Genomic DNA, 144,179 nt, shown 5'->3' with positions numbered 1-144,179 from the left:
ACCTATTATTTATTGAATCACTATCCCAAGATTATTTCCTTTATTCTTCTATAACGATTGCATAGGAAACTATTGCAGAAGAGCACCATGCATGAAAACTGATCGTAGGAATTCCAAAGTCTTACTAAATGAGACTTGCAAAAGAACAAAACATCCTAACATGTAACTCCATCAATGGCTAATAAGAGGACTAGGCACTCAACAAATCAACGCGCGCAGAACTCGGGGCAGCACTATCGTCAAGACGACAATGTTCCTTGTCAAAAAAGAAAAAAATACTAAGCGTCAACAAAGGAAAGCATGCATATCGGGGCATATCAGGACACGTCCGGACAAATCGTACGACTGCTGGGCAACAGAGGAAAACAAACACTTGAACAGAGTGAAAAAGGCACTCACCATCATTTTTCCCATTCACAGCATTCCCTCATTGTAAATCCGCTCGTCACAAAATCCACCTGCATCGTCGAACACCATTCACCAGTGACGAACCACACATCCGCACCCCATCAGAGGCAGACAGAACCCCACCGAAGCTACGCTCTTCCACTGACGGCCAACGCCAGGAGCAGAATTTGCGTGTCGAGACCCGTCAGTGTCCAAGAGAGAAGTGAGTCCTTGCGCCCCCTGCAGGCCGTTCTCATTGGTCGTAACGTCATCCTATTGTCTCAGGGCTACACAGTTTTTTTCCACTAATGCTCCTCTAGACAAGGTCAACCTGAAACAATAGTCTCTCGGTATGCGGTCATCATGCAGGTGCGTGGCTCAAGGACGCGTACGCTCTAGACAGGGCACCTGTTATTTATTGAATCACTATCCCTAGATTATTTCCTTTATTCTACTATAATGATTGCGTAGGGAACTATTGCAGAAAAACACCATAGACAAGAGGAGATTGTAGCATTTCATTCCCAAAGTCTTACTGTACAGGAAAAAAAAAAAAATGGTTCAGCAAGACATAAAGTCACACACCTGTCCCCCTCGCGGTTACTCTCTGAACTAAATGAATCGCAAAATTATTAAGAATAGCTCTACTCCCATTCAAGGCAGCACTATCGTCAAGAATATGCCTTGTACAAAAAGAAAAAAAACTACATGCAGAAGGAAAGCATGTCAGAACAAGCCCAGGCATGTCAGCACGTGTTTGTCAGACAAGGGGAGAAAAAGCGAAAAGAAACAAAGAAGGAAACCAGCATCAAACTATTTCTAAGCACACGCACTCCTCTTATTCAAAAACAGTGCTCATCATAAATCTGTCCAGGGGAATACACACCATTTTGCTACACTTTTTTTAGTAACAGTCAACGCATTGCTACAGACTGCGTGACGTCATCACATCCTGTCTGAAGAAGAAGACACCGGCAAAGACTCCTATTATTTATTGAATCGCAAGATTATTTCCTTTGTCCTACTCTTAATGACATTGATTCTCTCATTAAAATTCAACAAAAAAGCACCCCGCATATTAAGGATTTTCACCCCAAAGGCTCATCATGGTCATTAGAATTACAGTAAACTGCCACTGCTCTTTTAAAATAATAAGTGAGACCACTCAACATCACCTCCAGGCTTATGTAATACATGACCCTTTCTATGCTCATACATTCGTTGTCTGAGGCTACACCTGCGAGCAAAAAAGGCGCGGAAGCCGGGTGGGCAAAGTTCCATTCGCGCATTGCGAGCATAAAGGCGGGAAAGCACAAGACAGAACGCCTTTACGGGAACACGATAGCATTCCTATACTATATTAATGATTATTGCATTGCAGTTTAGAAAAACTACAACTAAACTATAATTTTAGGAGCCCAACTTTCTATGAAAACTATAATTGCCCTATTACTTGGATCGCTACTAATGAAGCGCTCCAATTTTTTTCTCTCTTCCCATTTCAGCCTTGTCATGCAGGGAAGCAGACTCATATCCAAAATAATTAATTTACACTGAGGGTGCTGTGCTTCAGGAATTCCTATCCTGCGCTCAGATGCAAGCATTTCTTCACGGATACCTTTAACAGCTGACTTCCTCAACATATCGAACACCCAACAAAATCAAACAAACAATCAGAGAAACCCTCTTCTCAGCTGTACCATGCGACTGTCTTCTTCGTAAAATCGGTGATCTGAGGAAGAGAGCAGCGAAAAATTGCGCGCACTTGTGCTTGATTTAAAAAGCCTGAAGCATATGCCAATAAACCAAGAAAAAGACACTCATGTCTGGTATCTGATAGTGCCACATACACAGACGCATTGTCGCAAAGAAAGCACAGGACAGGGATACACAAATTTCCTTAGGTGAGCAGGGAAAAGGCTTAAGACCTCAGGAATAATAGCAGAGTCACCGGACATCGCTACGCGGCTAACACAAGATAACAACAACAACAAGATAATAGCGGCGGGTAAAATTGCAACACTGCTAAACAAGCCCCAACATGCCATCATGACGTCGCAAACCAGGAAAAAGAAGCACGCGCGCACACACACAGCAGCTCAGGAATGCACAAGGAGAGGTGCTTTATAGGAATTTCTACTCCACACTCAGATACCAGCATTTCTGCACAAATACCTATAACGGCTGACTTCCTCAACATATCGAGGAAAGCGAATACCGACACTCAACATATAACAAAAAACAAACAAATTCCATTCTCATGAACTCTCTCCTCTGCCGAGCGGCTTTCTCCTGCTCTACCTGGATGCTGACTGTTTCCCCTCATCTACATTCTGAGTAAAAGCCGTGAAAGGAGAAAAGAACCGCGAAAAATTACACGCATTTGTGGTCCAATAGCTGTAACCGGAAGAAACCGTAGCGCACACCAATACACTGAGAAAAAGACACCCGTTTCTGCCACCAGATAATTCTTGCATAATGCCACATACGCAGCCGCATTGCCCTTGCGTAAAGAAAGCACAGGACAGGGATACACAAATTTCCTTAGGTGAGCAGGGAAAAGGCTGAAGACCTCAGGTCACCACACATCGCCACGCGGCTAGCACAACATGACAGCAACAACATACTAGCAGCGGGAAGAACTGCAACACTGCTAAACAAGTCCAGACATGCCACGATGACGTCACAAATCAGGGGAAAAAGCACACGCATGCACGCACAGAGGACAACGCATTAAACACACGGAGCGCTCAGGAATAATCGTAGCGTTACCGCACATCGCTACGAAGTTCAACGTCTAACGCAAGACGGCAGCAACAAGATATTAGCGAAGGGTAAAAATTGCAACACTACTGAACAAGTCTAGACATGCGGCATCGAATGCGAAAACACTGGTGATCGGGGAAAAGGCCTAAGCCTGCGGCGGATCATCATAGAGCATACACAACTTCATTTTTCTATTTTGCGTAAACTAAACGCGGTCTGCTTGGAAAACGACGTACAAATTTTCTTAGGGAGCAGAGAAATATAGAAATTTGTACTCCGTGCTCAGATACCAGCATTTCTGCTCAAAAATCTGCAAAATTAAGCTCTGCTTACTTCGTTAAGATATCGAACACCCAACAAAATCAAACAAACAACCCCACTTCCACTGGTAGAACACTATTCAGCTTTTACGCAGGAGGCTTTCTTCTACATAAAAAGTAGAGAAAATAAGAAAAGAGCAGCGAAATATTACACGCACTTTTGCTCGCATAGCTATAAGAGAAAAAAATAAATAAAATAACGACGCACACGCTAATAAACTGTGACAAAGACACCCATTTCTGCTATCAGATAATTATTGCATAATGCTAAATACTCATTTGCTTTGGCCCTGCGTGAAGAAACCACAGGACAGGGATACACAATCTATCTTAAGCGAGCACGGAAAGTCACTTCTACTCGAACAGCTTAATACCATAAAGTCTGAATTTTTGCAAAGAAAATAAAGCCTGAACAGCGCTACGAAGGTGACAGACACATACTAACAAACAAACAAACACTTCTTCGAGTCTGTATTATCTTTTAAAAAATAACGAAAGCACACATAAAAAAATCAAATCGGCTAGGTATCCTACCAGACGTTGTGCCTTAAAGTTGGCTGCACGCAATGTGCGGAAGCATGCTGTGAAGCCAACTTGCGGTTTTGCTGGATGCACATGAAGTCCGATTCCAATTGGAAATCGCGCTAAGGACGTGCCAAACGTGGAATTTTCGCAAGATTAATCCCAATACCTGGAATTCTGTTCATTTTAGCGGGAATGCTGGCGCTTGTGCTCCATTATTCGAAATTTTCGAATATTCGAATTTCTCGATTATCAAATTTTCGAATACGAATAGGGTTCGAATATCAACAATATTCGAACAATATTCGAAATTTCGAATATTCGCACACCTCTAGTGAATACTGACACTCAACGATATATAACAAAAAACAAACAAATTCCATTCTCATGAACTCTCCTCTGCCGAGCGGCTTTCTCCTGCTCTACCTGGATGCTGACTTTTTCCCCCCCTCACCTACATTCTGAGTAAAAACAGTGACAGAAGAAAAGAACCGCGAAAAATTACACGCATTTGTGTCACAGGACAGGGATACACAAATTTCCTTAAGTGAGCAGGGAAAAGGCTTAAGTCGGTACCGCTCAGGAATAATCGGAGAATCACCGCGTATCGCTACGCGGCTAGCGCTTGAACAGCGCTACGAACGTGACAGATACATACTAACAAACAAACAACAGCAGGACCGGCGTCGGGCACTCATAAAATACCCTGGCCAAAACAAAGACTTCGCCAGGTTCGCGAGGCAATTCCATTAAAAACGCTCGTCCTATCCTACAGATAGCAATGCAAACGCGACCGCCCTTATTTTTTAAACCACTATTTCACGCAATAGTACATAAATGTATCACTCGTGCCACACGAAAAGGCAAACACTTACTTGTCAAGTGGGGTCCCAGCGCGTGCGCGCGCGCACACACACAGGCACACACACACACACACTAACATTTTCACACTCACAAACACAAAGTCTATTTTCACAACCACATAAATCCATATTATTCCTCAGGTCAATAATTATCCTGCCATCGTCAAAAGACGGCACAGACATGTATGCTTACGCAAGACAATCGGTCCTCGTTCCGGATGTAATAGGATATCGTCACTCGGCCGGCGCGAACCAATAAAGAAAGAAAGGAATGCATGTTCGCTATACGAAGAAAACGGTGCCGTGCTTCTACGCAGCGATCATTATACAGACGCGTAAATGTGAACATCATTCGCTACACACTGTAGCTCTCATCATTTTTAAACCAAACCGTGTTCATAGGTCTTCACTAAATAGGTGAGCCGATAATGACTCCAAATAAAATAAATAAAATAATCATTCCAGCATCGCTGGCTGCAAGCTTGGGTACCCAACAGAGCAGCGCGCTCCTATCAACACGCCTTGGGCTGACCTTACACACCCGAAGCCTTTTCTGAATGCATTCTGCCGGCGCTGGAATAAAAGATTTATCGCGAGGGTACTACGATGTCAGCTCTGTTGCTGTGTAAGTGATAAAACAGTGCGCTTACTCGGGCAATCGCGCGCGTCCAAACCGCGAGAACGGGTCCGCGTTGCGCTCGCGCCGCGGGGAATCGCACGCGTCGCGAGTCCAAACCGCGAGACCGGGTCCGCGCGCGCGCTTCGCGGTTCGGGCGCACTGTTTTATCACTTAAACAGCAACAGAGCTGACATCGTAGTACCCTCGCGATAAATCTTTTATTCCAGCGCCGGCAGAATGCATTCAGAAAAGGCTTCGGGTGTGTAAGGTCAGCCCAAGGCGTGTTGATAGGAGCGTGCTGCTCTGTTGGGTACCCAAGCTTGCAGCCAGCGATGCTGGAATGATTATTTTATTTATTTTATTTGGAGTCATTATCGGCTCACCTATTTAGTGAAGACCTATGAACACGGTTTGGTTTAAAAATGATGAGAGCTACAGTGTGTAGCGAATGATGTTCACATTTACGCGTCTGTATAATGATCGCTGCGTAGAAGCACGGCACCGTTTTCTTCGTATAGCGAACATGCATTCCTTTCTTTCTTTATTGGTTCGCGCCGGCCGAGTGACGATATCCTATTACATCCGGAACGAGGACCGATTGTCTTGCGTAAGCATACATGTCTGTGCCGTCTTTTGACGATGGCAGGATAATTATTGACCTGAGGAATAATATGGATTTATGTGGTTGTGAAAATAGACTTTGTGTTTGTGAGTGTGAAAATGTTAGTGTGTGTGTGTGTGTGCCTGTGTGTGTGCGCGCGCGCACGCGCTGGGACCCCACTTGACAAGTAAGTGTTTGCCTTTTCGTGTGGCACGAGTGATACATTTATGTACTATTGCGTGAAATAGTGGTTTAAAAAATAAGGGCAGTCGCGTTTGCATTGCTATCTGTAGGATAGGACGAGCGTTTTTAATGGAATTGCCTCGCGAACCTGGCGAAGTCTTTGTTTTGGCCAGGGTATTTTATGAGTGCCCGACGCCGGTCCTGCTGTTGTTTGTTTGTTAGTATGTATCTGTCACGTTCGTAGCGCTGTTCAAGCGCTAGCCGCGTAGCGATACGCGGTGATTCTCCGATTATTCCTGAGCGGTACCGACTTAAGCCTTTTCCCTGCTCACTTAAGGAAATTTGTGTATCCCTGTCCTGTGACACAAATGCGTGTAATTTTTCGCGGTTCTTTTCTTCTGTCACTGTTTTTACTCAGAATGTAGGTGAGGGGGGAAAAAGTCAGCATCCAGGTAGAGCAGGAGAAAGCCGCTCGGCAGAGGAGAGTTCATGAGAATGGAATTTGTTTGTTTTTTGTTATATATCGTTGAGTGTCGGTATTCACTAGAGGTGTGCGAATATTCGAAATTTCGAATATTGTTCGAATATTGTTGATATTCGAACCCTATTCGTATTCGAAAATTTGATAATCGAGAAATTCGAATATTCGAAAATTTCGAATAATGGAGCACAAGCGCCAGCATTCCCGCTAAAATGAACAGAATTCCAGGTATTGGGATTAATCTTGCGAAAATTCCACGTTTGGCACGTCCTTAGCGCGATTTCCAATTGGAATCGGACTTCATGTGCATCCAGCAAAACCGCAAGTTGGCTTCACAGCATGCTTCCGCACATTGCGTGCAGCCAACTTTAAGGCACAACGTCTGGTAGGATACCTAGCCGATTTGATTTTTTTATGTGTGCTTTCGTTATTTTTTAAAAGATAATACAGACTCGAAGAAGTGTTTGTTTGTTTGTTAGTATGTGTCTGTCACCTTCGTAGCGCTGTTCAGGCTTTATTTTCTTTGCAAAAATTCAGACTTTATGGTATTAAGCTGTTCGAGTAGAAGTGACTTTCCGTGCTCGCTTAAGATAGATTGTGTATCCCTGTCCTGTGGTTTCTTCACGCAGGGCCAAAGCAAATGAGTATTTAGCATTATGCAATAATTATCTGATAGCAGAAATGGGTGTCTTTGTCACAGTTTATTAGCGTGTGCGTCGTTATTTTATTTATTTTTTTCTCTTATAGCTATGCGAGCAAAAGTGCGTGTAATATTTCGCTGCTCTTTTCTTATTTTCTCTACTTTTTATGTAGAAGAAAGCCTCCTGCGTAAAAGCTGAATAGTGTTCTACCAGTGGAAGTGGGGTTGTTTGTTTGATTTTGTTGGGTGTTCGATATCTTAACGAAGTAAGCAGAGCTTAATTTTGCAGATTTTTGAGCAGAAATGCTGGTATCTGAGCACGGAGTACAAATTTCTATATTTCTCTGCTCCCTAAGAAAATTTGTACGTCGTTTTCCAAGCAGACCGCGTTTAGTTTACGCAAAATAGAAAAATGAAGTTGTGTATGCTCTATGATGATCCGCCGCAGGCTTAGGCCTTTTCCCCGATCACCAGTGTTTTCGCATTCGATGCCGCATGTCTAGACTTGTTCGGTAGTGTTGCAATTTTTACCCTTCGCTAATATCTTGTTGCTGCCGTCTTGCGTTAGACGTTGAACTTCGTAGCGATGTGCGGTAACGCTACGATTATTCCTGAGCGCTCCGTGTGTTTAATGCGTTGTCCTCTGTGCGTGCATGCGTGTGCTTTTTCCCCTGATTTGTGACGTCATCGTGGCATGTCTGGACTTGTTTAGCAGTGTTGCAGTTCTTCCCGCTGCTAGTATGTTGTTGCTGTCATGTTGTGCTAGCCGCGTGGCGATGTGTGGTGACCTGAGGTCTTCAGCCTTTTCCCTGCTCACCTAAGGAAATTTGTGTATCCCTGTCCTGTGCTTTCTTTACGCAAGGGCAATGCGGCTGCGTATGTGGCATTATGCAAGAATTATCTGGTGGCAGAAACGGGTGTCTTTTTCTCAGTGTATTGGTGTGCGCTACGGTTTCTTCCGGTTACAGCTATTGGACCACAAATGCGTGTAATTTTTCGCGGTTCTTTTCTCCTTTCACGGCTTTTACTCAGAATGTAGATGAGGGGAAACAGTCAGCATCCAGGTAGAGCAGGAGAAAGCCGCTCGGCAGAGGAGAGAGTTCATGAGAATGGAATTTGTTTGTTTTTTGTTATATGTTGAGTGTCGGTATTCGCTTTCCTCGATATGTTGAGGAAGTCAGCCGTTATAGGTATTTGTGCAGAAATGCTGGTATCTGAGTGTGGAGTAGAAATTCCTATAAAGCACCTCTCCTTGTGCATTCCTGAGCTGCTGTGTGTGTGCGCGCGTGCTTCTTTTTCCTGGTTTGCGACGTCATGATGGCATGTTGGGGCTTGTTTAGCAGTGTTGCAATTTTACCCGCCGCTATTATCTTGTTGTTGTTGTTATCTTGTGTTAGCCGCGTAGCGATGTCCGGTGACTCTGCTATTATTCCTGAGGTCTTAAGCCTTTTCCCTGCTCACCTAAGGAAATTTGTGTATCCCTGTCCTGTGCTTTCTTTGCGACAATGCGTCTGTGTATGTGGCACTATCAGATACCAGACATGAGTGTCTTTTTCTTGGTTTATTGGCATATGCTTCAGGCTTTTTAAATCAAGCACAAGTGCGCGCAATTTTTCGCTGCTCTCTTCCTCAGATCACCGATTTTACGAAGAAGACAGTCGCATGGTACAGCTGAGAAGAGGGTTTCTCTGATTGTTTGTTTGATTTTGTTGGGTGTTCGATATGTTGAGGAAGTCAGCTGTTAAAGGTATCCGTGAAGAAATGCTTGCATCTGAGCGCAGGATAGGAATTCCTGAAGCACAGCACCCTCAGTGTAAATTAATTATTTTGGATATGAGTCTGCTTCCCTGCATGACAAGGCTGAAATGGGAAGAGAGAAAAAAATTGGAGCGCTTCATTAGTAGCGATCCAAGTAATAGGGCAATTATAGTTTTCATAGAAAGTTGGGCTCCTAAAATTATAGTTTAGTTGTAGTTTTTCTAAACTGCAATGCAATAATCATTAATATAGTATAGGAATGCTATCGTGTTCCCGTAAAGGCGTTCTGTCTTGTGCTTTCCCGCCTTTATGCTCGCAATGCGCGAATGGAACTTTGCCCACCCGGCTTCCGCGCCTTTTTTGCTCGCAGGTGTAGCCTCAGACAACGAATGTATGAGCATAGAAAGGGTCATGTATTACATAAGCCTGGAGGTGATGTTGAGTGGTCTCACTTATTATTTTAAAAGAGCAGTGGCAGTTTACTGTAATTCTAATGACCATGATGAGCCTTTGGGGTGAAAATCCTTAATATGCGGGGTGCTTTTTTGTTGAATTTTAATGAGAGAATCAATGTCATTAAGAGTAGGACAAAGGAAATAATCTTGCGATTCAATAAATAATAGGAGTCTTTGCCGGTGTCTTCTTCTTCAGACAGGATGTGATGACGTCACGCAGTCTGTAGCAATGCGTTGACTGTTACTAAAAAAAGTGTAGCAAAATGGTGTGTATTCCCCTGGACAGATTTATGATGAGCACTGTTTTTGAATAAGAGGAGTGCGTGTGCTTAGAAATAGTTTGATGCTGGTTTCCTTCTTTGTTTCTTTTCGCTTTTTCCCCCCTTGTCTGACAAACACGTGCTGACATGCCTGGGCTTGTTCTGACATGCTTTCCTTCTGCATGTAGTTTTTTTTCTTTTTGTACAAGGCATATTCTTGACGATAGTGCTGCCTTGAATGGGAGTAGAGCTATTCTTAATAATTTTGCGATTCATTTAGTTCAGAGAGTAACCGCGAGGGGGACAGGTGTGTGACTTTATGTCTTGCTGAACCATTTTTTTTTTTTTTTTCCTGTACAGTAAGACTTTGGGAATGAAATGCTACAATCTCCTCTTGTCTATGGTGTTTTTCTGCAATAGTTCCCTACGCAATCATTATAGTAGAATAAAGGAAATAATCTAGGGATAGTGATTCAATAAATAACAGGTGCCCTGTCTAGAGCGTACGCGTCCTTGAGCCACGCACCTGCATGATGACCGCATACCGAGAGACTATTGTTTCAGGTTGACCTTGTCTAGAGGAGCATTAGTGGAAAAAAACTGTGTAGCCCTGAGACAATAGGATGACGTTACGACCAATGAGAACGGCCTGCAGGGGGCGCAAGGATTCACTTCTCTCTTGGACACTGACGGGTCTCGACACGCAAATTCTGCTCCTGGCGTTGGCCGTCAGTGGAAGAGCGTAGCTTCGGTGGGGTTCTGTCTGCCTCTGATGGGGTGCGGATGTGTGGTTCGTCACTGGTGAATGGTGTTCGACGATGCAGGTGGATTTTGTGACGAGCGGATTTACAATGAGGGAATGCTGTGAATGGGAAAAATGATGGTGAGTGCCTTTTTCACTCTGTTCAAGTGTTTGTTTTCCTCTGTTGCCCAGCAGTCGTACGATTTGTCCGGACGTGTCCTGATATGCCCCGACATGCATGCTTTCCTTTGTTGACGCTTCGTATTTTTTTCTTTTTTGACAAGGAACATTGTCGTCTTGACGATAGTGCTGCCCCGAGTTCTGCGCGCGTTGATTTGTTGAGTGCCTAGTCCTCTTATTAGCCATTGATGGAGTTACATGTTAGGATGTTTTGTTCTTTTGCAAGTCTCATTTAGTAAGACTTTGGAATTCCTACGATCAGTTTTCATGCATGGTGCTCTTCTGCAATAGTTTCCTATGCAATCGTTATAGAAGAATAAAGGAAATAATCTTGGGATAGTGATTCAATAAATAATAGGTCCCCTGTCTAGAGCGCACGCGTCCTTGAGCCACGCAGGTGCATGATGACGTCATACCGTGGCTTCACTGCAGATTGACCAAAGGAGCATTAGTGGAAAAAAACAGTGTAGCCCTGAGACAATAGGATGATGTCTGGACCAATGAGAACTGCCAGCAGGGGGCGCAGGAATGCTCTTCTCACTTAGCCTCACGACCAATGAGAACGGCCAGCAGGGGGCGCAGGAATGCTCTTCTCTCTTAGCCTCTCGCAGGTGGCGGTAGGAGGGCGCAGAGGGCGCTACGAGCGCGCGCATGCGTAGCACCCGTAGAGTGGCGCTTACGTCAGTCCACCTCTGGCTCTCGTTGGGAGAAGACGTGCGGTCGTTCGCTCCGTCGTCACTTGATCCCTGGCTGTCGACGAGAGCAGTCGCATCGGTCTGCGCTCCTGCTGTGGTGAGGTTTATTTGTTGCGTAACTAATGCTTTCGTCAACTTTGTTCCCGCTTTGTTTGCGATTTTCGTGCCAGTGCTGGTTGCTGTTGTCCGGGCATTCCCGCCATTTTCTATCATCTTCTGCCTTGGGACCGGGAGTAGCGCTGGCGTGATTCTTAATAATTTTGTTGTGAGATTAGTTGAGAAAGTAACCGCTAGGGGGTGCAGCTGCGGGGCTTTATACAGGACAAAAAAGCATTACGAGTCAGTTTCTGCCTGCCTCTCGGATGGAGCAGTCGCATGGTTCTGCGCTCCTGTTCTGGTGGGCTCATTTGTTGTGTAACTAATTGTTTTTTCTTGTTAGCTATTGATGGTTTGCATACTCTTGCTTTCCCAGCCTCTGTATTACGAGTGTTTTTCTCCTTGCATGTCCAGAGCTGTCCTAACTTGCCCAGACATGCCATGATGACGTCACAGCTGACGTCACAGGATGTGCGGAACTGGTGCTGCGATGCTTTGCAACCTGCCTCTGTGCTCCGTCGCCCAGCGACGGTCAGCGGCCGTTCCGGGCCGCTTTCTTCATTGATCTTCCAGTAAACTCCTTCTCTCCACTCTATCTCTATCTTTTTATTTTATTTTCTACCTATTTTTTTATTTTTTATCAGCTCAAGTAGCCGGAAACTCACACAGTGGTCTGGACGTGTCTTAGATGATCCTCAATTAGTGTAATGACTCCCTGGTGGGTCCTGATTAATGTGGGGTGTCCCAATTAGCTCTAATTGCTAATTAATGGCGTCCAGACGAAGATGTGAGTTTCCGGATACTTGAGCTGATCCCATACTACTAGCAACTTAGTTTATTCTCGAAGTTTATTTTGCGAAGTGTAAACCAGAGTGATCCCGTACGAAACATATCTTTGTTAGTAGCGTACCTGCTCGTACTGCAAGAAGCACGGCATTCTCACAATTAACTCACGCTGCATCTCTCACAAAGTGACGAGGACGTGTGTACTGATTAGCCGGAGTAAAAAGATGATCAAATTAAGACGCAGAGAATGGTGCCCGTACTGCTCGCGACACGGTTGTCTGAAATCTCCAGCTCGTGGCCGAGCGATCGCCTACCGGCAGTGTCGCGCGCGACGGACCTACACCACTACTTTGTGTGAGGGGAGGCCGTGCACGACCGTACGGAGCGCTTCGCCACCTATCGGGAGAGATGACCGTCCGACATAGGTGGGCATTTTGGTGAAACCTCACTCGCCCTCACCCTCACAGCCCTCACGGGCGCATGCCCTCACTCGCCCTCACCCTCACGGCCCTCACGGGCGCATGCTCTCACTCGCCCTCACCCTCACGGCCCTCACAAGCGCAAGCCCCCACTCACCCTCACTCTCAGGGCCATCACGGGCACATGACCTCACTCGCCTTCACTCTCACGGCCCTCACGGGCGCGTGCCCTCACTCGCCCTCACCCTCACGGCCCTCACAAACGCAATCCCTCACTCGCCCTCACCCTCACGGCCCTCAAAAGCGCAATCCCTCACTCGCCCACACCCTCACGGCCCTCAGGGCAACATGCCCTCACTCACCCTCCCGGACACACGCCCTCTCTCGCCCTCACCTCACGGCCCTCAAATGTGTGCCTTTACTGGCCGGCGGCTTATTCGCGGCTAACACTGCCAATGTGTCCCACAAAGAAAATTTTTCCCCACAAGGAAAAGTCTCCCACATGGTTACAGATATGGTTCTGGCACCGCGATAGGAGCCTTTCCGGTTGTTTTAAAGGGCTGTTGTGTCGCGTCCTTCGGGTATTCGGGGCTAACGCTATCAAAGTCCCTGTGGGAAAGTGTCCCATACCGTTACAGGTATCGCTCTTGCACCGCGATAGGAGCCTTTTCGGTCGTTTTAAAGGGCTGGTGTGCCACGTTCTTCGGGTGTTCACGGTCAACACTACCGAAGTCCCTGTGGGAAAGTGTCCCATATGGTTACAGATATCGCTCTTGCACCGCGATAGGAGCCTTTTCGGTCGTTTTAAAGGGCTGGTGTGCCACGTTCTTCGGGTGTTCGCGGTCAACACTACCGAAGTCCTCGTGGGAAAGTGTCCTATATGGTTACAGATATCGCTCTTGCACCGCGATAGGAGCCTTTCCGGTCGCTTGAAAGGGCTGGTGTGCCACGTTCTTCGGGTGTTCGCGGTCAACACTACCGGAGTCCCTGTGGGAAAGTGTCCCATATGGTTACAGATATCGCTCTTGCACCGCGATAGGAGTAGAGATGTAAAGGGTCGGGAAAAAAACGGAAATTTTGGGAAAAAATCGGTTTCTTTCCTGTTTTTTTCCGCGCCTCACAGAAAAAAAACAACAAAAAAGAGAGAGAGAGAGAGAGAGAACTCTCAATCTTCCTGTGTCAATCTCGTTCGGAAGGCCAGCACGACATCGACATCGCGATTCGCACATGGCGGCTTAAGTTTGGCGGCTGTATCTGCTACTGCTGTTGCAAATTACGGCTCCGTGCTGCTGGATATTGTGTGTGGAACGTGTTCATTGCATGAGGAAGCATGGTACGACCAACTTCTGATGTGTGGAGGCATTTTTGTCGCGAGAGATCATCTAAGCCTGGGAAGAAGGACACGGCGTCCTGCAAATACTGCAGCGCGTCATATGTTTTCCCTAATGCAACCCGGCTCACCAGGCATATTCTTGCATGCTTGAAGTGTCCCCAGGACATTCGGGATCGCGTCCGCGTGCGACGTGATGACTGTCCCGATGTTCGCAAGGCTCAATGCACACCGGAGGTCAGTCCCACTCCCAGCTGTTCTAGTTCTTTGGTGCCAACGCGCAAAAGTGCGATGACACCATTTGTCGACCGAATGAGCCCAACAGACCAGCAGCGTATTGACGCTGCGCTAGCGAAAGCGCTGTACTCGTCGAACACGCCTTTCGCCGTCGTTGAAAACGAGTACTGGCGGGAGCTTTTTAATCTAGTGAGGCCGTCTTACGCTCTGCCATCTCGATACCTTCTAAGCGGGCCCCTACTTGATGCAGAGTTTCAGAGGGCAACAATCCACGTCGAGGAGCTTCTGAAGAGTGCATCTTACCTAACGCTACTTACTGACGGGTGGACAAATATCAGGGGTGAGTCAATCGTCAACTTTATCGTTGCAACACCGGAACCCCTGTTTTACAAATGTGTTGATACAGGGAACAACCGTCACACTGCCACATACATCAGTAGCGAGATCCGCGCGGTTATTGAATCTCTCGGTTCCAGCAAAGTAGTTGCTGTCGTTACGGATAATGCTAGCAACATGAAGGCTGCGTGTGACCTTGTTACACAGCACTACCCGCACGTGACAGCAATCGGATGTGCAGCGCATGGGTTGAATCTCCTGATGAACGATCTGATGGGACTCGACACGCTCCGAGAACTGAACAAGCAAGCAAGGGAAGTGATTGAGTACGTTAAGCGCTCACATATTGTGGCTGCGACGTTCAAGCAGAAGCAAGAATCCAATGATGGCGAAGGTAACTCGGTCACACTGAAACTTCCAAGCAAGACAAAGTGGGCAGGCGTGACCCTATCACTTGAAAGCCTAGCCAGGAACAAGATGGCCCTAAATGAAACGGTAATTATCGAGGACCTGAAGGTTAAGAAGTCCGTCAGACAGACCGTTCTTGATGAAGAAGATTTCTGGAGCCGTGTGAATTCCGCACTATCACTTCTGAACACAATGTCGAGCTGCATTGCTTCTGCAGAGTCTAACATGGCTCTTCTTTCTGACGTACCGTGTCTTTTTCATCGGATCAGGGAAGACTTCGACTCGAAGCTAGAATCTTCTCTTCTGACTCGTAGCGAACAGGAGGCAGCTAGTGACATAATCAGAAGGCGTAAGAACTTCTGCGTCCAGCCAATACACTATGCAGCGAACGTTCTTGACCCAAGGTACGAAGGCAAGAACCTCGAAAATGAAGAGCCGTCCGCTGCTTTGGACTGGTTGTCGTCGCGTTCTTCGGGACGTTCTTCGGGTGTTCGCGGTCAACACTACCGGAGTCCCTGTGGGAAAGTGTCCCATATGGTTACAGATATCGCTCTTGCACCGCGATAGGAGCCTTTCCGGTCGTTTTAAAGGGCTGGTGTGCCACGTTCTTCGGGTGTTCGCGGTCAACACTACGGAAGTCCCTGTGGGAAAGTGTCCCATATGGTTACAGATATCGCTCTTGCACCGCGATAGGAGCCTTTCCGGTCGTTTTAAAGGGCTGGTGTGCCACGTTCTTCGGGTGTTCGCGGTCAACACTACCGAAGTCCCTGTGGGAAAGTGTCCCATATGGATACAGATATCGCTCTTGCACCGCGATGGGAGCCTCTTCGGTCGTTTTAAAGGGCTGGTGTGCCACGTTCTTCGGGTGTTCGCGGTCAACACTACCGAAGTCCTCGTGGGAAAGTGTCCTATATGGTTACAGATATCGCTCTTGCACCGCGATAGCAGCCTTTCCGGTCGCTTGAAAGGGCTGGTGTGCCACGTTCTTCGGGTGTTCGCGGTCAACACTACCGGAGTCCCTGTGGGAAAGTGTCCCATATGGTTACAGATATCGCTGTTGCACCGCGATAGGAGCCTTTCCGGTCGTTTTAAAGGGCTGGTGTGCCACGTTCTTCGGGTGTTCGCGGTCAACACTACCGAAGTCCCTGTGGGAAAGTGTCCCATATGGATACAGATATCGCTCTTGCACCGCGATAGGAGCGTTTCCGGTCGTTTTAAAGGGCTGGTGTGCCACGTTCTTCGGGTGTTCGCGGTCAACACTACCGAAGTCCCTGTGGGAAAGTGTCCCATATGGTTACAGATATCGCTCCTGCACCGCGATAGGAGCCTTTTCGGTCGTTTTAAAGGGCTGGTGTGCCACGTTCTTCGGGTGTTCGCGGTCAACACTACCGAAGTCCTCGTGGGAAAGTGTCCTATATGGTTACAGATATCGCCCTTGCACCGCGATAGGAGCCTTTCCGGTCGCTTGAAAGGGCTGGTGTGCCACGTTCTTCGGGTGTTCGCGGTCAACACTACCGGAGTCCCTGTGGGAAAGTGTCCCATATGGTTACAGATATCGCTCTTGCACCGCGACAGGAGCCTTTCCGGTCATTTTAAAGGGCCGGTGTGCCGCGTTCTTCGGGAGTTCGCGGCCAACACTACCGAAGTCCCTGTGGGAAAGTGTCCCATATGGTTACAGATATCGCTCTTGCACCGCGATAGGAGCCTTTTCAACCGCTTTAAAGGGTTCCTGGGCCACGTTTTTCGGAACTAGGGGCGAGCGCTGCATATGTCCTAGTGTAAGCCTTGAAGGTTGTAGCTATGCTAAGAAGGTTGTAGCGAAGCTATGAAAGGTTGTAGTTCGTTGAACTGCGACACAAGGACGACGCCGGTGTGTCTGCGCATAGCGAGGCTGCGAGAAACCTTCTGATGTTATCGCTTGTTTGAGGCACCTCGGGGCTATAAATGACATAAAGTAAAAAGGATTAGTGCGGTGGGTGCAATATAATTTTGCCGCGTATACGGGTGGTAACACGGCGTCCTTGTGATTACGGGTGTTTCTTGTGGCCAGTAACGTATTGCGCCAGTGTCGTGCACCTTCAGTGCTATTTCAAACGTGGTCGTGAACGATGAGCCGTCCGAAGAAGAGCTGCGCAGAGGGCGAACTTGTTAAGGACCCTACGCAGGCTGTACCTGGGAGTTTAAAGAAACATCCATCAAAACCATATCATCAAGCCATAAATCCATATCCATGAAACCATATCATCAAGTAACCAGTCAGCTCAGGACGCTTAGCTGTATTCCCAGCGAGACATAGACGAAATTTTTAAAAATGTGCACACCAGTCCATGTGCACCCCGATGGTAGTGGGGCCATTGGAACCATATCATCAAGTAATCAGTCAGCTTAGAACGCTTCGCTGTGTTCCCAGCGCGACATAGACGAAATTTCTAAAAATGTGCACACCAGCCCATGTGCACCCCGATGGTAGTTGGGTCACTGGAACCATATCATCAAGTAATCAGTCAGCTTAGAACGCTTCGCTGTGTTCCCAGCGCGACATAGACGGAATTTCTAAAAATGTGCACACCAGTCCATGTGCACCCCGATGGTAGTTGGGCCATTGGAACCATATCATCAAGTAATCAGTCAGCTTAGAACGCTTCGCTGTGTTCCCAGCGCGACATAGACGAAATTTCTAAAAATGTGCACACCAGCCCATGTGCACCCCGATGGTAGTTGGGTCACTGGAACCATATCATCAAGTAATCAGTCAGCTAAGGACACTTAGCTGTATTCCCAGCGAGACATAGACGAAATTGCTAAAAATGTGCACATCAGTCCTTTAATGTGCACCCCGCTGGTAGTTGGGTCATTGGAACCATATCATCAAGTAATCAGTCAGCTTAGAACGCTTCGCTGTGTTCCCAGCGCGACATAGACGAAATTTCTAAAAATGTGCACACCAGCCCTTTAATGTGCACCCCGCTGGTAGTTGGGTCATTGGAACCATATCATCAAGTAACCAGTCAGCTCAGGACGCTTAGCTGTATTCCCAGCGAGACACAGACGAAATTGCTAAAAATGTGCACACCAGCCCTTTAATGTGCACCCCGCTGGTAGATGGGTCATTGGAACCATACCATCAAGTAACCAGTCAGCTCAGGACGCTTAGCTGTATTCCCAGCGAGACATAGACGAAATTGCTAAAAATGTGCACACCAGCCCTTTAATGTACACCCCGCTGGTAGTTGGGTCATTGGAACCATATCATCAAGTAACCAGTCAGCTCAGGACGCTTAGCTGTATTCCCAGCGATACATAGACGAAATTGCTGAAAATGTGCACACCAGCCCTTTAATGTACACCCCGCTGGTAGTTGGGTCATTAGAACCATACCATCAAGTAACCAGTCAGCTCAGGACGCTTAGCTGTATTCCCAGCGAGACATAGACGAAATTGCTAAAAATGTGCACACCAGCCCTTTAATGTACACCCCGCTGGTAGTTGGGTCATTGGAACCATACCATCAAGTAACCGTCAGCTCAGGACGCTTAGCTGTATTCCCAGCGAGACATAGACGAAATTGCTAAAAATGTGCACACCAGCCCTTTAATGTACACCCCGCTGGTAGTTGGGTCATTGGAACCATACCATCAAGTAACCAGTCGGCTCAGGACGCTTAGCTGTATTCCCAGCGAGACATAGACGAAATTGCTAAAAATGTGCACACCAGCCCTTTAATGTACACCCCGCTGGTAGTTGGGTCATTGGAACCATATCATCAAGTAACCAGTCAGCTCAGGACGCTTAGCTGTATTCCCAGCGAGACATAGACGAAATTGCTAAAAATGTGCACACCAGCCCTTTAATGTACACCCCGCTGGTAGTTGGGTCATTGGAACCATATCATCAAGTAACCAGTCAGCTCAGGACGCTTAGCTGTATTCCCAGCGATACATAGACGAAATTGCTGAAAATGTGCACACCACCCCTTCAGATGGCTGCGCAGGAAATACAACAAAGCGGTCCCTGCCACGGTCTAGTTTTTTCGTCATCAATAAATAGATACCCTGCCCATCCCACATATGAGGATGAGTGCACTCACCGTAGGCCTCTTGGCTTGAGCGTCGTCAATAGGCTTCGCGTTACTGAAGGCCTCACGTGTGAGTGCCTTCATAATTTGCGCAAGCCTCGTATGGGTCATTTGACCTCATTTCTGAGTGCACTCATAGTGACCTCACACCCCTCAAGCCTCTCCAGTGACTTCACTCACACAGACCTGGCGCCCCTCAGACCTCATGAGTGCACTCACAGGAGGTCTCATGAGGGGCAAAACCTCATGAGTGCACTCACAGGAGACCTCGTGAGGGGCAAAACCTCATGAGTGCACTCACAGGAGACCTCGTGAGGGGCAAAACCTCATGAGTGCACTCACGGATGGCCTCATCGCGGGCTTGCCCTCACTCACCCTCACCTCAAAGGCGTGAGGTGAGGGTGAGGGGCACTCATGAGGGCCATCATGAGTGAGTTCGCCCAGCTATGCCGTCCGATACGTCGGCCGCCCCGGCGTCGTCTGCTAGCGATGTGTGTAGGAAAGAGATACAGGAATGAGAATAACAGAAGGTGCTGTAGGCTTTTTATTATTTTTTTTCGAATGGAACCCTGATGTTTGGACGGGACCACTGAGGTCATGCTTGTTTCGTGTTTCCAGAAATAATAAATGTGAAATACGAATGAATACTATCGAACTGATCAGGGGACACTGATTATAAGCGACTGTCAAACCAGAGGTTGTCGGGGTTAAACATCAGAAAGCATGACGTGCGTGATCTGATGTGTAATAATAATTCGTGACTTTACATTGGGAGACAACTGCGATCATAAACGACGTCACAGTAGTTAAGCCTATGAATTAATTTTGCTCACCTGAGGCTTATGTGAGCTGAAACCCCTTGGGTCCTATTTTAATTTTATTTCTTCACGGTTTAAATTTGCACTGTCGTTGTCTTTACGAAGTAAATAGAAAAAAGTATCTTTCTTATTACACCAGTCGCAAGGGACTGACAGGGAAACAGACCAGGATAACCGCATTTCAAATACGGAACTATTGGTGTGGTCCCCCGAATCTCGGATCTCTTCGAATGCAGTCAGACCCACCATAATAAAAACTGTGAAGGAGCGCTGGAACAACTCTGCTCCGTATTCTCTGCCATATCTTCAGTTGCCCCTAATGGGCCTGACCTCTGGTCAGGGGCATAGCTTGTGCGACCGAAATGAAAGCTGCATGACTTGTCTTTCTCCTTCTATTCTTCTGGGCAACAGTTACCTTCAGTTGATGTTTTTAGTCTTTAATTCCCTTAAATACAGGTTCGTCTCTCTGCAGATGACCTGTTCGAAAGTGTGGCATGTGAGGAGCATGTTGCTCGTTTCTCCCCTGGGGTAGCCCGTCTTTATTTTTTTTTATCTGTATCGTATCTCATTGAGCGATCATCTTTCGCCTTATCATGTGCTCTGGCTTGCAGTCCGCCCATTTGGATTTAGCCACCCAAAATTTCTGCTAACACATAACCTGGATGTTAACTTGTGTAACGGTACGGTTTTAAGACGGTTCGAAGAATCTCAGAGGCCCAACGATGGGAGATCATCGGAATGTGCCGAACCGGAATTACTCAAAAGAAAATTTCAGAAGAAATCGGCTGCTCTGTAGCCACGGTGAACCGTATGATTAATGCGTACCGAGATGAAGGGCGTATTAAGGATGCGCCTCGGAGACATGCCCCCAGAGTGACATCGGCAGAAGAAGATGAACTTATACTGCAGAAAAGTCAGAAAGACCCCTTTAACACCGCAGCGGCTATAAAAAGGGAAAGCGGGCTCGCAGCCTCGACGAGAACCATCCGAAGGCGCTTGAGAGACAAGGGTCTGAAAAGTGGCGTGGCCGTGCAGAAGCCATTATTTTCTGCAAGCCATTCTGAAACACGGCTAGCGTATGCGAGAGAGCATTTACAGTGGCGGGCAGAAGACTGGGCTGACATTGTCTTTTCGGATGAAGCAACGTTTTGCACAAGATGGAATCAGACACGTCGGGTTTGGCGTCCCCCACGGTCGAGGTAATGTAGTAAGTTCGTTCATCGTGTTGCAGTTTGAACGTGCAGCAGGCAAATAATGCGATGCATGCTGCTCTTTGCTCATTTCATTCCTATACTTTTTATTCACCAAGAGAAAAAAATAACGCTGAAAAACATGAAATGTTCGCTAAATAGAAAATGGAGAGGACCTTCACTGCCTCTTTGCCTTTGTGTGTCGTTTTGAAATGTTACTTATTCTACCTCAAACAAGGAGACGAACAAACTGTCCAAAACTATATCTAGGTTCATTCCTCGCTATACGTATACCGTGTGCTACAAAGTTTGCGCCAGTCTGTGTCTGTGTGGGGCTGTCTGTCGTCTCGAGGACTGGGGCCTCTGGTACGAATCGAAGGAAGGTTCAAGGCCCGTGCTTATGCTGACATCATCCAGGAGCACCTCGTTCCTCATGTTCTGAACGGTCCATTTCCCGATGGATGTTTTATATGTCAGCACGATAGGAGCCCCGTCCACATGGCATCAATCGTCCAACAAGAACTTGAAAGACTGGGGATTCAGCAAATGGACTGGCCACCCCACAGCCCTGATCTAAACGTCATCGAGAGCATCTGGGGCATCATGAAAGCTCGAATGTCGGCGCGTATATAGCCTCTTCGAACCTCGGATGCTCTATGAGAGGCCATTAAGCGTGAGTGGGAGAATCTCCGAAGTCACATGGGTCTGATCGACAACCTCTACAGCTCTCTTCCAAGCCGAATGAGTGCAGTAGTGGAAAACAACGGTGCGCCGACACGTTATTGAGTGCCATGCAAGTCTGCTGATAGAAGTAAAAAAAAAAGAGGCTCCAGTTTCAACTTTTGTATGTATGTGAAATAAAGTCATTTTTCATTGGTCCACACATGCATCTTTCTTTCCTTTTTCTCAGGAGATCCTGGCAAGAAAATGCCAAAAGTAGTTAATGAACTCTTTCGCCGAAATACTAGGCCAGTTTCAGTAGCTCATTGACACCTTAAGAAAATAGTTTAGCAATGATAATAAATTATCGTGTACCGTTCAATATGAAGTCCCATTCGCAAGGTTAACAGACTATAGCTTCCAACGTTGCTCTGGGCGGACAGCAAGCCACGTCTAAAGGAAGAACACGTGATCAAGCAAATGATGATCACTGAGTCAGATATGATACATTTAAAAAATGGGCGACCCTACAGGTGAGACGGGCAACATGCTCCTCACTTGCCACACTTTCGAACAGGTCATCTGCAGAGAGACGAACCTGTATTTAAAGGAAGACTAAAAACATCAACTGAAGGTTACTGTTGAGAAGAATAGAAGGAAGAAAGACACGGTCATGCAACTTTCATTTCGGTCATACAAGCTATGCTCCTGACCAGAGGTCAGGTCCATCAGGGGCAACTGAAGATATGGCAGAGAATAGGGAGTAGAGTTGTTCCAGCGCCCCTTCACAGTTTTTATTAAATGGTGGCTCTGATTGCATTCAAATAGATCGGAGATTCGGGGCGCCACACCAATAGTTCCGTATTTGAAATCCGGTTATCCTGGTCTGTTTCCCTGTCAGTCCCTTGCGGCTGGTGTAATAAGAAAGACACTTTTTCTATTCGCTTCGTAAGGACAACAACAGTGCAAATCTAAACCGTGAAGAAATATAATTAAAATGGGACCCAAGGGGTTTCAGCTCACATAAGCCTCAGGTGAGCAAAATTAATTCATAGGCTGAACTACTGTGACGTCGTTTATGATCGCAGTTGTCTCCCAATGTAAAGTCACGAATTATTATTACACATCAGATCACGCACGTCATGCTTTCTGGTGTTTAACACCGACAACCTCTGGTTTGACAGTCGCTTATAAATTCAGTGCCCTCTGATCAGTTCGATAGTATTCATTCGTATTTCACATTTATTATTTCTGGAAACACGAAACAAGCATGACCTCAGTGGTCCCGTCCAAACATCAGGGTTCCATTCGAAAAAATAATAATAAAAAGCCTACAGCAGCTTCTGTTATTCCCAGTCCTGTATCTCTTTCCTGCACACATCGCTAGCAGACGACGCCGGGGCGGCCGACGTATCGGACGGTCAACTCTCCCGATAGGTGGCGAAGCGCTCCGTACGGTCGTGCACGGCCTCCCCTCACACAAGGTAGTGGTGTAGGTCCGTCGCGCGCGACACTGCCGGTAGGGGATCGCTCGGCCACGAGCTGGAGATTTCAGACAACCGTGTCGCGAGCAGTACGTACAGGCGACTCCCGATTTCGCTTTCAGCCTGACGAGTGATGATTGCTGGCGATTGCGAAACTGCGAGCCAGTAAACAAGCCAAAAAGAGCCAAAGCGAAAGCTGAGCGTGACGTCAGCTGTTCAAGCGAACGATCGGACGGCAAACCAAGGAACAGATTTCGCAGTAAATACAGGGTATTCGGCTAAACTATTTTGGAAGTACATTCAGTACCTTTGTGCCTGCTTTTTTTGTTGTAATCTGTGCAAGAGCAGCCTTCTGGGAAGAAATAGGCCTCAAAATCTTGGAACTCTGACCTTACAGAGCAGTGTTTGTTTGCAGTTGGGGTTGTACAATGTAGAGCTTGGGACAAAAGTTTACAGAACACCATGGTGTCACACTTCTCTATTGGAACGACCTCATAGCATCAAACAAGAGCGGACAGATATACTGAGAGATATAGATAGTCACAAGTTTCTTATTCTTATGTACTCTCTGCGCTTGACGGTGACAGGCATCTAGTTTAGAGGAAGCGTTGGTTCGAAGTGTTGATTTAAGATGTATTTCTATTGTTTAAAATCCCAACCGGGCTGTAGTTTAGTAACGATCCCGGAGCGCACGGATGGGTGTAGATTTAGCAGGAGTACGGTAAGGTCATTGTTGCCAGACGACACTTGTGTACGGACGTCCAGTGCATGTTAGGGCCAGTTCTCACTTGACGACGCCCGACGCGGCGTCGCGAACGGGCGGCGGAAGTAGAGGCGCATTTCCGCCGCCCCGCCCTAGTGAAAATTAATCTGGTGGACCACCAGAAATTCTGATTGGCCAACATAATTTCTTTGTGGGACTTGGTGAACCACTAGACCTGTTCTGGTGGCGGCTGGTAGGCCATCAGAATTTCCTGGTGGCAGTTGGTTGGCCACCAGACTTGACCTGGTGGCAGTTGGCCAACCACCAGACCTGTGCTGCTGGCACTTGGTCGGCCACCAGACTTGACCTGATGGCAGCTGGCCAGCCACCAGACATGTGCTGTTGGCACTTGGTCGTCCACCAGAACTGACCTGGTGGCACCTGGCAGGCCACTAATGTTGATCTAACGGGACGTCGTAGGCCAACAAGCTTGCTCTGGTGGTATCTTGTGGTGCGCCACACCGGGCCACCAAGATTCTTGAAGAGATCTACACAATGTCAAATCACAAGAAGCTTGTGACTTAACACTGTGCAAGAAACTTTCACAAATCTGACATTGTGTAGCATTTAACCAGCCGGTGCTGGTGGACATTCAGCCCACCAAGGTTGGTGGAGCATTTACTAATCAGGGCTGGTGGCCATTCAACCCACCAAAGCTGGTGGGTCATGAGGGCCCACCAGTGCTGGTGGTCCATCCAGACAAATCACGGCTGGTGGTCCATCAGCCCACCAGGGTCCAAAAACACACCAAAACATCGGGCCTGGTTGCACCAATTTTTTTTTTTTTTTTTTTTTGATAGGGCGTCAGCGCGAACGATTTTCATGTTCCCACCACAGTGGCATTCCGTCGTCCAAAGCAGATGAAAAATCAGGAGGCGTGGCCTTTCTGTGTCACCTCATTGGTCGCCAGTAGTCGTTCTCGGCAGCTCTCGCCGACGTCGTGAAAGAAGCTTGGCATGACAGTTTTTTGGCTCGACGTCTCTCCTCTCCCGACTCCGGAAATGCGCGTCTAGTTCCGCCGCCCGCTCACGACGCCGCGTCGGGCGTCGCCAAGTGAGGACTGGCCCTTACGAAATAAATGGATGGATGGATTGTAGGGGCACCCCTGTTGGGCCTCGGTACGACAAGAAGTACAGCGGCGGTACAAAACGACACACAGCGCGCGGAGAGAAATAATGGACAAAAACCACCTCGGAAGAAATAAACAAAATCGAAAACGAAGACTGGAGAAAAAAGTATCGACGAAAAAAAGCCTCCAATGGCACGGCAAGCAAAAGCTGAAGCCAGAAATTTGTCACTAATACAGAGGAGACAGAGAAAGCGCGCTACTCTTCCAGGCACGAACGGGATGCCTGCTAACGAATGTCTGAAGAAGCGAACTAATCAATAACGTCAACCCAACATGCACTTTATGTGGTGAAGAAGTGGAATCTCTAAAGCACATCATCTTCGAATGTACAAGAATAGAAACACAGGCACCGCAAGTCGACACAAGCCAGAACGATGACATGGACCATCTCTACCAGCAAACTGAAACCGAAATGAAGTAACGTCGTCAAGTGATGCATTCATAAAGAAAGTACAGCGCCGAGTGGTGGAGTGTGAGCGAACGAAGAACCAAGCGCCAAACCATCCGCTGGTCATGAAGACACCCTGACCTCTCTTTTCTGTTGTTCTCTCTGTTTTTCTACTGTCCCTTGTCTTGTACATATCTTAGTGCATATCTTTCCCCTCTCATCTTTACCTCTTTACTCTTTGCACCTGTGACTCCATCTGGTAGTCTGCCCTGCATCGAAAGGAAACGAAATGAATGGATGGCAGGACTCTACTCTACTCTACTCTACTGAAGATGAATGGATGGATTGTAGCACTGATCTCTATTCGCCTCGAGATCGAACTGTAGGTGGCGCTGCGGCGGAGCTCTAGTGGGGATACGGCACGATCCGGCGCGACAGGCGCAGGCTTTTCTACGCGGGTTTCGCCGTGTTCCTGGATGAAATGCCGCTGTCAGTGCCTCACATATTGCGAATGTGTTGAAATGCGTTGCTTAGAACGCTCAAAAGGTGTGAAACTTGACAAAAATTCTGCACTGCTAAACGTATAAGAAGTCGCGAAGTTCTGAAAAGAAAATCTCCTGCGTGCTTTCGAAGGGAACACCGCCAAGTCATTCCTTTGTTGCAAGCCAGATTTGGTTTTGGTCTTTTGCTGTTCTCACTCGAATATTTGTTCGTCACCTATATAGCTGTCTTTCCCTCTTCCTTTTTATCTTCGATTAACAAGAATTTAACAAAATAAAAACTACTCAAAATTCCTGTCTACACTGGTGTTGGCAATCCAAATGTACAAGTGTGCAACACCGCATCAGGACAGAATAGTCCAATAGCTACTGAAGCCCTTCGCTCTAATTTTTGTGTCGTATAACAGCGGTGGTTTCACGTCGTGCGAGTCGGAGAGAGGTTCGAGATTTGATTCGTCTCCCGTGCAGGCATTCGTTAAAAGGTGCGAAAGTATGTTACGAGGCGATCGCACCTGTGTGGATGGTGTTGACTTTGTGTGGGATGCTACCGGTTATGTAATAACTACATACAAAATAAGTTTTTGGTTCCAGTGGCAGGTATATATCAATATATCGTATGTGAAAGACAAAAGTCAAGCCTGTCATGCAGTCAGATGAAATGAGATGAAAGTTTGAAACTCACACATTTAAAAACACCCATGTCATACATATATTCCTCGCATTCCATATATTCATACATTCGATACAACTTGTGTTTAGCGCGCGTAGAATATCATAACTGGGCATTAAGAAGTAAGATCGAACTGCTAGCACAGAAACCATTCTATAAATAAGTGAGACATCGTTATACTTATGAGAAAAAAACCTGTTACAACATTGAACATTGACCTTAGCTTTCGGTATATTTTGTTTGACACAGAGAACCGCAGTGACAAAAATGACAAAGGCCGACTGGAATCCCCATACTGGAAGATATGCACGTTCTGTAGTTTTCTTCCCTGCTACGCACGCTTGTGTTGGGAAGTAGACAAGTTCAAAAAGTTCTCCACGAAGTCATTTTCACTCATTTTGAAGCGATTTGGAAAACTCAAATGTTCAGAAACTGAGCCTTCCAAGCACGTTTTCGGCCACGATGACCACAGCGCAAGCACCGGCTCAAGCAGCGCATCCCCACTAAGGGAAGTTCACGGAGCAGCCGCACTGTGGCGACACTGTTCGATCTCGGGCGAGGATCGCGCATAAGGTGCTCCACAGCGTGGTCACCGGCCGCCATATTGGTGGGCCCAACGCATTCTGTCGTCTGCATTTAGTTCAAGCGGGGCTGCCCGTATTTTTTAAGATTTACTTCAAACTAAAGGGCATGTCATGCCAGTTTGTTGCAGCTTTGAGTACACTTCACACGGACAGAGAAAGACAGATAATTTTTCACAGGTAAGCTCTTTATTTTGAAGAAAAATCTGTTTATTCGTATCGCGTGCATCTGACAACTCGGACTTGTTTTCACTTCGCTTGTGCCATTGCGTACTAAGAAAGTATGTGTGACTGCTCCTACAGATCTCAAGACGATGTATTTTCTATAAACAATGCGCTTGTGCTTGCAGGTTCCCCTCACAGTCGCTCAGCTGTGCTGAAGAACCGGATGCAGAACCTACGCCAATATACCAATTTGTTCCACTGTTCTTTTAATCTGTGAGGTACGGTGGAAGCAAATAAACTGCTGTGTTAACCTCGTATGTGCAGTTGCTCCTACAGCGTGTGTGATAAGTCATGCATGTGCATGCTCTTCGTGCACAGCGCTTCGAATTTCTGTAATGAAATACGCTGACAGCTGAACAACTGCAAAGCACTCGTGACAATAACGTTATCTTAAGATGAGGAATGGGGAGTTTCATTGCCAAGGTCTATACTCTACCTCATTGCTTGTGGCGATGTGGCCCCCTTCAGAATAAGGATCGAGGTCTTACTGTAGCACACACACACAGACACGCGTAGAACATAATACGATAATGAAAAAAGTCAAACGAGAACCGTACAATACCAAATCACATAATAACGAACGAGAACCGCGGAACACCACACGAAAACCGAACAACAAACGAAAACAAACAAAAAATATAAAAACGGAGGTACCTTACAATAACAGACAGTGTGAAACCTTTCTGAGTAAAAATAATTAACTTTATAGGTTGACATTCACCAAATTTACCTTAATGCGTACGCGCCCTGTGCACGACAGTTACAACCCCCTATTCGGAATACAGGCAGCGGAGAAGAAAAAGAAGGCAATTACCATTAAAAGCTAGAGGAACACCCTTGTGCCCTTGTGTCATGGAGCCAAAACAAGCGAACTTCAGCACCTACACCACTTCAACCATTACATTCTCCACCAACCTTCACATTCTCCACCCAAATTGTCACCGTCAAGTCATAGTACAGTTGGACATCCTCATAGCCCTGGCCGATCTCCCTTGGGGCTAATGGCCATTCTCCGTGGGACGAAGAAGAAGAAGAACACAGCTGAAGCACGTTTCGAATACATCAGCACACTGATTCCTAAGAAAGATGCGTGCTAATCAGCAATGAGGAGCGTTTAAAGCGCAATAAATACTCCAAGTCAAATCGCTTCCCATTGTTTCCTATGGGAGCAGCCGGCGCCAGTGGGCCCTCCAACATGGTGGCCGGTTGCCGCACCTCTCTCCCACGAGCGCCTCTCCTATGCGCGATCCAGCCTTTATACCTGGCGGGCCTCTTTGTAACGAGGGTCCAGCATTCGAATGCGGACATGCCAAAAAAAAAATAATACTAATTCTAATAAATTGACGTCGACGAAATTCTTCTAATGCTCCGGATGGTCTCCTATCTCTGTTTGCTCGGCACCGAAGTCCGTGATAGTCAGCACTTGAAGCCTGGGCCCGCTTGCACGAAACAAACTTAGTGTAATACTTAACGAGTTCCCCACTTAGTGTAGTGCCGGAGCCGTAAGTGGCTTGCACGAAACTTCTACAACACTAAAGTGGTGGCGCTCGCTCCGCGCAATTTAGGACGCTGGCCAAGGGTCCTAGGAGCACCCTAAACTACCGCACTAAAGCTTAGGACTAACATGTCAGCCGCTATGAACCGTGTAGCGAAGATTCGTCGTCGGCACCAACTGTATCTCGCAATAGAGTACGCATTTTCCTCGCAATACTAACAACGTCTCATTTTTTTTTTTATGCTGTGGGTGCCGTACGTTTTGTGCTTTTCGTTAGCAACATCTCTCAAAATGATCGCCGCGCGAGGTGCCTCTCACCGGCACTGCCGGTGGCGATAATTTCCCAATCATCGAGCAATTCGAGACATACTTTGGGCCACAGGCTTTATATTATTTAACGAAAGTACGCAACAAGTGACCTAACGCGTTCTTGCAGCTACAATGATATTACAGTACCTTATTTTGGTTCTACAAACTGTTTACGTGCGACGGCAGAAGCAGACGACTTCCCACAATCCAAACATGCCGTGACGCACGACTTCCTGGGATGAAATCCGGAAGTTCTCGTTCTACCAATGAGAGCCTCCGAAAACTGCTGCTGCTCGTAGCCGCGATCCACTTTAGAACACTTAACTTCGGGCGGTCGTCGAAGTGTTCGTGCACTTAACTGCAACCCTAAACTTCGTGCACTAACGCGTTAGTGCAACACTTGCCAAGTGTTGCACTTAGGAATGTTTCGTGCAAGCGGGCCCTGTTCCGGTTCCGCCACCGCATCCGTTGCGCCGCGAATCACAGTGTTGAACACGCTGCCGTATTGCGTTTGCGTTGCCATTCATGCTTCGGTAGGTGTCAGTGTCCGTTGTCCCAAAAGTTCTCTACTTTTATGAGTCCATGTCTTTAGCCTCCGCTTCGTTTTACATATTTCTTGCTCGCCATCGTTTCCGGTGCCAAATCCAAGGGCCACTTGTAGCTTTACCCGTGCTTTTTCCCTCTTTCTGGTGAACCGGCGCACCTCGCCCATACGCATGCTTCTTTTCCCTCTTTCTGGTGAACCAGCGCACGTCAATGCACCCCACCTATAACGTGGGCCGTTGATTCCAATTCACCAGATTCACATAGCGGGCATTTTTGATCATAGCTCTCATATTTGCTTCTCAGTGTTCTCGTACGTAGCATTCCACTTCTGGCGTCGAACAATAGGCCGCTCTCCGGCGAGTTATCGTAGAGGTGAAGCACATTTCCTATGTCAGTTTTCTCGTCTCTGTAGGTCGCCAAAGCTGGCCTCTGCTCACGGTACATACATACACGGTACATACACACAAAGCACATACCGCTTGGAACAGAAGGCCGCTTGCTTTATCCCCTTCGTAGAAATTTTCCGGTGATGGTGCCGTCTTGTTTTGGGAGTAGATGCTCCTGCTTTTTTTTTTCTTGACGTCGCAGAGCGCCATAGTTCTTCTTCGACCTGATTTAATTGGTCTTGCAACCACTGGGGTCGTATTTGGCGCTGCTGCTGCCCGGAAAACGTCCCCATTTTCCCACGAGTATCAAGCTTCACATTGCCCCATAAGGGATTGTGTGCATTCAGATCACCGAGGATAATGAAAGGTCGAGGAAGCTGGTTACATAGTACCTCCAACTCCCTCTGTTCTATTGCTACTGATGGGGGAAGGTACAAAGAACATACTGTAATGACCCTATGGAAGCTCACTTGGACGGCAACAGCCCCCAAGTTAGTGACGAGTGGAAGGTGTTTTGCAGGAATGGATTGTGGGAGGATCACAGCAACGCCCCCTGATGCACGTGTGGCGTCTGCGCAGTCCTTCCTGAAGATGTTATGCCTGCGAAAAGGATTACAATTGTGTTCCGGCAGGTATGTTTCCTGTAAGCAGAAGCACGACGCCCCATGCTGTGTTATAAGATCGTTAATGTCCTCCAAGTTTGACAAAAGACCTCTACAATTCCATTGCAGAGTGCTCATTGTCAGAAATAACAGAATGGCGCTAGGGGCACTCCGTACCTTGTTTCGGATGTGTTCCAACTGAATGATTATTTTGTGATTTTTGTGTGCACTTATGGTTAAGGAGGAAGTACCCTTCGCGGGGTCTGTTTCTGTTGTTCGGCACCTTTGTTTCCCCTGCCTCTACCACTTGTCCTCTCACGTTTCTCTTTTGCTTGAGAGAAAGTGCTTCGAGGACTTGATGACGACTTCTGCGATGCGCAGTCGTCATCATCGACTTCCATGGTTAGTGTGTTTGTCTGGGAGGGACCCTTGGTAACCCCATCCCGAACTGAAAGGGAGCCACCAGCCTCTGAAGAGGTTGTGGCTGCATTATGAGGGCTGGCTTTTAGGCCAACCGGAGCGACCAGAGAGGACATTTGTGTCTCTCTCTGTTCTGGTTGGGGAGTGTGGAGTGGAGGCTCAGGAGTCTGGGTCTCCACGGATACTCTGAGTGGTGCCACTCCCCTACGCACCACCTCAGAAAACATTCATTTCTTTTGAAAGTCCAGCTGTGCTTCGGCTGCCTTATATGCCAGTTTTTGTTCGGTCCTGATTCTAAGTACAGTCATGTCTCGATTATCCGGACACCTCGGGAGTCGTTGCTTTTCGTGCGGATAAAGAATTTCCGGATAACTGAACCAAGCAAACTTTCGGAGAAACATTGAAAATTGAGAAACTTCTTTATAACTCCAGAAAAAGATACAAGGAATATAGTGTCACTTTAAAAATTCATGAGGAGTGAGCTGCCTGAAATTAGCATGTGTATGTGCGGTGTGTACGGTATGTGCAGCCCCTTGCTATCGTGCTGCCAGTTATTGAGAACAATAGCTAGAGCACCAATGGTACTTGTGTTCATAAACCATATAAATATACCCTGTCGACTAATACTTTAAAAAATTATCAAAATGCTTTAGTTAATTAGCCACCTCGTTGGACAAAAGTCCTTGCTCTTGTTGGCCACAAATTCAGGTGACCTTATATACCCACCTCAAAACTAATGCTAATGTAACATAGTTTGTCTTTTGTTTTTCAATTTGGTGCAACTAAACTGACATGGATATTGCATTTGTGCCCTGTGCTTTCTCTCTAGGGACACCACAACATGCACTAGAAGACCACGAAGGTCGTCATCTGTTCAAGACACAACTAGAGAAAATCTGGACTCTTGAATCTAGGCTTAAAGGTGGGCGACATTGTACTCGCTGTGTTATAGTGTGCGTTGCAAGCTAGTGTTTCATTATCCCCGTTGTTTGTGTTTGCGCAGTATTCGAAAGCAGGATTTTCCTGTGTAACAAAGAAACTTTACTGCAATTACGTGATATGAACAAGCGATGCCTCCATGGGAAAGTACCCTTAAATCTTCCGAGGACTACCCCATGGTACCTGCCATAGCTTTCAAAATGCTGGAAGATATAGAAACCTACTTACAGGGGGAAAGGAGCCTAACCTCTATGGTAATTCGTTAAATGCTTTCTTTTGGAGATAGTACCACTGTTGGCGTTTTGTTGATTTGGTTGGTCCAACAAATTTCACATAGTTTTAATTTCTTGCCGAATTATAGATGCTGCATTACTGTAAATACAGGTCATACAGAAACATGGAATGCGTTTATTTTTAGACTTTGCAGAATTTTTAAACAGCTATGGGAGCAGCGTAGATGGTGGTTTTGCAGCCGTTCTACAGCCAGGCGGACATCCTTAACGAGAGAATATGTAACTACTGGATGACTAATTATCTGAAATTAATTACCTAGCTTTTTAATTAGGGAAATTCGGGAAAAAGCAGCAGATTGAGAGATTATCCCAGCTGCGAGCCATTTCACGTTTCAAAAATCCTTATGTGTTTTGATGGTACGAAATTTCCCTGACTATATCTGTGGCATGTACTGCACCGTGCTTAGCTGACAACTGGTAATATGATATGCAGTCTCTTGCCAATGAGCACTTTCTCCTGCCATCTCAGAACTGATATTTTGCATCACTTTCTTTCAGGATCCGTGCGCATGAACTTAAAGGACTCCGCAGACGCCACCATCGAAAATGTGGTCGCAAAGTGGCTGTATTTTGCAGCCGGTCGGAATGGTGGTCGCTCGCAGAGAAGGAAACCAGCAACTAACCACCAATCAATGTGTAATCAATATTTGTACGTGCCATAACAAACACAAATAAAGTTGAGCTACAGGTTACTTTATAGCGTGTCACTGCCTGTGTACTAACAAAAGTTCATTAATTAACTGAGGTGTCTGGGCAGTGATTGGCCAGCCAAATGATGCCGGAGTCTTTGGCCAAGGAACGAAACCCATACCGGAAATGTGCTGTTTGGCCAAGCATGGGCCATCGATGGCCAGTTTGGCTTGCCAAATTTGGCCCATAATTGGGCCAAATTTGGTGTGTTGCTTGGGAATAGGTCGCGGCGGTGCTGCTGTCAGTTCTTTGGTGTCATTGCTGCAACGTTGCACAAACTCGGGACAGGAGTTCTCCGATGCATCAGAGGATGCCACGAAGTACAGGCGGCCTGGAAGGGTGGAACGACAGGTCATTGCCGACCAAATAGCGACCGCCCTGTCCAACCTTGCAAACGGATTGCATGTCTCTGCAGCGAACGTAGAGAGACTGTTTTCTCGCATTGTCCCAGAACTACGCACTCAGCATGGTCACAAAAGAAACATATCCAGAGGACGAAATGGCGTCACAACTATTCATTCAACGTGACCATTTCTTCACAAAGTGGACGAGGAACGATATCCGTTAGGTCAGACTCAGGCGCACGTCTATGCAGCCAAAGTAATAACAGAGGAGCCGCAGGAATAATGAGGTATATGTTCCAATCCAGTGCACACATCACGCTTTGCCCTTCAGTTGTGTGTGTGCTCCCCGAGAAGGACTTGCAGTTAAGACCAGCCCCTTGTTGTCTGATGACTTCTATGCAATCCGTAGTAAACTTCTTGCCCTCACTGGGCTTCATTGCCATTAAAACGAACCCTCACTTCGTTCCAGTTCAGAAGCTCCTTTTCTTTGGTCTCGAGATTATCACGTCTGTGGCAGTTGGTCTTCCCAAAGAGCAGAGCATGGCACAGTGATTTATCCAGATCCCCCCCCCCCCAACACTCCCCCAAATATTTGGTGACACCCCTGCCTTCTTTCCTCGGCTCCCCGTACAGGGGGTCTTTAGACACATCTCGGCAATGATCCACGAAGCTGTCGCAACAAAACTGTAATAATGCCCACCCCCATTCTATTTAAGCCCCACTCCCCTCGGCGTGCTTGCGATTCTGGATAAACCGCTACTACAGCTAGTAGTTGGACACCTTATTGAGGCAGAGGATGTGCGTGAGGCAGGCATGTGGTGAAGGGACAGGACATTGAAGGTGTCAGCCCCGACAGCCCTCGAGGTGGAGGGTCACCTTATGTCTTCCAAACCTCTCGTAAACCAAGCTTTGAATCAGGGTTCTTAAGAGAGCATGCGGTTACGCTCACATCGGAGGTAAAGGAAGACCTGGAGTGGACAGCAAGGTTCTTTTGTCACTCTCGGTCGGCTGGAGTTCGAAATTCCGGTAGTACAGGATATTCAGACGGGCAGGCCGCTCCAAGGTTGGAGGGCCTAGTCTCGGGGCTATGTAATCGAACATCAGTGGTCCAAGGAGCATGCCCAGGGCCCCCGAAGCTGTACTTTTCATTAATCGATCGGTTAATGCGTCACTCGCTCAATAATCACCACGAGCTCGAGCGCGAAGTCCAATCATAACATTGTTGAGAATCTTGACCTACAAAAACATCTTTCACATCCGGGCGCGTGGCGAGTTAAGCATCGGGCCCGAGCTCTACATACACAAGTTGGAGTTGGTGGCTGCGACTCCTCCCCAACAGGAGAGCAGTTGCAGATACCATTCGAATGAGGAGCACTCTGTCCATTCGCCTCAATAATGGTGGTCATGGTGTGGTAGGGGTGCCTCACAGTGCGAGCGGAACCTATCCCAGGCAATTGGAAGGTGGTGGCAGACAGGGCGTCACTCTATCAGCCCGACAGCACCAGCTGGAAACTGCACAAAACAATTTCTTTTTAAGAAGATAGACAGGTTGTGGGGACCATTACAAACGGGTCCCCCTGGCAGATCTTTTATTACCAGGAGCATTGGACATAAGGAGTCGGGTAGGGGGTTGATGGTCGATCATCTTCAGAAGACTTCTCGGATCTCAAGCACTGGCCATCAGTCTTTGACCCAGGTCTACCTCAAGTGCCGCTTCTCTTGCGTTATCTTGAGTCATACATCTCGTGTACTTTCCCTCACTCTGCTGGTTACTCTGATATTATATTATCAACTCAAAATTCTTTCACTCTAGCGTCTGGAGACTCCAAAGCAAGCTGCATAAAGCATCGATAGAGCTGGCTGGCTTTGACACCAGTACCTTCGAGGCACATTCCACTAGAGGAGTAGCCAAGGGAGCCGCTACTTCCATGTGCAAGATAATTGTCCCTCATAGCTAAACTTTTGCGGACTGTCCTATGGACATAATTTGCATAATATTACAGTCAGAATTTTAGCACGAGAGCAGACTTTTGTGTACGTGTGCTTTATTTCTCGGGTGTGCACGGAGCTTTGAACAAGCAGTTGTTAACCCTGATAGTAAGTGGCCGACATATGCAGAAGTATAATTACCAGTTCTAACGAATGGTACTTACCTGAAGTTAGAGCTGGAATTATACGATGAGGGTATCGCGGGAAAGGGTACGCCAACCGGCCGCCATATTACGGTGCTCAAAAGACCCATTACAGCCCATTGGAATGCAAGTAAGCTGTGACAAGTTTTGCTGTTTGTGAGCGCTTCGCTTGCTGCTTCGCTAAAATTTTGCCACGGATCGCTGCAGAAATCCTCCGTGATTGGATTCCCTACGTTTTTTGTGTGAAATCCCGTCACATACATATGTTATTTCCTGTCTATTTTGTACTCGTGTGAGATCGTGTCGTTCCAATTTTGTACTTTGAACTTCGATTATGTGATTTGCTTGTTTTGTGTGGTGTTGTATTTGTTGTGTTACGTTTCCTTTGTCGTCTGTTAGCGTGTGCAGCGTGTTGCTTTTCGTGTTTCTCCCATTTCCTTTCTGCTCGGGGGTGTGGAATGCCAGGGAACGTTTGGCACGTTTGTTTATGTAACCACATTAATATGCTTGGGTATAAACATTATGCTTTACACAGGAAGTTTAGATATGACTAGTCATGATACGAAATGCCGAACGGCACTAAAGCACTTCCAAAGGACTAGAATGATATTATGTGATATAAAGGCTATATGACGGTAAAAACATATCGACTAGAAATATGTGCACTGGGGAAGTAAATGGCGGTAAAGACAGTTCAAAATCACTAGAGGTAGAGTGAATAAGTCATAAAAAGGCTAAGTAGCAAGGTCTTGTGGTGAAAGCTCCAACATCAAAGTATCACAAGTCCAGTTGCAGCAGCAAGTTTGAAGCAGTCAACCAGGTAAGTGGGCAGAGTGCATTACTGGTTGTTGAATATGATCAACGTTGACAATTTCTTTCGCAGATGAGGCCTGGCTGTCACCTTCTCTGTATATTCCTTGGCATGGTGGTACAGTCCGATACTGCTGTAGCACTTGGAAACTTCTTTGATCAGACGGATCACATTGTTTTCATTTGGGCTGCATTCAAACATATATTGTCGCAAACTTAAGCAGGGAGAATAAAGAGTAGACATTCGAGGTTGAAAAAATTATTTATTGTCTCTAAGTAAAGTAAACATGCTGGAACGCACCAAAGAGACATGTGGCTGGTGTGTTGGTATGTCCTACTAATACGAGTTTATACGTTGGGCAAAATTTTCATGCAATACTTTTTTCTTTATATGCTTTTGCCCATCTTAGTACTGCCCTATCCAATATGGAGTGGCTTTTAACTGCATATGAATGCATAATTCAGGAGTGTTTTCATATATTGGACTAGTTGCAGCTTTAAGGTGCCCTTCATGCAGTACTGATTCCAATCATCAACCATCGCTTGAAACTCTTAACTAGGGAACATGATTCATAGAGGCTAGACTTTCATGCAAATATACACACTTTCAACCAGACTTCGAGGCAACTCATTACTGTAAGTAAGTTCCTTTTTTTGGTAACTTATAACTTAACTCTCTACTTTTGCACCGTGGTAACTTTCAGAGGAACTCATTTCTTTTTCAGGTAACTTTGCCAAAGTAACTTAAGCTAAGTTCCAAGTTACTTTTAATTCGCTTTTCACTCACGTCCACTTGTTTTCTTGCTTTCTCTCCGGTTCTTCCATGGCATTTTATGCCATAAAACAGTCAATGACAGTATTCTGTTCAGGAAGTAAGAACCGCTGCTATTGAAATGAAGCTGAACCATTGTGTGCCCACAGGGAATAAGATGCAAAGCGTTCGCATTGTTGGACATAAACGAAAACTCAACGCAGGTAACTCAGGGTCGAACTCAACTGCTCAAACGCGCTGCACCTGTGTAGTGCTATTTTGTGTCCGAAGTAACTTGGGAGTAACTCGTTCTTTTTTTAAGTAACTCCGTAACTGCGAGTTACGTTTCGGGCTGAATAACTTCGATATTAACTTACATTTTTCACACGGTAACTTCGTAGGGAGTTCCTTTTGACTGGTAACTTCTCGATCTATGCTTTCAACTCTGCATGCATTTTGTACACTAAGTAAGATACTTTTGCCCCAGTGAATTTGTTGCGTGTTTTAAATGCATGCAAGTGAATTTGTAGAGGTGCGTATTTTGAGCAAGATTAATGAATTTTTCATGCATGTGTGTTCAACCAGCTTTTAGTGCATATAAATCTGGCCTCTACATATGACGTATGCATTATTACTTTCTTTAGGGTGTTCTGGGAAGTCGAACTTTTTGGGTACAGCGTCAGGCCTCAGTCGAACGGTTTGCCCTGTTCTGTCGAAGCACCTGTCTTTAAAATGTTTGCTGCAGACCAGTGATGTCCTCGACGGCGTCCAGTCCTTTCGCCTGACATTCACCACACACTTTTTTAAATGTTATGGGTGGCTGTGAGGGAACCTGCATTGAACAATTTATGCCATCACTTACGGCAGGGATGACAAGGCTGATCCAAGCAAGCAATCATCGATACCGTGACCAACAAACTGAGCCGTAGATCCCACACCTGACAAGCGCACTTCAACGCCTGCTACGTGCCGAGACCATACCCGTGAACTGCAGGAAGTCTGGACTATCACAGTGACTCTATCCAGATAACGTACTGCTTAAAGTTTAACGTTTAGATCTTGAGATACGAGTCACAAACTGCCGCGCACATGCTTCAACAGCAACGTTTTGTCGCCCCGCTCGTGGACTAATAAATCACATTTATTAGTAAAACTAAGTCACTTACTTGTGAAATGTCGTCCCCGGTATCTTGCCAGTACGGGCAGTACACCCATAACCACAGCAGGCAGGCATGACACCACAAAAATGCTACGCAAAGGCCCATGCAGAATATGCAGCTGAGTCGCGGACGGCAATGTTTTGAGCTTCGCAAGATGGCGGCCGGTGACCGTAACTTTGCCTTCGGGAGAGGAAAATCAGTTGCGCTGCGCATGCGCTAGAAGTGATGTCACGTGCCTTTCTTTGCCGCCGCCGTGCCGTCTGCTAGCTTCGCCTGCGCCGCATGCGCTAGCATACAGCGGTTTGTTTGCTTGAGGATGAGATTTGTGGTTTGTGGTAGCGGTGAAGCAACTTTGCCAAATATTCCGTTCAAGTTCCTCGCTGGATGTCCCGCTCGTCCGTCGATGTTCAACAAGGTGAGGGTACGTTTCAGCAACGCCTGCGAGTTTCATGCTCGCGGTTCAAAAGGTGAGGGCGTCTGCACAAAATTGTAAAATGGGCCGCTCTGTTACTACAAATGCAACAAGTGCCAGTCCACTTTTTCTCAGCTGCACCCTCTCAGTTCAGGCAGCAGCAGTACCAGGTGTATGTACATAACTTCCAAGACACACGAGTGCAATTCTGAAGCTGGTAAGTACGTCTCATGCTACACACCATTCGCGTTCAACGCTCTTATTTTGCATGTGTTGTAGCAAATGATTCAGTGGCATAAACCGGTAGACTGGTGCGTAATGTACACCCATAGTGCCAAGTTGGACTAATTCTGGTGACGTGTTCGTAAAATCTGTGTAATCGGACTGTCTAATTGTCACCTGTTCCATCTTAACACCGAAGTCGGTATATGAGTAAGAAATATCGTGGTTTCGGCAGTTATCAGTAATCTTTCGTTGTGCTTAATGGTTCCTATTATTTTGTATTTGTGTTTTTACTCAGAATTATCATTCTATTCTTAACTGGAGCAACAAAATTACCAAACACATGAGGATTGTGTTGAAACTGAGGACATTGCTTATTTTTACTGATTTCAGATTTTCAGCCATGGAGAGAAGAAATGCAGGATGCAGCCAAGAGTCATTTTACTAAAGGCACAGGGGTAAAACGATTGAAAGATGGAGGTTTAGAGTGTTATTATATTTGTAACTGATTGGATGCTTTTATAGAGAGGACACATCAAAGGAAAAGGTCCATCAAATCATAAGGTTCCGTCAGGCGTGGGGACACCTGCCTTGCTGATATGTCTGCAATGTTCCAAACTGGCAAGGTCTCGTTTGTCTTCCAAGCTTCCTATTATGCACATGATTTTGGGGCTGTCCTACACCCCACTTACAAAAACAGAGGAAGATGTAATAGAGGCAGCCCGTGCAGGGGGGGTATATGTTTATTCACACAAAAGGAGATGTCAGCCAGGCAAGTGCCAGCTTGCTACTCCTTAAAAAAGAAAAAAAAACAGGTACGGGAGAAGCCGCGATGGCAACGATGTGCTGCGGGCGTACAGGCACTTGTAAAACACAATGTTGTACTGGAATGTCCCTTTTTACCTTCCAGAAACTATTTGTTTATGTTAGGGAAACTACGTGACGGCATTGCACTCAGCGTACTATGCAGCTCAGTATTCGGGGTGTGCTGGATGGCACGTTTCAAAGGATCCAATTCACCTCACTACAAGGCAGTACCTGTGCATCACCATGAGGGACTATAATACTATATGTTACAGTGAGAGGAAACACGACGACAATCAAACCAGTGTTGCCTTGTTGGTCAGTTCTATCAGAGCCCAAACAAACAGTCCAGTGCTTTCTCTCACACACAAAGGCAAGAAGGATGATCCTACTGTCTTTCAACGAGGAAATACTGACTTGTTGCAAGATGAGGATTTCTTGCTAGTTCTCATGACAGGCATGCAAAAACAGCTGTTAAGGCATTAGGGCACCAACAAAAGTGTGATGAACACAGGAGGAGCAGGAAAGCTAGCTGGTGTTGACTTGATGTTAATGCCGAAGTGTACACTTTCTTTTTACCCGTCTCTCCTTCACTTCGTGTATTAAAGTTTCATTGCTGGTTCGTGTGTTTGTGTTCGTCTCGTCCCGTGCTTTCCCTCAAATTCAAGGCAATGTTAACATCAAAAGAAAAGTGTGCATAGATTCTACACATAGCACCACAGATGGGTCATTCTATGTGATAGTTGTGTACTGCCACTTCATACATTTTGGGTAATGGTTCAGGTGAAACACTTTACAGCCATGCATGCTCTCCTGCATTGACTTTTCAACTGAAGACAATATGCCCCATTTTTAGCTTGGTGTGGGGTATATTACAGCAGGTAAATACATTTAAGTGTGGTGATATACCTACACATAACACACATAATTGGCAATTTGTATATCCTATAAAGTGCTCTGACCTGAGAAATCTTGTAGAAAAAATTGTGTTAATATTCTGCCAATAAGAAGTGGAATAAACTTTCCACTCACTGCACTAGGCAGTTTGTTTTATTCCGTGTGTTTATATCTCTCCAGTACTGAGTACTCTCTTGCAATATAACGAGACAACTCCCCCTGACTGATGGTATTGTTTTCTTCAGCTGCAACAGATGCTTTTTACCATGAAAATACTAACATCAGTTGGCATTGCATAAAACCTTGGTGAGCTCAAAGCCGCTGTCTGTATTTTTGTGAATGATTTATCTAAGGAAATGTACACCCTTCCAACATCCATAAGCAAACTCTTCATGACTATATATAATGCATAATTATTTCATTAGATTAAAGGAAAAATATATTGGCATCACACCAGCTCAATTGCAGTCTTTCGTTATCAAAAATATGGTGGCTGGGGTACATGACTCTCATCAACATTTTGATAATGTAATTCGCATACAATGCTCAATCATTTTAAAATTCTTCATGCACATCATTACGCCTTGTATATTCAAGTTGGCTTCTACTTTGTCTCACGCTAGTGTTGGCTATCCGTGTGGTAGCCAGAAAATATTATGGGGGGTTCTATGGGGACCTCCCAGATGCACTAGTAAAGGTATGATCTTGGCTATGCAATGCTAAACCTGCTGTGATACTGCGGAACAAAAATGCCAAACAACTCCGCTTTGTCTCAACAAAGATGCAAGGAGTTAAAACGGGTGCAGCTATGTGTTCGAACAGCTACTGGGAATTCAGAAGATCATACTATGTGCGTGAAAATAACTAGCACAATCACATATGTTTGTATGTTCATATGTCTTGCCTCAGCAAATGAGTTCCAATGTATGCTTGATTGCATTTATTTAGCATTTGTTACAAGAGAGCAAAAGTCCTCAAGATATTGCAAATCTATATTGTAAATCTACTCAGTATTGGCCAGTTAGATCACAAACTCTCGCAGTGGCACGTGTCACCACTGATCTCTATTGGATAGCGGATGGGTGAGGGCATCGCGGGAAAGGGTACGTCAACCGGCCGCCATATTGCGGTGCTCAAAAGAGCCATTACAGCGATTACAGCCCATTGGAATGCATGTAAGCTGTGACAAGTTTTGCTGTTTGTGAGCGCTTCCCTTGCTGCTTCGCTAAAATTTTGCCACGGATCGCTGCAGAAATCCCTCGTGATTGGATTCCTTACGTTTTTTGTGTGAAATCCCGTCACATACATGTTATTTCCTGTCTATTTTGTACTCGTGTGAGGTCGTGTCGTTCCATAGAAATCATAAGGAGAGGCTAGAAGCAAAGGTGGCGCTGGCTCTGCGTCAAGACGAGGGATGCGCCATATTGTGGTGGCCAGTGTTGCCATGTGCTACTGCTGTCTGCGCGCTGTCCTTGGCAGCCCGGTTTCAATGGTGAATATTGTTACTGTAATCAATTTACGAGGAAACAAATGTGCCGTAAGCATAAAATAAACATGAAGTAAGTAATGCTGCGCCCTTCCCGTGCTGCAATCACCTGTTCTAGAAAGAAAAGGCGGCCTTGAGTGCAAGGGGAAGCTAGGACAGTTTCGGTTCTGGAGTTGTCGTCAGCCGGCCGCGGTTATCGGCTAAAGCTAATTACACGGAGTGCGACTTTGACGCTCGCTGCATCACAAGAAACAATGCGGATGAAAGAACTGACCAGAAATCGTTGACTAGAACGTTAGAACATGCGGAATTAGGGGAAACTCCGACGGGGTAATGAAACGATTGGAAGACTGGTTTGGCCCTGGTGATGGTAATCCTGGCGGTCCCTCCTTTGTGGGACTGCCGCCACAGCCGAAAAATATTCGTCTCTCCCGGAAGAGCCTCGTAAGCGCTCGTAAGCACACAAACAAACATACCGCCTCAGGTGCATTCTGTCGTCGCTAAAGACATGGGGCCCTGACACCATAGAAATCATAAGGATAATTTCTCCTCATGATTTCTATGCCTGATGCTCTTCCGTTCAACTTCCGGGTGCGACGACTAGTTATCTTTTCTTTTGACACAATGATACACAATTAATACCCATAAAGCAAATCAGTAAATTAAGGATATAGGGCGTGGTAGCCTAAGATAGGGAAGATGGACTCACTAATTTTGTGACTCATCTAATCAGTCAACAATACAATGCACATTGAAAGAACAACATATGAAAAGAACAACATTGGAATAGCGAACACAGCAGAAATGCGAATTGGAATGGTTTACGGGCTCGGCGCACCCGGGGAAGGGGTGGCACCTCACAGCACAAGCTCACCGAGGATTCTTTGGGGCTCTGACTTTCTTTCTTTTTAATGTAATGGCCTGCTTCCTGGAAATGTGGATTACAGTTTTGAAGCCAGTGCAAGGAAGCTGCAAGGCTGCAGGATCGTGGTGAATATTTGTCTTCAGTGTACACCGGCAATCATAGGCGCCGACTGCGGGGGGGGGGGGGGGGCGCGGGGGCCCTTGCCCCCCCGGAACATCAACTAGGGGGGGCGCCGCCTCCCCCGGGAAGTCCCGCTAAGAGACTGACACCAACCTTTGGGCCTTGGCGCGCCCGGGTCAAAAGAGCGAAGAGGCACCAACCCCAAAAATGCATCTTGCAATTTGTAAAATATGTATCCGCCCACCATACTCATTATCACAGTAGGAGGTGAGGCGAAGAAACACAGAGGATGACACAACACATAGCCTGAATTTCGCCCAAAGCAATCAGATCAATGAAACGAAGCAGTCGAAAAGGTACCGGCAGCTGCCAGTGAGGTGTAACGGTAGAATCTTCGGAACGCATATCCGTTGGGAGCGGGTTCAACCTCCGCTGTTCCATTTCATTGACCATATTCATAATATTGCGCGCATTTCGGGTCAAACACCGAGGATTCAATGCATTTTGTTCCTTTTGCACTCAGTTTTCAAAGGCGTAATGCCTCCAGTTGTGCACATGTTCACTGTTTACGTTCTCTCAGTTTCTTCTTTTTTTCTGTGCTTCCTTCCTCTTATTTCTATACCAGTTCTGCATACATCATAAGATCCCGCCAGAGTGTGTGATTCTTCAGCTTTAGTTTTGTGTTCTTCATTTTTTTCCCCTTTTCTTTCTTTCTTTTTTCTTTGCCTTTTTTGTCTTCCCCCTTTCATTTCTTTTCGGAATAACACGCCGACATCCATCTGCCTTACCTTTCTTTTTTTTCTTAATAAACATATCCCCCCCCCCCCCCCGCCAGAGTACTTATTTCGCGGTGCGCCCTTGCCCCCCCTGGAAAAATGAAAACTCTCCGCCTCTGCCGGCAATACCCACTATTCCCACTGTTTTGTATTTACACTGTTGTCCCACTGTATTTACACTGTTGTTGTCATGTCAGCATTTCGTCATTTGCAATAAGCTGTTTGGTGTTGGCTGGTGAACTTGCGAATCTTGCTACACTGTATCTGGAGTTTTCTTTCCCGAACTGTGGTTGTGCTTCGGGTACAAGTCATGCCCATGTCATGTGCGCTCCCAAGGTGTCACATAAGTCATTCTGCCATATCTGGAGTATCTTTCCACAAGTGAGTGTCATTATTCACTGATAGCGTCCTCGATAAACTTGCTCGGAACTGCCCCGAAACCACAGTGGTGCGTGGCGCGCTACACTGGCGGTGCCTTGGGCGGAGGCATTATCGAACATGAAACTGCACTGCACTGGTGTATCTGATGGACACTAGCATGCGCCACCTAGAGATCGGTGCTCGTTGTGGCTCGTAGGCTGCGCGACCCGTAGCGAGAGGCACCGATCGAATGCCATGCTGACGATGACTGTCTGCTGCTACTTGCACGGCTACATCTGGCTTCTTGCCGCTTCCGCCTTCCTCCGTGCTTCCGGCAATCGCGATGCTTTTTGGGATTGCACTCTGGTGCTCGGCCGATTTTCTCGGTGTGAGTTCGGGGCAACTCAGTGCTGCACTGAACGGGTGCACTCCTTTAATCGAGGACGTTCAGTGCGCACCAGTGCAGTTTATCGAGGATGGCAAGCCGCACCAGGTCGCACCGGTGCAGTTTATCGAGGACGCTATGAGTGCTGCACCGAACGGGTGCACTCCTTTAATCGAGGACGTTCAGTGCGCACCAGTGCAGTTTATCGAGGATGGCATGCCGCACCAGGTCGCACCGGGGCGCACCGGTGCAGTTTATCGAGGACGCTATGACATTCCCTAACACCTTTATTGGAGACATAGAAATAATCAAATCATTATTTCTATTCATAGGCGATGGGAATTGTTGAGGTGCCATAGGTCGTACTTCTGTCAATATTACAGGTTTCCTCACCATGACCCCATACTTTTGAGACGGTGGTTTCAAAGTGTATCTGAGCAGTCTTTTCACCCTTCTCAGACCCAACGGATATGTTCCAAACACTTCGAGCCCTCATGCTTTTACTTTAGCCACAACAAGAAATGGCTGAAGCCAGGTGCTATCCCCACCATTTTCTCCTTGAAACAGGACTGCAGAAACAACAGAAGTAGTGCGCTCTTTTTCTTTATGTAGCACATGCACAATACGTATACCTTCAAATGTGTCGGTAAAAGCTATAGGATCTCCAGCTACAGGTGCATGCATTCCCATCGCAACAGAGCCTTCCCATGTGGAGCTGTTCATGGGATGGTGCAGCATCTGCTTGGCATATTCCCTGAGTGAAAATATCTGAGTGCTTGTATTATGTGTATCTTGAGGAAAATACAAGGTGCTCCTATATGTGTGTGTGTACCCTTTTCTCGGATGGTTGAACAAAAACATGACAGATGAGGTCAAACAAATATAAGTAACTGGGATAAGGTGGGTGCTGAGCGGCATGCTACCTTGCGGCATGTGCCCTCTAGTCAATGCTGTGTTAGTAAAATATTTCTGATGTTGAAATTTATAAGTTTGGGTAAGTGTTACAAAAATAAAGCTATATTTGTATATATTGGCGCTCTGATGTACAAAGCTGCACGGCCAGGGAAAGACAAACTTAATTCACTCAAAAACACCGTGGAAGAATTTCACACGCATGAAAGTAGGAAAAGTAGGCTACTTACTTTAGGAAAGACTCCTGATCCACCCTCTCTGCACTGCCTGCAGTTCTTTTTGATCAAAGGGAGGAAGAGGGGGAGTTGGTGATAGTTCATGTCGCTACAATGCAGCACTGAGACGGGACGAAGGGCTGTTAAAACAAGGAGACAAACGTATCTGCAAGATCTGCAAACGTTGCAGATACGTTTGTCTCCTTGTTTTAACAGCCCTTCGTCCCGTCTCCGTGCTGCATTGTAGCGACATGTTCTTTTGATGCAGTTATTGGGCAGTAACAATAACAACTTTATTTTAAGATGATGAATGGGGAGTTCCATCGGCAGAGGCCAATGGGGAGTTTCATGTTTATGTTGCTGACTTCCGAAACTGAACGTCGAAGCTCTCAGATTTCGGATCCATTTAAAGGCATCGGCACCAAGATATCTTTGAAATCGCCAATAAACTCACTAATTAAAGATATATTTAATTAAAGATATAATATAATAATATAAAGATAAAGAATATAATTAAAGATACGTTCACGCGTTTTATGGCTTGACAGGTTTGACAACCACGGAATAGAAACCGAAATCTAAGTAGGCTCGAGTTAGAAAGCTAGCTGGAGGCCGGTCTAAAAGAATACATCGGAACAATAAAACATACAAGATATGACCCCACTCGAGATTTAATAGCTTTTTGTCACGTTTCACACGTCTTTGTTTGGTACACACAGTGAAAAAACGACAAACATGAACCAAAACCATTGTTCAGATTTCCTCCGCCAAAACTAGCGGGCTCCGCCAGTTCTGGCCGGGCAACGAGGATGCCTAATGGCGGCTTCCTTAGTTTGACGGCAGTTTTGGATGAGCTCCGGCAGCTCCGGTGACGTGGTTTTCTATGGCATGTTCTATGGGCACATGGCATGGCACATGGCACATGGGCACACACTGCGCTTTAGGGCCTCCCAACATGGCGGCCCGAATGCACGCCTCTCCCCCACGAGCCCCTCTCCCATGCGCGATCCAGCCTTTATATATAGAGATCAGTGGCGTTTCTCCGAGCGAATAAACATAAACGCGCTACTGGAGTAGGTGGTATATAGGCCGTAGGTGGGTCGTGTATAAAAGTATCATCAAGTCAAACCAAATCTCACAGAGGAGTATGGTCGGACATCTAAAAGTTGTGAGCAGTTTTGTAACGATTTCGAAACACGTGACGTTCTAGTCATAGCATTCCTTCTTAATCCACACACGAACCGTGAAATGCTTTCAATTGATTCTGTTTGCAGTTGAAGACTGCTGGAGAAGATGACGAAAAATGCCGAACTTTCCTTCTCGACGAGGAGGACCACACGCTTGGCAACGCTTTGCGTTACGTGATCATGAAAAAGTAATGCTTTGTTATTTGATGGCAACGCATTCTAAGCTAAATTTTTTATATGCAGTTGGTACATACGCTGTCTTGCCCGTATTACTAGATGACGAATATGATGGAGTATGAGTGCAGCTGCAATTTTTACTTTTCATAACCTCCCAACGGTTACCATCAGGCGCGGATCTAGTGTGGGGTCCGGATCTACTGGGATCCGGAGACAAGGCTCCCTGTGAAAATGCCCTGGAGAAAAGGTCCCCTCAGAAGTGCGCCCTTCAAGTTAAACTGTCGCTGACGCTAGGATTCTCAACTGCACCAATCAGAAGGTCCAGGTTCGAATCCTGGCGTCAGCACCTTTTCCTGAGTTTCTTGATTTAGTTGATTTTGGGCGGTGGAGGCTTACATGTTTGTGTCGTCCATGTTTGTAGCCTGCCTCGTCTAATTGTCATTGTTTACGCCATTATACTTTCTCTCTCATAACCCTAATCAGTGACTGTTAGGACGCGAATTTTTCTGTAATTTTTTATTGCGGACATGGTCTTATGCTTGGAACACGATTCTGTTCAAGGTCGGTTGAGGTGATTAGAAGAGTCCTGTAGAAACGTAGTAAGTCGGTTAAAGAAGAAAAAAAAGTGGCGTGAAAACGTCAGGAAAAGGGGGCATGCATTGTAGACACGACTATCTCGGCACCGTGGATATTTTCATGATTCTGTCTTGAAACTATATTTTGTGAAATTTAATTATTCAACGCCTTATTTTAAAACTGATAATTGCAGCGTTATCCCTCAGGTAGGATGTATGTTCGCTTCCTAGCGCCGACACTTAAGCCTTGTCTCATTTCAGTGTGTCTGTTAGCATTGCGTCTGTCTGTAAATCGACTCAAGAATGCCAGTTGTTGCGCTGGTGACCATGCTGCCGCGCTTTCTTATCATCTTTTACTTCATTTCATGTAGTCGTTTCTCGTAAAGCAGCGTCACAAAAGTGTGGACGTGAATCGGAAACCAATGCGTCTGTCACGCAGAGGCGCTGACGGATGGACGTATTGAAACGCAATCATGCTCGAGATCCGCTTGTGCTTTTGTCGAGCCTCCCCTGCGTAGTCTTTTCTTTTTTTTATATAACAAATCCCCCAGCATGCCTTCCCTGTAGGGCTGCTCCAGGTCCCAATGGCCCCATTGCCACATCCTCATCCCAGAGCATCATGAGTCATCCTGAAATTCGTGGATCTGCTTAGATGTGCGTCATCCGAAACCCACTAGCAGGTCATAACAGTGAGTTTTAGTACATCAGAAGAATTGTAGGAAAACGATATGAGAAGGGAAGTTATGAAATCCAAGCTGAGGAATGTGACTTCGCCTGCTTGAAAGAAATAGGACGATTGGCTTATCGTGTCTTCGGAACTGTTAATTTGCTAATAAGTGCAAACTTTTAGGGCACTTTTGTTGCAGCGACATTTTCTCTAGGGACCTTTTCTCTGGGGACATGTTTGCTGGGGACACTGGGGTTCTCTGACACCCGGATTTACTGCCCCCACCCCCATCAGTTTCTGCTGCCACAGTGTAGTGTACAGCCCTCAAAATGCTGGGTCTGTCACTGACGTGCATTAATATCTGCGCCTTCGAGCATGTCTCATGTTTTTAAAGCAAGTATGTGAGATTTTGAAACGTTTCCAAAGTAATTGCCACATACATAATCCTGTCTTGTGCACACTTATTCACTGATGCACTCTCCCCGCAGCCCTGATGTCAAGTTTTGCGGCTATTCAATCCCCCATCCTTCAGAACGGAAGGTTCACCTTCATATTGAAACTTTTGGTATGGACCTTTTCATTTTCACTTTCTGTTTTAAGATAAATCACCTTTTAGTGATTTCAAGGCTGAACAGCCTGTGCTCTGTAGAAGAGAATAGGGCCACAATTTCGTAACATGCGTGATATTTAGACATGCGACACAGCATTGCACTGCATTGTCAAGTTTTTTTGGCCATGAGAATATGAGTTTAGTACTCTGCACAATGTTAAAACTTCATTCAATGTTCAACGCAAGGTAGAACACTCAAGCCCCAGAATTCGATAACATGCATAAGTAATTCAAATTTCTGTAATGCTGAGAATGTGCATGCATGCGCAGCTGGGGCTGGTGCCATTGTTCAAAACAAACAAAAGTAAGTACTTTGCAAGGACACAAAAAGAGAAACGGGTCCACATTGCTCCAAATGTGGCCTGTGGAACGTACCATATTTACTCATGTATGGGCCACACTTTTTCTCCGAAAAACATACTGCCACTTAGGGGCTGCGTTCAATGCGCGGGTAGAAAACTGGAACAGCACTTTCAATTTCTATAAATGTACTGCGCTTCTGTTCCTGGAATGTCATACGGGTCTTCTTTGCTGACACAAGGATCTGTCTCTCTGTTTTCTCCAGTAGCAGATGCGCCTGTGCTTCATTCACTGAAAAACACGAAGCAGCATCCCGATTTTCATATTGCTCGGCATGGCTAATTGCCGTGAACTTCAACTTGTATATGCAGCTCTCATATCTCACCAGTCCGACCATCGCTAGGTAAAACCTAAACTGACAACTCCAAGCACGTTGATTGATAAAATTCTCCCTCTCCTCCTCATATTCAATGTGTCCACCTCATTGGTTGTCCAATGTGGCTCTGCTTCTCCTCTATGCCTCCTGGGCACTGGCTACGTTGCCTATGCTGCACAGTGCGAGCCGGCTGTGCCAATAAAGTCAAGGGGCATTCTATAGGCGGGGGGAAAATCAAAATTTGGGCGCTCAAGTTAGCAGTGCATTCTACAAGCGAGTAAATATGGTAATCTTGCTTTTACGGTTGCACTGCCATTCCTGTGTCTTAGGTGTGGAAAAATTACTGACGTTTTCCTCCTCTTATGATCAGACTGTTTTCCGCTTCCCATTTTCTTGCCAGCACCGTAAACTCGGCTGGGTTTTGCATCATGGCTAAAATTAAAGCAAATACAGTAATCCCTCGTTACAACAAATCCCTTTATTCGTTCCTCGTTCCCAAGTTCCTGTAAGGTGCGTGTCGTGAGGTGCGCTGTATGCGGGCGTGCATTGTCCTGTAGGAGGAGGACTCCTTTGGTGATGACGCCCGGCCGCTTTTGCTTCAGCGCCTTATGCACATCCCTGAGAACTGGCAGTAATGTGCGCTATTGATGGCGGTACCACTGGGTAGAAAATCAACATGAACAACGTCAGCCTTGTCCCAGAAAACCGGGGCCATGACCTTACCCGCAGACGGGGTGCTTGGAAAATTCTTGGGAGCTGATGAGCCCGGATGCTTCCACTGTTTTGATGCGCGTTTAGACTCTGGAGTGAAATGGTGCACCCACGTTTCATCGCACGTGATGATCCGATCAAGGAACGGCTGTCCTTCAATGCCGAAACGGTACCTTAGCTCTTGGGAGATTTCCAGTCTTCTCTGCCGGTCAATAACGGAGAGCTGCCTCAGGACCCAACGGGCACTAACTTTCCAAAACTGGGGGTGTTCATGAATGATAGTGTTCAATGTTCCCACAGAAAGGTCCGTCTTTCGAGCCAGTTCGAGACATGTTATCCGTCGGTCTTTGAGGATCAGGCGCTCCACAAGTTGGATGTTCTCAGGAACTCTGACACTGGGCTCTGAGCCGCCCCGGCCGGGATCGTCCTGCACTGATGTACGGCCGTCTCGGAACCGTTTGCACCACTCAAACGCTTTGCTGCGGCTAAGTGTATCGTGGCCATACTGAGCCTGAAGTCTTCTGTGAATTTCCGATGACTTAAGGACAAAACAGTTAATCTGTTTTGTCCTATCTCTTTGTAGCTGTCCAAAGCCCTGGCCAAAGGTTATGGTGTAGCTCAGAGGCAACGAATACAAATACCACGAAATACGAACTTCATCAATTCAACAATACAATTCATACAACAATACAATTTGTCAACAATCAATTGATGAACAAACAATCAATTAATGAGTCGCATTGCAGTCTCACAGTCACAAAGTGATAGTTTGAATGTAGTTTCCTTTCACAACAACAGAGAGAAACAGTTGACATACTGGAGTATGGAGTGCACAGTACCAACTATTCCCATAAATGCTTTTGAGCTGCAAATGTGCATAGTTGCAGTTACTGTGCTGAGAGGGAAATATCTCACCAACAATGCTGCATGCTAAAAATGATGCATGCAGTGGGAAACCGAAGAAACTTTCCAAGATGTCCTGTGACCCATTTTCTTTCAGGGTAACATGTTGTGTTCATTACCCAATCAATTAACTAATGTTTCCTTTAATTACATGCACACATCACTCAGAAACAACAGCTGTGGCAGCCCTGAAGAAAGGCCTTCAAGATCTTCATGAAATGAGCAAGCATATCTTGAAAGTGTTTGAGGTAACTGGAACACTTGAGCCATCCACATGAAGGGATCCAGTTGCGTGGCTCGACTATGTCATTTTTTTTTTTTTTTGTACTGGTTGTCACCGTAGAGAAAACAATGACCACAAAATATTTTCGACGAATTCGGAGGCATTTTCACGTTAGGTGACATTAAACATCTGGGATTCACCTAAAAATGAGGTGCGGTTGAAGGCCTCTCCTCGGAAAACGGCTAAGGGTATTTGACGTCTGGAAACGTCAGAGTGGTCGTAAAGGATTGCTCGTTCATTTCCCGCAATCGTGGCGTCGGTATCCACATGTCCGCACAAAAACGAGGACAAGGGGAAGATACTATCACGGTAGTGGCGAGAACGACAACGACGAAGACAGCGGGGAAAGACAAGCGAGTTACGTTACGAGGGTGGTTCCATAAGTTTCCGGCCCGACCAACTTTTAATAGTCATAGAGACGAAACAAGTGTATCACTTGTGGGAACCCGTGTTTCCACAACCTCGGGGCGCCAGCCCGTCTGTTCCGTCACCAAGGAAGACACAGCAAGCAAGAGGTTCAAACAACAAAGGCTTATCTCATACCTTGTTAGTCACACAGGCGTGATCCCAACCGCACAGCCTTGTCAAACTTAAGTCACGTGAACCACACGCGCCCGTGTGCCTATATCCCCATCACCCGCCACGCCCCTCTCCTACGTCGCTCACACCTTCGCCACCTTGCGGCGAATAAACAAAAATGAAAAGAAAGAAGTGCCTACACACCCCCACACTCAAAGTGTCCACTCGTCTATAGTTCGCCGTCCGGCATGTCCAGGACTACGTCCTCATCTGTCCTGCGAGGGAAGGACTCTACGAAGACACCGGGTGTCGTCTGGGTTGGGGCTCCGGGAGCAGCATTGGGGCCAAAAGGTCTGGGGTTGACGAGTAGGTCAGGGTGGTAACGTTAAATGGTGACGATAGCGGAGGAAATGTCAACAGGACACCGGGTAGCGTCCAGTTTGGCGAGATGAAGCTGGCTTCGACGATGAGTGCGACGGTGTAACTCGGGAACGTCACACAGCTGGCACAACTGTCGACGCTCATCCTCTGAGAGCGGGATTGGGGGATCGTTGGGGTGCCTATCTGCCAACGTTAACCCCCGGAAGGGAAGCGGCACTCTGCAGGGGTTTTCACCTCGCTTTTCGACATAGTCACCCTTAACTTCGATCCACTTTTGACACCTTTCGACCAGCACCCTTGAAAAAATAGTCCGAAGTTTTGTCCGCAAAGTGCTGGAAAACTACCTCTTGCACCTCACTATCGTTTTGAAATCTCTGTCCTCTGAGACCCCTCTTCAAGTTTGAGAACAGGAAGTAGTCACTCGGTGCCAAGTCTGGACTGTAGGGTAGGTGGTGGATTTCTTCGAAGCCGCACTCCTTCAGTGCAGCCTTGGCAACAGAAGCCGTGTGGACAGGGGCATTGTCCTGGAGCAACCGGACACCTCGACTCAACCTGCCGCGCCTCTTTTCCTTGATGGCGTTTCGCAGTCGGTGCAGGAGTGAAGCATAATAAGTCGCATTCACTGTGGTGTTCCTCTCTTTGAAGTCGATGAGGAGGATCCCGTGACAATCCCAAAATATTGTTGCCATGATCTTCTTTGTGGATTGTGTGACCTTGGCTTTTCTTGGGGGTGCTTCTCCTGGTTTGCGCCATTTCATTGACTCCTTTTTGGAAAGGAGATCATAGTAGAGAACCATAGTCTCATCCCCTGTGACAATTGACTTCAATATTTCTTCTTCGTTCTCTTGACAGAGCTCCAAAAACTCTTTGGCACAGATGACGCGCTGTTGCTTTTGAACTGACGAGAGAAGTCGTGGCACCCATCTCGCACTGACCTTTTTCATGTGAAGGCCTTCGCCGATGATTCGAAAAACGGTTGTTTTGGAAAGCCCCAGCCTTTCCCAGACGCTCTGAAAGCCCCAGTTTCTGAAGCTCAGAGTTCTGAAAGCCCCAGCCTTCACCTTCAGACGCCTGTCGCTCAGCACTTCCTCCTCGACAAGAGACAAATTTTCTTGTGTCACCACTTCCACTGGACGACCATCGCGTGGATAATCTTCAATGAACTCTCGTCCCAGTCGAAACTGCTTAGCCCAGTCTTTTACCGTTGTGTACGACGGAGAGGCTTCCTTCCCTGTACACGTTGCCCAGTCGCACTTCAATATCTTTAGGCGAAAGTCCCTCTTTTGTCAAGAATTTTATCAAAGCACGGTACTCGATTTTTTCCATTTTAACTGAAGAGTGCACCGTGGCTGTTTGAAATGCCGCTCTCCAACCGACAAAAGCATGGAGAGGGTTGAGGGTGGTGCTCCGGCCCTCCAACAGATGGCGCCACGCGTCCTTAATCGCATTTTCTACCTCGGGCCGGAAACTTATGGAACCACCCTCGTATTTGTACAATTTTATGGCGATCGTGGCGGCAGCATTCGCATGTGCGCTCAGCGCTGGGAGTCAGGAGGAGAATTTACAACCGCTATCGATGGAAAGTGAGATAGCTGAGTGAGCTGGCAATGACTTCAACTTCTATCATGGAAAGGTGAATATCGACAGAACTTTGGCGGACGAATTTCATCGACAGGAAAAGCACCGCCTACGTACCATCACTACGCAGTGCGTGGAACAACTAGACAAGCCCCACTTGTTGACACTCTTAGCCCTAAATGTACACTCCGTACATCTCTACGCAGATGTTGCAAACAACCATGTCCTCCGTAAGACCTCACTTCTGAGTCTTTCCGAGACGTGGATGAAGACCGAGAGACCGATACAAGTCGACGGCATCAAGTGCTGCTGCGGGGTGCATCGCAAGGGCAACTGAGCGGCTGGAGTTTCCATGTACCCGCGTGCCTGAGTACTGGCTACACCACTTGAAGTCGCCCTTCCTAAAGACGACGTCTGAGAAATTTGTGCCGTGCAGCTTCCCACGGGGTTCGTGGTGGCTGTGTGCTACTTCTCGCCTCACGCCACACGGGAATGCATCTGCGACTTTGTCGTGTATGTACTCACGCCTTTCCGCACGCACATGCTTCTTGTCATCGAAGACTTCAACGTGGACGTTTCACTGGCCAAGAACACCACTTTCCTAAGTGATATGTCCAAACAACTGGGCCTTCCGCTGTGCACTGACATCTACCAACCCACAACTAGACTTGGCTCATGCATAGACTTGGTGTACCAGAACAGCCCCCTCGTTCTGGACGCCACTCATCTCGCCAACCATTTCAGTGACCACAAATCAATACTCATCACGCTTAAATAAATTTGTCTACACACTTTCATCCGGCCTCATTTCACCACACGCACAGCTGACGCTGAATTTCACGTTAAACGAGTCGTAACCGTCCTGCAATTTCTTTTGTTTCTGAGTCACTGCTCGCACATAGACATAAAATTTGGTTAACGTGGAGCTGATCACTTAGTGAACATATAAGAAAATTGGGAGGGTACTTTTTCTTGTTTTTTAGCATTTTTTAAGCAACACAGTTGCTACAGGAGAGCACCTTGCTGCTGTATGATTGTTGCCCCACTAAAACAAATAAATATAGTGGCACCAGATTAAAAATACACTTTATTTGAGTGAAGTCATTAGATGGGCGAGGAGTAGTGACAATGTGCAGTTAGGAAGAAGATAAACGATTACATTTGAAGCCATTTCAGTTCCTTGGCTGGAGTTCACAGTGACATCACACGTGGAAAGGGGCTCCAAGTAATGAAAATCCCTGGAATAGCTTTGGCCATTTCGTATCGTGCTTTCAACGCACTCTGCTGAGCGTCCCAATTTTGAGAGCAAAGGGGAGCTTATGGGGACGAGTCAACCCAAGGGCCTTCTGGAAGTTACAACTCTCATGTCAAATTCGACAACTGCAAACTGCTGCTTTGCTCTTCGCTCAGCCAATGGGCGACGTGGGCTACTTATCCGCAGGCCGATGTCTTGCGTGACGTTGCATGAGAGTGAAGTGCAGGTTTCGTCGTCTGCTATTACGGCACGTTTAAACTAATTCCTCGAAGGGCTTCGTTATTCTGAATGAAACTGTGACTGTTGTATGTGTACAGTACTCGTGAAGATAGTTTTGGCTAAGTTTCGGTATTGCCCCGGCAGTATGGACCCTCCCTATAAGCGTAGTCGTGCTATAGGTGCCGAAGAACAGCATGTGGAACGGAAAAGTGACGACTGAAAAGATAGCGAATTTTAAAAAAATCGCTGCTAAAACACAAGAAAAAGTACCCTCCCAATTTTTTTATATGTTCAAGTAGACACATTCATCATCATTTTACCATTGCGAGAATGCTTGTATCGCATTGGCCACATGATATTTTCAGCTAGCAAAACAGCTCATTTGTCAAGTTCTGCGTATTTTACTTTTTTTTTTTTTGCACGTTTCTTTTATATCCTGAGAGACAATTTTTGTTCACCAAGTGACCAGCTTCACATCCATCAAATTTTATGTCCCTATGTGCAGGCAGTGGCTCAGAAAAAAATAGCAAATATACTGCAAGAACATGGATTTCTAGGCCTATAGCACAGTATGAAAGACATGTCAGTGTGAGAGTTTCTTCATACAGAGTAAAGAGCAATCCTCTTTGACCACTCTGACGTTTACAGACCTCGACTCATTAAATCACGAGGTATTACTGCAAAAATTGCACTGTTATAGGATACGTGGGGTGGCGCTGGATCTAATTTGATCTTGTCTCGAATGTTGGCTCCAATCTGTTGAGATTGCACGGCAACTGTTCTCTAGCCTTCGCACATCCTCTGGCGTGCCTCAAGGCAGCACACGCGGACCTTTACTATTCAATATCTATATTAATGACATTGTTCACATTAGCTGTGGTGTTGATTTTGTCACCTATGCTGATGATGCTAGTCTATTTCTTTTGGGTACAGATGCGAACGAGATTATTACGAGGGCTAATAAAGTGCTTTCTGCACTGCATGTCTGGTCTCGGGGTGAGGGGGTGGGCGGAACCAGCTCAAGATCAATAGTGCCAAAACCAAAAGTATATTATTGTTAACATAAATGTTCCTCTGGTGATAGGTAGCACAGCCATAGAACTTGTTAATAAGGTTAAAATATTGGGTGTCCATTTTTCGTGAGACATGACTTGGGACACACATATTAATAATCTATTCTCCGGACTGTCTCAAGCATCCGGCATTCTTTGGAAGTATGGAAGCATACTACCAAGCCAGGTTAAACTGACAATCTACAACAATTTATTTTGCTTCCACCTGTGTTACGGTCAGCAGGTATGGGGCACGACATCAATGACAAACATAAGAAAGCTGGCTACAGTGCAAAAGAGAGCGGTTCGAACAATCTGTAATCAGCCATGTCAGGCACATACACAACCAATATTTACCAAACTAGGTATTATATCAATCACACATTTATACGAATACAGACTTACTGCTATGATAAACTTTTCTTAAAATACTTCACTTCAGAGGTTGTACAATACATCTCAACTAACAAAAAATGACAACAATTCAAACACGTTCCAGAGAAACCTGGAAAATTCCGCATCAACGAACGATATATGGCTTAAATACACGCCGCTATAGGCTTCTGAAGCTAGTAAATAAATATTGTTTGTTGTTGAATAGCCAAGAGCACAACAGAATGATCACAAAACTTTTGCGCATGTAGTGGGTCAAGAATGTACAAATTTAAGATCCAAAGCTCATAATGTTTTTTTTTTTTATGTCTATAGGCTATGCCACAGTGTGGCTTATTGTCTATTTCTGCTATAAGTAGTGCTGCAAAATATATGTAGTATCCCTATACTTTTGCTATAAGTAGTACTGCAAAGTATGTGTAGTATTGTTTACTCATTGTTACGTATCGTGTAAAGACATACCGATATTATGTATTTTTACTGTTACCGCGTACTGACACCTGCCATGTACACGCGGTCCCAGGATGTCTTCATGCTACAAACTGGTAGGTTTTTGTCTGGGGCTACTGCCATCTTTGATGGAAACAGACAACAAAACTAAACAAAATAACATAAAATACCTTTAGTCGTTTTCTCAGTAGAAGCCTTCAAACGCACCTCACTTTTAGATGAACCCCAGATGCTTAGTGCCACCTGACATGAAAATGCCTCTGAATTTGGCAGCCATTGGTTTCTCTACGGTGTCAAGATTTGTGGTGGTCGAGTCACACGATTGGATCATTTCCTGTGGAATGACCATAGCTCGGCGTTTCGGGCCTTCGGAACTCACTATCACAATCATCCGATAAGGCGTGAGTTCGGGCCCTGCTACGCACTCACGTGAAGGTCGACATAGCGTATTGGTGAGCTCAATCATGCCGCATATTAGCGCACTCACCAGATAACATCACACCTGCTCTGTTTAGAAGTGTGATGTTATCCGGTGAGTGCACTAGTATGCGGCATGATCGAGCTCACCGATACGCCATGTCGACCTTCACATGAGTTTGTAGCAGGGCCCGAAATCACGCCTTATCAGATGGCTGTGATCGTGAGTTTCGAAGGCCCGAAACGCCGAGCTATGGGAATGACACAGCCAAGTCTGTTTCTAGTCATCCCTTACAGACCATTGCCCGTGGAAAAAATCCAGTTGTATAACCACGCCTGCAATTTGGTGCCCTTAAGAAATTGCATGAGCCATTTGTTGTCCTCTGCATATGCACCAATTCTTCACATCATAATGGTGACATTCCTGCTTCCCTTTCTACCAGCCCGCAGGGCAGGAATGTTTTCTTGAAGAAATGAGAGAGGAAAAAAGAGGGAAGGTTACATTACATTGGAAAAGAAAAAGAAGACAAAATGAAATAGAAATTTGGCTGTGATTGGCTAAGTCTTTGGCTTAAAGGGGTTGAGAAACCACACGGATAGAACTTTGTCTCTGGCAGAGTCTGTACGCCTTACTCCACGCACTCCGTACCCAAAGTCTCACCTCCCACCTCCTATTACTTTTTATGCTACAGAGTTTCAAAAATCTCCCATTTTTGAGGCCCCCGCCGACCGTGGCGCCAAACGGTGCTGGGCAGCTCCATGAAGTGGGCCGGAAGTGACGCCTTGACCAGTTGCTCTATGGCTCTACGTCATAGCTCTTCCGCTCATTTCACTTCGCCGCGTCGCGTCCCAGTGCTCGCCGCATCCCTGTTTACAAGCGTCGTCATGAGGACGGGAACTCCGCATTTTCGTGGCGCGCTCGGTACTACGTCATACCAAGATCGGGCGAGGAGGAGGCGAGCCAAGAGTGAAAGTATCTCCTCATATTCAAAGCGCCATAACTCCGTGGCGCGGGAGCGCAGCGTGATACGGTTTCGACGGAAATGTTTGGCACCCATAAATCTACATTCCAAACACGGTTTTGCCTCAGAACATCAGTTCTCTCATGTTCAACGGTTTTGTGTAATATTTGGATTTGGATTCACAACCCCTTTAAGGGGGTACATGGGGATCAACTTGCAAAACATTACAAAAAAAAAAACTGATTTTCTGGAAATCACATTTTCTATGAGAGAAATCTATCTTCTATGTGGTCCCAAAGTATTTTTATTGAAATCCGTCCCAAAGTGCCCCAAACTTCATCTTTTCTGAGGCATGGTAGTAGGCAATATCGCGAATATGACGAAAAATAGTCGTTTTTCAAGCAGCCGTATCTCGGGGATGACACCACCGAGTGACGCCATCTTTGCACCAATCGAGAGTACTGTTAGTCCACTTCAAAGTTCCTGCACATCCGAACTTCTGCAGTTAGAAGTACTCTGACGGAGCGAGAAATTCAAAGCGAGAAATCCATGCCACGTGATCTCTACGTGTGTTAAGATTGGCCGCTCCTTGTTTGCAAAGCTTGCAACCCTCTCCTCCACCTCTTTATCTGGAGACATACGCTGCGGCTGTGTGGGCGTTGAGAGGTTCATATGACATCTGAGAATAATCATGACGACATCTGACTAAGAAGCGTACAATTTCCACAAGTGACCTTGGAGCTCCACGGGGGATCACGGTACACCCCATCCCCCCCGCTTGGCACGCCCATGATCTCAGCCCTAAGGAACAGCAGAATTCCTACGAGTATCTGCTTTGAGAAGTCGCGATGTTGAACTCAATACTCAGTAAGTAATGTTCGAAACCGGAAATCTCCCTAGTTCCGGGAACCAGACTTGCACAAGCTACGAGGACGACCCTGAACTCCGATAATTGCGGCACAATTGCGCATCAGTGATTATTACCACGGAAAGAAGGGAGTAGAGTGTATGAAGTGAACCTCAGCTAGCTCTCCAAGCCACCAAAGCATTGGACAAGGGTCTACTGTCTTGAATGACTTTTTTTGGTCAAAGGCAAAAGCAGCCAAAGTACATCAAACAAAGAGCCAGAAGGGCAAGAGAACCTGTGCACAAAAGGCTGTAGTGCTGGAGCCTTCTAATTTGCAGTAAAAATAGCATGAAGCTTTGCACTTCGTTTTCTTAAAACTTTTTGCTCTACCTGCTCCACTTGTGACACTGATAGCTCCACAACCACTCTGTCTATCTTGATGCGGTTTGTTTTCTTACAATCACTGAACCTTACTAGAGGTCGTGACATTCTTTTCAGGTACATCAATTTACAATTTATGCTATTGTCATACATTTCTATGCCAGATGCATCAGTTGCAACCACATGCAGAAAAATGAGAACCAAAAATTGTCGTTGTGGAAATTGAAAAAAACTAAGAATGTCACTCCCTCGACCATACATTTGGGAATACACTCCAAGTTCAGGTAGTCTTCTATCACATTTTTTGAACTCGGCAGGCCTTTCACGAAATGCAAAGATAAAAAATAAAAAAATATTTAAAAAATTGTTCTTGAGATATCATTATATTTATTTCTAGTTAATTCATTGTAAGGGCATTATCAATATCTGTGCAATCATAATGTATTAAGAAAGAAAAAACTTTGTGTTGATCCCTCTTAATTGATGACATTTTGAGCAGCATCACTGCGGCATGGGAAGCAGTTTGTTCTGAAGCAGGAAGCTTTCTGTCGGTATTTTACTGAAGAGGATGTTTCATGGTGAAATTTCGGCAGATTTTCTGAGCCCCTCGAAGGAATCTGGTACGGGTTTGTTTCCAAGTCAGAAGACGACATTGCAGACTGCCAGTAAAGGGTAGCAGCTTTTCCGACGCAGGAGATTTAAAGCTCTTTTGTGCACCAGGACTGTGCGCTGCACCAGTACTTTTACTGAACGAATCGAATAATATTAACTGAGGGCTTGTATTCTTAGTTTCTACTCCTTTGGCATTCTGACATGTTGATGCGTCACAGATGCCGTCACAGTGTACGTCATGTGTGCGCCTTCGAGCCAGAACATTCGAACGAACGCTCTTAGCACCGCTACGCGCGCCATCTACTGCTGCTCGTGTGCAACATATATTTCATAAAGAGACTCCAAAGGGCGCATAGCAAGGGGCGCGCGAATGGAATCAGCCGTAATAGCAGACGACAAGAATTTCTCTTCGTTCAACATAGAAACCGATGAAGTTATGGCCTTTTTATTGTTAATTTTGTTGTTTAATGAATTGTTTAATTGTCTTGTTAATTAAAAAATTGTTTTAAGTGCTAATGCGTATCTAACGTGAGACTCTAAACTTACAGGTGTAACATGAAAGAACTGATGTTCTTTCTGGAACAAATAGAACTGGAACAAATAGAAGGGACAAATACATACAAGGCATTCAGAGGTGTAATTGTTCCGCGCTGTTTCGCCTTCACGGTATGCCGCCATTTGTTTAAACAAAACAGCCACTGCAAACTGTCATCTGCTAAATTTTTCAACGAGCATGCCCTCCTCCGAAAATCAGCGCAAGCGCGAAGAGCACTTGGCGAAGTCTGCATCAGAGGAGACTTCCCAAAGTGCACCTTCTGTAACTCACATGTGCGCCTGTGGAGAATTCGGATGATGCACCATTATGGGCGGCACTTCTGTTGTGCGGTATGCGGTGGCGCATCTCGGACTATTCGAACGCATCCACGGTTTTTCGAGTCTTTCCATGCTCCTTAAGGTATTTTTAAGACTGCAAATGAGAAAGTAGGCTACATGTGCAGAGAGACGGAGCAAATATTTTGTGAATGGAACAAATGCACATTTAATAATGTTCCATCATCCACCATTTTGACTGAAGTCTTGTTGTACATATGCAGTACATCTAGTACAATATTGAACACAGGAGCAGTAAGCAAGCGAGCTTGTGTATACATGAGGAAGGTAGCGTCCCCTCGAGGCTGAGGAGTGAGGACAAGGATGACATGGAAAAGGGAACAACAGGATGGAGCAGACTGTTGTTCCTTATCATCCTCTTCCCCACTCCGTAAGGGTATGCTACCTTCCTCATGTAACACAAATTGGTCAGAAAGCGAGAGAATTGTGTGATAGACAGTGCAATCGCCTGTAGAAAGACATATTATATGGGGTTTATGTTTGCAGTGTTCTTAATACAAGTCAGGGAGAGTCCTGGTACCGAGCCCTGTGTGGCAATGAAAACAACGGAGAATAAGGCATTTATAATGGTTGTATGTTTGGTACGAGCTCACGAATCTTCTTTCCTGGCTAGCAAAGAATGTGGGAGGTTGCAGTCAGCTAACTTGAATGGAAAACAGATTGATTGTAGTGAAAAAGAGTCAAAATGCAGGCTGGTGACCCATGATGAAAATGATTAAACCCCCGAGACAAGGAATACAGAGACGGTCACAAACACAATATCGAATGTCTTGACATTCACATTCAGAATGTGTTTGTGAGTGTTTCGGTATTCCTTGTCTCGGTGTTTAATAATTTTCATCGTTGATTGTAGGTTGTGCGAGAAACTGGCCAATTGCATCTTGCGTGAGTATCATTTGCATAAACCATGCTAATGACGATAAAGGAAAGACTGACATTCCGGAAAAAGAAAAAAATCTAGATACGCTAAACTACACAATGTGTTCTGGGCTACTACTTTTGTAGCATATTTTGTCTTCCAAACCTCATCTTGGGTTTGCAACTATGTTGAGTCTTTATTTGGCGATCATGCAGTTTGTCCTCTAGCAGACAAAGTCAATATTTCTACACCTCCAACGATGTTGACTATGAATGTTCCTCACTGTGAAGAATCAGAATTGTTTTCTATTTTTTTCAGGACACTGTTGAAAGTCATAATGCGACGGCTTTGCAAAAAATGGAAACTTGAAGGGTGAAAGAAAGAACATGTACATAACTGTGCTGCATCATGCTCGTTAATTAATAAAAGGCTTTGGAAGTTTAGAAAAGCTTTCTCTATGCATCTTCATATTTTCCACTAAAGTTCTCTCCTCATGGAATGAAAGTTGCCTTGACACCACCACAAAAGGAACACAATTCATCTGTTGCGTTGTTTGTAACTTATGAGCGAAGGAAACCACAATTTACGCACTCCATCTCTTTCTCAAGAAGTGCAGAGAGACCTCGGATTGCTTCCTCAAACAATCTCCCATGACGATTGGACAAATCATCTGAGGGGACCAGTGGGAGACCGCTCCACATTGTCGGCCTTGAGAAGGAGAGGGAAAGCACGTGGTTTCTTCCGCTCACAGATTACGAATGAGGCAACGCATGAATCCTTTTGTGTAGGCGTCAAGTAACGGCACCTGTCACTCCGCGACGAGAATTTTTTCATTTTAGTGTCCCTTTAAAGGGGTTGACAGATATGCTTCATTCCATGAGGCACACAGTTGCCAACAGAGAGACAAAACAGCAAGAACTGGCCGAGGCAGATCACAGTTAGGGACACAGACACGTAAGCCTCAAACGTAAGAGATAATGGGAATAGCGTGGTTGGTTGTTTGTCCCCCCCTGTACTTGAGGCGCTCAAGGGAAGCTGGTGTGGTGTAGCGGTTAGCATATCTGACCGGAGATCAGAAGACGTAGGTTTGATTCCTGGCGTCAGCACCACTTTTCTCTGAGTTGTAAAGAGACAAAAGTCTGATCTGGATGAGTTTTGGTTAGGGATGTCGCAAACATTTTTCTAACTGCAGAGCTTGAGGTTGAACCTTTGGGTGGGAATGGACCGACAAACCAATTTTTTTAGAAAGAATAATTATGAGTAGATTTTACACGCAGGTGAGTCCGTCCAAACTTGTGTGGCTACACGGTTTACGCGCAGGGTAGCAATGTGGACACTTTCGATCACCTGCAAAGCAAGCATTTTGGAAAACGAGCAAGTCAAATTTAGCAGAATGAAGCAGCCAACGGAAGGCAACGTCTTTAATGTCATTTTCATGCCAAACTGCCAAAGTTGTAGGAGTGAAACTTGCTGCCGAGCAGGCACACCACACTTCTTTCTCCATTTTGTCACTCCCCCCAAGTTATGTTCCAGCAGCGCCTAGCTGCTGGTTGTGGCTACGCTCTTCAACCAGTCCCCGCGTTCCTGCAGATATGGTTTATCCAGACCCCCCCGTCCCCCAATGCTTGGCAACGCCCCCAACTTTTTTTCCTGTGTACTCCTGTTCAGAATGTCAAACTGAACCGGAACCGAACCCGAAAACTGGAATTAACCATTATTTTTAGCTGGAACTGAACCGAAACCGAACTGATCTAAAAACTTTGGTTACCCGTTCGGGATACCGATTCAGTTCGGGTTGGTGTGTGCCAAAAGTTACCCGTTCGGGATACCGATTCAGTTCGGGTTGGTGTGTGCCGCCTGTTATCCCATCGCCTGTGCCCATCGTCTGGTGGCGACGTCCGTTTTATGTGACGTGACACTCGAGATCTGGCAGTCCATTCGGTAGCACGGGATATACAAGGCCGACGGTGAAGGAACTTGTCCTCTCGCTGCTTCTTATAGAAGAAACATGTTTTGTCATTCCTACCTTCGAAAGTTTGCAGCAGCAGTGCATTGTAACAACATCATGTGGAACAGCAAAAGCGTAGCTAAAGAACTACTATGTTCAATAAGGCTGCACTGCACTGCTGCTGCAAGTGTGTCGCGACTCGGCTGTCACAGCAGTTCAGTCCTTCCATTTGCAACTTGGAAGTGCCCCAGAGTCGACAGCGGCGTGATGTACTTCTATAGTTTCAATTTTAGAGGTGTAGACACTGGCCGAAGTTTTGCTAGTTTGTCAGAACGCAGATGCAAAGAAGGCGAAAGGAAGCACACGGAGGTGTGCAAGTTTCAGTGAGTGAAGTCCCTGTAACTATATATATGTTAGTGCGTCAACCTAGTGACGCCCATGAAGGCAAGTCTTGAGACTTCGATGGGCCATTGGCACTTCATTTGAGCAATACCCTAGTAGCACAAAACGTTTTGTAAACGTCGAGGAAAGGTCTAGCCACAACCACATTTTCATCTAGGAGACGTCTTCAATCTGATCTACATAACGTCTTCTATCCCCGGATAAGTTGACGCTTTCCCGAGTCTTGAAGACGTGTTTGTGGCCGTCTTGAAGACGTTCAAAAAATGTTTAGAACACTAATTTGAATGTGAGAAAATTCAGCCCTGTGGATATCCACCGGGTACAGTTTTCCGGAAATCTACCTCTTTTTTCATTTTTCAACCTCAGTCACCATCACCACACGTTCCATTTTCTGTTTCTCCAAGCAGAACTGCAAGCAGCACTGCCACGTGGCATTTTGGCCAAAATCGAAGACTCTGGTGGACCGCGTTAGCAGAGGTCCTCCCACCGTAAGAACAGCAGGCTCCCTCAACGGTGTTACATGTAGGGGAACCACAGCGTAGAGGTGGTCTATTCCCTTGCAAAGGGAAAACAGATACAGTAGAACCTCTTTATAGTAACTCCTCTTGTAGTAAAACTCTGCTTATAGTAAACGAGAACTGCGGTCCCGATAGAATCCCATACATTCAATGGCACACCTGATATAATAAAACTCCTGATCTAGTAAAATTTCATCATGGTCCCAGAGAGTTTACTACAAAGGGGTTCTACTGTACTATACATTGCTCGTCTTAGAAACTGCCGTAAACTCGATAGCCGTGCTCGCCTCTGAGTCAAAATGGAGGGTGAGGTGTCTAAGTTTATTTCAATTACGCACACAAACAACACTGAAATTTCTGGGAGTATTAACTCACCGTCAACTCAACGCCTGTGTTTCCTACTGCTTTTGGTTTGAGACAGTCAGTAGGTCCACCGAAAGTAAACTTATTCAGTGCACACAAAACGTCCTCGTCTAAGATACGTCTTGAACACAGTTGGCGAAGACGTATTATAAACGGAAATTCGGTACTTCTTGCAAACGTGAACGGAAGACGTTTACGGGAGGTCTTCCTTTAGGATATCTCTCCAACAGAGATGCTGAAGACGTATTATAAACGTTAAATCGGCGCGTCTTATAAACATACTATAAATTACGGCTTCTAGATGTCGCGTTGACGTCCTGATCGTCTTCTATCCTAATTTGACCAAATAAAGACGTTTCCGCGACGTTTTGTGCTACTAGGGTAGTGACTAGTTCATTTGCCATATGACGATATGCTACATAAAAAATACGTTCCACTTCCAGATGACGTGTTACCGCTATAATCTAGGCATATCGTTTTATTTTTTTTTTTATATTTTTGTTTTTCGCAATTGAAATCATATCCGGGGGGGGGGGGGGGGGGGGGGTGACGTGGAGATTCGAGCGGTCTCCCTGCCTAGATTGGCGGCATGTTGCTCGGGGAAGGGATGAAAGGGGTCCTGTTGGTCGAAAAACAGAAATAAATGCATAAAAAACGTAGCTAAGAGATCTTGTATCATTTTTAGTGGCTACCTGTAGATGGGTGGTTTGCCCCGGTTCACCAGAAAGAGGGAATAAGCACCGGTAAAGCTACGTGTGACGTCACGGACAAGCCGTAGCATATTAGAACCTGGAACCCGTTCCGAACCATGGCCGAACCCGAAACAAACCGAAAAACGTTTCGGTTCGTCGCCTGTTACAACGTAACTGTGCCACTCCCCACACCCGAATTATTTTACAACAACACCCGTGTTTGCAGTTCTGAGCAAACTGTTAAACTACAGTTCGTACTGCCCACAAAGCAGCTTCAGCAGCTAAAGTCTGAAACCCATCAATGGTTCCGTGTCTCTGGTTTTATCGTCGTTTTTCTAAAACCTATCCCCCCATCCCATCGCCAATAGCAATATACCACAATATACAAACGTCATTCTTCTTCCCTCTCTCTTCTCTCCGTTTCTCTCTCTCGGGGGAAAAAAAATCGAGAAGTGACGTGTGACGTCATTGTCAGCATCCCATCACCGTATTTCGCTGCTGATGTTTTGTGTGTATTGCCAAGTTATGACTGGCAAATTCTGTTGATTTGGTTACCGTGACTGAAATTGCTTGATAAACGGCAGAGCCCACGTGAAGGACATGCCATTTCTCGGGACAAGCTCCCAATTCCAGCAAGATGTGGGTAAGTGGTTCATGTGGTTTGCCAACTAATGGTGGACTTATCGTATGCTTGCTGAGTAGTAGCGCCGCGTAATCCTCACTAAAAGAATTGTCATGGGTGCTTAGTGTCAAGAAAGCACACGTGACCCAGAAGCTTAAGACATTTACAAGTCCTCTAATGTAATTGTCGTTTGCTGCCCTTGACTGGGAAATAGAACCTGAACACCTGACTTGCCAATGGGTTCAAAACGTGAATGCTACTACTGCGAAGTAAACATAGGCCAGTACGAATAACACGTGAAAAATGCATTCAAGACCCAGTAGACAAACAATGCTTGTTGTCCTACGGTAGCGATTAATCGAAAGTCGATCAGTTCAAGCACAAAGCAGATTCAACCACGCGTAATAGAATTAGACGCGCACTGTGGTGTCTTGTCTCCCTTTTGTCAACTTCTAGCAATATAAGGACGCTGAATGAGTTAATAGTATACCTGATTGACTTACATAGTGGGTAGTTTCCAAGTTGCCTCAGCATTGCACGTAATGTAGAAAGCCGTAATGTCGTGGCAGAATAAAGCTCGAATGCATCACACAGAATACTGTGCCTCTATTCTCCCCCTGACTTGGTAATTAATCGGAGCAGGATATCTAGCAGCAGACATATGCTGTGTTGGAGGATACTTTTGAGATTTGACTTGGAAGAGATCAAATCACTCAATATTAAAAATAAACTACGATTGCTCAGTGGAAGGACGGACCACATATTTCGAGGGCTCATTCGAGATGACCTTGATGGTAAGATTGAAGGCAAAAGGATAACTGACAGCAGAGGATGAGATTGATGGATGATGTCACAGAGGCATGTGCTTCACTTGGAGACAGTGGAGGAGGAGGGGTGTGACATATGGGGTCAAAGCAGGCACAGATGTGCATTAGAACTACCTTTTTCTTGATGAAAGATGAAAGTCATAATAGATACTCATAGAACTACCTTTTTCTTATTTGCTTCCCAGAAAAAGTTGACAAATAAATAAAATAAAATGTTTTGTTCACAGCCTCACGTATCTCCTATGTGCTCTCCATTCTTGGTTGATCTACCCCACTTTATTTCCAACCTGATGGACTGTCATCAGCAAACTTTATGCACAGCTTGTTCGCAATCCATGTGATGATAACATTTGGTTTGCCCTCTTGCTGTACCCCCTGTGTGTCCGTATCTGCAAGTTGTGTTATACTCCTGACACGGAGGCACGTTTAAACTCCTTTCCATTAAAGGTTCTTTACAGCTGCAAAGGACACCTTCGCAAAAGGAGTTCGTGCCAGTGACACATGGCAAGAGCTAACTCCTTTTGGTGTTTCGTTTGAAAAATATACGTAAAGATGTCGCACTAGGTATTTCCATTAGAACCAGCCTACACCAGGGATCGGAACCGGAACTTAACCCGAACCGAAATCCGGAAAAAAAAGTCATTTTCTGTTGAACCCGAACAATTATTTTGCTTGTCCTGAACCGAACCGGAACTGAACCGAAAAAAATTGATACAGTTACCGGTTCTGGAGTCTGTTCAGATGTGAAATAATTGTACTACCGACCGACCTTTTTTTTTTTTTTTTTTTTTTGTACGATGGTAAAAGTTTGTGACTGTGGCGCCAGTTTTTTTCCGGAGCAAAAGAGGGCCCTGGCGGGGTTCTGCCAAAAGGCTTCCAGCACTTCGCTTTTTGTTTTCAGCAGACGACCACGAGAGTACCATACAGTAAAATATCAGGTAAATAATAAATGTGTTTATTGCTTGTCTTGTGTTTTCACCTGCCTTCATGAAAGGTTTTTCACCTGAATCGGTTATCTCACACCTTTCCTTACAACAGTGTATGGTGAGGGTAAGCTCGCTTTCACGTAGAAAAATTACTGCCGATGAAACGGTTAAACCAGAGCCGAAGAAAGTAAAGGTTCCAATCCCTGTAAATGTTCCGACCACTGACCGCTTCTTTTTTTTTTTTCTGATAATTTCGGTTCAGCGGAGCTAAACCCGAACCGAACCAATATGCCTGAACCCGAACCGGACCACAAAAAAACCCGGTTCCGATCCCTGACCTACACGAACGACATAGTGACAGTAAACATAACAATATGACCAATGAATTCAAAATACGTACTGCAACTGCAATATCTGCATGCAGCCTTCGAGTACTTGAAAAATGAAAACAAGGTCTAGCCTTCGTTTGAGAGTATTGTCGTGGTATCGCCCTTCGTTCGGGGCTACGCCATATGCCTTTGCAGATGGAAAGGAGATCGCCGATCTCAGCTTCCCAAAAGGACCACTTCGTAAAAGGAGATTCTCTTTTGCCGTGTGTCACGTCATGCAATGCCCTTCCTTTAGGTGTCCTTTTGTGTAAAGGAGTTCAAGCGTGCCCGTGTGTCAGGGGTATTACTTGGTGGTGAAAATGGGTGCATAAACGACTTCAGAACGAAATGCAGGCATCTTTTAAATCCAGTGTGCCTTCAGGAAGTGTGTTTGACTTTGCTTCAGCTTTCTGAGTGAGTGGTGCTGCCGGCATCGTTATTCAAAGGGTACAAGAGAATGCAATTAATTAAAAATAGGACAACCCCCAGTGCTGCCAAGAGAATGCACTATTGCATCCTTAGTACTCTAGCACTTTGATAAGGATCATGGCTCAAGAATCATTAGACATAGAATTTACATCTATTATGTCTAAAAAGTAAATTTGTCCATTAAGAAATTCAATTATCTTTGGTATTTATTGATATTCATTCATACCATCAATTGAGTTATCAGTGGCGTCATCAGGGGTGCGGTCTGCACCGAGTGATGCGAGGAAAGGGGGCAACGTGCCGCGCCCCCAGTACTGCTGCTTCTTCCCTTTCTCTGCAGTGGGATGACGCCAAAGCCAACGCTTTGCGAGCATGTAATGTTTTCCCTGCTTGTGGCGTAATACGAGGGGTGTTCAAGTCAAACCGGGACTTTTCATTTTAAAAGTAAAATGGACTTTACAGGCGAGAAATTAGTTTTATTTTTCAACGTAATCTCCAGCTGCACTAATGCACTTGTCCCAGCGTTTCACGAGGGCTTGGATGCCAGCAGCGTAGAAATCCCTACCAGCGCGTAGCAGCCATAATCGGACCGCATTCTTGACCTCGTCTTCGCAGCTGAAGTGGCGGCGCCCAAGGAACGCCTTCAGTGGTCCGAAGAGATGGAAATCGCTGGGGGCGAGGTCTGGACTGTAAGGGGGATGTGGCAGAAACTCCAAGCCAAGTTCCTGTAAGGTGCGTGTCGTGAGATGTGCGGTATGCGGGCATGCATTGTCCTGTAGGAGGAGGACCCCTTTGGTGATGAGGCTTGGCCACTTTTGCTTCAGCGCCTTATGCACGCCCCTGAGAACTTGGCAGTAATATGCACTATTGATGGTGGTACTGCTCGGCAGAAAATCAAAATGAACAATACCAGCCTTGTCCCAGAAAACCGTGGCTGACCTTACCCGCAGACGGGGTGCTTCGGAACTTTTTGGGAGCTGGAGAGCCCGGATGCTTCCACAGTTTTGTTGCGCGTTTAGACTCAGGAGTGAAATGGTGCACCCACGTCACGCGTCATGATCCGATCAAGGAGCGACTGTCCTTCAGTGCTGAAACGGTACCTTAGCTCTTGGGAGATTTCCAGTCTTCTCTGCCGGTCAAACACGGAGAGCTGCCTTGGGACCCAACGGGCACTAACTTTCCGAAACTGGAAGTGTTCATGAATGATAGTGTTTAACGTTCCCACAGAAAGGTTAGTCTTTCGAGCCAGTTCGAGCATGTTATCCGTCGGTCCTTGAGGATCAGGCGCTCCACAAGTTGGATGTTCTCAGGAACTCTGACACTGGGCTCTGAGCCGCCCCGGCCGGGATCGTCCTGCACTGATGTACTGCCGTCTCGGAACTGTTTGCACCACTCAAACGCTTTGCTGCGGCTAAGTGTATCGTGGCCATACTGAGCCTGAAGTTTTCTGTGAATTTCAGATGACTTCACGCCTTCATTCACGAGAAACTTCATGACAATTTGCTGTTCGATGTGCGCGCTCACCTCGTTGTCGGCCATCTTGTCCAGCACGTGTCTTCTGTTTTGCACAAACTTCGGACCACCATGTTGTGAATGCGGAGACCTGTCGTGTGTGAAAATGACGAAAAAGAAGTACCGCGAGCCATTTGTACACTCAGGAGACAGAAAGTCCCGGTTTGACTTGAACACCCCTCGTATTAATGAGTTTTAGTGCATCCTATGCTATTGCCTTTGTGTACGTAAAGGATAGTGTGCTGGTGCTGCGCAATACTCGAAGCTCTCTTTATTTTTGCATGTGCGCAAGACCATCAATGCCAATCCTTATGTACGCAAAGGTGGTATAACGTACGATACATTAAAACGCAGTATTGTTATCCATCGTGCATCGCCTGCGCTCCAAACACAGAACTTGACCACGTAGCACGCGGAAGGCATAGAATGATACCGTTATCACTCGTGATTTGTATTTTCTTGCGCCTTTCCTCCTCTTTTTCTTTTCTTTTCTTTTCTCTTCTCTTCTAATATGTGTGAAGTGCAGGGCATATGCCTTTTTGGGACAATTAATGTAACTCCATAAGTGTCCCAAAAAAGCATACGCCTTCCGTTTTTAATCAATCAGCAGCAAAACAATGTCATTTGGGATGGTGGTTGGCTAAGAGCGTGCTATGTGATGAAGCTCTGTTTTTAGAGTGTAGTACAGAAAGTGATCCGCTAATGGGGGGGGTGGGAAGGGTGATGCAAACAGCTCCCGCACCGCATGACACGTACCCTAGTGACGCCACTGAGTTATTCACATTTACACGCACAATTTTGCATATTTATACGCTCTGCAAGTAACCGAGCGTTCTGCGCATATCTCCTCTCCCTGTTACTCCACTCGGAAAGCACCATTGGCTACGGCGGCGCCCTCCTTCTTCCCTCTCACTGCCTCCTCTCATGCGTAGATACGCACTTGCACAGCGTATACACCCACAGTTTAGAGAAACTCCCATGCTCAAAATTAGTCTGAAGCACGATAAGCAACATGTGGCAATTGCATCAACCCATTTGCCTTGTACATAGTCAACTTGCACCACATTTATTCTGGTACAGTGCAAGAAGGCAGGTTCACTGGAAACATGGATGTACTACTGCATCCGCTAGCTAGTGAACACTGTCTGTCTCTTTTGTGTTTGTTCATCATGCTTCTGGTGCAATGCAACTACTCCTGCGGTGCTATTCGCCTCGAGATCGAGCAGGTTCGCCACCACGTGGCTGCTCCGTGAACTGCCTTTAGTGGGGACGCGCCGCTTGAGCCGGTGCTTTCGCTGTGGTCATCGTGCTCGAAAACGTGCCCGGAAGGATCAATTTCTGGACATTTGTGCTTTTAAAATCGCTTCAAAATGAGTGAAAATGATTTGGTGGAAAACTTTTTTCAACTTCTCTAGTTCTCTGCACCAGCGTGCTTAGCAGAGAAGAAAACTACAGAAAGTGCATACGTTCCAGTACGCGGATTCCAGTCGGCCTTTGTTATATTATATTTGTCACTGCTGTTCTGTCTGTCAAACAAAATGTACCAAGAACTAAGGTAAATGTTGTAACAGTTTTTTTATCATAAGCATACAACTATGTCACAGTTATTTATAGAATGGCTTCTGTGCTAGCGGTTCGAAGTTACTTCATAATGCTAAGTTAGGATATTCTGCACACTCTAAACACAAGTTGCATCGAATATATGAAATATATGAATGCATGAATATATATATATATATTTATGATACGGGTGTCTTTAAATGTGTGAATTTCAAGCTTTCGTCTCATTCTCATCTGACCGTATGACAGGCTAGACTTTTATCTTTCACATACGTAATCATTGGAACACACACATTCAAGGTAAAATGCACCATCCCTGAACGTTCTATGTAAAACACGCGTGTATTGGGGTGTGTGAAGCACGTCTGCAACAGCGTGTTTCAGAATATACCTGCCGCTCGAACCAAAAACTTCGTTTAAATGTATTTCCTGACCGGTAGCACCCCACACACAGTCAGGTCCACCATTCGTGCACATTTGTACATTTAGATTCATTGTTATTGTTGATCAGTACATTGTACATTGAGATCAGTAGTGACAGGAATTTTGAGTTATTTTATTTTTTTAATCCTTGTCACGATGTAAGGTAGAAAGGTACAGGGAAAGACAGCTACACACAAGCGATGAAGAAATATTGGAGCGAGAGCAGCAAAAGACTAAAACAAAATCTAGCTTGGAACAAAGGAGGCAGTGTTTCCCTTCAAAAGCACACAGGAAATTTTCTTTTCACAACTTCACGACTTGAGCGTTTCGCAGTGCAGCACTTTTGTGAACTTCCACACCATAACAGCGTTCTAAATATCGCATTTCAACACATCCACAATATGTGAAGCACTGACAGCAGCATTTCATCCAGAAACACTGGGATATCTGCGTAGAAAAGCAAGAGCCTGCTGCGTCCGATCATGCCGTATCCCCACTAGGGCATCCGTCGCAGCGCCGCCCACAGTTCGATCTCGAGGCGAATAGAAAAACAAACAATATGGTTATTAAACATCCACAAAAGCTTTATGAAATTGCAAATAATGATGCATGGAGATATATACTATAAAGTATCAATGGTTACATCTTAACTCAAACATGAAATGGTATACACATCTTGATAAGGTCTGCAAAAAAGAAAAAGAACTATGTGATGTTTCTGCGCAACTTTATTTCACTAATAGAAGCACACGCTTTAACATACGGAAGTCAATTTATTTTGCACTTCACGTGTACTGCTTAAATTACAGAAATTGTGTCCAGTACCTAAAGAATAAACTAGTCTGTACATAGGGATTTGCTGGGAAACATTGTTTCCTCTAGCTTTACTTAGTGGCAGTCTTGTGCATACAGAATTGGGAGTACTCAAATTTAGGAGTCTATCTGAACACATCCTTCCACACTATCACTACTTTCCAATGGAATTTAAGAAGAAAAAAATTATGTAAAATTCTCTTTTGTAAAGCAGAATATGGCAAATGCACCAGAGATTATTTAAGCGGCTACTGAGTTCTTTGTAAGATTTCCAGCTATATCCTCAAATGAAATTCTTCTAACATTTATGCTATATTTTTTGTGCAATTATATATTGGTATATTGTATTTATATTGGTATTACATAAGACCTTCTATTTGTTGAATGTTCAGTTGTACCAGAACATTATGGCTAGTTAGATAATGGAATAACTACTGTTTGTAACCTCCAAACAAGCCAATTGACTTAAGCAGGTGCTTATGAGTGTGTAAACGATGTAAAAAAATTATTTTCCTCTTATTTAGTGTTTTATGAGAGCATAAATTATTTTTATGCTATCTTCAGTAACACTTGTATCTGTTGCGGCTCTGTGGTCTTCTTTGTAGATTTCGCTCATGCTCATGAGTGGATTTAAAGTAGCACAGAAGTCATTTTTAACACCCTGTTTTCTTCCTATAAAACTGTTAAATAGGCCAGTAAGATGCACAATGCGAAGTAATTCACACCACATAATTCACAGTCATAATTATCGCAGAAATTGAATTTAAAATATGCAAAAAAGGACCTTGCACAACGGTGGTTAAGAGCAGTACCAGCCTGTGATCTGCCTGGAACCTCACGTTGACGCTATAAGGAGAACTCTTGCTGATTGGTCTAGAGAAATGTTGTCTGCTACTCGGCTGTTGTCTGCTACTCGGCTGTTCGGGGTTCTGAAAAAGCCTTTCTCCTGGCTCGGTAATGATTCAGCCGCTCCTTCTATCCCCAATTCTCCCGGAGAACTGGCAAAACTGGTTTATGGTGGCAAAGGGACAAGACGCTGACCCCCACTGACCGGCGAACCTGAATGAGTTCTCCTTATAACATCATCGGTGACGTGGCATCGTACCTCGTCATCCTCGTTATACCTGGAGTGGCGAGTTAAGGGTGAACGCGCTGAGCCATGTTTATGTGAGTTTTTTCTGGGAAACAAATTGCACACACCAAAACCTTTCGCGCTATTCGGTAAAGTGACACACACACTTTCATCAGACGTCTTAATCTGAAATTTTTGGGATGGCCCTCTGTACTCCTTTAAATGTTTCAGACAAAGCAACCAGTGAGCGGAACACATCTGAAGACTGGGCCCTCATACTGGACATCTGTGACCGTGTGGGAACTCAACCTGGGGGACCAAAAGATTGCCTGCAGTGTATAATGCGACGCATGAATCATACAATTCCTCAGGTTGCACTTCAGGCCCTCGTGGTATGTGGTTATGATTTGTGCCTTTGTTGCGTGCATCAGTGCGAAGGATGTGGAATTACTACAACGACAAGGTGCTATTACATCATGCACAAAATGTTGCTTGGAAAGTACAGTGAACTCTCTATTTGCCGTGTATTGTTGTGTATAGTTCAACTCCGCATATAAGGCGAACCCCCGATTAGAAAAGTGCGTATTGTCAATAATATATTTTTTATTATGAAAGATTACAGAAGCGAAATGGCGATGACAAGCTGGTGGTGCATGACTGTGAAGTAAGACCCGAAGCAAGGAGTTGAGACACATTCTCGTTTGTACAACGAGAATTGGTCTGAACTCCTTGTCTCAGGTTTTACTTCACAGTCATGAAAGATTACGTTGAATTCTTAGTTGTCACCATCACTAGACACATCGTCTGCAAGAGCATCTTCCTCTTTGTCATTGTCCATCCACAGTTGGCCATCTTCGGTGCTGTTGAGGCCGTTGGAGATGCCACATTTGAGAAATGCTTTACATTTCTTGTGGAAGCTGCTGCCATGCATTGCTTACCAATTGGGCAATAGTGCTAAGTGGCACTCTTTCCTCTCGCTGTTGGTCAGCCCACTCGGCAACTTGTTTTTGGGTGTCCACATGGTTGCCCGGGACCACGGAATAGACACCGCATGCTTGAACAAGCAAAAGGCTTCACACGTTGCGCATGCCATCCCCGGATCCACATCTCAGACACAGCAAACTACCTCTCTGCGGCGACGGCGTTGGTTTCTTTGGCATAGAGCGGGGGTGCCAAACTCATTCGTGTCTGTGGGCCGCATTGAGCCATGGAGATCTACGCGGGCCGCATACGACAGGTTAGGGATACCCTGTTTCTGATATGGATGACACAACACAGAACTTCAAGCAAAGTATGTTTGCGTTACTTAGCATTGCTCAGAGGGTCAGCAATCATTTTTATTTGCTGTGTACTGAGGAAACTTCCCACCTCTTGTGTTTAACTATTGCATCGAAATCAGGGTGAAAGTGATTGTGCAGTTGTGATCTTAACGACTGCTTTGAGGTGTGTGTTAGTTAGTTGTGAACGTAGCTTTGAATTATTCGGGTTCATCACAGAAAACATCTGCTCGCTGACGTATGTTGACAAAGTTGTCTCTCAACGTAAAGCCACAAATTATTATTAGATGCATGTTGTACCGAATCACCTTCCAACGAACTTGTTCTTATCGGTGTGTCGCACTGCACGTACCTGCCAACTCTTCCTGGATTATCGGGGAGACTCCCGAATGTCGTTGTGTCTTCCAATTGTACGGAGGTGCCATCCAATCTCCAGGAAAATTGGGGCCTCTCATTTTCCTTTAAAAGCTGCGCAAACGCATTCCCGAAGAAGACAGCCCGTAACACGTGTTTGCAGCATGACCATCTATGGCTGGAGGTCGCGGCAGATTGCGTGTTTCATTGTGTCGGTGTTTCTCGAGAAGACATGCTATCGTCCTATCGTCAGTCCAGCCTCCTACGATAGTTTCGTCTCCTCTGATGGCGATCTCCAAACAGAAGAAATACCTGCACATGTGATGTGTGACGTGATGTGATAGAAGAAAAAAAAAGTGCAAAGTGCCTTTTCAAGGGCTTTCTGATTGAGCACAACCAGCCGCGCAGCATAAGCGACCACGTGTGACCGCTGTTCCGGAAGATGTTCCCAAAATGTGACGAAGCAAACGAAACTGGTGTAGACGGATGAAGACCACTGCCATCATCAGTGAAATGGCTGCAGCCGTGCAAAATGCAGTGTTGGAGAGCCTGAGACGACACATCTTCGCAATTGCGGTTGACGGAGGCAACAATAGTGTGTCTCAGCCCCACATGATAGCGGCTACTTATTGCGTAGAGGAATCGCAATCCAATGGCGTCCAAAATTAATGCGTCCCCCCGCCCCCCTATTTTCCCCCTTTAGTATGCTCTATCAGATCTTGTAAAGCCAATTTCTGTAAAAAGACTGGACGTTCTGGACGATACGATGCCACCAAGGCTTACCGAACAGGGCACCAAGAGAGCGAGCTTTCTCTTGGACCATCTCATCGCTGATGACAGCTTCCTTTGTACGTACATTCCCAAACCATAGCATGAGCAGGGCTTCCAGTTCTTCAAGCTGCAGTGGAAAACGTCGCATGGCTGTCGATTCCGCGGCATTCATATTCAGCCATTTCTCGGTGTCCTTTAGAATGATAGCAATGGTTGACATAGCAAAGCTGACCTCAAGTTTATCCTGGACCCATTCCCTGACCTCCTGGATGGATTCTGATGGTCTCTGTCTCCTGTGTTCGCATATTTCATGTTTCACACCAGCGTTCAACTCCATCCTTTTCCGCTTGAGGCCTGACAAGATGGTATGCTTCCTACACTACAAATGCGACCTACACTAGAACGGCAGGCACAAGTTCCCGCATGAAGATCAGTGTTTTGGACGTGCTTCAAACAGTTGTGACGTCAGACTGACCTTCCCCCTCAGTGTCCTCCAATAACCCTGTTTTCCTTGGAGTTGGTATGACTCAACAAAAAGAAGAAATGTAACCAAGGAAAGGGTACAGCTTTCCTTTTTGTATAGTGCCTTCAGCCCAGAAACAAAAAGGGTGTCCTCACAGGGCATGTATTGTAAGCTCCCTCTTATAATCTTTCCATAAACTCTGTAGATGCTGAAAGATCTTTCAGCAGGTATAAAATGATTGCAGGTCACAGACCTTTGTATTTGTCAGAGGAGAAATCAAGATACCATGTATGTAATGCTGAGCCACAACAGTGCTTTCAATCTGTAATTTTGTAAAATATTTTCGTCCCCACATTATTCAAGAAAATTAAGTGTTTCCCATTTCAAGCAGCTGTTGACTGCTTGCTGCAGAAAATAACTGAATTTACAAGTCAGTGCCACATAATTTTGAATTTTCCGCAGCAGAAAAGCAGGGGCCTTAGTTATCCCTTGATTATTTCATTACACGTGACAACTTTGTGTGTTCGCTAATTCAGTGAAATGAAAATTTCTCATACTTTCCAGCTGCTAGATGCATGTGTAAAGAACTGTGGCAAAATCTTTCACCTGGAAGTGTGTTCGAGAGAATTTGAGACTGAATGCAAAAAGCTGCTATCAAAGGTGAGTGAAGTGGGAAAAGGGATTTGTTGTTTCATCATGCATCATTTCAAGGGTCATCCTAAAGTTGTGGAGAAAATGAAAGGGCTTCTAAAGAAGTGGGCAGAAGAGGATTTCTGCAATGACCCACAACTCAAGTGAGTGTGCCTTAGAACCAGGTACGATGCCCTCCTTGTAGCCTTATCCCGTCTCTCTACAGCAAACTCAAGGGCGATGGTCTTGATTTTGGAGGTGCTTCTCCTGAAAAGCAGCCAGTGAGCAGAGATACGTTTTTTTGTGTGGTCGTTTGTACTCACTTTGTTTTCTTTTTGTAGCAGAAGCATATTGAGGAGTCCAAGGCAATAATGAAGGAACAGGAAGATTTGGCCCGTGGTGAGGCCCCTCACATAACACAGTTTAGCTCTTGTTCTAGTCTGTACCCTACAAACTGCATTCAAATAGAACTAAATAATGAGTGAGCATGGCTCATTTTTTTACACATTAACATTGTCTAGATCATCACCTAATCATGGTAGTCAAACACTGCTCCACACTTAAGTGTATTGCTCATCACAGTGTGTTTCCAATTTAAATGTCTGGTGCAGGTGGTTTGACATGTTAGCGAATTGCATGTGAGGCACATTGTAAAGGAAGCTATAGCAAGAAGTGAAGCCAAGACGTCCGTACCGAAGGAACCGTTCGGGTTTATTGCCAAAACGAAAAGGTAATGTCGGTGGGGGATGCAAGGCGCGAGGTCACGAAGCCAGCGGTGACTCATCTTCCTTTACACTCCGCCGCCCGAAAAGGTGGTCAGCTGTCTGCTTCCAGTCTGTAGAGAAGCTGGACCGGCCTGTTGAGTGTCCGTCCTCCTGGCAGGGTCACTTCGCACGACCGTATCCTTCCGTCTGGGCTGACCCTGACCTGGCTGACTCGCCCTAAAGGCCAAGATATTCGTGGTCTCTGCTCAGCGGATATCAGCACCAGGTCACCGACCTTAACACTGCGTGACTGGACAGGCTTGCAGGTGTTGGCCGATCGCAAGGAAAGGATATATTCTTTCGTCCACTTTTCCCAAAGCCGGTCTGTCAACCTCTCCTGGTAAATCCATCGTCGTCGTAGGTCCACGGGAGTTGACCCGGTTGCGGCTCTTGGCTCGCGTGATGAGAGAGCGGTGAGCCTGTGGCCTACTAAAAAGTGGGAGGGGGTGATGGCCGCAAAATCGTTTGGGTCTTCCGAGACGTATGTTAGTGGCCGAGAATTCATCACAGCTTCGATTTCGGCGAGGACCGTAGCAAGATCTTCGTATCCAAGGGTGCTTCTGCCTAGAATCTTGCGCAGGCACGTCTTTACGGTTCGAATCAGACGCTCCCAGAACCCACCCCACCAGGCTGCTCGTTCTACGATGAACTTCCATGAGAGGCGGCGCCCCGTGAGGAACCCGCTTACTTGAGGATGCTGCGACAGCCTATCGAGGGTGAGATCGCGCCGCACTCGCTTGAACGTTCTAAAATTATCCGAATACATCGTCTCAGGGATACCTCTTCGCGACAGGAATCTTCTGAATGCCATCAGGAAATCTTCGGCCGACATAGATTTAGTCAATTCCAGGTGGACTGCTCTAGTCACCGCACAAGTGAAGATTAGGATGTAGCACTTCCTAGCGGACCGCTCCGAGCATTTGTAGTACAGTGGTCCTGCGTAATCCGTACCGGTGACTGTAAAAGGCGGCGCCTGGGATAAACGGTCTCGTGGCAGAGGAGCAGTGGCTTCTGCGCAGGCCTGGGCCTTTGCTCGGCGACAGATACGGCATCCGTGCAGAGTCTTCTTCACTACTTGACGTCCCCGAATAATCCAATGCTCTTCGCGCAGTACTGCCAAGGTTTCTTGAACTCCGGCATGAAGCAGTCTTGTGTGTGCCCGGATAATCAGCATTGCCGTAACCGGGTGATCCGAAGGTATGACAATGGGGTGCTTCGCTGATTCGTGGAGATCGCTGTACTGCAGTCGACCTGTCATGCGGAGGACGCCTTTCCCGTCATGAAACAGCGATACATTCTGAAGGGACTTGTGAGTGGTCGGATGAGGCCCAAAAGACTCACGCTGAGCCGTCAAAATCCAGTACTCTTCCGCCGCTGAGATCTCCTCGGCTGTAAGGACACCAGTCTTCTTCTGGGAGGGGTGCGTACTGTTGTGCAGGAACCTCAAGGCCCAGGCGGTGACCCGCAGCAGCTTGTGAAGCGAACTGTACCTGTCCGCATTCATTATGGGAACCTTTACAGATGCGGGCGCGGAGTACAAGTCGCTACCCTTAGCCTCGTTTCGCACCTCCTCAGACGTTTCTTGCGGAACCCGCCAAGGTGGAGGCCAAGACTGCTGATCGATGAGCCATGACGGACCTTTCCACCAGAGTTTGCTCTCTATCAGGTGAAGACATGAAGTACCCCTTGTGAGCAGGTCTGCAGGATTGTCATGGCCCGGACAATGTCGCCACTGATGAGGATCCGTAACGCCCTGTATTTCAGCCACTCGGTTCTGCACGAACGGTTTCCAGTCGCTTGGTGCTCCGTAAATCCAGTGCAGTGTTATCTCCGAGTCCGTCCACAGAATAGTCGCGGCATGAGTTACTGCTAACGCACTCTGAACGAACTTCAAAAGCCGAGAAGCGATTACTGCGCCCATCAGTTCCAACCTTGGTAGTGAGACTGTCTTCAGCGGAGCAACTCTGGTCTTCGCCAAAACGAGGCACGCTTCGGTATATCCACTACCGTCATTAATCACAAGATAAGCTGCTGCCCCATATGCTCGCGGACTGGCGTCGCTGAAAATGTGCAACGAGCAGGAGGCTTCAGAAATGTTGAGAGCAGTTAACCTCCGCGGTAGGGAAACGCGAGCCAGTAGGGGTACCTGCCTGCACCATGTAGACCACGTGCTCATGAGATCTTCTGGTAGCCGGTCGTCCCAGTTCAGCTTTGCCAGCCAAATACGTTGTAGCAGAATCTTGGCCGTGACAACGTATGGCGTCACGTAGCCGAAGGGATCATAGATACGTGCAACGGCTTGAGGCACATAACGCTTAGTGCCGGTGTTCAAGTTACTCTCGAGGAACTCCGTGATGGATTTCAGGGAGTACCGGATTTCATCGGTGCTGATGTCCCAACCGAGTCCAAGAACCTTCCTCTGTGACGTAGCGGATGGGCTTGCAGTTCCATCGGCCTCGAAAGTTCCCTGAAGCTCCGAGCGGTTGGTAGTCCATTTCACCAGCTTCATGCCAGCGTCACGGAATATTGCTTGTGATTCGTGGTAAAGAGTGAGCGCCTCCTGGACGGTGGCGACGCCGACAACGAGATCGTCCACATAAAAGTGGTTTGACAGCAAAGGAGCTGTCTGCGGGTACGATGTCTCTGCTGACTTTAGATGATGACGTATAGTCGCTGCAAGGAGGAAGGGGCTCGATTTCGCTCCGAAGGGAACCCGTGTCATCCGCCAAGTCTCAACCGGTGGCAAAGGTTCACCCGTCTTAGGAGGAGCGGCATACCACAAGAATCGCAGACAGTCACGGTCGGATGGGTCCAGTTGAATTTGAAGGAATGCCTTCTCTACATCCGCCGTTAGAGCCACTTCGTATGTGCGAAACTGTAGCAACAGTTGTAGGACGTCGGGGTTCAGGTTTGGTCCAGCGTGTAAGGCCTCGTTGAGGGAGATGCAACCAGGGGACTTCGACGACGCATCGAATACAATACGGACCTTTGTAGTCTCGCGGTCTCTTCGTATGACTGCATGGTGCGGCGTGTGATACAGAGGTCCAGACACTGACTCAGGCGCAGAAACACGCTCAGCGTGATCGAGATTAAGGTATTGCCGAATGGTAGAATCATACTCTTCCATCAGTGCTGGATCTCGTCGTAGTTTCCTTGTAGTAGCCTCAAGTCGTTGAATCGCTAACGCCTTATTGTCTCCTAAGGCTGGTTGCCTTTCCGATTTCCAAGGTAGGCGTACAACGTAACGACCGTCAACCAGCTTTGTGGTGGCCCGAAAATCCTGCAGAACGGAATCGGTGTCGAGGTCAGATGGATAGGGGTCAGTAATGCCTAAATGTTCTAGTTCCCAGAACGCTTGTAGCTGAGAGTCGATACTCGCAGTATCTTCGGATAGCACGCCTACCCGCATCACCTCGACGTTTCGACTGCGGATGCTGCCGTCTCGACTTGCGCCTTGAACTGTCCACCCGAAGAGCGTCTCTGCTGCTACCAGGTACTCGGACAACCGGACTGTTACGCCGGTGACTGCTTTCCAGTAAAAGTCGGATCCAAGTAGCAGGGAGATTTCGGTAGGAGCTGAGGGCTCGTCGGCAAGCTGGAGACCCATGCTTTTCACATGCTGTGCCGCTGTCGAATTCAAGGACGGTAAGCTGTCCGAGCAGATGTCGTCGTACTCCACTGCTTCGATCACGATACTCGCGGAGGAGAACTGGCTCCGTAAAAGCACTTGAACGCAACGGTACTTCTTGCGGCGCGAAGAGACGTTGCCAAGAGTATGGACCCTCAAATTTTCGGTTCTGATCATGTTGCACCCGATCTTCGTCGATACTTCTTGACGGATGAAACTACGCTGGCTGCCACCGTCGAGAAGGATTCTGGCTAGGATCCTCCGGCCGTTGCTTCCTTCGAGCCACACCTTAGCAGTTTGCAGCAGTACCTCAGAGCGTGGAGATGAAAAAATAGTTGATGACGACAAGGACGTCACAACGTTTTCGGTGGAGGTAGTGGCGGCAAGCGCAGAAGAGGGATTGGAGGCGGCAGGCTGTTCAGTCCTAGACGAGCCCAGGCATAGCTGAGTGAGATGTCGCCTGTGACAGCGTCCACATCGGAGCTTCCAGCAGACACGGCAGTCCTTGGAGCGGTGGCCCTTCTTTCCACAGAGGAAACAACAACCTTCGCGACGTAGGGTATTTCTGATTTCATCTGGACTCAGCCCTCTGTCACAGCTTTCCAGAAGATGCTGGGAGGACTTGCATAAGATGCATGAAGAGTCCGTCGCATTGGCCGTAAGTGACGACGCAGAAGGTGTTAAGGGTGCCCTGCGTTTCGGAAGGGGAACGTCCTCCGCTGAACGTCGAACTCGCTCGCGGCACTCAATCTCAGTCTCAAGGAAGTCCAGAAGAGATGTCAGTGTGTCAACAGTCGACTCTTCATCCTTCTGTTTATAGTATTCCAATTCGAGTTCCTTGGGGATCTTCCGCAGGACAGCCTCACGAACGGCAATCGCGTACTGGCTCAGCGTGACTCCGAGGCTCTTCAGGTTCCTTATTCTGACTGTAACCGTCTCGTGCAGCTCACGCAAACCCTTGACATCGCTAATGGACGTCACCGGCTTGAGATCAAAGAGCGATCCCATGTGTTCGGTCACCAGAAGCTCGCTCTTTCCAAACCGCTTCTTAAGGATCTCAACTGCAGTCGCGTAATTCCCGTCGAGGATCGTAAGGCCTTCAATGGCACGAGCTGCTGGTCCGGTAACGAGGGAGACAAGATATTTCAACCTGTTGACGTCAGTCAGACGCTGGTTATCGTGAACTGTTGCCCGGAATTGGTCCCAGAAACCCTGCCATTTAGACAGGTCTCCGTTGAAGGTGTCGATCTTCAGCTTCGGCAGGGTAATACCATCTGCAGGGGATGCGAGACGTTGGACTGTCGGCAATGATGGGGCATCACCTGTAGCGGGCGACACTTGCGTCGAGGTCAAAGTGCCCAGCGCAGCGCGGACTTGAAACCTGATTGCTATGACCGATTCCAGATAGCGGTCGCAGGCCTCGCGCTCACTTTCCACAAGCTCGTCTGTGATGAGATTCTGGATCACCTGGTCTTGCTGGCTAAGGGCCGAAAACTTCTCATCCAGGAAGCCTAGTTTATCTCGTAGTTGATCGCGAGGCAAAGGCGTCGTAGTCAGAAGAGTCTTCAGTTCGGTGATAGTGCGAGTAATCGAAGATCGTGCTGACGTTCGAAGCTTCTTTAGGTGCTCGAGATTCGCCATTGTCCAGTTTCGGTACGGTCCCTCCTTCCAAGTCTTGTCAACGCTCCTTGGTCGTCTGTAGTCCGGGGCTCCCGGGTTTCGGCACCAAATATAGCAAGAAGTGAAGCCAAGACGTCCGTACCGAAGGAACCGTTCGGGTTTATTGCCAAAACGAAAAGGTAATGTCGGTGGGGGATGCAAGGCGCGAGGTCACGAAGCCAGCGGTGACTCATCTTCCTTTACAGAAGCAATCACTATCGTTAGATCTGTTTGTCATACTGCTGCACAACATGAAATACTTAGAGCATATAATGCATTGTGGTGCATTATAGTGTTGTGCATTATATTGTTGAACATATCCTGAAGAGGTCATACAACATGTAGCTTTACACTTCGCATGGGCGTTCATCTAAGTGGCATGTTTGGGAAAACCGCATGATAGACGGCAAGCACGAGTACACAAAGAGCAGACAGAGAAATCGTATGTCAAGGTAACCAAATGGGTCTAGTGCATAGAAATCTTAAGGAGTATGCTAGAAGGAAATCTCCAAAACTGGGACGTACGGGCGAGGGGAGAGCCATATTGAATCAGCTACTGTTGCCGCGGCACATGCAAACAAAGGAATCCAGTAAGCATACAGCAAACATAACGGCAAAAATGTTTTTGGAACAGTAACACACCGCCAGAACCTATGAAACCGTAAGATATATGAAAACACATACACACACACACACACACGAAGAAACAGACACGACACGGACGCCACATGGGGTCGCCGCTGCCGCTGCCTCAACCAGCCTTAACTACAAGCCTGGATAGGGGTGGACACTGACAAAATATGTAGCCGACGGTAGCAGAGGAGCAACCGAGCAAGTGTTGCAACAGGTTTCGGAACTGTGGCTGCTTTCACGGGCTGGAAATACACAACGTTTCCTCGGCTGATTCAATATGGCTGCCTCTGAGCGCATACATTGAGAGAGGGAAGCGCCCCGTTCAAGTGCTTTGCTCTTCTCCGATTCTCTTCCCCAGCTTTCCTTCTAGCCTCTCTCCATAAGATTTCTATGGTCTAGTAAACATGGGACGCTGTCGAAGCATCAGTCACCCTCAGCTCATTAGAGAAGTATAATACAGAGGGTGGCAAGGAGACCAAGGCCTATAGACACAAACCCTGTCAGATCAGAGTTTAATGACTTCAAGTAGGCAATGCATCCGTGGTAGATGTAACAAAAAGTGCTTACCCATAATCAACATATGGGCCTTGGCTACTGTGGGTGCTGACAGCGATGCATGGTTAGTTTCTATGCCCTATTAGCGCGAGTGTTTTCTCCTCTGTCGGGCGCGTATGTGTAGATGCGCTGTACACATTTGGCAGTTTTCCAATTCCACTAATTTTAGGGGTACGTGTTATACACTGGGAAATATGGTACTTCATCTGGTTGGTTTTAGTGCACAAAAATTTGCTGTCAAATGCTTTGTTGTGTGTTATATTCTTTTGCATGATGTCCCACGAAAATTTCAGCTCCAAGACATACGGGTGTTTCTGTAACTAGGTAAAAAAAGTCTGATCCGTGACGGTAGCATGAACGTGTCGTTCGGGATCGAGTGCACGTGACGTAACGTAATGCTAGTTTTGATATTCCGTTGGCTCCAAACGCATCACCCGTAGGCGACAGTGTCACTCGCAGGAATGACAGCCTCAACCCTGTCGTTATGCAGAGCAAGAGCTGTGGAGATGGCTGCAAGTTACTTTGCATGTCTCCTGTCCTGTTGCCTTTGTGCCATTAAACACATAATCAATCAATCAATCAATCAATCAATCAATCCTGTCAACACACCCACAGTTGCAGTCGGTGTTTAGATAGCACAACAATGCGTTTGTATCAGATGAGACCTCTTTTGTGAAACTGCTTCACTGCAGAGGCTACACTTCACAATCATCCATGTACAGATTATCAGAGCAATACACAAGGGTCTGCCTAAACTTGTGCCTAAACAGTGCTCCACTTGTCAACTGTCCTGACGGCGCCTTCACTGGAATTTAATATTGTGACTAACTCTGCCCATTCCTTCTGCCTGTCTAATTGCGTGTAGGACGGCGACAAAATGCCTGTGAATGAATTGCGGTGCTCGATCATGAACTGCAACATCATTTGATATTACTTGTGCATTGGGCGATATGCGTGAGACGTTTTCTTCATCGTCAACGTGTCGCCATCTGCTTTCAAAACAAGCAGCATTCCACATGATTCTCCTCCTGCTGTGCAATTGGCTGAAAGTGTGGCGTCTCGTTCCCAGAAGTCTTAAACCCTGCAAATAAACCAAGTCTAACAATAGTCAACAAACCAAGCGCTAATGATAAAGGCGACGTTGAAATACCGAAACTGGCAGGTATCGCTCCCGCTGGTCGTAATCACTTCCCAGCTATACTCCTCTGTCGACACTGTCGGTGGCGCTCGACAGTGGCTTGTAATAGGGCCTCTGGGAGAATGCTGCAACATTTCTTGCTTGTTTTCTCTTGCCCGCAGATATGTTAATTTTCCACCACGGAAAGCTTGGGGCTTTGATGATAATAGCTAGGAAAAAAAGAAAAACTGTGTTTCGAGACACACAAATGCCGGCTGGGCTCAGTTCTTCATAAAGTAGGTGCAAGAAGCGACAGAAGGAAACAGTGACCTGGCCCTTCCTGTTTACTTCTCACTGTTGTTTTTTGGGGTAGCTGTGGCATTTCAACCTTCTGCCGTTATGAGCAGAAGCATAGAAATGAAATCTGAAGAGTGAGGTCCATGTTCTTCTCGCCCTCCTTGCGGCATTTCTTGAGGATGAACTGGCTACTGTGGATGGATGGCCTGGGGATGCCAAACAATTTGCGCGTCTCGAGACAATGATTTTGCACTTGTTTTTCAGCTATTACCATTGTAGTAGGGAGTGTATTGTGTAGTGGGATGGAGTAAATCCAACATGCATGTTCTGTTATCGCCAAAAAATGCTACGTAGACTTGACAAATTTGAGTTCATTTCAATAAATTAAATAGAGTAATTAATCCATTAAGTGGAGTTGATGAAATTATTCTTAGTATGTGGCAAAAGTTAGCCATTGATAGCATGTTTTTCCACAGTATGCTTCTATTAAAATTTTTTTTACGTGGTTACTGAAACATCCTGTATAATTATTTTACTATGTATACTTGCATAGGTATAGTACTCCCGTTTGACTACTGCAGTTTTTCCCCAAAAATGTTATTATGAGGTCGGTTTGCCTCACCAACGTCATGTTGAAAAATATCATACAGTTATTACTCCAAAGCGTTTAGTAACAACAGGAATTTCTAAACTCTACCTCTGTGCCTGAGGTCTGTCGGGATGTGAAATTTCTCTAAAGGGGCACTAAAATGCAAAAACAACTGGGTCTCAAATGAAAGTCTGTGTTTCAATTAGTGTAATGCAAGCAAAATTTTTTCACACAGCACTACCGTTTAGAAGAAAAACTCAAAGGAAACAGGAGCCGTCTTTGGCGGCAACGAATTGGATCCCCAGGAGGCAAAGATTGGCGGCATTCAATGAGACAGCAGGAGAAGCACGTGCATACCTATCGCGGTAGTGTGGATTTTGAACGGATCCGATCGTAGTGTTCCGTATATGTGCGGCATGATGTGCACTGCTGCCTTTTTCGATACCGATTCACTGAATTGTAGCCCACAACAGCTCTCGTGAATGTTGCACCAGCAACATTTATCTTCACGTCCTTCGGACAGCGACGCCAGTCCGCTTCGCAACGTGCACTATGTTTTTCACCGGGACTGCTACATAACGTGGCATGTCCAGCATGGACTAAAAACACCGATGCACGAGCTGAAACGACGTTCACTGCTTAGCACCGAAACAGGAAAGAGTCTGGTATAATTTCGATTGTAGCTCCGTAATGGAATCAAAGTTTTGAATTATGACAAGTACGAAATTAACATAGCGTGTAACGTAATTTGAAGTGAACTTGTTTTTGCATTTTAGTGTCCCTTTAAGGCATGTCTCAGCTGGTTGAACTAATCCACATCTAGTTGTTTGGCGCCTTTAGTTTAGTTGTAGCTCAGACCCATGTTTTATTTTGTTGTCATATCCGCACAGCGATAGAGCTGTCTCTGCAGGACAGCAGTGCCACTTCACCGAAGGGGAGCCTCTACCCTTCTGCAATCTGTCAGTCATCAGCAGCCACCAGTGCGCAGCCACCCAACAATGCACAGACACGCAAAGTGCGTGCCCTCTATGATTTTGAGGCAGCTGAAGACAACGAGCTCACTTTCCGAGCAGGGGAAATCGTCATTGTATTAGATGACAGGTCAGTTTACTTCTTCAGTACAGGAGTGCACAGGGTCATTTTATTTTACCCTGTAGTGACTCTAACTGGTGGAAAGGATCAAATCATCGAGGTGAAGGTCTCTTTCCTGCAAATTTTGTAACTGCGGACGAGCCTGGTGAGTGGACACCTGTGTACTATAGTGATAGAAGCCACAAGTGGTTCAGCACTGGTCCATGTGTGTTGCTGTACCCTTCTTTTCAGGAAAATAGAAGACCCGGGTTGGCAGTTTTGGTTGGTCATTCTTGATTGCTTCAACAATTGCTCAGAATTCGGAGTGTTAAATGTGACTAACACCACGCTATGGACAAACACTAGGTTTCTGACTAGAGGAGCATGGACGGTCAGAACACGGTGGACGGTGGACCATTTTTGTCACTCAATCAAGTTCGATTTGGGAATTTCGGTGTTTCGTGTGTTTGCTATTGTGGTTTGCGTCCCTGACAAGTGGTGTCGCCAGTACCACATTGTGCAGTTTTGGTTTCGATATGTTTCGGTGTCGTTGGAGATACGTAAAAAGGTGTCCATGGAACGGTGGTCTTTCTGTCTCTTGAGTTATGCAATGGCCTTGATGTTGTTGATCGTGGTCCTTCAGGAAAGTGGATAGCGTCAATGCACTAATGGCGAAGCTTTTGGCAATGTCACACATTTTGCGTCTGCTGTCAACAGCCCTCAGCACTGGTATCTCCTTATCCAGGGCAAATTGCTTTCGCTTCGCACTCACGGGTTCGCCGCATGTCATCTATGAGCCTGACATTTTATCGTGGCTTGCAACTACATAAGCACGTTGCTCCGCATCTTACGTATCGCAAATGACGTCACGTGAGAGCCTGGCATTATTGGTCACAAGTGCGTTTCTACCAGTCGCTCTTTGTGATGGGGTCAATACGCCCTGCGAAGTGGTGACCCACATTTGGATGTATTGTCTCGCGTTCGTTAACCTTGAGGAAGGGGGGAAATTCAGTCTCCTAGAAGGATGGGGCACAGTGTTGGGTGCAATGTACGGCGCAGCAGAGCGGCGTTCATTATCCAGCCGAACAATTTCGTTGTAAAAGTTTAACATGTAGTAGGAAAGACCAGAAAAACAGTTCGCTATTCCGGTATGTTCGTTGTAAATAAACTCCTTGTATAGAAGAGACAGGGCACTGACAAGCTGGTTCATGATCAAGGAGGTGAACCCGAGACAGGGATGAAGAGACAACACAACAAATTCTCAAACACAGCAAAATTTTAATGTACCGATGCCCTATATATCCAAAAACCTCCTTTGTTGTGTCGTCTCTTCATCCCTGTCTCGGGTTCACCTCCTTGAAATTTGTTGTAAATGTCCAAAAATTACATTGGTCCTATGGGTGTTTGACAAGACCACGAAATAAATTTGTTGTAGCGGATTTTTCATTAAAAAGGCGTTCGTTCTAAAGGAGTTTGACCATATATCAGCTGTTCATGCCTTTTTGTTGGCTCTGTTGTCAAGAGGAAAGGTCTGGATCAGTTTAAAAGAGCGAGGCTTGCTTGCTTTGCCAACCATGAGTAAAGTGGCAATTGTTCCACACGTTCACGCACACCATTACGGTGATTCGTTCCTTGTTCCTCTTTCCTCTGGCACAACTATCGCTTTTATAATGGTCATATAATTATAATACGTAATCTGAACAGTTAATATGTAAACGTCTCCCTGACACTCCAGTAGAGCGCTGGCCAGTACGTGGTCAGGTGCATTCGGACAATCTCATTCAAAATAAACTTTAGCGCATGTTCATATGTTCGAATTACCGAGCGTTTTCCGGGACCTGAGCGTCAGTTCGAATTATCCAGAAGTTTGAATTAATGGGATTGAACTGTGTTGTAATTTGAATTATATTGAAATACTGTGTGGAAAATGCATTAAAACATTGCAATACATACGTTTGTAATCCCATGTCGGGCATTGTTCACGACAGATTATTTTGACTTTGCACTGCGAATTCCAATATTTGAAACAAAATGTTAAAATTTTCAGTTTTTAAAAATGTTGAATGTGAATTTAAATAGCCAGTGACAACAACATACGATTTCTATTCCAAGTTTGAAAATGTGTTCATTCGTAACATGAATTAAGATTTTGCTGTTTGCATATTGTGAAAAGTGGGGGGAAATGAAAAATGAGTTCACACAATGAAATGCATTGTTCGCACTCATTTTTCATTCCCAATTCATTCATGTACCGTATTTTCACGCGTATTAGCCGCGGCTTATGCGCGATTTTTTTTTCTCACAGGCGCCCTGCGGCTTATCCACCGGTGCGGCTTATCTGGTGACTATTTTTTCCTGGTATTTTCCCCATACGCCGATTTTAACGAAAGGGCCGACAGTGTCTCTGGAACAGCCCTGCCCTGCCGATGCACGAACAGTGCGTAACAGGGACGGGTTCACATTCGAGTAGATTGATCTTCCTGGTGCATTCCCCCAAGCAGCTTTAAGGAAAGTGGTGACACTGATTCACGTCTTCTGGCAGATCACTGACCCATCAGTCCACGAAAAACACCCGACAAGGGCACAATCCGATCTTGGTAGAACTCCAGAACTGACCTCCTCTGTTGTACACTGTGCCGATCCCGGAGTATGGACCACAGGGTTTATGGCCTTCTCTATGGTCTCCTTTGTCGCACAAATCAGTCGTCTCGTATTACCCGCGGCTTATCTGCGGGTGCGGCTTATCTGCCAGAAAATTTTCAAAACGTCCCAAAAAACGCGTCCTGCGGCTTATCTGCGGTGCGGCTTATACGCGTGAAATTACGGTATTTCATTTCCAATTGTCCCCACTTAAGTGCACAAGTTCCACAAAACTGCCAGTTTTGTGTGTATTGAAGTAGAGTTGGAGTAGTGGAGGCTTGAGGTGACTGTGCCTTGATGTATTTGTGGGTGTTTGCAGGACCAGTGAAAGAGAAGAAGAGTGTACAGTTCAAAGAGGAAGTCAAGGTGCAGACTGTGGTAGAGGCTGAAGTAAATGAGGTGAGATGTGTGACCTTCTGAGGCTTGTGTGGTAAATTTAATGTACAGACTGCCCACTATGTCGTCGCCCTGATCATTGCTGTCCTGCAAAATAGGGCCACAACATATCAGTTATCAGCTGTGAATCTGCTTTTTGCATGATGGTGTTGGCACTAGTGCAGGTATTGAAGAGTCTTACATTATATCAAGCCAGTGTGATTAAAAACTCTGGACGGGAAAAGATGTTCCCAGTTAGTACCTATCCTAAATGCAACAGTCCACCTCATGTGAGGGAGGAATTAGCACACAGGAAGAGAGAAAAAGCCTGGAGACTCGTGGATAGTGGGGCGAGCCAAGAACAGAAGAATCAGTGCAGACGGCTTCTGCCAAGTCACATTACATGGAGGAACAACATTAAACAGACTGGTTTAGCTTCTGCACACCTGGAAGAAGCAAATGAAATGGCATGATCCAGCAGCCAGCTAGGTTGTGCTTCATGGGGGAAAGTGTTTAAGAAGACATCACTCTTCATGACGTTTCTTCATCGAGCTTAGTTCTTTTTCTACTTTCATTTCATTAAGGATAATTCAGCCTTTACCGATGGCCTTGATTTCTTGCACAGATTGTATTCGCTTGCCTTTGCTTTGTTGCATCATTGATTTATGTCTTCTTTGTGCCTTTGTGTTATGCTAATTGTGTATCAGAGCATCACAGTTACAAGGAAAATATGTGAATTGAGTTGTAAAGTGTGACAAGCATGCTTGGCACACAGCAGTTCAGGTTATCACTTATGCCATCAAAATATTATTTACTCACTGTACCACTGGACTCGGTTCTTTTTGCTTAGTGTGAGAGACTTCTTCATTGAAAGGATTGAAGACCTTCAAGCAACCTCTATGACAATGCATTTTTGTTGCAAGACGTTTGTTGTGGAGATGTCGAAAACGAACTTGGGTCCTCGCACAGTGGAACAGAATCTGCAGACACGGATAAACAGACAGAAGTATATTTTACAACATATCACCAAATTGAAGGAAAATGAAATAACAATGGTACATAAAATTGCAATGCTTTCGGCTAGCATGAAAGACCTTCATAAGCATCTAACCAATGCCTCCTATATAAAAGGTTCTATGCCTGTCAGTTCCGCTCCGCAACGCCGTCGCGGCCGAGGAGTGGCGCGACATATGTAGGGCGCCCTTGATTTTGTTAATCGGTTAACCCCTTGACGTTTCGCAAAACCAGTGCCGGTTTGGGACGTTTCTGCTTCCAGTCTGCACGTATGGGCTGCATGTGAGTACCTCCGTTATGCACAGGCATTTGTGAGACTGTTTGCAGAAGAATGCAGCTATAAGCTCGTACGCATTAGCCTTTCTATTAAACTATTGCATCGTGCAGCGACGGCCCTTGTGTATCCCACACACACAGTTGCCTCGCACTCAAACGTGGCAATTACTAATGTCTCGTCAGAGAAGCTAACAAAGGCTCTGGAAATGATTCACTATGAGGCAGAATCAACCCTGCAAAACTTAAACGAGCCTATTGGGGAACTTGAGCCCAGCCTTCAACTGTCTGCTACAACACACATTGGAGGCTACATATCCAGTCTTGTTGTGAAGATAACTTCTTGTGAGAATTGCTACCAAAATGTTCTTAAAAGCAGGGCAAGCCGGACTGCCGGTGACTAACGAATCACCAAGACCAAGGAGGGCTCCTGTATCCCTCAAACAAACTTCTCTACATGTTGGACGTACTAAGGCAGCTCACTGAAGCTATGTTTTCATGTGAAAAAGAAACAGACTGGAAGCCGTTGGATACGTTTCTTCACTCTGGAGTGCCAGCAAAAAAAAAAATGAAACAGCTGAACTCGTGTATCTGATATATTCAAAGTTTTTTCTGCCTATGCTGGTGAACTATGCCTTTCACATCACAGACAAGAATGATGCCCATGAAAGCTTCAGAAAGAAACCTCTTTCTAGGAAGTACATAACGTGAAGGTGAACTGATTACAGTTGAGCTGTATTGCAGTTGCATGCCTTAATTTGGTGACGCTGTCTGTACCTACGGTAACTTCTCTCAGATCTCGTGTTGATAGCTTCTTTTTTAATTTTAAATGGACACAGCCGAGTTCAGTAACAATGTCTATTACAGAGATTTTGGTTATAACTTTAGTATTACCAGTTACAGTTAAACAGTTACAGTTAAACCTCGATATAACGAAGTTGTTAAATTACACAGTTTTCTTTGTTATATTGAAATTTCGTTACATTGAAATTGCACTGTTTAGCATGCAGATATACCTCAGAAGTGCTTTGGGGAGCCAGGATAAGGAAAGGAGGCAGAAAATACATTTATTTGTGTCCAAAGTAGTCCATGACTTTCGTCTGTGTCATGTTTGTCATCAACGTTGAGGTCACATGACGTTTGAGTGCCCAGAGGCATTGTAGCACATTCTCACTTTGAGTAGTGGCATACTGCCTCTGCACGTCTATCATGTCAAGCACTTCACAGGTACTTGGAACCTCACAGGAATCTCGATCGTCGTCACTGTCATGATCCTGTGCGCACCCTCCAACAACATCCTGAACAATCGAATCATCCGTCACTTCTTCCGTTGTGACAGCGGCAGAGTCCCCATAGAGGAAGTCCTCCAGGTCAACACCCTCGTTGCTACGAAGGCACTGCCATGCCTCACAGAGATCAGCTTGACTGCTTTCTTCATCTGCAATACAGTCTTCTAATGAAGGAGAGTCCCGGAAACTGGCTTTCTTGAAACAATTCCTTATGGTCTCCTCGTCCTCGGGAGTGCTCCTCCAGGCAGCATCTCTATCGCTTAATACACGCCCACCTTAGTAGGGCGGTTGTGACTGGTCTTAAGCAGAAGCTTATCGATCAGCCGTCGTCGGTTCGCGCGCTTCATGTTGTTGATGATGCCTTGATGAAGAGGCTGGATTAATGAGGTGCAGTTGGGAGGCAGGAACCGCAGCTCCACGTTGCTCAATTCCATGTCGTCGACACGACGGGCGGAACACTTGTCCACCCAAAGGCAGATCCTGCGGTCATCCCTTCTCATGTCCTCGTCCAGAGCCTTGAGCCAATTGCGAAAAATGTTGCGGGTCATCCAAGCCTTCAGGTTTGAAGTGTATTCCACCTCCAGGCGCCTGAAACCTCTAAAACAGTGTGGCTTCTTGCTGCGGCCAATGAAAAGTGGTACCCGCAAGTCAGTTGCATCCATATTCACGCAGAGAAGAACTTTGAGACTTTGCTTTCCGTCGTGACAGGAGTCTCCTTTCAGCGCTAGTGTTCTGTTTGGAAGCATTTGGTAGAAAAATCCTGGTAGCGCAATCATGATCTCCGGCAATTCCTTTCCTAGCCATGCAGCGGCTTCAGGTGCATCGGCCAAACTCAGTTCGCCACTCACGACCTTTCCGGCAATGGCATGCCGTGCCTTGAATCACTGAGGCCACCCACTGCTTGCCTTGAATTCGTTATAGTCCAGCAGGCATGCAAAATTCTTGACCTTCTGCTGTAAGATGGCTTCAGACACTGGAATGTTTTGTGCTCGGGTGTCCGTGAACCATGAGAAAAGTGCCTGGTCCACATTGTCGTACGTCGCTGGCTTTATTCGCTTTCGTTGGGCGTTTGTGCCTTTCTTAAGAGCTTCAATGATGGAATCCTTCGCCTTTGGAATCGTCGACAGTGAACTCTGCTGTATTCCGTATTGAGCCGCAACATCCTTCTTCTTTGCTCCATCCGAAACAGCTTTTAGGATTTTCGCCTTGACCTTGAGCGAAAGCACCTGGCGTTTACCCATAGCGAGAACACACCAAGGCGAAAGCGAAACTACGTGCGAGGAAGCGAGCAGATGAAGCCCATGTGTGCACCCCTCTCCTCCCTTCTTGCTCTCTTGCATGACTTCTCGCGTGCTCTTTCTTCTTTTCTGGGCACACCAACTCGCCAGCGTCCTCTGAGAAGGCGCCAGAGGCAGCAGCTCCCCGCGCTTTTTCATGTTTCGGGCTCGGAAAGCATTTGTTAATTTGAAATTTCGCAATTCTGAACTTTGTTACAGCAGGGTTCATAATACATGGAGTTCTATGGGGACAAAGTCGACGAACCGGTAATATTTCGCTACATTGCGGATTTCATTGCAGTGCAGTTTGTTATATCGAGGTTTAACTGTATAGCACAGACCTCATGCGAATGAATCAGACAAAACATTGTTACGTAGATCACAAATTATGACATTGTTTGAGGACAAGGCTGAACTCTGTTCTCGCCAAGAAGAGTTGGTAGGGCGTTCCGATGTCAAATAGAGAAAAGAAAAGGTAATGTACACAGCAGAATTCTGAATTTCACAGCTCTCGAGCAGCACAAATGCAACGCGCCTATGGTGGGGGTGGCCAATGTCCCCGTGGCAGCACTGCATTTTTCGCGACGGCCTCCTCCTGCTGCACGCGGCGCAAGCTGACAGGCATTGACCCTTTGTGTAGGAGGCGCTGGCCTAACTAATCTCTATGCAAGAGATGACAAAACCAACGCATTTGATGAAAACGTATCGTCGCTCCAAAAAGCTTTTGAACTTCAGGCGCTCAAGATAGCGGATTTAGAAGATAGAAGCATAACTTGGTTATTTTCAATATTCCCGAAACGCCAGAAGAAACATCTGACGGACTCAAGGAAAAGATTGTTGATCCTATTGAAAAAAAAATTGAGATTCCCTGCTAATCTATAAGACGTGTTCATAAGCTGGGTAAGAAGAGGCCTGTTATACTGTGCCTTCAGGATTACAGTGAAAATGTAGCAATTCTTGGAAATACAAAAAAGCGAAAGGGAACTCGGATATTTATGCAGAATGATTATTCGCAGCACACGTTAAGAAAAAGGCAACTACTGTGGGAAAGTTCCAGACAAAACAAGCTAAATGGTGATAGGGTAGTGTTATCACATGAAAAAAATGGCCAAAATGCAAATACTATTTGTTCTGACATTATGTTAGCCCATGATCTGACGCAAGTTGTTGATGAACCCACACGCATCACTGACACTTCACTAATTTCACATTTTGCTGAATACACTTTTGATGTACACGAAAGCAGATCCGATCATGGACTTGTGCATCTCTTTGTTCTTGCTGATTGCGAACCGATAAAGAAAACCGTTGAACAGAATGTTTTTTAAATATTGTTCTTGAAATATTATTCCAGTTCTTGGATGAGAATATAGTCAATCACTTAGATATCGTTTATGAAAGGTTTAATGATCATGACGTTAAAAAGTTACAGGATAAGTTTAAGGAAGCTCGTCAGTATTGCATAACGCATTTTATTTTTAACGAAGTTAAGGTTCGACATCATCGTCCATATCCTTGGATGACTAGACATTATCCATGAAACGGAAACTCAAGCGCGAGTCACGTCTTTCAGTGCTAGTTGCGTTTCACGTTTGCACCAGTTTGTACATACGTTTCGGGATGGCCCAAAGCATGTTTTCTATTCTGCCGCATTCAAGCGGAAAGTAATTGAAGCAGCTGAAACCACGAACAACAACGTTCAAGTTGGGCAGCGTTTCGGAGTTGCCGAGGCAAAAGTACGAAGATGGCTTGGACAACGTAAAGAAATCTTTGGTGGGCAGAAGAGTGGATGGCAAGCTAACATCGAGAAGGAGCTAACCCCTACCGAACGCCTCAGGCATACGCCGGTGGCGCGACATCACCAGCAATGTCAGTATGACCGACATGCGATGGGAAACACGACAGAAAGGAGAGGTGGGCGGGTCGGCGCCAGAGATGGGCAATCAGACGGAGTGGTGGGTGCCAGGTCCACTGTCTCCCACCGTGAGGAGAACCCTGTCGAATGCTATTCGCAGCCTATTTTCAGTATTCGAAATTTTCGAATATTTTTGTAATAGTACTGAAGCGAGGTATTGCCATTCTGCAAGTGGACTTAGCCTCATTGTATCCAAGGGATAGGTGAAGCCCACTTCATGTTACCACCATTGTTTTTCTTTTCTTTTTTTTTTCCTCCATTCTGCAAGTCTGCTTCACATCATTACACATGAGTGTTAGGTGAAGCCCGCTTTACACTGCTTACAGTACTCTGTCACTAAAATCTACAACTTCTGTGACCTCATGGTCAACACTGTACTCTGGGCACTGCATGTTCCAGTAAATGTACTCCAACTTTCAGAGTTATGTTCAGTAATTGATGGAAATATGTGCAGTTTCTAAAAAAAAAGTACAGGAAATTCGCGATGTAAGCATAGAAATGAGGAGATGCACACAAAGCAGGCTGCATGGATCATGTTGACTAACTCGCAATGCAGTTCATCCCACTAATGCAGTCTACCATACACAATATAGAGGCACCCTTCTCTCACAATATGCTATGCTGCATGAAAAGGCTCGCAAGTTTGGAGCAGAACATCGAGTGAGCACAACACCACAAAATATTTCACCATCAGATATTTGAAATTATTTGAATTGGGCTTGTTCTGATTATTCGAATTCGATTCGGCTTTTGAATAAATTATTCAGATTTGATTCACAATGGAGATTTTGCTATTTGCACAGCTCTACAATAAAGCCATTGTATGCAATTAGTGAGGAAAACATTACTAATCTGAAATATATTGCTAATAAACTAAATAAATACTTTCAGTCAGTCTTTGTTGATCATGTGGAGGCTCATTGTGGATTCTGGTGAGGTAGTGACTAACATAGTGTCATTCCAAGGTGTTCTCTCTTCGTTGCTCAATTTGTTGAAATCTAAGGGTGCTTATGGCATTGATGTATGCGCTCGCCTTGCGCTATGTACATGGTTCGCCCTATCGATTGTAGTTTGCAGCAAGGTCATCATCCGTACGTACACTTCATACATCGGCTCATAATGCCGCTGTTCACCTCTACATACACACATAATACCGTCCTCGCTGCTGCTGCGGGAGGCGAGAAGCCGATATGCGCACGGCGCAACTCTTCACATATCATGACATGTGAACCGGCAAACGCCACTTTTTCTCCGAGGCACGTGACGCCAACGTCGCAGCCACAGTGACTCTCCAAAACGACCTATCCGCATCGCGCGCCTTTTCCTCGATGCGACATATGGGACAGGATCTTCACGAAATTGAGCCCTTAACAGCTGTTGCTGTAAAATGGACATCAAAGAGTATTTGTACGCCGTTTTTGCATCTACGATACGGTACCAGCTACGGCATTGGTCTCAGCGGCACACTGCGCAACGCTAGCGGAGCTTCACTAGCTTATCACCGGTACAGATCTCCTCAAGGAATAGCGTACGATATTATCGGAGACGTCGCGCTGGTTGCGAAGCTCCGCGAGGAGAAGACGACGACGAGGCCAACTGCGCGAGAAGCAAGATGGCGTTGTGGACTCCTGTAGCATTTTTATACTGCTCAAGGTGATTGAGTAACCCTTCGTGTATGCAACAAAATGGATTGCAATAACAGAACTCCTCAACAGCGTAACATCGAAAGGTTTCACATTTCAGGGTCCGGGATTTGCCATACGGGAGCGCTACGATGTTAACTAACCACACTGTCTCCTTCCACAGTGTACTAAGACGTCAACAGCATCAGTCTCGCATATCGTGATAGCGTTTTGGATTAGCGTACTCTGTATCGTAGCGGGTCGTTGCAAAGTGGTTTACTAAAACTCACTATTATACCTTTTGCTGTACTTTGCGTTCTGTTTTCAGAGCAAGATGGATGAAACTCTGCAGCTACTTCACGACGCAGATCCCACAGGCGTGTGCCCAGATGACCCGCAGCTTTGTTCCTTGGAAGGCATGTTGTGTTCTCTTTTATTTTTTTCAATAACTGCTATATTTGTGAACAAAATAGACATACTGTTTCAGAGCAGTGCCACCTCATGGGTCCTCTGATTGAGCAAGAGCTTGAATGCATTGACCGTCGTCATGCTGCCCTTGCCACATTGGGGCGGCAGCTGGCTGATGCCTTTGCGCTCTATCACAGCCTTGTGCGTGTACCACCAGTGCAACAAGGATATCTTCCACAGGTAGGCATTGCTCATAACTGGAGGTGAATGCGGGTGTATACCTGCAGATACCCGCACACTTTTGCGATTTGTGGGTTTATCACTCAGTGTAGGTGCGAGTTGCAGGCGAAATGCTGGTGTACCCGCAATGGCATCCGTGGGTAGTGTGGGTAAACAAACTCGCATTACCCACACCCACTAAACTAACTTTTTGACATCCTAACTTTTTAATTCATTTTGGCATTCACCCTAGTTTTCATTCAGAAAAATACCTGCAAAAGTGAACTTTCTCGCATATCCCATGGCCACTTAACTTATCACCGGAGCACGTTTGGTGCTGCGCGGATAAATATGCACTAAAAACTTTCGTAATATGCATGCAACTATGCACTGAAAATCTCCTAAATATGCACTACAAATCCTCAATATATGCAATGTTTTCCATTGTTCTTGGTACAAAAGTAGTGCACCAAATGCCCTTTTTAATGGTATTTTTAAAAAAGTGACCATTTTATTAGGGACCATGCAGCAAAGTAAAGCCACCTTTGTTCTGCTGCACACAACAAAGAATGCTTGCGCAAATCATGAAGCTGAAGGCTGCCTTCGTGATTGATAAAATAGTGTAAACGCAGGCTAGTTGGCAGATGAAACCCATGACGAAACAAACCTGAGCATCGGCAACACGAACATACAGGCCAGTTAAAATGCGAACAGCGCCCGTCTTCTTGATGGTAATGTGGCGAACGTGAAGTATGGCCCATTGGGCATGCATGCAGTAGTAGATGAAGAATCCAGGCTACAGGCTGCACACCGCACCTCACCCACCACATATTCAATTCCGACCAGAATTTTTCGATTCTGACCAGAATCCGAAAGATGACCCAACGCCGTCTCGAAACCAGCAAAATCATGCATCAGAAAGGGTGAAGTAAGCTCTCGCACCTGAAAATGTGACAAAATGTGCACTTTTCATGCACTTTCATGCGAAATATGCCAAAACGTGCATTTATATGCACTATAGGACCCTTCTGAGCGGTCCCAAACCAAGATCAAAAGGGATTTTTCGTTGTCCAGACACGAAGCCATTTCTAGAAGAAAAAAAACATGCATTGACATGAAATCTGCGCTCTAGTCATCGCTGACCTGGGGCACATTGATGGTGCCCTCGACGCCTCATCATTCGCCATTGTTGCTGTAGCAACTGGGGCGTTACGTAACCTCTTTCATCACCATTTCTTGAGACTACGTTGCTTGCTGCATTCATTTGGCCAACTTTTGCAGAAACTGTTGCTGGGCACGTTGCTTTTGCCATGGAGTATTGAGGAGCAGTGTCAGTGGAGATAAATTTAGCGTTGTTTTGCTGGGGTGTCATCGTACCTTTTTCACTAGTGATGGCTCATATCAGAGAAATCTGGCGTGCTTCAGCAGCATCACTGTGCTGAGGGAGCAACGAGTTCCACGAGTGAAGTACGACGTATGTGACGTCATTGCTGTTGTCTTAACGAGCACTGAGGTGACTCCCCAAATTTTTTTTGTTTCTTTGTTTTTTGCTGTGTCATGTTCTGCAATGAATAAAATGAGCTCCTGTTAAAGACGAGTGCAGGTAACCTACAGAGCTTGTGTGAGGCTTCATGTGTTTCGGACGACGACAACGACGACAACGATGGCCACGCGCGTGGAGCACCCGCTCTCAGTTCCACCGGCGCGGCCATGGAGATAGGCCACCGTCATCGCCTCTCCGTGGCATACCATCATCGCCGGTCGGGGCTCATGTAGAGGAAGACCACCGTCCTCTACATTTGGTGACCCGGACAAAGAACATAACGTGCGGAGCAATTCGGCCCTTCACCATCCCAAATTTCTGACCACGCCATCGAGCAGCACTACCTCCGGCACACACGGCCCACCTTCACTCCTACCGCACTCTCCGCTCTCTCTCACCTACGCTTCTCTCTTCGCTCAAGTCTTCTCACGCTTCTCACTGCCGGCCGCGACACTCGAGCCTTGCGCTCACCTGCCGGTTGCGGCAGTCGCGGCAGCCGACGCCTCGGCACGCTTAAGCCCGTCTTGGCACCTCACTCACTCTACCTGGGACTATCGAGCTTCGGCTCCCGTGCCGGTCGCGGCACCCCAGGACCACGACACCGAGCGCCTCACTCTCTCTGCGACGGATCGCTGTTCCCGTCCACACCTACCACAAGGATGACTACCTACACACGGATGCTCTCCCCGTCCTCATCCTCTCTGAAGTGCCGCCAACGTGTGCCGTGCCCCTATTCGACCACACGTCACCACGTCTATACGCCTACCACGGTCGCCCGTTAACTCCAGCTCTTGCGATGCGTCCGCAACGCATCTGACGGCCGGGGGACCCCTGTGGCGGACGACGACAACGACGACAACGATGGCCACACGCGTGGAGCACCCGCTCTCAGTTCCACCGGCGCGGCCATGGAGATAGGCCACCGTCATCGCCTCTCCGTGGCATACCATCATCGCCGGTCGGGGCTCATGTAGAGGCAGTCCACCGTCCTCTACACATGTTCCACGCACCTTTAAAGGCCGACTTCGCAAAGGTTCGAGAAAAATTAGATGAGCATCATACCGAACATGAACCACCCCCTCGATACCGAATACAACATTCGCATCCATTTTGCGTGAGTAATCAATTCATAAATGATGACAGTAGCAAACCGAAACCGAAATGCAAAGAGCAGAAATCCTACGGAGGTTCGTCCGGAGGAGGATACCGTGGCGTCACCCAGCGTTGTCGTCTGCTTCGAAACCTGCATTCTCTCTTGCATTTTGAAGGAAACAAAAAAGGACGTTCCATGTAGTTTCCGACGTGTAGCGAATCTCTTGCCGCAACCATTCAAGCGCCATAGTGAGCCGACCATTGTTACGTCGATTGCAACGGGATAGAAGCGAATACACTTTGGAAAAGGTTGTATCCTTCCAAAACACGAGCAGGTCAAATCAAGCAGTGCTGGGAAAAGACACCTGATGATGTCAGCAGAGTGTTTCTTTTAGTGCCCCCTCGCTTCACAGAGGCGCTCACGTCATAATGAATTTGTTTATTTATTTATTTATTTTACCCTCAAGGCCCGTTGGGCAATAAATAAAATGGGTTTAAATAAAATCTGCGCAGTTTTCGAACAAAGATATTTCGTACACATGCTCCAGATATTTTAATGCGGATCTAACGCAAGCTCGAAACGATATCGAGTACTCGAAAGTTGAAGAGTCATCATTTGTCGAGTCGAGTTCGAGTCGAGTACGAGATCGACTCGACTCGAACTCGAAATTTCGAGTACTCGCACAGCCCCACAAATCTTTAAAACTCGTTTAATATGTAAGCCGTTTGCGGAAGAGAAACTTGGCAAAGTTGACTGAAGTGGTGATGAACGTTACCGTGTCGGTCTCATACATATGTTCCCAGATGCAATAGTCCCTTTAAAGTTAGGCTCCGCAACAAAATCACCACAAAGGTTGTGGCATATCCGCAACCTTTGTGGTGATTTTGTTGCGGAGCCTAACTTTAAAGGGACTATTGCATCTGGGAACATATGTATGAGACCGACACGGTAACGTTCATCACCACTTCAGTCAACTTTGCCAAGTTTCTCTTCCGCAAACGGCTTACATATTAAACGAGTTTTAAAGATTTGTGGGGCTGTGCGAGTACTCGAAATTTCGAGTTCGAGTCGAGTCGATCTCGTACTCGACTCGAACTCGACTCGACAAATGATGACTCTTCAACTTTCGAGTACTCGATATCGTTTCGAGCTTGCGTTAGATCCGCATTAAAATCCATTACATGTAAGATATAACCTGTCACAACGATTCCACCGTTTCGAAACACTTATTTTGCGCAGCCGCGATTGCTGTCACAGTTCCGCCATCTTGTTTTCACTATTAGCTTCGGCTAAGATCGACTTGGCTACAGACTGAGTAGTGGCTACTGGCTACTGCTGGCCATGGAGGCGTCGCGCGCGCAGAAGCGTATCCGACATGGGAGGGGCGCATTTCATAGTTTCGCCCATGGATTCGCCGGTTTTGCTGGTTCATAAAACTCGGAGACGACTGACAAGAGTGAAGAAAGTGCATCTGCACAAAACCGAAAAGGGTTGGAAGCCTTGTGTACGACTACTTTACGAAAATTTCTGGTACGACCGCTTCCTTACCGCGCGTCGAGTGTCGATCACCGGTGATTGACGTTTTATGAGCGGCGCTACTCTGTCCCTAAAGTAGATTCGGACAAGTGGTCACATTTGCGGGATACTATAAACACTATAGAATGAGTTCAATTTTCACTTTTATCTTTTCTTTGGTGGTAGCGATTTGTGAAGTTGGCCCTGCGCCAAGGAGGCAGTGTGGAGATGTTATCTTGGTTGCGACGTAGCGCTCCCCCGGCAGACCCCTTTCACAAATGCGCAATACTCCCATTTTAGGCATATTCTGATTCGATTTCGTTTATTACAACGCAAATAACGACTCTGAATGCGTTAGACAATCAGATTTTTGTCCTACATATGTGTGCATATGTAACTTGCACAATTGCTGTTCTTGCTGTTCCAAAACTAACCGGGAGGAATGGAAGAGTGACGAAATAGCAATATGTGGTACAACAGGAAAGTTAAACCTGAAACTAATATTTTCAGCGGAAATTACGATGTTAATTTCCGTTTTAGTCCTTCAATGAACTCTGTCACTCAGTTACATGGACAACATGCAGTGTTCACATTATTTTCCACAACTCGTGACCTTCTTGATCCAGAGGGTTGATATTTTCAGATATTATTTCTCACAAAGGTTGCCACATTTTGTATATTTTAGAACTTGTAGATTGATATTTTTGTTCAAGATACAGGCATATATTCATGAGGGTTTGTTGTTTGTACCAATCTTTTGATGTTCCAAAATCAATTTTGGAAATACATTGATAGCTTTGTTTATGAAACTTACATCATTAGATAGGGCATTGATTTGGCTACATTTTCCCATATAGCAACATATTTTGAAGTGATACTGTCAGCCACAAAAAATATATTTGTAAAACCACCCAAAAATGGCTATTTTTGTGGCGGTAAGGAAAGTGTTAAACCGCACGTTGTAGAAAGACCAGTTTTCCTACCCATAACTTGTAAATGTTTTATGGTTGTAATATTCATTTAGCAATGTTGTCCTTAGTTGGCACATTTTTTTACAAAGCTCTTATAATCTTCATTCATTTCATTTTTTGTTGTCAACTGTAACACAAAAGAACATTTTTAAGGGGAAGTTGGCCAAAAAGCAGCGCTAAAGTAGCTTGAAAGTTTATATTTATCTTCCTGCTTCTACACATTACCCATCATTTAATGGAACGCCAACTACTCGAACTCGACTCGATACTCGAAACAGTGATTTGGTATTACTCGAACTCGACTCGAACTCGAAAATTTTGCTACTCGCACAGCCCTAAAGATTTGCACTCCCTTTGCACCTAACACAATGATGGCGTAAGCCAGACGATTGTCTCTGAGGTCGTCGTCTGCTTGGTGTTTGCATCACAATATGCTAAGAGAATAGTCCCCAGTAAATATGCCGACTTTGGCTTACCAGTGTATGTTCCGACGTGACCATGTTGCGTGGAACACGGTTGTACGAACACGTCCGAGAAACAGCATTCCGCAAGCCGATCACAAAGCAGACGCCGTCCTCTAGTATTCTGACTCGCCCACCCTCCTGTTAGTCGGTCTTTCACCAAGGCTAGCAAGGTCCCTCCAGCCGCTCCCTGATTGGTCTTGTCTGCGCCAAAGGGCGCTCACTGATTGACCTTTTGGAGGTGACGTTTACAGAGAGGGAATCCTGGAATACTGTCAATATGCGTCGTCTGCTCTTGCCATGTGTTACATCAAACTGCACAGGAATAACGCCACCAGTTGGCGTCGGATATTCGGTGTTATTATCAGTGATGAACATAGAGTGAAACGGCACTATAGTTTCGGAATCGACTGGCAACAGATGCGATAGTCCCTTTGACAAATCTTCCACTCGTCACTAGGTTCCCGGTACAAGAGCACCCCAACTTGTACAAGTAAGCTTTGTCCATCAACGGGGCGGGAGAAAAATGTGTTAGTGTGGCATCTCGGTGTCTGTCTGATGGTATTGAACAATTCCTGTGTGGGAAGAAATGGGGGGGCAGGGGGCAAGAGGTAATGGGTATGATAATGTTTTCGATAAGTGGATATCATGTTATTGCTTGTTGCGTGTAAGGAAGGTTGGTTTGGGCTGATTGCGTTTCGGGGGGGCCTGGTGGTGGTTTGTATGTGGAGTGTGGCCTTATTTCAGGTTAAATTTCATTATTTTGCAGTTTAGTGCTGTGTTGTGTCATCTCCTTTTATGTTCCCATGCACTGGGTTTTATCGCTTTTATTATGGACTACAAAACAGCTTGGTTTCTTAAGGGTGAACCGCATGGCACGAAAAACCGTCCGAAATCGGGACCAAACTTTTTTCTGTGCATCACCGCATGCTACCGAAATGCACCCCGAATTTCGGCCGAAGACGTCTGGCCTTGGGGAACATCGCCTTTCAACCATCCAGTTCAATGAGATAATCCCTGTATTCATAGGGGTAGAAGTCACACACACGGCAACAGTCGACCCCATTGCTACGTCATCGTTGCTATGGTTCTCCTTCCGGCTGGATAGCCACTGGTTGCTTCTATTTTTCGGTTGGCGTCACATCCCATTTCGGAGGAGAAATCTGTCTTGGCCAGATCGGGCCGAATTCGGCACGGAATTCTGTTCTCCAAAAAAAGTTCGGACCCGAATTCGGTTCGGAAAGAATTCGGACGCTTTTCGGGCCATGCGGTTCACGCTTTACGCTTTTTAACCTTGGCTCCTGATAGACAGCTGACGAATGAGACAGGGTTTTCAAAACCCTGTCTCATTTGTTAAATGTCATCTTATTGCTCCTTTAAGAAGATGAGTGTGGAGAATACTTTCAAAAGCATTCAAAATTCATGCAAAAGCCAAAAAGTAAAGCATCATTTACATGCCAAATGGTGTCTAACTTGTGCAGTGTGTGCTCTTGCACTGAGTACTAAAAATGTCAGCTATGATGTGGAGTGGTAAGGTGCTCATTAGCATAACCAGCTAACTTAATTACCTAAATTAATTTGACATGCCAAATCAGTCATATCTCAGAAAGCATGAAAAAGCCTTATGTACTCACTGAATTCAATAAATTGATTATGCATACAAGCTGGATAGACTGGTTAAATTGGTAATTGGTTGTTAATTAGCTTCATTAGTGAAAGGAACCAGGTGACTGAAACATTAGTGGGGATACTTTGCTTTGTTGTTGCTTGTTGCATTGGAAATTCAGAAAAGCCGTAGATAAACAATTTACACATAGATAGCAACATATTGTGGCCAAAAGAATGGAACAAACAAATAAAACAAAAAATTAGAACAAACTAAAAAGACTTTGCGAGCTTATGCACGCTCCATACTTCGTTGGTAGTATCTCTGTCGTCGTCGTTCTTTTTTTACACTGCCCCTCATGAACATGAAGTTGATCGCTCTTGTACTTGAAGGTTGCAGATCAGTTGGATTGGTCTGCGTATCAGCATGCCGCCGGGGAGCTTGATCTGGCAGGCTCTCACTATACCGTCGTGGCTTCTGAGAAGCTGAACCGCGCGTCCTAATTTCCACTCAAGTCGCGGACGTTTCTCCTTAATGAGCACTACATTGTCGACTTCAAAGTTTGTAGTTCTGAATGCCGACCTTGAAAAATGTGCATTGTGTAGCTCATTCAGGTACTCTCGTTGCCATTGTCGCCTAAGACAATCCATCAGGTGTTCTCTGTGTCTCAGTCGTCAAGTAAAGTCTTGCCGTGTAGTCTCCTGTCTCTTCAGTCGAAATGCATGTCAGCTTGCGGCCAATGAGGAAATGAGAGGGAGTCAGTGGTAATAGTAGAATCTCGATGATACGATCACGGATGATACGAATTCTTCTCTGGTCCCGGCCGGAATGCCTGGTCTTCCCATGTATTAGAGTTCGGATGATACGAATGCGTTATCTTGCCTTTACGGATGATACGAATGAGCCGAGGATGCGACAGAAGTCGTTCCCCCGTGACGCGAGAGCGCGCGAGTCATGCTGCTGCGTCTTTCGAAAAGGGAGGGCGATTCTCACCACGAACTCCCTTACATCATGTAGCGCAATGCAAGCAATGACTTTCCTAAGATCAAAGGGATTGAACGGCCCGGAACCTTATCACCTTATCTCTGTTATGACCTTTTTACCCCCTTCGCAACAATAAACCGCGAAGCTGTGTGACATCGCTCTGGCGGAAAACAGCAGCGAGAACCCCAGAACACGTGGAGGGAACATATCAGGACAACTTGTGGCAACAAAACGAGTCACCATTCCGCAAGTCGGCTTCACCTAACGCCTACGTGCTTTAGGAGAAGCTCGCTTTAGAACACTGCCGCGCGACTCGCGGGTGAAAAGCACGTGCTACGTCTTTTGAATCATCTCGCGTATTTGGGCTGCATTGGCCAAAAACGGAGACATAAAAGCGTTACAACCAACCTCTTTCATTGAGAGTAACGGAAAATGATCAGTCACTGTCTATTTTCTTGCCTCAATTTTTATTTTGGTTTAATTCGTTTGATACGAATTTCGGATGATACGAATTTTTTCCGCGACCCCGTGAGATTCGTATAATCGAGATTCTACTGTAGCTCGTGTGCTTCCGAGTAATCATACGTTATCAGTCGTGAATTAACCATTGCTTCTGTTTCACTTAATATCGTTGCGAGTTCTTCGAATGTGTGAGAATTTTTCTTTAGCACTTTTAGTAATGTATTTTTCACTGTCCGGATCATCCCCTCCCAGAAACACCCCACCAAGGTACCTGCTCAACGATGAATCTCCACTCTATACGCTGCTCACTGAGGTGTTCCTGTACGTCTTCACTTGCAAGGGGAGTGAAAAGCTTTCGTACGTTTTGGATGCATGGCGAAATGCTTGAGCATTGTCGGAGTACACTACTCACGACAACCCTCGGCGGGAAACGAATCTTTTGAAAGCCATTATTAATTTCTTTGTGGATAAGTCTGTCACAACCTCTATATGCACAGCTCTTGTTACCGCACATGTAAAGAGCGCCACATAAGCTTTGTTTGTGCCTTCATCTGTGCAGTGATAAAAGGTCCTGCGAAATCCACACCTGTATTTTCGAAGGGACTGGTGCAGATGACAAGATGCCGGGGCAAAAGGGGCAATGGAGCTGAGCCTGTTTTTGCTGCTGCTCGTCCGCATACTGTACATTTCCACAGAATCCTCTTGACAACCTGCCAACCTCTGACGATCCAAAATCGTTCTCGTAATAGACATAGTGTGGTCCTCACACCTGCGTGAAGTAGGCTCTCATGATGTTGTCTAACACATAACGTTGTGAAATGGTGGTCAGCTGGCAGAATGATTGGGTGTTTCGTATGCACTTCATCATCGCTGTTTTGCGACTGTCCACCCACTCTGAGTATGTAATTGTCATCTACATAAGGCTTCAGCTGTTTCAGAATGGATTTCATTCTTGGTGTCTCGCCCTTTGTTATCCTGTTCATATCTTCAGCAAAACCAGCTTTCTGTACCTGTAGTATCCAGTAGTTTTCAACTTTAGTTAGCTCTTGAACTGTGAGCCTTCCTGTCACAGACGGAAGCGTGTTTCGGATGTTACCTCATAATCCATGCTGTCACCCGTAGAACGGTTCTGAGACTACTGTATCGTTCTATATCAAATACAGGTGTCGTACTTTCTTTAGTCGTAGACAGACCCGTGTAAACAGCTTCTTTCCTCTCGGGCTCACTAATCTCCAATCTTGTGATTGATGAGGATACAGGCTGCGGCGACTACTGTAGAAGTGGTTTTTTTCGCGCGGAATTATTTTCCGCGTTTTTCGCGCACACCTCCAAAATCGCGAATTTATGTTCCCGCGAATAATTCTGGCCATATGAGGGCGAAAATCGTTCGGCGTTCGACGCTATACCGCGACTACCTGACCCTTTCTACTCCATGCAGCATAGGCAGTTTAAACAAGCGCAGAAGATTGTTTTATCCCATCAGGCAAGATGAAAAGAAATGAAAATTCATCATGCTTTTGTTACTCCTATAAACGCTTTGCACTATACATGCAATATACCACTATACCACGAAGCCAGAACATGCATTTCCCCGCATTCTCAAAACCAGCTTGAATGATAGTACCACATCTCAACCGAACTGGTCAGTGCCCCGAGGGATAATTAATAAGAACTGCTAAAATAAACTGGCTAACTTGCACACGGCCAGTACTATGGCCTCCTACAGGGTCCCTAAAGGCCATTTGACAGGACCTTTCCTCCTATCTCTGCGAGGAGAAGAAAGGAATAGACCTAGAATGCCGCAATCCACGTGAACAACGGATGTCTTAGTACGTGCTGAAATATGCCCGAGTATTGACGGCGGCACGATATGCAAGAGCAAAGCACTCCCGGAAACTTGTGTCACGAATTTAAGTTCTCGCGAATCAATCCTCAAAGCTCGAAAACGCGAAAATATTTTCCACGCGGAAAAAACCACTTCTACAGTATTCTCTAGAGAACTGGCCTAGGATTTTTTCTCTCTCTCGCGTGCCCCGCCCACACGGACCGCGCCAATGGGAGGACGCATGGGCGGAGTCGACTTTCATTGCCATCTCGGGGCAGAGGTTCGAACGTAGACGGAGACGTGCTTTTCGCGATGCTACGTCCACTGGGTCATTCCATTCACCATGGCCCTGAGGTGGCCCGTGTTCCAGAGATGGCGCTGCTCGATCTGTGAACCTAGGGACGTGCGTTCCTTGGGACCACGAAAATGGTCGACAATAAGTACTGTGTCTGAGCGATGCTCGCGTTTGTCTGTTTGTTTGTTTTGTTTTTGCTTTTAATTTTGCTTTTAATAAACGCTTCATGATCGGCGTCTCCGAGCGATGCCCGCGTTTGTTTGTTTTTGCTTTTAATGAACGTTTCATGATGGCTTGTTTTTGCTTTTAATAAACGTTTCATGATCCGCGTCCCTGAGCGATGCCCGCGTTTGTTTGTTTGTTTGTTTTTGCTTTTAATAAACGCTTCATGATCGGCGTCCCTGAGCGATGGCCGCGTTTGTTTGTTTGTTTTTGCTTTTAATGAACGTTTTATGATGGCTTGTTTTTGCTTTTAATAAACGTTTCATGATCGGCGTCCCTGAGAGATGTCCGCGTTTGTTTGTTTGTTTGTTTTTGCTTTTAATGAACGCGGACGTCTTATCAAGATCATTCTAACAACGCGTGTTCCATATGTTTAATAAAGCAAACAAACGCGGGCATCGCCCAAGGACGCCGATCATGAAGCGTTTATTAAAAGCAAAAACAAGCCATCATAAAACGTTAATTAAAAGCAAAAACAAACAAACGCGGGCATCGCTCAGAGACGCCGATCATGAAGCGTTTATTAAAAGCAAAAACAAACAAACAAACGCGGCCATCGCTCAGGAACGCCGATCATGAAGCGTTTACTAAACGCAAAAACAAGCCATCATAAAACGTTCATTAAAAGCAAAAACAAACAAACAAACGCGGGCATCGCTCAGAGACGCTGATCATGAAGCGTTTACTAAAAGCAAAAACAAGCCATCATAAAACGTTCATTAAAAGCAAAAACAAACAAACGCGAGCATCGCTCAGACACAGTACTTATCGCCGACCATTTTCGTGGTCCCAAGGAACGCGCGTCCCTAGGTTCACAGATCGAGCCGCGCCATCTCTGGACCACGGGCCAACTCAGGGCCATGGTGAATGGAACGACCCAGTGGACATAGCACCGCGAAAAGCACGTCTCCGTCTACGTTCGAACCTCTGCTCCCAGATGGCAATGAAAGTCGACTCCGCCCACGCGTCCTCCCATTGGCGCGCTCCGGGTGGGCGGGGCGCGCGTGGGAGAGGGAAAATCCTAGGCCAGTTCTCTAGAGAATAGTCGCTGCGGCCAGTGTGATGTAGGAAGACAGAGCCGTTCTGGGCCGGTCCGAAACTTACTTTCGTTGAGTTGCTTCAGCGACATACCTCGTGTCATAATGTCAGCTGGGTTTTCTTTTACTTGGGCAGTAATTCTAGTCAGATGAAGATGACATCAATTGAATTTTCAGCACTCTGTTTCCGACAATATCTTTCCAGCAACTACTTTGTCCAGTGATCCAATAAAGGACAATCATAAAATCTGTCCACAGGCCTAGGTATGTTGGCCTACAATCTTGTAGGTAGATAGGAATGTCTCTCGAAGTGCCTTGAACAACATATCTGGATGGTTCCATCTCAACTCTTGCAAGGTGGTCCGGACACCATCAGTGATTTTTATTGAAAAAATATATGTTGTAGCCTGACTCAGATTGAGAGTTGAACAGCAAGTATTTTTTCTCTAGTTTCCCTAGTTCCCGAGAAAAAAAATCTGGAAGAATATGGCAGGTCCGACGCACTTTCTGCATAGTGATTTTGGCATTCAATATCTTTCCAACGAACGCATTCACGGCTTTGAATTTTTTTCCTTGCACTGTCAGCTATGTTGGCTTCTAGTGTGTGGGCTCAGTTCAGGCGGGCGTTCTGTTATTTTGCAGCTAAAAATACACAAAGTTGTCAGCGACGACAAAAATCGCTCACATTATTGCGCCTATGGCGGCACTTGTGTACATGCCGGTGAAACGAGAAAGGCATCGCCATGTAGCCGAGACTGAGCTCTATAATTTGGTATCAAATTTAGGTGTATAGGCAAGGTTGCTGTCATGGAAACGCATGGAAACGTCTACCACACGTGACATTTGAAAAATTGAGGTTTTTGAGCGTCAATATCTAAAAAAACCCACCTGGAATGTTCATCAAACTTTGTAGGCACATGCTTCCATAATATGATATTTGAGTGCACAGAAAATGGAAAGAAAACGTTTTTTTCTTGCACAAGAAAAGAGCATGCGAAAGTTTCAGTGTCGGACTGTGGTGCGTGTAATGACCATGGAAGCGCTGCGAGAAGTTGACTGGTCGATATTTGCGTTTTTCTTGTGACAGCTGCCTGTGCTGTTTGTGCTGCTATTTGAGAACAAAAAGAGTGGAATGTTTTCCCCGGACGTCGAAAGCAGCACGACGGCTTCACATGGACACTATAGAGAAATGTAGATTGAGTGTACATGTCACTGTTTGCACGGTAAGTGCACGAAAACTCGATGGTTACATCCAACTCTCTAGACCACGTAAAGATGAGTCGCTATTTATTTACATTTGATTGATTACTTTAGCAGTTTTGGCAAAGATAATCTGACTCGCGCACGTTACAGTACTGTTCAGGCGTCAGACCATTTCTCGGCAACGCCTCATTCAGCGAAGATACACGGGCGAAGTTCCTTTCTAAATGTATTTTCTGTCTTTGGCTGTTTATGTAGTTCGCGCAGTAGACACGGTCTTTACTAAACTTCATGTTCATGGCAAAGATAGGCGTCAAGGCAACGGCGAGTCGAAACAGTGCCAAAACATAACTGTTACAAAGGATTCAATAATGGCAACAGGTAGAGGAACCACTCACTGTCGCAATGACTCCAAACTAACTTGGATTTTGTATCTGAAGCCGGACATGGCTGCAGTGCGAGTGGTGCTAATCTTGTTATTCTCCTCGCTGTTCATTGGCGGTGGCGGCTCCTGACACTCCAAAGTACTCGCCGACGGACACAGTCTATGCTTCCATGCGAATTGAAGGACGCCTCCTACAGTAGACTACAAGTACCACAGGCGGCTGTCTCAAGAAAAACGTGAATATCGACCAAAAGATCCTCAATGCATCACAATCTTCCGGCGACTACAGGATCCGAAGAAAAACTTTTCCAATATCACTTGTGATTCCTATGTTATTAGAATGAAACTTGAGTAGCAAGCGCGTCAGGTTTGGATGCAAATTTGGGCTCTCTTCCAACTTTTCATTTAGAGCTAGCAGCCCTGATGCACTTGACGACGCATCGAAAACAACTCATACCCTGGTAGTTGCATTGTCGTTTCATATGACTTTATGGTGGGGCATGTAGTAGATCCGTTGTTGTAGTAGGTTGTCAATGTCTTCTGACTGAGTAATCTTTTCAGCAACTCCTGAAAGTATATACATGTGGTTTTGCACCGTCATACTCATCCATGAGTTCTTGGCGTTTTTCATGTTGCTTCATCAGCCGGTGTAGCCGATTCCGGGCAATATGTTCACAGTTCGTTCACATATGGCACAGTTTGTCAGAGTTGTGCTTCCAGGGCAATCCCACTTGGTACCTTCTGCCGACTTTAGAGACCGTAGGTTCAAAATGAGCCAACACATCACTCATTTTTTGTGTTTTGTTAGGCTCTTGTAGTCCACTGTCCACTGGATTGGTACTGATTGAAAGTCTATCTTCCCATGCTTCTTGGGTCTGAATGTCACATTCATTTCATTGTACACCTAGCCGTAAAACTTGCATGATGGTACAGGAAGTACGCATAGATGAACTCATCGATGGTCCATGCACAGTCCACCCGAAAACAGTCTCCACCGCTGTCAACGTTCCCTGAAGATGGCATGTCCTCCCTTTTACTACCTTCCGATAGTTATCTGAACCGATCAACATACCAATGGTGGATTCATTATTTTCTTGTCCTAAAACCATGTGGGCGACTAGATACCCAGCTTCCTGTAGCTGCCTTGTTATAGATACGTCTGGAACACTCATTACATGTGAACATATTTCAGGAACTTCCAGACCTTCCAGCATACTGTATAAGTGGTTAAATTCGCGGGCTTAATAATTCGCGAATTTGTGAGGAGCCAGGATCAGGCAATTATTCGTGGACCCTTAAATTCACGGTACCGCGGTGCGTCGACCGTGCATCAGTCGTGTGATACGGGCCCTCCACCTTGAACTTCCAGGAAGAAGTTAACATAAGGTATCTCAAATGGGTAATAACCCGTTGCATTTGCCTTCGTTTTGAGCCCCTCTGGCTGAGAAGGTGGCGCTTAGGGTGCCCTTACTCGGCTGGCATCTGGGTCATTGCCGAAATGCCTTGTCTCCCGTCATTTTTGTCTTCATATAGATCAGTTACGATTGACACTCGATAGTGATGTGGCAACTTGTATAAAGGCAGACTCGCGTGGTAGCGTGCTAAAACCCATACACGCTTGCTGCACGATCGAGGGTCACAAGGGACTGGAATCGCGGGACGCCGACACCCGCACCGGATCCGTGAACGCTGAACTGCTGTCTCCACTCACAGCGGAGAAGAACTGAACACTTCGTGAGGCAATGCAGTGAAATAGCTTAAAAAAACACTTACATATGTTGCCTCAGCGTCCTGGGTCAAGTTTCGTACACACATATTTCTTTCGCGTATTTTTCTGTCATTGGGTCGAATATTTCACGGAACTTTAAATTGTGAAAAAAACAGCGCACGCGAATTTCACTGAAACTAGTTCCCCGCGAAAATTACTACTTCTACAGTAATCTCCTGTCTGTCGCGCCTACTTCGAAGCCGTACTTGTACCCTGCGGCATTTTTGCTTCGCTCCCAGCTTCGTACCACCGAGAGTGTGTACTGTCACTTCTTCTTCGGTGAATGGGATGCATCTGAGTCTTTCTGATACACTTCGTCGGACAAAAGCTGCCCCCATCTAGTAGAAGCACAACCAGGCAAAGTGCATCCTGGCTTTCTGCCCATACCGTCGCTGTCTGCAAGTAGATGCAACGTTTGAAGTCAGCATGCCGCGCATTTTGTGGTACTCTGGTGCTAGAGTAGATTGCAGCCATGGACGTTTATTCGGGGGCGGTAGGGCTGTAGTGGATTTATTCTTCTTGTTGCGTACCAGAAGCGTCCTTGTTGTATAATGTTGTCAGATGTGTTCCACCACACGTGGAGCACTACAATCTCCTGACTGTGTGACAGTCCATTGATAGATGAAATCGTTTGGCACAGCGGAAACATCTGCTCTGACGTTTCAACTTTTCCTTCTTCTCAGCCAATGTGAGTGGGACAGAGCGCTTCTCTAGTTCGTGGTGGGACGACCCATAAAATACCCAACTCTGCTGTCTGCCTGTTTCTACGCGTGTATGAAGCGCTGCTGCACTTTGAAGCTGTGCCTTCACCATTCTTTTGTGGCTGTCATTGGTCATTGAACTTGAAACGATATGTCGGCTCCCTTCTCTAGTCCGCAATTCCATTTCCAAGATATCCATTACCTGCTTGAGTTTAGACACTCCAGGTGCTTCTGTTATAGTCTGCGTACGGAAGTATTGCGGCACGAACTCTTCGGGTAAGGCCTTCAAGATAGGGGGTGAAGTAATGCGCTGTAGGAGTCTGACTTGACATTCAAATTCTCCAAGCTGCAAATACGTGATTGAAGGTCGTTATAGAGTTTATGTAGGTCTTGCACGTTGTTTACATTCTTCATGGGTTTTAAATACGACAAATAACTCATATGCTCATTGATGATGATATCAGATTGCCCAAAAAGCTTCTGTCGTAATTGGCGTCCGTCATGCTTAGGCCAGAGATGGCCGAGGCTGCTTGGCTGACGATGTATGGTCTGAAGTACTTGAACTTGTCTATCTTGCTAAGTTGAGCGTTGCTGTGAATCGTACATTGAAATTGATTCCAGAAGATTTGCCATTGTACAATGTCGCGGTTATACTTCGTGACATGCAGCTTCGGCAGTGTGACTGTTGCATTGCCGTGAATTGTATTTCGCTGGGAAACTGCATCTGAAACTGATGGACTATGTCGCTCAAGAGCTAGCTTGCAGTCCGCCTTCGCCCTCGAATCAATGCCTCGTATATAAGAACAGAAGCAAACACTTAATCAAGGTGCTCTCCCGTAATGAAATCTTCCATCTCCTTGTCCATTTCCTTGAGGCTGGCTTGGGGCTCGGGTTTCGGCACCAAATGTGGCCTCTGTGGGTGATAGGGCTGTTGTCTGAATGCCCAGATGGAACACATTTCCTTGAAGACATTGTTCTCAAAAGTTTAGGATGTGGTCCGAGTATAGACTATGAGTCAGACCATACTGACTGAAAATGTGTGCTTCCTTACAGTGTGCTTACTATGTGCTTCGTTCACAGCAGAGATGCCTCAAGTCACCATGTGAGGTAATCACTAATAACGAAAGTATGTGTGTGCGCTTGAGATGTTTGCAGCAGAGTACCAAGAATGTCGACTGTGAATCTCAAAAAGCATTGTGGACAAGTCAATAACCAGAGAAGAGCGCAGTGTCATCTGAGGCCTGCTGCACGCATAATGCACTCTAAGTCTAAGCACCATCGTTATACGTCACACTTCGCCAACTATAGTGATAAACAGCACAATGACGAAGACATCAATCCTTCTGTGTTGATGACTCGTCAGGTGGTTGATGCCATAGATGTACTTTGATGTTACAGAGACATACATACAGGTTTGCGTAATCGCAACACTATATCGAGAGAGCTGTGGAAGCCTTGGAGGCCTACGAACAGTGCCTAACACTATCTGCTAGGCACAACGCAGACGCGAATGACCGCCTATTTCACGTAATGAAATGCTATGGGTACCCTTTGGCGCTGTATTTGTTGTCGTCATCATTTTTCACAAGACTTTTCCGGGTCGTAATGGTATTTATATGAGCGTGCCTTCACGACTCGTGACCTGCGACTTGATATAACAAAATGTTTGATACAACGAAAGAAATTGCGGTCCCCATGAGTTTCATTATATTGAGGTTCAACTGTACTTGGTGAAGTAAACAAGGGCAAGTATCTTCTTCTAATCCCCTGAAGTCGGCCCAGTACGCATACTAACCCCCCTGTCCCCCACTCCTTCCTGCTGTCCTCACTCCATCTGTCCACGTCTGTACGCGCTCATAGCCACAGTTGCTTCGCGGCACTAACACGCAATCAAAAAAAAAATCTTCCAAGTCACACTGTTCTTGTGCTAAGTTATTATAAGTGTCCGGCTACTATAAGACATGAGTCTCTCGTCACGATCTTGAACTTGAGAAGGAACTGTGCCGGGTGTCTGAGACTAAAGAAGTCAGGGTGAGAGAAGATAGGAGGGGAAGGCAGCAGACGCTTCAGCTTGAGGAATATTTGCAACAGGGTCGAGTCCAACTCAAAGCAGTTCCTCACATAAGGAGTTTATTCAAAGGTGCAGCTATAGTTGCAAAACTGGGGATGAAGTTCCGGTAAGAGACCAGTCCTAGAAACGAACGGAGGTCTGCAATGTTTTCAAGGGGCTACCTTGGCTTCGTCGGCCATCACCCAGTCACGAGACACTTTGTGCCCAAGGTATAGAACTTTGTTGCAAAAGAAGCTGCATTTGGTTATTTTCAGCTTAAGATTTGCCTAGCGAAGGTGTAACATAACGACTTCCAAATGTCAAAGATGTTCAGGCTGTGATTTGTTAAAATGTTTATATCATCAAGATAGCAAAAGCAAAGGCAGAACGGTAGGCCTGCAAGTACTTGCTGCATTAAAAGCGAAGGCAAGGCTCCAGCTGAGCCTCCCTGGCCATTTAGCACCTAGGTGGGCATTTCGGTGCAACTTCACTCACAGTCACCTCACAAACTGTTAACCTTGTCAGCTTCATTCAAAATCACCTCACCGGAACTCATATATGCAGCCCTTCAATCACCCTCACCACTCTGCCCTCAGCAGCGCAGGTCCTCATACCCCTCACCCTCACACCCCTCCTATAGCGGTCGCACTCGCCACGCTTCAACTCATGACCTCAAAACCGCTCAAGATCTCATGGCGCATCAACCTCACGACTTCAATTAATGACAGGCCTCACAGCCCTTCCCCATCATATTCCTTCACCCTCACGTGCCTCCACCCTCACGGCAGGCCTCATCATATATCTTCACTGTGTGGCAGGCCTCACATGCCATTCACCCCCTCACATGCCTTCAACTCATGATTGACGTCAGTACAACCTCCTTATTTTGATCTCGATGCATTAAAACGTTGTTTTATTACTTTAGCACAGCGATAACGAGTGCGTCGGTCCGTTTTAAAGGAGCTCGGAAAGCACTTCAATCACACCATTTTTTTAAAACAAGCGGTTCGTATGCCTATTAAACTGCACAATGCACCATTCTATCAAAAGGTGCACAAATATCGCAGAATTCGATTTTGAAAATCGCGACCGTGCGCAACGGTGGCAATGCCCGGAACGAGCCGTCGAGCCGATTGCGTCATTTTGACGTCGGGGGAAGTGGAGCCGCTGATTGGTTTAGAGGAACGTCTTCAGCTATCTCTCACTCAGAACCCCGCGACAGCAGTGGAAGAAGTTTCTTTTTGCTTTTTCTTTGATTTATCAGATACAGTAAATGAACATTGGTCTGCAGGCACCGTTCAAGGTTAGGCCGTGAGATTGTGGAGGTCATCCTCATTGAACTCCCCGAGCAAAGTTAACCAAAAATCGGTCAACCTGTCCCCGCTTGACCTCGCTTTTCCCTCCCGCGATCTTCCGGAGTAGGTGGATTATGAAAATAAACTTCAGGTGCCAGTTTGAACGCTGTTCTGTCCATGGCTGTGTTTTGTATGGTGTTCGTTATCGTGGTGACTGTTTGTTGCTCTGTTGTTGGCGGCAATAAGTATAAACACTTACGTGCAGCACTAAGTGCTGCATCAGTTCGAAATGATTGCTGCATCGCTATGATCACTAATTTGCTCGTCACTTCGACTAGCAACCTTGCTAGCCATTCAGTTAATGTCTCATTCAGCCGGAGGAGTGTTCTTGCCGATACGTCTCAGATTCGAGAAAGTATGGTATATTCCTCTGCTGCCACTGCGCTACTCGCAGAAGTTAAATAAAATTCTTAATATCGTGTGCACTGCCCTTTAAACTGCAATATGACTGTGATTGTACCACTGGCACCAATGCAATAAACAATAATTCCAATTACGAGGGCAATCCGAAAAGTAAGGTCTCCGAAACGTTGGGGATCCAGAGAAGCTGTTCGTGCGGCTGCTGGCCGCACTGCTGTGATTGGCGCGTCCTCCTCTCCTATCCATTCATGCACGCGTCTCACTAGGACGCACAGTATTGGCTTGGCGGCCGTTGAGAATGGAGCTCCCGCTGGACGCTACCGCGAAGTGCGAACTTCGCGCAGTTATTCGATTTTTGAACGCAAAAGGCGTTCGACCGATCGAAATCCATCGCCAGTTGGTGGAAGTGTATGGAGGCTCATGCATGGGTGTCAAAAACGTCCGCAAGTGGTGCAGAGAATTTGCAGCCGGCCGTACTGAAATTCACGACGAACAGAGGACCGGCAGACCGTCAATTTCCGACGAGACAGTCACGAAGGTTGAGCAAGCCATGCGTGAAGATCGGCGTGTCACTCTGGATGATCTCAACATTTTGGTTCCTGAGGTTTCCCGAAGCACCATCCACAGGGTTCTAACAAAAAAATTGCAATATCGGAAGGTGTGCGCAAGATGGGTGCCACGGATGCTGACGGAAGACCACAAACGGCAGCGAGTTGATTCTTCCCACGAATTTCTTCGCACCTATGCAGAAGAAAAGGACAACCTCCTGGACTCGATTGTCACGGGAGACGAAACCTGGGCGTTTCACTTCACACCTGAAACCAAACAACAATCACGCGAGTGGCGGCACCCCTATTCGCCCAAGCCGCGGAAATTCAAACAATCACAATCCGCTGGTAAAGTGATGGCAACTGTGTTTTGGGACCGGAAGGGGGTATTGCTGGTCGACTTTATACCTGCAGGGACCACAGTAAACGCTGACAGGTACTGTGAGACACTGAAGAAGCTCAGACGGGCAATTCAGAACAGGAGAAGAGGGATGTTGAGCAAGGGCGTAAGCATTCTCCACGACAACGCTCGCCCACACGTCGCCCGTCAAACCGTCGCTCTCCTGCAAGACTTCGGTTGGAAAATCATCACCCACCCACCATATAGTCCGGACTTGGCACCAAGCGACTACCACCTCTTCCCTAAGTTGAAAGAACATTTCGCAGGAAGGCGATTCAGCAACGACGGAAGACGTGAAAGATGAGGTTCAACGCTTCCTCAAGGACAAGGCGGCGAGCTGGTACGACATGGGCATCCAAAAACTACCACAGCGTCTTCAGAAATGCATCGACCGAAACGGCGATTATGTAGAAAAATAGATAATTGCTCAAGCTTCAAAATGATGTAAATATCACAGAAAATAAACAGTTCTTTGTCTTTCAAAAAAATAGGAGACCTTACTTTTGGGATTGCCCTCGTACATTGCTCCACACGTGCACCGACCCTTTAATCTGCAATATGCCGGTGATACCAAAGCGGTAAACTCTTACATTACTATTGTGCTTCTTGCAGCAGTTACATAAAATTTTTAAGGTGAGTGTGCCGCCCCTTTAATCTGCAATATGCCTGTGATACCAGTGGCACCAAAGTGGTAAACAACAATCCAAATTACATTACTCTATTGTGCTTCTGGCAGGAGTTCAAAAAGTTCAATGAAACTCCTAAAAGCATGTCCACTGCCCCTGATTTTCCTTTCTGTTAAAAAGAATATCCGGCGCATAAACTGCACCGTCAGATAAGCCGCGGCTATTCTGTCGGATGTGCTCATAAATGTGAATTGATCAATGTCTAAAGACCCACACAAAATTTTCCGTTCATACATTTTATTCCGCAGACATTGCTATTGACAATTACGGCATCAACTCATCACCACTTCCTTCTGAAAATGACAGTTCGTCAATGTCACCCTCACAGACTAAATCACTGAAACACTTTTGGAAAGCAGCTTGAATCACATCAGTAGAAATGTTCTTCCATGTCTATTCCACCAATGGCAAACTTGAGCCTGTGGCCTATTACAAGCGACCGGTTCATACCAACAAGGTCATACTATGAAGAATGGGAAAGGCCCCGTATTATAACGACTGAGTCATCCTGGGGACCACTGACCCTTCTCAAGAAGCCAAGTGGAGGAAAGAATGTCAGTTGCCTAGAAAAGCACGGCCGCATGTTTTACCATCAGTGGCCGCATGTTTTGCGTGTAATGGGGTAGTGTACTGCTCTCCAGTGGTGAATCACCCCATGTCATAGTCAGTATTTATTTGTTATTGTTGTTGGCCACATTTCCAAGCAGTTTTCTCTACTGTCCTGGATAATATTTAGTCAGATAAGCCGAGTATACGAGTGGATACGAGTCCCTGAGAGCCTGGATACGAGTTTTCGTATCGAGCCCCCCACCTTGGAGGTCTGGCTACGCCACTGGTGGGCAGTGCGTGTACCCTGAAATAAAGTGATCAAAATCACTGTTGCAAAATAAACTACTGGAAAGAAATATTATCTGATTATAAAATACACAGTTGCACGCAGGAAAATGCCAACTCAGACTAACCTGGACATACAAATGCAAACACCTAACTTGGACTAACCTAATAATAAACTGACCAACAGGCTGTCCCGTCGTGTCCGCCCTACTAAACCTAACATGTGGCTTTCGCTCGCTAAAACATATTGGACAGACACCAAAAACCCGTTAATTTGAGTGGCCAAATAGTGATGTTGGATTGTGAAACACTTCATGCAGGGCCGGTGCCTAGGGGCAAGGGCAGCCTAAAGGGTCATAAAAAAGACAACTTTCGGGGAGCAAGAATACGGGGGAGGCGAAAAGTAGATGCTGGTACTGACTGCATATAATCTCCAGAAGCAACCAGCCATTCTTCTTGACCTTCCTCGTTCGAGACTATGAATTTCGAGATTGGGAACTTTCGCAACTGGGAATATTGAGGTCCTCCTCAGGCAGAGCAGGTCTCCGCCCTACAGTAGCCGCGTCTCCTATTCGTGCAGTTTCGCTTCTGTTTTGCAAGCTCTAATCTGGTATCCTGCTGTTAAGAAACCGTTTCCTGACATGTGTCATTTGAAGGGTGATACTGCTTATGAGTCTGTAGCGGCTAAGCAATAGTAAAGCAATAGCAATAAGATCACCACCACCGGAAGGATTAGGAATACGACAGGATGGAAGATGCAGGTCTGATCGCTTACACTCTTTCTTTCATTTTTTTAAACCATTGCCATGTTTCCGTGCTGTGTTGTCGTAACCTGTTGCTGGTGTCACATGACGTCACTAATGCGATAACATAAAAGATTGTAATAACGCTCTTAATAGACCATCAATTAGTTGCTGTTGTGGAACATGAAACCTGAACCTGAAATATTGAACATGTTGTGATTCTAGCACTATGTGAAAGCCAGACCTGTAAAAATTACTTTTTTTATAGTAATTGAATTACGATTGCAATTACATGTTCACAAAAGTAATTAAATTACAATTACTCATTTTCTATTGTAATTCAATTACGATTACAATTACTGAAAAAAGTAATTGCATTACACTGAATTACATTCACAAAGTTGACTGCAACAAGCAAACATCCACAATTCGTACTCTTTTTCCCGTGGCGCAAGAGTTTTTCTCCTTCCACATTCAAATGTAAAAAATCTGTACCGAAAAATGTACCGATCTGAATCGAGTCTTTGGGTAATCACTGTGAAAAAAAACGGTGTGGAACTGACCAAACTTTAAACATTGTGCCATCCCAGATAGCGTCCAAAGTAATTCCGAAAGTAATTCAAAATGTGTTATGCATTACTTGCAAAAGTAGTTCAATTACAGTTACAATTACATAAAACCTAATGTAATTCTGGAAGTAATTAATTACTAAGAAAGTAATTAATTACAGTAATTCAATTACTTGTAATTAATTACTTTACAGGTCTGGAAGGACAGTGGACAAACTGAGTGCGGAAATAACTAAAAAAAATGTCAGTTTTAAGAGCACACACAATACTTTCCCACCAGAAAGCTAGCATTGGCATTTTCTCTAAGTGTTTCAATCAGTGAATCAAAATATTTAATTTATAATAATGAACACACAAAGTCAAATGTGGGACTGCGAGGACGGCCTGTGATGCAGTCTGAAATGAATAGACGATTCCAAAACAGGGATTACGTGCAATAGCGCATCCTGTGGGCGCATAATTTAACAATTACTTCTATCGGAAAAGGTAACAGTAAAAGAGAAAGAACAGATAAATACCAAACCCACTAGCCTCATTTATACCAAGGAACTGAAGTAAACAAAAGAAAGTTTTGTTTATATTTGGCACTGTAACTGCAAAATATCAGGGCAAAATGTGGTAATATATAATCAATTCTGTATTATACTCCACTTGAGATATTTGAATTTTCACACCGCTCTGTCACTGTGCGAATATTCTTGAAAATCCTGGTCTAAATTTTGTCATTACACGTAAGCTACTTCAGCTGATTGCAGGATATGACAATCGTTACAAGAAGTTGGCCTTCGGCTTTGTTGACCACATCTACGTCATTCTTTCGAAAGTAAAGTGTATATGACTGCGCACGATGATATAGCATACCTGCTTCAAAGCACCGTTTTGTCGCTCAGAAACTGATTTCTTACCTGCTCCAAAAGGTGCTCCAAAATGGCTTAGGCCAATTACATCACTGCATCACACACTGAAACGTGGCGTGAGGATTATAGAGTCCAAACAAAAGAACATCAATTCGTAGAGCCTGATAGTGCGTTATGAAGGCTGGTGGCCATTTGAACCATGCCAGTAGCCGCATGGAAGGGGGGCAGCATGTTCCTTGGGCATGAGCAGAAACAGAGAACATAGGCATGAAGGAATGGAGGGACATGTTGCCTTCAATTCTGTTACACTATCTCGCTTGCCTTCTGCTCTTGTGTAGTGGAGCCATTGCTTTTACACTCTGTCTAACCCCACAAGGAGCCTCTAGTTAACGCTCAAAGTCCTTGCGACAGCCAGTCACCCTCTATCGGCTTCCGCTCACCTCTATTTCTGCTTGGCTTGGCCCCAAAACGCCATAGCAACTGCCAAAGCAGCCAAAACATGTCTGAAACGTCTGTAAGGTAGTGGAACTACATCACTACACTTCCGCCCCGAACCTTTTCATTCGATCACCCAGTTTCTGAGATGAAGTCACCAAGTTTGACCCGAGTCATGCGCAGTGGAAGTGTGCTTGGCCGTTTAGGGTACCCACTTAACGTGACCATTGTTTGTGCATGGCTTGTAGTGATAGCAGTTAGGCAGCAGGTGTGTTGTCAGGAGCAGTGAAACATGAAGGTAAGTAGGTTAGAGGCAAGCCTGATGGGCTCCAGGGAAGATCTGAAGGGGACTACAGGGTAGACGGGCAACAGGCACTACAACCAGGGGTGTCATCAATGATACTGTAACAGACTGTGAAAAGGACGAGTGCACCATTTGCACATTCTCGAGGAGCTACTAATAAGCAACCACAATGATTCACTGTCATAGCATTTAGTGGAGGTGCTATGCTGCTTTTGCCATGGCCTAATCTGGGGAAGATCTCATCTTGCAGCACATTGTCACAATTTTAACTGCATATCACTCAGCATTTGCATGCTGAATGGTTCGAAAATAGAAATTTGGGTGTTTCGAGTACGTTAGCACAAACTGTGTATCGTAGGCTTCAGAAAATTTGTCTCTGTGGATGGAGAATGAAGAGTAAATTGCTGCTGACAAAGTCTCATAGGATGCACCAACTGGCCTGGGCGAGTGAACGACAATCCTGGACCTTTGAACAGTGGTGAAAAATCATTTTTGATGACGAAAGTGACACTCCCCACTGCAACCAAGAAAACCACGTGTGGGATGATTTCTGCCTAAAAAATTCCATACTGAATGTTTAAGGCCAGTTGCGAAGCGTCAGGTGAAGGTTACAGTCTGAGGATTAAAGTTATTTACTTGTGTTAGATGTCTTGAAATTGTGGAAGGAGTGAAAATGCAAAATACAAATAGTAAAGCTCAAAACAAATGTTTCCGAACACAGATACAAATTTTTTAAACAACAATGCGTAGCACCATACAGCAAAAGATACTGGTAGTGAAGAATTTGTTTTCTTCATGTTGCATCAGGTTACAGAATTGGCCTGTTGAAACTCAATGGAATTGGGTTTAATATGATATCTCAAAAAAGAAGCATACAACACAAAGGGAGCTAATTGAGGTTGTTGTGGTCTGGAGTTTGAATGAAGGTGGTCATGGCTGGCTGCAAGAAGTGGTTTCTGACTTTGCAGTTGTCTGGTTCTCCTGCCAGTATTTAAGGCAGAGTGAGAGTCGTAGCCTAAACGCTCTTGCCGTTTACTTATGCAATGTTCTCGAAAATGCAGGTTGGACCAGATGGAGTCATAAGGCAGTTTGGCGTCCCTTCTGGACAGTTTGGACCATCAAGTGTGGGGGACTGTGGAGAAAGTATACAGCCTGATGCTTGTGGTGTCTTTCCCAGGTAGGACATATCTAGCATTAACTTATTTTATTATCGGGTAGAAGGCAGATTGAGCTATATCATATGTGGCCAAGAAACGGATCAACGATACATTGGCTATTCTACCCTCTTAACAAATGCTAAGTGACAAAATGTATGTGCAGTGATGATTACATTAGAGCACTGCATTGGCTCGGGCTTACCCGAGCCCGGCCCGACCGTGGTCCTGGGCTTGATGTGCGTTTGACCATTGTGGGCCCGGTCAGGGTCCGTACATTGCCGGACCTAGGTCGGACTTGAACCTGTGCTACCCCTCTCTTAGTTAGCCATGGTCAGATTTTACAGCCTGATACAGTGAGCCGGGCTGGGTAGCCTATAAATTTCTTGGGCCGGGCTTGGGCCGAGAAACTTAGAATCCTTCGGTTTGGGCTGGGCCTGGGCTAGGTATGCAGCTGTGGCCGGGTTCGGCTTGGGCCTAAAAATGCGGTCTATGCAGTGCTCTAGATGACATACAGGGTGGTCCACCAACCATGATAGAAGTTCATAGTAAATAATGTAGGCAGCAGAGACACATGCAGTTGAGTGATTTTTTCTGGCAGGAACATTTGCCACATATTGGTACGATTTTTATTTCATTTCAGTTCATGGAAACTTAATCTCTTGAATTGAACTCCGAAATTTCCCAAGTAAATCTAACGTCTTCTTTGTGGAAATGGGTTCCTCGTGGTCATTTTACTCAGTATAGCACCTGTAACGCTGACATAAATGACAACAATTGCTGAAATAAATTGGACCAAAATCCGCGGAATTGAGTCCTTGGCTCCGCCTTTTTTTTTTGTCAGCTATGGTTTGAGCGCCAAATTGTTACGAAAGGAGGTTATATTGACACACCATACGAGAGGGTTAGAATTCCAACCCACAGAAGAATTCTGCTCATGGGTGACCACGTTTTTGGTAAGATAGCTCTGATTCCTTGTTTCTTGTTGTTTGCCTTGAACAGTTGAAAGGCATTATTCAGGGTTGCATCCAGGAGGTATGTGAACAATGAAGAGTACCACCTTTTGCCACGGATACAGGTGCGGTACTGCGAAATGTTCTGATCCAACCTGGCGACACCGCCCATATTCTTATTATAGCATGCCAGCGCATTGGTTGCAGGACCATCACATTTTTCCGGCTTTCCCTGGAGTACCTCGCCACCTTTTTCTGCAGATCGAGCCCCAGTGCATTGGAGCACACAGTCACTGTACTGTTATCTTTCTAGTGGCACACAAATATTTCGTCACCCTGAAGTACTCTGTAGTCATGAAAACCGTGTTCCTTTTTCTTGTCTTTTTGTGACATCAGGGGGCACTCTTCTATGCAATTTTCCCGCGCCGTCTCGGTACATTTTATCCCCACTGCCGTAAGCTTGAGAAGAAGCTTCATGCTTGTGAAAAGTTATCCACATATACATGAAATGTGAAGCTGAACCTTTCCTTGAGCTTGTTTACCATGACGGTTACGACAGATCCTCCCAGTCCGAGCAGTTCTTTGTCTTCGCCGTATGTGCTGAATTTTCCCTGATGAGGTTAAACCGCAACGAGATACCCCAAAGGAGTACACGTGACCACAGCTTGAACCCAAACCTGATAGGTTTTCCTTTCATAAACTGCTTGCAGCCGTGTTTTCCGAAATACTCTCACATGCTTTCGTCTATACTGTAAGCCTGCTGTTGCAGTGCGTAGAGAATGGACCTGGCGTTCAGAAGCTTCAGGAGTGGACGTAATTTGGAGAACTTGTCAGTTTTGTTTAGTCTCCTCAAACCGATTGCGCCTCATGGCATTGGCTACCATCTCATTGTGGGTGTCACTCGATTGTTCCCAATACATCCGCCGCCTCGGCACCATAACATACCAGCTCAAGGGCAAAATTCCCAAAGCACATCGCACTTCGTCGTTCTTGAGGCATATTGGACGGTTCTTTTGTTCAGCGTACCGGTTAGTTTCGGCTGTAATAGCTGTTATCACTTCATCATCGAAGAACCGTTCGAACATCTCGGCAGGGGTTTTGCCATCGGGTCCTCGGCATCGATCCCTCAGTCAGGTATGCGTGCGCCCTCTGGAAATGATGGAGCCAGTTTCCTCTTTCGCCAGACGCTTGTTTTCCGAGCCTTCGTAATTGGCTCATCGCATCCTCAATGTCGCTGTCATCAGAGTCCACTTGGGCCACATTTGCACCGATTGAAGTCTGTGTTTCCCTCATCCCCACTTTCCTCATCTGTCACATCAGCAGCATAGTTATCCGGAAGTTCCATTGCAATCTCAGATGGCCATTTTTCACCGGAGGCCATCCTGTTCAAGATATCGTTCAGCCTAACTGGCAATTTCCTTTTGCTGTGGAACTGCGGAGGTGCAAATGTGCACCCATTCGAGCTAAAAGAGAGATCGAAAAGCATGTGGACTACATGGAATATGGCTAAAGTTACGGTAATAAGCCGTAATGCACCCTAAGTGACTAACATGAGAGCTAAGACAAAGGAATGACCACACAGCGGCATTTGCTGTAGCGCATGTGCCTAGTGTCCTACGTGCAGGACGGCTCCACGTTTCGGCCGTTTGATGAACAGCTGTTCGACAGGAAATTACAATCTCTGTCGAGATGCATGTATTGACATGTAAAGAAGTACCGAAAGTACGAACAAGCGAAATGCAGTTCCTATTCTTCAGTGAATCTTACCTTTCTCCAGCAGACATGAAGGTTTCAGGAAAACGACGAGAAAGACAAAAGTCAACGCTCGCTCTTGCTGAACCGACGCGCGTTGTAGACTTAAAGGCCTGTCACACATGAGTCATACCTTCCACGCGGGCAACCGTTGTGGCGCTAGTGATCTGCATCAAAAACAGCTCTTTTTAGGGGAAGATTTCTGACTGTCCTACACGTAGGTCAGTCGGTGTCAGTAGGTCAGTGCGGTTTTGGAAGATTGCTTCAATTTTCCTTCTTGCAATATTTGCACTTTGTCTAATTCGAATGGCTGCACAATGTGTAGGTTAGTGCTCACTCTGTAATGCTTTTGTGGCGGCCCGGTGACGACGTGCCTCTGCTGCCACGCGCTACGGCGCTGGCACAGCAGTTCTACCGGCACCGTCCTAGCTTGAGGCCACGTCCATCTGCCCGCTGGGACATTCCATCATCGCCGGTCAGGACTCATGTAGGGGGTCACCACCTCCTCTACATTTGGTGACCCGAACAACGAACATCATGTTCGGCGTAATTCGGCCACTCAACATCCTAAATTCTTCGGCAGACCAGCAGCGAACCACCCTCTATTAGGCAAGGCGCACCGGGACCACCGTTCCACCAGGGACCCGCAGGGAGACCACCGTAAGCTGACTTTCCGGCCTCCACCTGCTTCACGATCGTCCTCCCCGGCACTTCTCTGGCGACAACCGGCATTCACGCTGTCGTACTGGTGGCCGTACTGTCGCCCACTCAGCAACACACTCACCCAGCAACAATCAGCACTCAGCAACAATCAACGCTCGGCAGCAATCACTCAGCAAGCACTCAGCGCACTCAACAAGGGCTCAACGCACTCAGCAGACAATCGACGCAATCAGCAACCACTCAACCAATTGGCATTTCTCATCACATCACTGGAACCTACCCGGATCGCAGCGCTCTTGTTCCCGCCATCCCGCTGCTGCTGCATCAACAGCCACAAGCACAAGCCGTATGCCCAGCCGTCCACCATCTACGAGCCGTCATCATTCTCCTCATCGTGGTATCGACGCGAACCTCAACTGCATACACCGCTCCGCGTCTGAGGGGGGAGTGATGTGGCGGCCCGGTGACGACGATGACGACGTGCCTCTGCTGCCATGCGCTATGGCGCTGGCACAGCAGTTCTACCGGCACCGTCCTAGCTTGAGGCCACGTCCATCTGCCCGCTGGGACATTCCATCATCGCAGGTCAGGACTCATGTAGGGGGACACCACCTCCGCTACCCTTTTGAGGAACATTCTGTGATAAGCACTCGATGAGCTTCCTCTAATGTTCAACAGGTATTTCTTATTAGGTTATTTCTAAATCAGGGTGTCGAACCGAACTGGAACCAAACCCGAAAACACAATTTTCATCACACTGTTGAACCCGAACTGGAGCAGAACCGGAAAAAATAATAACAGTAACCGGTTCGTAACTAAACAGTTTGGACATAAAAGAAGTCAGCATAAGAGTTTGAGTGCCTCTCAATCCCCGAACGAGGACACATTGGTCTCCATATCAGGGATTTCGCAAATTTTCACCTAGCAATCAAACGAGGACGTATAGAAAGTATGCTTTCAGCGTCCTTTTTAACACGTCGAAGCGCAGTTGTCCTTGTGAGTGCTGCGGCTGGCGCCCCACACACGCGCTGAGGCTTCTGCTCTTCAGGGAGGAGGTGCCACGCGGATGCTAGTCAAACGCTGGGTTTCCAACCAAACGTCGCGGCCGTCCTTTGCTATCAACTGCTGTGTTTTCTGGGAGGTGAGTGACCTGCCCCGTCCACCGAATGAAGCAGGAATGGAGTAGGCCAGCTGTGTTGCTCTATAGGAAGAATATGTGATTAAGCAAGCGCACAACATTTCCCTTCACACGTGAGCAGTAAAAATTAAACAAGTCAGAAACATGGGAAGTGGAGGAAGAGCATACGCAGAACGGTGCCCGTATGATTGGTGGTGGTTTGAAAAATAATAAATGTAGGCCAGCTTACTGGTAGTGCAGTTGTGTCGTGACACATTGCCTTTGTGTTGTGGATTAACTGGTACACTGCTGTGACCTCGGACAGAGCAAGGCTGGCAGACTTATTTTCGACATGCTTCAGTGCGGTTGCAGATTGATTCACATTGCGAATGTAGTGTGCCGGCTCAGTACCATCATCTATGTAAAATGCTGTCCGTCTTATTTGGCTTTCTTTAAGTGTATCTTGCTGGCACTGTGCGTGTGAAGCAAGCAATTTTGGAAACAAAGTAGCAGGGCTACACCGCTTCATGAGAGTAGATGGCTATTTACAAGTGCTCATCGATTTCTCCTTTCTCTCACTAAAGAGAGTACACCTGCCACTAAAACCTTAACGCTGGCACCAGTAGTACGCCTGTATTCCCGATAAAAGCTGTTTTATGGGGTGATAACGGAAGCATTGAACCGGTTCGATTTTTAGCGTAGCCAAACCTAAACAATATTCAAGCAACGCGAACCCGAATCGAACCCTATTCTTTACGGTTCAACGCTCTGGTCTAAATGCAGGAGAGAAAACCACGTTTTCAACCATCAACCCAGAAATTTAATACTAGTTTAACATTTTAAAAATCTACATATGCAAAATAGAACGGTGTATACAGGAGTTGAGCAACAAATAATCGACCCGTAATTAGCTATAAACAGCAAGCGCCAGGTTTGGCAACAATTCCCACAATACTCACAGTTAACTGACAGATATTAAATTGCAACAGTGCATCACTTTTTAAGCTGACTAGTTCGCTATTTAAGATAAAACTATTTATTTTCTGGTGTGCAGAGGGGTTCTCAACATGGACTAATTTTTAGAAGTCGACATACAACCACAAAGCGTACAGTAAATCGTGGTTACGTCCCTATAAATTCGAGACATACGTTGTTGACAAGGATTTCACCAGGAATTACAGTGTGCGTTCATGGAAGATACAGAATTCTGCAATCTCTATGGCAACATATGCTGGGAATGACTGTGTTGGACTCCGTGGTCTCTTAAAATCCGGAGCTCGTGTGTATTCTCAGAAAACTTAACTCTATATCGAACAAGCTGCATGATGTATCGCACAAGAAATCAATCAATCCAAGGGCTCGTATACAAAGCTAGAAGACCAGATCAGTGTAAGAAAACCGCAGGACATAAGCTGCCAAAGAGGTGATGGAGCAAGTGATGCTGCTTTCAACGTCAGGGATGCGCTTCCGAAAGAGGCCTCCACCACATGTCCTTGTGCCCCATACTGAGTAAAATGGCCACGAGGAACCCATTTCCGCAAAGAAAACTTGTTAGGTTGACTTTGGAGTTCAATTCAAGAAATTAAATTTCCATGAGTTGAAATGAAGTAAAAACGATACCAACATATGGCAAATGTTTCTGGCAGAAAAAAATCCTGTGACCGCATGTCTCTCCGTTGCCTACGTTATTTACTATGAATTTCTATAACATTTGGTGGACCACCTTGTAGACTTGCACTGGCCTCAGTTAATAGATCCACTCAGCAAACTTTGACATCGTACACATGGGTTGTGGCCGTTTATTGAAGTTGAGCAACTCGAGAGTCGAGAAAGTCGGCTCTTGGTGGACGCAAATACAGCTCTCGTGACGTCATGCCCGTGGAAATGGCTCCTGTTAAAAAATTGGAGGAGAGTCGACTCCCAATAACTCTCCTTTTGACGCGCGAACACAACCAGAGTGTACCCTTGGGGTATGGATTCATATGCACATCTTCCCGTTTGTTGGTGACAGCCAAGGTAGTGCTGAAGACTGGGAGGTGATGGGTTCGAACCCTTCCACCGGCTGTGCTGTCTGAGGTTTTCCCAGGGTTTTAATGTAAATTAGTGTCTTGTACTGCTCCTTTAAAGGAGTAGTCAGGTGGCCCCCCACTATTATTTTGTTTTTGACTTCCAAGTGTTCTACAACAAGTACTGTAAAATGAACTCGACGAGAGCAGGTGACCTGCAGCACGTGCAAGGTCTCTGTTCTGTACACCTTTCAAAAACCCTCCGCTCTTGCAAGAGCATGCAAGAGAGAGAGCGGAGCAGAGGGTGGATTCCCCTGGCAGGGTGATCATGTGACTCCCGACACAGTGGAAGCGGGTCTAAGCACGTGGGCTGAGAGGAAAGGCAACAAGAGCTGCAGACGTCATGCGAGGAGGTTGAGCCAGCCGTCCTAGGCTACTGTTTTCGAATGTTTTGGTAAATTTTATTGCACTGTGACAATACACCGCACAGCGAATATGGTTGGTTTCATGGTTGGTCCTGAACGACAGGTTGACGAATGAAACAGGGTGATAAGCTCCAGGAGAAACTTTCCTCAGATGAGCCATACCGGCACGTAAGCCACAGTGGACTCCCAGCGACCTTTTATTTTATATATATTTTTTTTTTTACAGATAAGCCACGGACTATATGTGTGAAAATACAGTAGTTTCGTTCTCAGTTATTTATGTTTCCTCAAGTAGTACAGTGAAATCTCATTAAAGTAGCACAGAAGTCATTTTTAACACCCAGTTTTCTTCCTATAAAACTGTTAAGTAGGCCAGTAAGATGCACTAGTGATGGGAAGTCCGACTCATTTTGGTGAACCGGCTCATTTCGATCAGTTCACTTTACTGATTCGTTCAAATGATTCGTTCATGAACCAGTGACGTCACAGCTTTTTTTTTACGTCATACTGGTATTGCAGCTCATGAGCACATCGTGGCTGCTGTCTGCTGGAATGCGGGCTCACCGGTCACAGCTGTGTCAGTGAAAGCTTTCGTCGTCGGACGCGCTACGCCGCGTCCCTCAATGCTTGACATGACACGACCACATAAAACGGTAAAAGAAGGAATACCTACCGCCTGAGACGTCCTTCCATCCCGTGCACAAGGAGTCCACAGCTCCCAAATCACATCAACGCATGAACAGCGAGCCAACTCATAAAGACACAGCGGCCACAGCACACCAATGCCCCAGCGAGCACAACAACGAAGAGACGACACATACACACGAGCACAGGTGCCTACTGCATCCAAAAACATTTCTCAACAAACAACTCAAAGAGCGCCACCGCTACAACCCCGTTCACTATAGTTCTCCGATCTCGTTGCGCTCTGTCCAACTTGGTCCAACTCTGACTCAGCCATTCAGCTAATCAGTTCTCTCACTCCCGAACCACACGAACACTGATCATGAAGCGGAGAGCATCATAGTCACACCCACAGGGATTGAAAGCATGGCGGTTCCCGTGATCGGCGGCCAAACAGACAAGCGGTTGGTGCTCGTGTGGATCATCTCAGGACCTCTTTCAGCCTTGATTGTTGGTTTTATTTAGTATACTTCCGATTAAACACGTTCTACATGCGCTAATTATGCAGCCTCCGTTGTGAAACGTGAGATGACGTGTGGGGCGGCAGTGCTTGTCCTCCTGACAAATCGTTTCACTGCACTACCTGATATTCCCAGGAAGCACACATAGGTTTGTTCTCTTCCGTACGAAACGTGCACGAACGACATGGCTCGAAATCCACGACAATTCTCTGCAGATGTGACGATGCTTTGGCATTCGTGTGCTTGTACGGCCTCGCTCTGTCGAGGGCTTCATCTGCGAGGTGCGTCGAAAACAGAGTGGAATACTGTCGCGGACACCCAGCATCACCGTCGATTACATGTATCCAATCAATCGCAGCAAGTGATCTCAAAACAGCAAGGCAGGTGTTGTCGACCGACAGTCAAGACACACGATCCGATGCTAACCTGATGTTTCTAGCCAGACATCGGACGACGAAATGCACTTCACTGAAACGTCCAGAGATCACTGCATCCCAAAGAGCAGCATTCCACCATCACCACATCACCACGCGAGCAAACACAGACCAGAACAAAACCACGCCGCTGCAGACGGTGGCGATGTCCCGGTAAAAACAAAAGGCATCGCTGGTTGGACGAGCAGGCGACGGTTCGAACGACAGTTCTCTGTGGTACCCCGGAAACGGCGATGAGTCGGACTATCCGACAATCTCGACTCTCGAACCTGGAAAGTGCAAACGAATCTCGTGAACTGTACGCCTGTATGCGCTGTCCTCCCACTGGCCGCGTGCACGGCGCCAGAGTGGCGAGTGGAGAGATCAAGAAGCGTCTCCTGGCGCTCGCCGGCGTTCAAAGAGTTAAAGGTCCGATCTGCGATTTGACTGTTGTCTTTCATCCTCATGTCACTTTGATGCTGTCTTGACTTCGTTGTAAGACATTTCACGCCTTTCTGGATCAAGCATCCCTCTCACTGCTGCCTGGAATTCGTTAACCAAAACGGATTGTCCGCGCTCTCTCACTTTTGCAACATGGCACAGGCACACCAAGGACGTGGTCCGTCACGAAAGCGAAGTGCAATTTGGACCCTCTTTTCCGTTCCCGAAGGCGAAACTGCAAAGTGCAACTTTTGTGGAAATGCTCTTTCCTACCGTGGAGGAGCAACGGCAAATTTGTGGCGGCATGTCCGAGTCAAGCACCCTGGCGCATCTCTCCTGCGCTCGAACCCGGTCCTGGGGGCATCGCAACAACAAGGTAACGATGAGGTTGTTGACGACCCAGTGGAACCCTCACACCCTTCTCCGAATGAATCCGGTGCCCGACCTTCGGTTCCTTCGGGACTGTCATCTTTATCCTTGTCGGCACCGACCACTTCAGGACAGTCCGCTCCTCCACGTCCCCTACCTGTTGCCCGAGGACACCGATGGGAAACCCAGCAGCAAGCTACAATTTCTCACTACATGAACAGACCGCTGACACTCAGTAAGACGGCAAAGCTAGACGAACAGCTGGTCAAACTTATTGTCAAGGAGTATCACCCATTCTCCCTTGTCGAGGGTGAGCAGTTTAAGCAGTTTGTCTACGCGCTAAATCCAAATTACCGGCTACCAACGAGGAAAACGCTGTCGTCGACCCTCCTTCCACAACAGCATGCAAAGGTGGCGGAGCAGGTAAGAATGCATTTACGAAGCGCAACGGCAGTTTGCTTAACGACAGATGGTTGGACGTCAATGACAAACGAAAGTTACATTGGACTGACTGCACACTTCATCGATGAAAACTGTGAGATGAAGTCATACCTTCTGGACTGTTTCTCTTATAATGAGCGCCACACCGCTGAAAATATCGCAAGTGAACTACAGAGAGTGGTGACAGAGTGGGACATCCAGAACAAGATTTGCGCTGCAGTAAGCGATAGTGCGGCCAATGTCACTGCTGCAATTCGTGCGTGTGGTTGGCGTCACAATCCGTGCTTCGCACACGTGCTGAACTTGGTCGTGCAAGCCGGCGTACGGGAAATAAGTAGCGTACAAGCAAAAGTGAAGGCTATAGTTCGCTTTTTTAAGCACAGCTCGCATGGATTGGCAAGGCTACAAGCAATGCAGCAACAAATGGGAATGACGTTGCTTAAGTTGAAACAAGATGTTCCCACCCGTTGGAATTCGACGTACGAAATGTTTTCAAGGATAGTGCATTTGAAGGATGCAGTGCTATCCACTCTGGCCATCTTAGACGCGAGTGTTGAACAGCTGTCTCAAACGGAATGGACAGTCATAGAGAAATCATGCGACATCCTGAAGCCATTCTTGGCGGTGACTACCGAGATGAGCAGTGAAAAAACTGTGACGGTGTCAAAAATAATACTGCTTGCCCGAGCACTCATTACCCACGTGGATAACGCCAAGAAAGACCCCAGCCTGCCGGAAGACTGCAAAAAAATGGTGAAAGTGCTTTCGGAGCAACTGGCAAAGCGATTCGGAGATGTAGAGGTAACAAGGCTTCTAGCAGAAGCAACCGCTATGGATCCCCGCTTTAGGAGACACGGATTCCAGCGAGAGACCGCATTCGAGATTGCCTACCGCTCGCTGTCGGCACAGGCAACAGCAGTGGAAGTCCCCCAGGACTACAGCGATGCACCTGCGGACCAGTCCCGGGCGCAAGATCCAGAAGATCCGCTATGGTACGAATTCGACACAACCATGTCACTCGTACTGACCTGCGCGAACCCTACAGCGGCTGGTATACTCGAGCTCGACAAGTATCTGCAGGAGCCACCACTTGAGAGGAAACAGAACCCCCTCACTTGGTGGAGGGAAAGGCAGCACGTCTACCCACGCCTTTTTAAGATAATGAAAAGCAAATTGTGCGTTGTGGCAACGTCTGTGCCATGTGAGAGGATCTTTTCTAAGGCCGGACAAATTGTTACAGAAAGAAGGAACCGGATAGCACACAGCAAGGTGTCCAAAGTGCTGTTTCTTAACGTAAACATGCAGTAGGATCATACGCGTATCACCTTTATGTGCGGAAGTGGTTTTACATATTTCGCCGAAGAACACTTGTCCAGCAATGTAAAAATATTGTGCTTTGTGTTTGTACGCGACGTAGACTGGTCGTTTTTATGTTTTCAAAGTTCTAGGCACGTTTGTTTTCCATTCTCCGGGATCAAATAAAAACTTTATTTTCTGAATAACGCGTCCTGGAGTAGCCAGTCCCGAGATGCTCGAGACTAACATCTCCATTTTTTTTTTCCTTTTTACAAATCAATCAACACGCAGAGCAGAGTGATTCATATTGCGCTGATCAACACGAAGAAAACAAGACCACACGGGCAAACCGCAGTTGTGCACGCTGACGAGCATTAGACAGGACACCCTCTGAAGTGAACGAAGTCCCGTCCACCTATATTCAACAAGGAGAGGACGGGATGAACGATGAACAAGCACAGGAAGCCCTGCCACACGCGCACACACAGACTACAAAAAGAAACACACACAGTGGTCCTGTATTGCAAGTCATCCAAAAACCCATTAGTGTGAGCCTTTGAGGTCAACTAGCCACGGCGGCACGACAAGGCGATATGACAGCGGCAGAGCGAGAGCCACGACTGCAAACAACAAACGGCGTTGTGGAGCCTCTCTGAACCGAACAGCGCAGCAACTACACACTACTACACCGCACACTGCAGCTTCGATACCCCTTTCTCACTCCTGGCCTCCAGCTCGTTCTCCCTCCCGGCGATTCAGCATTCAGCTGCTTAGTTCGTCAGTTCACCGACTCTCGATTCCTTCGAACTCTCTCGGTACGAACGAAACACCCGCGCCCCCGCGCCTCCATGGGTCTCTCCCTCACCTTACGAACCTCTTTACGAACTTGTTCCACTATGAAAGATGAAAATCACTGAAAAGGTTAGCCAGCTGTAGGGATCAAACCCACATCTTCTGGATTACCGGATATCGGTTCCTCTCTTGTTCCACTGATTCCTGATTCCCTCAACAGTACAACAGTACGCCCTCCCCGCCGCCTTCGCCACGTCCAGCATTCGAGTAGGCAACAACGTCCACAGATGGCGCGACGGCCAAGAAGCAGCCGCTGTCGCCGCTGTTTTTATGCATGTTCGTGCTTGTTATGGCGATTGTGGATGTGGTCTTACAGGGTGAGCTGGTGAACTGTTGAACTGAGAGTTGTGTGATCGAAGAATCGACACCCACAGTTCAGTCCGGTGATTCGTTCACTGTGATCGAATCATTCGCGATTGACACATCACTAAGATGCACCATGCGAAGTAATTTACACCACGGAGTCATAATTATCGCAGAAATTGAATTTAAAATACGCCGCAACAAGCGACCGTGCGCAATGGTGGTGAAGAGCAGTACCAGCCTGTGATCTGGCTGGAACCTTGCGTTAACGCTATAAGGAGAACGCTCGCTGATTGGCCTAGAGAAATGTTGTCTGCTACTCCGCTGTTCGGGGTTTTGATAAAGGCTTTCTCCTTGCTCGGTAATGCTTCGGCCGCTCCTTCTATCTCCAATTCTCCGGGAAAACTGGCAAAACAGGTTTACGGCAGCAAAGGGACAAGGCGCTGACCCCCACTGACCGGCAAACCAGAACAAGTCTGCTTATGCCGTCATCGGTGACGTGGCATCATACCTCCTCATCCTCGTTATAGCTGGAGTGGCGAGTTAAGGGTGAAGGTGCGGAGCTATGTTTGTGAGTTTTTTTCTGGGAAACAAATTGCACACATCAAAACCTTTCGTGCTACTCGGTATAATGACACACACACACTTTCATCAGATGTCTTAATCTGAATTTTTTTTGGATGGCCCTCTGTACTCCTTTAAGTAAAACGCCGGTTAAGAACAAAATTAGGCTTAAGTCGAACGCCCACGATCTCCCATGCACGGCCTGTATTCCCGTAAAGCAAATAATACCTACTTTAGTCGAAACCACGGCTAAGCCGAACAAATGTTTTGTCCCAGGCGACATTTTTCATCTGTTTAAGTCGAATTTCACTTCGAATCGGTAAATATCACCTTTCTCGACTATGGAACGCCATGATCAGCCAGCCAACACAATCCAATCCAAGTCCGCCTGATCGAGAGTTAACGGGATCCAGGCTTGCATGATTCCAAAACTAGCGCGAGACGCTGTGCGTGGGGTAGGCTGTTCTGCGCCAACAACGCTAGATGAGGACACAGTGAAGTGAAAGTCAAGAACTGTGTGTACTGTGCGCGTGCTGTAATGTTTTGTGCGACATGTCATTGGTGACGCTGAGGCAACGCAGGTTGAAGACTCTCACACTTGCAAAAAAGCGCGAGCTGATAGCAGCGGTTGAAGCCGGCACAAAATTGAAAGGAGAGATTGCCGTGGACTTCCGGATACCAAAGAGCACGTTATCCACAATTTTGGCGAAGAAGTCGAAGATTTTGTTAAGTGCCAGCAGTGTAGGGGCCAATTTTTATCAGAATTTGGCAGTTGTTTGATAAGTCAAAATACTGCTTAAGTCAGATTAACTGGTCTGGATGGTGGGTGTTTGAGTTAATGAGATTTTACTGTACTATGTTGGCCGGAGGCAAAATGTCTGCCATTGTTAGTTTGCATTGAGCTACAGTAGAATCTCTGTGATACGATCACGAATGATACGGATTTCGGGATGATACCAATCCAGTCCCGACCGGACTGCCCATTCTTCCCATGTATTACAGTTCGGATAATACGAACACATTACCTTGCCTTTATGGATGATATGAACGAGCCGAGGAAGTGACAGAGGTCGTTCCCCGTGATGCGAGAGCGCCAGTCATGCTTCTCCTGCTTTTGAGGAGGGATGGATATCCTCACCACAAACTCCCTTATATCATGTTGCGCAGTGCAAGCAAAGGCTCTCCCTTTGGTGGTGGTGGAGAGAGATCAAAGGGATTACACGGCCTGGAACCTTATCACCTTATCTCTGTATTGACCTTTTTACCCCCCTCGCAACAATAAACCGCGAAGCTGTGTACGTCGCACTGGCTTCGGAAAACAGCGACCAGGGGCCCGATCTTCAACTGTCGTTATCCCATAACGCGCGTTAAATGCATCACTTCGGTGTGTGATTCACCACGAGCTCTTACGCGAGCCTACCAAAGCAGATGAAAGATGAAAGTCACTGAAAAGGTTAGCCAGCTGTAGGGATCGAACCCACATCTTCTGGATTGCCGGTCCAGCTTTGAAGCACGCAAACTTTAAATATAACAATAATGATCGCTATGTGAAAGTTGAAGATCGGGGCCCAAAACACGTGAAAGGAACATATCGGGACAACATCTTGCAATATTATGCATCACCATTCCGTAAGTCAGCTCCACCTAACGCCTGCGTGCTTTAGGAGAAGCTCACTTTACGACACTGGCGCTACTCGTGGCTGGAAAGCGTGTGCTGGGCCTTTTGAATCATCTTGCAAATCTGCCTTTTCAGAAAAGAGCTGGCGCCACCGCTCGGCTAGCTGGCAAAGTAGTAACTGGTTGTCAATCATGGCGTCAACTAAACCATGTGCGTGCTGTCTCCGTTGGTAATAAAGGGTTGTATTGTTGACTGATTCGATGAGTCACAGAATTAAAGGGTTAATTGGGCATAACCTGAAGATCATGGAGCATCTGGGATGCAACTTGTACCTGTACTTGTACCTGGGGGTACTCATCTGTCATTACAGGCTGGAACAAGGTTATTACCAGTGTTATGTGCCGAGTAAACATTGGGCTTCTTCTGCTGTGGGTTCAGTTGTTTGTACGGACATCGAAAAAAGCCAAACATATTCCCCTTGCTGTACTTTGCTTTGCAACTGCTGAACGAACATGCTACTGCCATCTTTAACAAAAAGGCTTCTGCTCCATAAGTTCACGAAATGTTGCGTCTCACCGCAAAAATATGCAACCCGATACGATGTGGATACGAATGGTAGATGACAAAACACAACCAAAGTGTTTTGCCAAAGTCCTGATAGTTGCACATGCTCCGTGAACATTTTATGAAATAGCCCATTCCGGCAGCATTGGCCAAAAACGAAGACACAAAAGCATTATGACCGACCTCTTTCACTGAGAGGAATGGACAATGAACAGTCACTGTCTATTTTCTTGCCTCAATTTTTATTTTGGTTTAATTCCTTTAATACGAATTTCGGATTATATGAATTTTTTCCGCTACTCCATGAGACTCATATCGTTGGGATTCTACTATACAACGCATTTTTTTAGAAAGCATCAGTGGTGATGTCTTGACGAACTTAGCCAAGTTGAGATTAAATTACTCACGTGCTTGTAAAAGGGCCTAGATGTAAATGACTACCTATCCAAACCAGTCTCGTTGAATGTCATGACAACGTAGAGGCAAGCACCATCATAGGAGAGGACTGCCTACTCGGTGCTGCTGAAAAACTGTTAATGTTGACCTTAGCTGTCTTCATTTTTACAGTTAACAGCAGATGTGTTTATGCTTGTGTTTATGGCAGTGTGTTTATGCTTGCATTCATGTATACATACATATAACTGCCTCCCATCTTATGATACCACTACACCAAGATGAGTGGAGAAAGAAATGACAGAGCCCTTGCTGTATGATATTTGTGCAGTAATTCAAAAGCAAGGTGCAGCTACTTCAGTACGCCTAAGCATGCATATTTTATGAAGTAATTCCTTCAGAAACTAATTTAGGTAACTTATGTTAACTCGACTTCAGTTAACTGTTCACAGGGTTTGATCAGGTTCAGCTGTGGCGGTTAATTTATTCAAATGAGTAGGGGGACAGTATTGAATAAGTAACATTGGGTGAATGTGCATGCTCAGATGTTGCACCACGTGGAGCAAGCAATGTTTTGGAACAGGGGCTCCTACGAAAAAGGAAACTGAGACACTAAGTTAGCCATTCACATGCTGGAGTTGCATCACACAACCAATGTGTGCACCCACTGTACAGTCATAAGTGAGGAAAAGCTTAGCATTTGCATGTCATCCCAGTGCAGCAGTCAGTGTTTCTCCTGTTTTACAATAGTTCGACAGTGGTATGTTCCAAATATACCACAAACTTGGATTCGTGCAAAGCAATACTTTTCACGCTGGGACAGTGCCTCAAGTTAGACTATTTTCTTCACAATTTCTTTAATTATGTCTTGGGATAAGTTGACCTCATTTTGTGGTCTCCACAGGGTTGACTTAATGGAAGCTTACTGTAGATAGCATAAAAAATATAGTCTGTCCAAGTTCCCTCCCTTAGTTGGTGAGCAGTAGCCTAGCCCAATGTTGACATTTATAGTGTTCTATGCTATAGCATGCAAATGGAAAAATTGTTTAACATTCGTACAAATTTGTTGCAGCTTTGTTTCACAGTAAGTGCACCTCTCTTCTCTTAACAGTGTGGCAAACAATTCAGGATCAGTCGTTCACACATCAGAAGGCCCTGTGGGGACAGCAGGCGTCCAAGTAGCTGGAGCCCCTTCCCTTCCGTTTGGCTTTCCACAACTCTTATGATGGATGTTCTCAAGAAAAGTGCAATATTATGGACCTGCTGCTGCTTACCTCTACATAAAGTGGCAATTGTTATTGCAGCAGCCATGGAGGGCTTTTTTCTTTTTCTACTACAGTGATTGGATGTAATAAAAGAAAAGGCTGTGTACAAATTCATGGTATGCTATCATCACATGCATGAGCACTAGTCAAATGCACTGGAAAGGCAAAATCAGAAACTTCTTTTAGCACATTAAAGAATCAAAGATGGGGCGGAGATGATACAAGTATGACGTGATGTCCGTGCTTCAACAGTGCCTGTGATAGCAGATTGCATAATTCAAAATATTTAGTGAATGTGCTCGTCATTGGAGTGATTGTACCTCACTAAATCTGTGATGAGCACTAGCTTGCTCCTAATGTCATCTGCAGCATCTATCTGGAGCTTCGATAGAAGGGGGAGAGTGCAGGCTAGCTGGTACATGATGACATGAAGGAAAACCAGAGAGACAGACAAAAAAAGGATGAACACGAACACCATGTTTGAGAATGTGTTGGTGTTCGTCCCTTTTTTGTCTCTGTGTCTCTGTTTTTTCTTCCTGTATCTAGAGCTTAATTTGTTCAAGTCGGCTAGGGCCAGACCGTAATACTCAACCAGTAATCAATGTATGTGATCTTTGTAATGGGTAAATCACTAAACATTAACTTCAGGTACATTGTAATTTAGATATCCAAGCAAACTGTTGATGGTTTTCTCTGCCATGTGTGCAGTATGTCACCCCCAATGTTCCCGACCTATGTGGATGCTCAATATAAGAAACTTTCACCCAGTGAGCAGTTTTTTGCAGTTTCTTCCACTAGAACATTCTGTGGGGATGTCGCTCGTGTGAATACACAGTCAATGTTCCCCCAAGACAGAGCATGGCTAATAAGCAAGCAGGGTGAAACGAACAGGTTTCTCTCTAACGTAGACCATACCAGCTCAAATCCATGGCTTGCCTTTCCTTTTTCTCTGTCACTGTCGCATGATGGCAGCAATACTATCCATTGGTCTTGGGAACCCAACCCTGTAGATGGACTGATTCTGTGCTACACTGCCATTGATTAAACCACTACATCCATGCGGCATGTGGAATTTTATCGGAATTTGTTCAGACTCATTGGCTCCCCCCCACCCCAAATTCCCGTTCTGAAGCTACTCAAAAGGGTGCATCATAAGGTAAGTGAGGCACTTTGTAGTAACCCTAAACTATTCTTTTGTACCATTGTTTTGCGTCATATAGCATCATGATAGCAAGAATCAGGTTTGGGAACTTCCCACAGTAAAATGAAATCATTCCGTGCTCAGCTGCATTGTGTATGTACAGGCTGTCCCAAAGAACGTGTCATTGAATTATAATTTAAAAAAACGACACCACCTAGAATCATGCTGCAAACGGCATTTGTTCTATGTTTTTTCCACCTCCTGATGTGAATGTCAT

At 46.1% G+C, this 144,179-nt stretch overlaps 3 protein-coding genes and 4 long non-coding RNA genes across 10 annotated transcripts in view; 6 read left to right on the top strand and 1 right to left on the bottom strand.

Moving 5' to 3' along the window:
- The window catches only part of LOC135376463 (uncharacterized), a 1,100-nt gene extending 1,024 nt beyond the window's left edge, over nt 1-76 (bottom strand). The window contains exon 1 of the long non-coding RNA XR_010417697.1: nt 1-76. This exon is cut by the window's left edge and continues 432 nt beyond it. This is a non-coding gene — a long non-coding RNA (uncharacterized LOC135376463).
- A 10,985-nt stretch (nt 77-11,061) lies between these two features.
- LOC135376465 (uncharacterized) lies at nt 11,062-12,161 on the top strand. Its single transcript, XR_010417698.1, has 2 exons — nt 11,062-11,569; nt 11,983-12,161. It is a non-coding gene; the product is annotated as an uncharacterized LOC135376465 (long non-coding RNA).
- Nucleotides 12,162-29,843: 17,682 nt separating this feature from the next.
- On the top strand, nt 29,844-33,196 carry LOC135376473 (uncharacterized). Its single transcript, XR_010417701.1, has 3 exons — nt 29,844-29,904; nt 32,155-32,247; nt 33,056-33,196. It is a non-coding gene; the product is annotated as an uncharacterized LOC135376473 (long non-coding RNA).
- A 5,780-nt stretch (nt 33,197-38,976) lies between these two features.
- LOC135376472 (uncharacterized) lies at nt 38,977-39,882 on the top strand. Its single transcript, XR_010417700.1, has 3 exons — nt 38,977-39,073; nt 39,472-39,536; nt 39,604-39,882. It is a non-coding gene; the product is annotated as an uncharacterized LOC135376472 (long non-coding RNA).
- A 6,933-nt stretch (nt 39,883-46,815) lies between these two features.
- LOC135376464 (uncharacterized) lies at nt 46,816-62,951 on the top strand. Its single transcript, XM_064608978.1, has 5 exons — nt 46,816-47,066; nt 47,173-47,273; nt 48,993-49,069; nt 51,573-51,652; nt 62,822-62,951. The coding sequence occupies exons 1-5, from the start codon at nt 47,046-47,048 to the stop codon at nt 62,870-62,872; spliced, it is 330 nt and encodes a 109-aa protein (XP_064465048.1). The 5' UTR covers nt 46,816-47,045; the 3' UTR covers nt 62,873-62,951.
- Nucleotides 62,952-66,857: 3,906 nt separating this feature from the next.
- LOC135376470 (signal transducing adapter molecule 1-like) lies at nt 66,858-142,875 on the top strand. Of its 4 annotated transcripts, none has more exons than XM_064608985.1 (13): nt 66,858-67,069; nt 75,210-75,370; nt 78,408-78,503; nt 78,555-78,637; nt 78,700-78,754; nt 78,818-78,872; nt 88,606-88,816; nt 88,873-88,952; nt 91,746-91,825; nt 99,520-99,607; nt 99,679-99,839; nt 126,089-126,204; nt 142,608-142,875. In XM_064608985.1, the coding sequence occupies exons 1-13, from the start codon at nt 67,027-67,029 to the stop codon at nt 142,720-142,722; spliced, it is 1,344 nt and encodes a 447-aa protein (XP_064465055.1). In that variant the 5' UTR covers nt 66,858-67,026; the 3' UTR covers nt 142,723-142,875. The 4 variants fall into 4 exon arrangements, with proteins under 4 accessions (XP_064465055.1, XP_064465054.1, XP_064465053.1 ...); XM_064608984.1 differs by having other exon boundaries at nt 78,815-78,872; XM_064608983.1 differs by having other exon boundaries at nt 78,679-78,754.
- Nucleotides 134,570-142,599, top strand: LOC135376469 (E3 SUMO-protein ligase ZBED1-like). The gene has a single exon (XM_064608981.1). It carries the CDS (start codon nt 135,250-135,252, stop codon nt 137,212-137,214), a length of 1,965 nt encoding a protein of 654 aa, XP_064465051.1. The 5' UTR covers nt 134,570-135,249; the 3' UTR covers nt 137,215-142,599.
- Nucleotides 142,876-144,179: the final 1,304 nt, after the last annotated feature.

This window comes from Ornithodoros turicata, unplaced genomic scaffold (assembly GCF_037126465.1).
Source record: "Ornithodoros turicata isolate Travis unplaced genomic scaffold, ASM3712646v1 ctg00001113.1, whole genome shotgun sequence".
Lineage (NCBI taxonomy): Eukaryota > Metazoa > Arthropoda > Arachnida > Ixodida > Argasidae > Ornithodoros > Ornithodoros turicata.
This window is presented reverse-complemented; position numbering and strand designations above follow the sequence as displayed.

Excerpts from the sequence above, each read along its gene's own strand:
- LOC135376464 (XM_064608978.1), top strand. The coding sequence starts at position 47,046 with ATGGTCGGACATCTAAAAGTT. Across the intron at positions 47,274-48,992 it reads CGTTACGTGATCATGAAAAA|CCCTGATGTCAAGTTTTGCG; the intron begins GTAATGCTTTGT and ends CTCTCCCCGCAG. Across the intron at positions 49,070-51,572 it reads CCTTCATATTGAAACTTTTG|AAACAACAGCTGTGGCAGCC; the intron begins GTATGGACCTTT and ends CACATCACTCAG.
- LOC135376469 (XM_064608981.1), top strand. The coding sequence starts at position 135,250 with ATGGCACAGGCACACCAAGGACGTGGTCCGTCACGAAAGCGAAGTGCA.
- LOC135376470 (XM_064608982.1), top strand. The coding sequence starts at position 67,027 with ATGCCATTTCTCGGGACAAGCTCCCAATTCCAGCAAGATGTGG. Across the intron at positions 78,638-78,678 it reads TGCAATGACCCACAACTCAA|CCTTATCCCGTCTCTCTACA; the intron begins GTGAGTGTGCCT and ends CCCTCCTTGTAG. Across the intron at positions 99,608-99,678 it reads GCAGCTTTGTTCCTTGGAAG|AGCAGTGCCACCTCATGGGT; the intron begins GCATGTTGTGTT and ends ATACTGTTTCAG.